The following is a 120,801-nucleotide window of genomic DNA, read 5'->3' on the forward strand; positions in this document are numbered from 1 at the left end:
TTCAAAGTGCGTTGAAAACGTTCCACGATGCTGGCTTTGGTTTCGGGATTCTCGGTGGTAAAAAAATGAATGTCACGTTTCTTTAATTCTTTTTGGAAAGCTTGGTTCAGAAATTCGGTGCCTTTGTCCGTTTGCCATCGAAGAGGGTTACGACCGCTTTGTTTCAACACTCGTTGCAGGGCTCGCACTAACTCGCTGCTCGATTTAGAAGTCAAGGGTACGACCCAGGCAAATTTGGAAAAGACGTCGATGACACAAAACAAATATTTGTAGCCGCGATTGTAGCTGGCCAAATGAGAGACATCGGCTAAATCGGCTTGCCATTGATGATCGATGCCTTCCACTCGGGTGCGACTTCTGGAAAACTTGCGTCGAATGCGTTTGTGTAAAGTGTAGGTAGCTTGTTCTTGTAACCATCGTTGCACTTGAGGTAAACGGAGACTTTTCAGTCGAGTTTTGGCAGCACGATACAATTTTTGAACTCCTGCGTAACCTGCAGGATGCGAGGGATCGTAGTAAATGCTGGCTAAGACTTTTTCCATTTTGTGTTTGTGTGTTAATAAGTCATCCACTCTTGGAAGATGCTACTCTTTTTCTCTTGGGGTACTTTCTTGGATTGCAATGCTTTGCGTGTGCGACCAGCAATAGGCGTCGCAGAGGAGGTTGTCGGAACAGGGGATATCGGTTCTTGTTTCACTTCTGTCTTCACTTTCTTTTTCTCTTGTGATGAAGAAGGGGTGGTCATCATCTTTTTAATCCATCCAATTCTGGAGGTAGGTGGTGTTCTTAACTTGCGTACTTTTTCTGGTGGAGTTTGAAACCCTTCTTCTTCTTCTCCTTTTTCTGTCTTGGTCACTGGTAGTGGTGTTGGTGGTACTGGTGATGGTGCTGGACTTTTGATCAAGGTCTTAAAATCTTTCAGAGTGGGTAGAGCTGTTTCGTCTAAAGCTTTCTGGTGAATGAGTTGTAGTCGTTGCAAGAGTTGACCGTACTTTTGCGATTTTTCTGTTTCGGACAAATCTTGGCGATCCATCAAGGACTGCAATTCGTGTTGTAACTGGGACATTTCGCTCAAATGGGGATTAGGAGGTAAATGCGGGGTGCGTTGTTCTTGTCAACGATGGTATTCCATCCATCGTTTGTAAGGCACTAAAGCTAGTTTTCGTCCTTCCATGGGGTTGTCAAGGGCCGATTCTGAGATCGTAGGACTTCAGAGGGCCTTTTTATCTTGCTCCCATCAGTCCTCCCAACATGGTTCCCAAGACTCCTTTCAGCAATGGGCCTAACAAGAGGGGTAAAATGCCTCCACGTTGGACCAACATCTTCTTCTTTTGACGAAGGGGGATTTTCTTTTGAACCATTTGGCGAAGAACGTGACGACGTTTGCCTAAGCATTGTTTCTGGTGTTTGGACAAAGGGATCGTACCTTTCAAGACGTTCAAACAACATTCGCACACGGTATCAATGACCTCTTTGGAAGCTGATTGAATGAGTTTTTTTCGTAGGGGTGGAGAAGCTTTGGACAGGACAGATAACATGTCCCCATGTTTGACTAAACGTGGTGGCAGTCCTTTCCTTTTCTTTCCTTGGGGTTGTTTAGAAGAGGGATGTTTTCTGGAGGGTGACATCTTCAGGAGCACCAAAACACTGATACCCAACTTGGTCACACACATTTTTTATACTGGAACGCGTCGCCACTGATTGTCTTTACGTCGTATCAACTTCAGGACAGGCAAGACACGTCGTGCAGGGGTACGTAACGGACTAAATCGAGCCAGTTCTTGCTTGGACAAATCCAGTAAACTTTGTAACATGCCCGATCTTTCTTGGACTTTGATTTTGGGAGAAGGTACTTTGTGATCAGCAGCCACTGCCACTAAATTGGAGGGTCCTGCCACTGGGGAAGTTCTTGGGGTCATCAACGGAGTTCTTGGTGTGATCAACGTCTCCAAGTACTCTTCAGTTCTTGGTGTCATCAACGGAGAAGTGGATGAACTTGAGGCTGCCGGAGACGCAGTCACCGCCGTGGCAGGTCGTGGTTTGCGAGTGTAAGGTTGCGTCCTGGCCGAAGTGCCTCTCTTGCGACTAGTTTTCTTCTGTGGACTTTTCTTTTTCTGGGGACTTTTTCTGTGTCTCTTTTTCTGGGGGCTTCTTTTCTTTTTCCGGGGTGGTGTCTGGTAAGAGGAGGGTCCCGCCCCTGGAGAAGTTCTCCTTGGGGACCTGGTCTTTTTCTTCTTCTTGGAGCTTCGTTTGACCTTTTTCTTGGGGAGAACTTTGGGGGCATTAGGATCCCATCTTAAGAGAGAGCGAATGATGACCCCTCCTAGAGTACCGCTCCCTCCAGGTTTCAAAATGATTTGGTTTTTGGTTTGAGTGTCGATGCGGGGATCGGCCAGTTGGGTCAAAGCGACTTTGTTTCGATCAAAAAAGCGTTTGGTTTGATGAGGAATCTGAATGATCCCTTGGAGTAATTGACGTGCTGTCACCGTGAACCATCGTAAGACTTCTTTGAGACTAGCTTCTAAGACACGAGCTCGTGTTTGTGGATTTTTTTCTCGACTGATGCCATACAAGGCACGAATCAATTTGACGGGAAGATGCGACTGAAGGGACGTCATGCTGACGTTGTGTGAGACAGACGAAAAGGGTCTGAGGTTTTTATAGATTTTTTTGTGGAATGAAGTTAAGTCGAGGACGGACACGTGTACAGGACAGGCCCTCCGTCTTGGCACCAGTGGTGAAACAAGTGGGTACGAAATCGCAAATCATCGGGGGTCGTAGGTTTCAAATCGACGAGTAAATAGGCGTGTGGAGTTTGAGTGGCATCGTCGTACGCCTGAGTCAGCCAAGGCGTTCCTAACTGTTTGGCTAAGACTTGCACTTGCGATTTATCTCGAGGGCTTTTAAACAAGACCACGTAATGCGCATTGAGACTGATGGTGCGATGGGCTTTACTTTGTTGAAACAAATTTTGAGTGATGTAAACGACACTGGCATTACGATGATGCCCTTTGCGCGTGAACCACAGTTTAATTTCTTCTTCGTCTTCTTCTAACATGTCGTCGAAAATGACCAAATGGGTTTGACGGGAGTCAGAAACGATGCCGTCGTCTTCTTTAGGAATGCCTTCCACAAACACGATGGAATCGCCTTGACTTTCTCGCAAGAGGCTGTACGCCGATTGCCACTCTTTGTAACACCACACGATGCGCTGAGGTGGTCGATCGATCAAATGATGTTTATGTTCGATCAAACGTTTGACGAATTCGGTTTTGCCTGAACCGCTGGGTCCAACAATGAGCATGTTAAAGGGATGGCGAAGATACAAAGCCTCCCAACTGGCACGATCTAAGTGTTCGTCGATGACTTTGACAGTAGAGGAAGAGGGAGCAGAGACAGCAGAGGTAGCCATAGTGTCAGGAATGTCACTTGTGACACGAAAACAAACAAGACGAGAGTTTATATACTTTTTTCAGGACACGTTTATTGAATGTTTCAAATATGAACAACACGAAAGACAAAAATACATAAAAGCCAAATAGTTATGTACAGGAATAAAAAACACATCAAAACAATCAAAGTGGAATATAAACAAGTCTCTGTACAACATGTTTTGGGTAACCAAGATGTCCTAGGGACAGTGTGTAATGTTCTTACAGTCTCTACATGAGGTATTGTCACACAAGTGTCCTCCCGGAATGACCTTTCAGGAATGTCCATGACAGTCCTGTCCTGAAGCGAGTGGTTGTTCTCGGTGACGGGTTCTTCTGGCACTGTCACTAACACAGGTTGAAAAGTAACTTTTTTCCTTGAACAATTCTCGTGCATACTGGGCCACTTCTTGGGTCCAAGCCTCAAAACCCCCCTTTTTCCAGTCACGAACATCTGTCCAGTGGGGGTGTAAGTCACAAGCTACACACACATCGTCATACACGTCTTCGGTAGCTAAAAGTTGACGAATCTTTTTTTCCCGTTGAGGTCGAGAAGTATCCAGATGAAAACGCAAGGCTTTGAGCAAAAGGAGTCTTTCGTGACCATTTAAGGCCATTGAGGTGGTAAGTACTGATCGTAAAGAGTCCACAAGGAATCGGCTGGTAAACGAAATCCCAGAAAACAAGTCACTAAGACACACACCACTTGTCGACCCAAATTGAATGGATACAGTTCTTGTAATAATCGACGGTAATGATCCACGGTTTGAATATGGTCATTGAGTTCCTTCCACGGAATCTGTTCAATTACATGTGACATAAGTCGTGGCATGGCAGCCTGTTTTTATAGTCTCTTTGTTTCGGAAACAATACACGTACTTTCTAGCCAGAGATCTTCGTTCTCGGTGATGTCCAACATTTCACTCCTAGCCAGTCTGGTTTCTTCTTCAACGACATGGTAAGTTACTTTAATGTCTCGGTCCCACTAAGGGTAAGTAATGACAATTCGGTGACCATCGAGCATGTTCTAGGTAGGCCGAATCTTGCGGTTCCCAGTGGTGAAGTGACACACCGCAACTGAAGCACTTGATTTTATCCCCTTCACACAAGTAGTAAAATCCGGCTCTGGCTAATTCTTCGGGGGTCGGTCCTCCCAGATACTTAGGCCATTTTCCTTTGAACGATTGAAGACGATTTTCAAAGTCGCAGTATTCCGACAAACGCACAGGGAACGAATATTCGTCTTTCACAGGTTCGTTTCGATGAGGGTTGAGTGACATGGATAGGAGTTTGCTCAGGGCTGGATGACATCCGTAGGGAGGTAGACGTGAAGGTAGACATTCACCTTTAAAACGAAACCCAGTAAAGTGTCCAAGAGGACGAGTGGCATCGCTTTCGCATCCCTCAGGTTTGACACGCACAGCATCACTTTCCATGATAGGGGCAGGGAGAATAAAGTTCCCATGATGCGTTACGGAATCGCTAAGGTCACAGCGTACAGCATCGTTCCCATCGCAAGGCTCACAATCGCATTCCACTTCAGCGCCCCCAAACTTGAATTGTGCCCTTCTGAACTTGTTGTGTGTTTCTCTGAAAGTATTCATCTTGTTCGCTTGGTCTTGGTAGTCACAATGAACTATCGATCTTGCCTAGGGTTCCTTTTTATATACAGACCAATACCGACTTGTCCATACGGTAAGGTGAAATGATTGGGAAGTCGCACTCGCTTCTGGTACACGATTTGATAGACTTTTTCCAAGGGTCGACTGACGATGTGGTGAGTGGGTAAACGTACAATTTTGTTGGGTTGATAGGTGGTGACTTTAAAGTGTTCATCCTCTTCAGATTGCAAGGCTTCTTTCAATACCCCAAAGTTGACCACACGACTGGTACGATAATTCAGAGTCAATCCTTTCACTTTACACTTCGAGTGCACTTCTCCTTGTGGGTCCCGGTATTCGTAGCCGTAATTTTTTGGACCGCCAAAGACGAAACTGAGAATCTTGTCGTCGGGATGCTCGTCTGTCCAGGCTCCTAAACGGTCTCCTTCGATGTCAGGGTGCTGTTGACTCGGGTGATGGATGTAAATGCAACTGTCCGTGTCAAAGTACAGGACGCGTTCCCCTAACAGTTCTAAAGCTTCGTACAATTTTAAGCGAGCATGAACTGTCACATAAGCCGCAATGATGACATTTCCAAAAGGGTCGTCTTGTACAAAGTCCAGATCTTCTTCGTAATTGACTAAGATCAAATCCTCGCGAACGACGTCCACGTGTTTCATGAATTTGGTTTTGTCGTGAATCATCTGGAAGTAACGGGAAGGTTCTGTCAAATACTCCGTCCTGGGTAAACACGGACGTTGTGCCATTTTACCCCACAAGCAACTTAACATCACTTTGGCAAACGATCGCCTGCCTTCGTTTTTCTCGATGTGATCTAAAGAGATGTCTTCTTGTGCCCGGTATTTCTCTTTGAATTTTATTTGGTCTTCGGGAGTGTGACACCAGGAAGGATAGCCACTGGCTTCTTGTTTCCGTTTCAAAAAGGCATCCACGTAGTCGGCGAAAATGCCTTTCTGCGTGGGGTCACCCTTGTGGTATTGTTGTGTCTTGGGAAAGTGACAAATTTCGTACACTTCTAACAGTTGATATCCCATGTCCAGAGCTTTGAGCAATTCTACGCTGACCCGTTCTTTCTGGGTGTGCTGACAAGGTTGGTCTTGGTTGCACGTTTCGGCACAAGTACAGCACAAAGGAAACATCAGTTTGCCTTGGCAATGGTGAGGTAACACGGGATGGTACAAGTCCTTTGGAGGCAAAACTTTGCACTTGATCAAGCCTTCGTATTGTCGAATGTTTTTCAGGTCGATGTGTTCTGTGAACAATTCTGGGTGCCCTGCAGGAAAGCGACAATATTTGCACACGTAGGGATACAGCGAACACACGTCCAAGTATTTGATTTCTTCTCCTTTCTCTTCGTCGGCTTGGTACAGCAAACAGGTGGCATTGGTCCTTCCTCCGTACAAACTATCCCTCGGGTTCAGCGGGTCCATGAACTGGTAACTTTCCACGAGGCGTTTAAACTCGGGATCGGTTTTCAAACGGTGATCGTACTCGTGTTCCCACATTTCCACCACTTGGTATCCTTCCTGTTCTAACTTCAGGCGTCGCTGACAAGTGGCCTGGTACAAGTCTTCCATGGTTCGTTGTAAAAACTGATTTTTAGTGTCACGGTCAGGGTAACAGACAGGACATCCGTGAAATAAGCAGCCGTTAAACTCGTACACGATCTTGGGGTTTTCTAAGTCCCAGCCATCGACCGAATGCGTTCCGATGGTCTTTTCGCCTCCTCCGTTGCGGGCATGCTGAATCCACTTGTCTTCCTTGTCGCACAAGTAATGTAACCAGCGTAGGGCTTTGACCGAGTATTGACGTTTGACATAGTTGGTCGTTTGAGGACTGATGACAGCTACGGTGTTTTCAGGCATGACCCCTCCGTGTTCCATGAACAGTTCTCGAAATTTTCCACAGCAACGTCGTAAAATGTCCACGTCGTAACGACAATACTTTAACATTTCTTCCTGAAAGTCGAAAGGGTCGGAGGCGTGAGCCTGGTACCAAGCGTAGAAAGCTTCTCGTTGTTCGGTACGCATGTTGTCAGGGTGGTAATAGTGAGCCTCAGGCAAATGGGGTAGAACGGCGTGTTGATTGGCTTCCGTATTGAAAAAGTGTGGAAAGTATCCTTTAGCCATTTCTGTCATTCCAAATGTTTTAGGCATTCGACTCAAAGGCATGGCTAAGTAACTCATCGAATCTTTAAACTGCACTTGTCCCACTTGCATGAAAATGATTTTGGCTCCGTTCAAAGTGACTTTACGACGTTCGGTGCCTTGTTCCGTATAGTATCTGAGAAGAAACTGTCCATCGTATCCGGAGAAATTGTGAGCCATCACTGTAGCATGACGATGACAATCTCCGTAACGTTCGATGTCCTCTTGGCTCCACGTCTTGTCGATGGGGTCTAAGACCCATTGGGCAAAATCGGCTAGCGTGTTCGGTCCCCGAAAGATTTTTTCACGTCCTTCAGGAATCTTGCTGCAGTGAGGGCAATGACTGAAGATAGGTTCCTGAATGCACTTCTCGCACGCTCGATGAGCCACGCAGAAATTAGGAACGTGAATGCCAGTCTCTTGCATGCATTCGGTGACAAATGTGACATTTTTTCTTTCCTGAACATACGTGTGCCTTGGCATTATTGGTACGTATGCCTTGTCCACACGTAGGGCACAATCTCAGCAGTTGACAAGCACATTTCTGCTGTGAACCTTGCGTCTTCAAATGTTGTTGATAACAGGTAGGGCTGACAAACGTGCGCAGACAAGTTGAACAATGCACTGGCTCTTCGCTCAGACAGGGTGGAGAGGCCAAACATCCTGAGCATTTCAATCCACAATGCTTGTGTTGCTCTCGATTGTTATAACCATAGTCACATTTCTCACAGTAATATCCGTATCCCAGGAATGCAGTGATACTGGTAATGGTATCGAAATGGTCATCGTGATAATAGACATGAATGTATTTTCCATCCTTAAAGTCTTTCCCTCGAAACAACAGAGGCCCGCGCATTTCTTGAGGGTGCACTTTCAAGGTGTAGCGTGGAGCTAGGACATCTTGCAATGTTTGCATTTCAGGAATGCCACAGGGTGTGTCTGTGGACAGGCCGGCTTGTTGCAACAGGAGTTCTTCTTCACTTCGTTGTTTGGCTCGGTCGGATCGTTGAATAGTTTTCCAGGCTCTTTTCCATTCTACCGTGTCATTCTTGTTAGCATAGGTTCGTCCCACCATGATGGCCCTGGCTAAACACATCTGGTCTTGAGGGTTGTGAATTCGGACGAGACTCTTTTTGGTACTGCGAAGGTCGTTCACCAATAAGACATTTTTGCGGCCAGTCCCTTGAGGAGGAGAGACGTGGGTCATGTCCAGTGTGGCTTTTCCATCGGTGATGTCAAACTGGTCATTGGATTGTTGTACGTGTTGAATCTTGTCCATGACTTTGGAAGCAGTCAATTCTGCAGGGCTGCTAAACTCGATCCAAACAGGGGATTTCAAACCGTTGTGTTGTATGGAAGGTCTCAAGCGATCGTCTTCTTTGGGTTGACATTGTCGTTTGAGTGTGGTGAGCAAAGAATCCCACACCCCGGTGATGAACCCTTTTGCTTTCTCTAACGGTACTTCAGCCTTGAAATCTTTAAACTTCACCGTGTATTTGTAAGCCGTGGTTCTAAATTTTCTAGAGGAGCGCTTTTCCGTCTCTCGAATGGAATAGTACTTTTCTGGGTTGACTGAGGGTGGTGAACTTTGTTTAGAGGGTTCGGATTCTGGTTCACTCATGTCCTCTTCAAAATCACTGGCATGAATTTGTGCCAAGACTTCAGCCCTGGTACGAGGCGATAGATCACGTTTCTGCCTCTTACTTTCTTCGTCTTTCTTCTCAAATGAATGGGATCGTTTCATCTTGAGTGTAAAACGTCAAATGACTCAAGTTTAAACAGCAGGGACTAATTTATAGTCATGGCAGACCAGCGTATATAAAAGGGTGTGTGTCTTGTCCTTTCACTATTCATTTCACTCTCAAACCGAGCACAACGATGGAAGAGACTACCCAGATGGAACGTTTCATCAGAGCTTTGCGAGGGGTCATTAGAAAATTCTCTTCAGACCAGCCGACGGACTACTCTCCTTCCTTTCGAGATAAAAGTCAAGATATTTGCTATATCTGTCAGAAGAAAGGGCATTGGTCTTCAGAGTGTCCAGACCGTCAAAACAGAAAAAAGAGGTTAGAAAAGACAAAAGTCAAGATACCTGTTATTATTGTCAAGAAAAAGGACATTGGTCTCCAGATTGCCCTAAGAAACAAGGAGCAAGAAGAGAGGGATTCTGGAGAGGAAGAAGAAAAGGAAGAAAGTAGACAATTCTATTTACAAGAGGCAAAGAAAAAGAAACAGGAGAAGAAAAGAAGAAGGGAAGAAAGTGAGGAGGAAGAGGAGGTAAAGACTGTGACGGTGAAGAAATTGAAAAAACAGAGAGTAAACAAAGAAACAGAAGAAGTCTATAAACTTTTTAAAGTGCTCTGTTGTGAATTGTGAATTGGATTGTAACTACTGATAAAAGAATAAATTAGGTATAAAAAGGTAAGTGTCTTTGAGTTTTGATTTTAAATAAGAAATTACACTCACGCACTCATATACACGTACAATAGGGGTAAAATGGTTTGGGTTTTTTTTGAGTTATTGGCAATTGAAAGTCTATCTCTTTTCGAGAGAAGTGGGTGGCCCTGAAAAGGGCCTTTGGTTTTTGGTGTAGGGGTGAGTTTAAGCAATCAACTTTAACTGCCTTAAGCCTTTGCCACGGCCGATGCCTACTTCTGATGATGATGATTGGGTTGAAATCACTAAGGGTGGTACGGTAGGCTTTGTCACAGGGTTGGCGTGTTTAGCTCGGGAAGGTCGTATTCTCTTCGGTCGTGATAAAGAAGTCTGATACATTTGTTTCAGACTTCTTAACTCCGCTAAAATGTCTAACAGTACCGTGACCGTTTGATTTTCACCCTCTTGTTTCTTTACTGCTGCTGCTTCTTCTTGCTGTTGTTGTTTTTTTCTTACCTCTTCTTGCTGTTGTTGCTGTAAAAGAAAAGCTTGTTCCGCTTCCTTTTGTCGTTGTATAAATTTCTCCAATTCTTCTTTCTATCTCCGTCTAAAATTCTCCACGTGTGGTAATCAAGGTGACGAAGGTTCCGGAACAAATTCTTGCGAGGTAAGAAAATCCACAAAATCCCAGTTCACCTCTTCTGAAAGTAAGTCCGGGTTCCCTTGGGTGGTCTCCACTGCTGCTGCACCCCAATGGATCGTTTTCTGAGTTTCCGTCATGTTGAATCACTGTCGCATGGATTGACAGCGCACAGGCACTATCGAATATATATAGACCACGTGACGTCACAGACTGTTCTCTTCGGATTGGATGCAAGCTGACTGAATTTTGTAACGCGTGTTTGGATTGGTCAATGAACTCAATCCGTTTCAATCCTTCCTCTACCTATAAATAAGCGCAGTTCACTGCACTGATTCACCTGTTCTCGGCGCCTCAACATGTGGACCGACGTTCAATCTTCTACGCTTGTGTCTTCGATGATGTTCAGGGCGGACATACCCATGTATGTCCGGTCCAAATGGACAGTTATCCATAGGACAGACACCAGTCTGTGGATACGTAGGATTTACGTGGAGAGGCAAGGATGCCTGAAAAGAGTGTTAGTCTATGGACCTACCATTAGACGAAGCCTAAGACGAAAGATATTGCAGATGCCCTTTATGTTAAGGGCATATTAACATAAACCCATTGTTTTATTTTTTTTTAAAAAAAAAGCAAAAAAAAAAAAAGAGAACCATCAGGTCGGGACCGTATTAAAATAGGGCCCCGACCCTGTTCCATTTACCCTTGTCGCTCAACAGACCCAAGATTTATTCCCCATGTTAATTTCCCTTGTCGCTCAACAGACCCAAAATATATTCCCCATGTTAATTTCCCTTGTCGCTCAACAGACCCAAAATATATTCCCCATGTTAATTTCCCTTATCGCTCAACAGACCCAAAATATATTCCCCATGTTAATTTCCCTTGTCGCCAAAGTGTCCCAGGGGTTTTCGTAATGTTAAATTTCCCATTGTCGCCAAAGTGTCCCACTTAACTACTTACGATGCATACTCTCATATACTAAACAGGTTCCTGTAAACAACACACTCCAAGTTCCCATATTTTCGACACAATTTCTCACCATTTTTAGAGAAGTGTAAATATAAATGTTTCGCTGCAATCTAATGCACTGGATGAAAAGTAGAACCTGTTGGATTCGACCAATACCTTACACCTTTAAAGCACCAAATACAAAATATTTCGCTGTTTCTTAGTACATAAACTGTAACTAGGTCGAACTTGCACTTCAAACGGTTTTTGTTCATCAAGTCCGTATTTAAATGTTGCTTATTACTTACTTACTTTTATGTGCCAGTAAGTAGTATGTATGTAAATATACAGATAATAGACAACCGCGATAAGGATTAGTTCCATCAAGTCGTGTCACTCTCTTTAAATAAGGTCGCTAGTACTAATATTAGTAGCATATACGAAATTCCATTATTGCATGTTATGGAAACAAATAGTTCATAGATATATCTAGTCTTGTATTGCGTTTAACCTGTAAACAGAACATCGGATGCACCCCGTTTCTCTAAAATGAGCAAGATAGGAGAATGTGTTACATTTTGGATGAAACTATCACTTTGGGGTGGGAAATTTTCCCTTGGGTAGTTCAATGCGCAACACCAGATATAATGCTATATGTAAACAACATACAACCCTACAAAGACACAATTCCATATTCTAAGTCCCTTTATTACAAACAATATAAACGGGAATAAATGAAGAACATTTTTGCTGAAATACATCATGTTGAATTTTTAAACGTTCTTTTCTCTTTGGATTTTTGGGTTTATTTTTTTTTTTTTTTTTTGGTGTGGATATTTCTATTGTTTAAATTTCGAATTCAGCAAGCATTTGTCTTATTTTACAGTCGAATGATCACCCGGCTGAATAATTCGGGGGTGGGGGGGAGGACAATTCACAGGAGATGCCGTTTGCGTTTACTTGATCAACAGAGGACGTGCAGCTTTTGAGATTTCCGGCTACCACTGCCATTCTCTTCCTTTCCAAGTCTGTAGATCCAGTATGGATGAGATCCCGTAGGGTGGAGCGATCCTGTGTGTGATCTTCGCAAGACTCAAGGTCAATATTTAAATGTTTAAGGGACGATTTGAGGTGTTTCTTCTGACCACCCCGAGATCGCTTTCGCTCTTTCAGCTCGCCGTAGATCTTTGGTAGTCACTCGTCTGACACTCTGGTGACGTGGCCTGCTCATCTCAACTGTGATTTCATCAGCATAGTGTAGATGCTTGAGATGCCTGACCGTGTGAGAAAGTCAGTGTCTGTATCCCTATCCTGCCATAAAACCTTCATCAGATTTCTGGCACAACATGTGAAAATAATTTAGTTTCCAAGTATTATGTCTCTATCCTGTCCAAGGTTTACAACCATACAGCAGGGTTGGACAACGGCTTTGTATGAATTAAGTCTTGTGTGTAGGCTGAATCCTCTGCACTCCCACACATTTGCACATTTTCTTTAGCAATTCTGGTGTTGGTTTCATCATCGATGTGGACTGCACATGACAGTGTGCTGCCGAGATAAGCCACGGCCACAAGGGCATGCACATTTACAATGATGGTAAGCTCTATATAAGGTTTGTCAGATGCAGGTTAGTGCACCAACTCTGTTTTTTATCTTGATTGTGAGCCCAAAATTGTCACAAGCTGAAGAGAAATGGTCCATAATGTGTTGCAAGTCAGAATCAGGTTTGGCATTCACGAAACGGTCGTCTGCAAATAGCAGTCACTTCCTGTAACTTTGTCTTCGCCTGTAAACTCCTCAGATTGAAAAATCTGTCATTAATCTGCTATCAAATGTCTATCCTAGTATCATGGTCACGAAAGACATCAGTAAGCAGGGCAAGGATCAGTATGCTGAAGTGGGTTGGGGCCAACACACAGCCCTGCTTGACTCCATTGGTGACAGGGAATGGTTCAGATGACTCGCCGTCGTCCACAGTAAGAGCGAGCATGCAATCATGGAATTGCCGAGTCATCATGATGAATTTCTCTGGGCAATCAAATTTTGTCATGGTCTTCCAAAAGCCACAGTGGCTGAGTGTGGCAAAAGCTTCTGTCAGGTCAAAGAATGTCATGTACAGGTTGGAGTTCTATTCCTAGCATTTCTCCTAGAGTTGACAAGCTGCAAACACCATGTCTGTGCTCCCTAGTCCTTTCCTGAAGCCACACTGACTCTCTGGCAGGAGCCCTTGATCGATGTAATATATAGGTCGATTCAGCCGAATTCAGGCAAGTATTCTGCCGATTCTTCACAACAAAGAGATCCCCCGATTGTTGTCGCAGAATCTATTTGCCTTTCACTGGTACAAGTGTACAATGGATGCATCTTTTTACCCCTGTGGTATAATTCCCCAAGTCCACAATGACTGGAAGAATTCAGTAAGTTTCTGTGCCATGTGCGACTCTCTGGCCTTGTAAACTTCTGCTGGTATAGCATCTGCCGCAGGTACTTTGCCATTTGACAGCAGGTCAGCTGCTTTTCGCAGTTTCAGTCAACAATGCAGGATCAGCAATTTTTATGTTGTTTTCCACTTCAGGAAGTCGATCAGTTGCCGAAACGATTATACTGTGATCTCCATATGCCTACTATCATACCATATGCATGATACTAGAATAGAATGAGATATCAAGATAAATGGTTCCAGTATGTTTGAAAGATGTTCTGAGAAATTATTGAATAATAATTAGTAATGTCAGTGGAGAGAATTTGCAAATAAAATTATGGCTGGAATAGTTCTGATATTAACATTTCACCTGTAAAATTCTTTTAAATTCTTGATGCATTACAAAGAATTTAACTGAAAAACCAAAATGAATAAACTTTATTTATGACATTTTTTTTAAAACAGGAGAAAAACAAAAAGCTCTCAAAGACATTATACGATAAATACAATCAACAATTATTTTAAAAGCTAGAAACATGCATGATTCAATCATAATGTACAATAAACTTCATTATTTCAACAAAATCAGGAACAATTTTATTCTGTGATGTGTCCCAAAATATTTCCTTCTTTTCAATATTGAACTTTATATGGCAAAAAATTAATTTAAGATAAAAAATTGTGAAAATATGAACTAATTACCTTGATAGTAACCAGTTATCTTCTGAGACACCCTAGTTTACTCACTTGTACATGGTAGTGCAAAACTCGTGGCATTCATGTCACCACAAAGTTATCAAGAGTCATCTCCTTTATGCTTGACTTCCTTCACACTGCTGGTAACAATCTAGACTACATTAGAGCAATGAGACATTTTATTTACTGAACAGTTGCCACTCAGAGCAATTTTGTTCGCTGTTATATAATTTGTTCATTAATTGTTTTATTAATATAGTTTTCAACAGAAAAATGCTATGCCTGGACAGTAAGAAAGAGAAATAAACATTGTAAATCAATGCAGCAGAGCAGAAAACAGTCAGTTTACACTGTAACTTACATTCCAACACAAACTGACATTCAAAGAAAAGTGGTCAAAACCTTCCAGGAAATGGCAATACAAAGCATCTGAACTGCATACTAATGACAGTCTGGGCAATGATATAATTATGATCAAGAGAAAAATTAAAATCCAGTCTCATCCCTAAAATAAACTAAAACAGACAACAAATGGCATTGTCCTCAACTCCAATCCAAACTGGTTTCCATCCATAAATGTAGGAAAATCAATTTTTAAAGAAATGATAATGACAGTGGCTTTTTGACTCTAAACCATGCATGATCAACTGCCACTAGGGCAAGGGCTGGATAAATTATTTTTAAAGCCACACCCTATCAAGTAAATTAATAGATAAAACCAGGTCACTGGCCAAATACGGCCCATTGGCCATATTTTGCCCATCCTTGTTTTAAACTGTACTAAAATCTGTGTGGAGGTATGTACATCTATCATATCAAAAAGTACTCCCTGCAGCACACATACAATTGCCACACCTTCAAGGCTTTAATGTATTGCAATTAATGTTATCTTGATTTTGATGGAAAAATACTCAAGTGATCATGAGATTGTATGCCAGATTTTGTGCACTATGATCATGTGATAATGACTGAGCATCTCTACTGTTGTTCTGCACTGGGAAACAAAACATGATCATGCATAGAAAGGAATGTGACAAAGAAACACTTTAAGTTCACTTGGCAATGTCAATGGTGAAAGTAATCTCTTGGTTTTGTGTCCATATTTAACATTGGAAAATTACCATTAGGCACATATTTAACATAGCTTGACCTTCTGTTTCTTTCATTGTTTTTCTTGTGTCACATTTACTGGAGTCTTGCTTAAGTGAGTCTATCATTTCCCAAGTATTCTATCTCCACCTCTTTGAGAAGCAGTAGAGTGACTGTATTATTGTTCAAGTGACAAACTGGCACACAAATAAAAGTTGAAGGCAATTTATTTGTACAACAGGAGTACACTACTGAATATGGGTATTAATAGGTTCTTACTGTCGTTTCTTTATCCAGATCTTCATCAAATGACTCTCAAATGCTGCTCTGTCCATTGCAAAGGTAACTCATCAAATGTATTTTAAAAAAATGTCAACAATATTTTGAGATAAAAATAGAAAAGTACTTGTCAAAGTACAAAATAAATTAATTCCATCTCAAACTATTATGAAATTTGCTATTTATGGGATACCAGTCAGCATAGATTTCATGATCACTTAAAAGTCAGACATTTCAAGCCCCAATTGTATACAAAAAGTATCACTCCTTCTACAATCTAAGAATATAGTTCTCAACAAAAATGTCAGTTTTATGAAAACAAAGTAAACTGATATCCACAAAATCCTGAAAAATCATAGTATTAGCTGAGCTGATGAATCTGGTGCAAACTAGAGTGCTGATAAATTAACCCACTTTGAACACCTTCAGTTCAATTTGGACATGATAAAAGTACCCAACTGGCTGTAATGCCTAAATGTACAGTGCTGTACATTGTATAAATTTGCTGGACATATTTTCTTGATCATCAATACCTGCCTTAAATTCATAACATTCTATACTATGCCTACATGAACAGTGCTGTACATAGTATAAATCTGATGGACATATTTTATAAGCTTCTAAACAAGATCCTCAATCGTCTGTAGGACCAGTGGATGAACCACACAGACAGATCAAGTACAGTAAATCATCTGTAGGACCAGTGGATGAACCACACACACAGATCCAGTACAGTAAATCATCATGGCATACAGCGCCTTTTGATAGAGGTCAAAAAGTGGCATGTGTACCAATTAACCGAGATGAGATTATTTTTTTTAAAAAAAACAGTAAACATGAACATTATAAACATTCTATTTTTTAAAACATTTAATAAATAAATACCATGTCAAGTGTACACACATTATGCAGGGTTGAAAAATACAAACATCATAACATTTAAATGATAATTCACACTGAAGCTATACAAACGAAGCTTAGTTATACTTACAGAATAATAACACCAGAAAAATCCTCCACCAGGGAGACCAAATAATACTGGATGGATGTGCATGTAAGATAACAATATCTGACTGTACTAAAAATGGCAGCTAATGAATATCTTATACCATGTGAAAAAATAGAACAGTGGTCCCCATCCTTTTTAGTAATAGGGCACCTTTCTAACTTAAAACATTTTGCAGACCCAAACATGCTAACAGCTGTACTTTCTGGCTATGTTATGACATTGCAATATTAAAAATGCTGAGAAATTATTTTTTGTTGCTTTTCTATGAGCAGGGTATGTTATTCATGTTCAAGGGATAACTTATTTGGAGAATTTAAAAACTGCACATTGCTTGGTGAACTTTTGCAACCTTTGACCAAAACAGGTGCTTTAACCTTTAACCTTTCACATTAATGTATGCCATATAATGAAAAGTTTCATGTCTTTTTAATGACAAAGATGAACTGTAAAATTGTATCATCAAAAATCTGCCTGCTCATAGAAAAGCAACAAACAAATTTCACAATCATCAAGTACAGTTTGCCCACCAAAATAATGCAGATGGATAAGTAATTAAAATTTGCAGTAAGTAATAAGATTTCTCAGTTTATTTTTTTAAAAAATCTGTTAACCTCTCATAATTTTGAGAGCTGCATGGCATCAATAAATCAATGTACCCCTGTCAAGAGCTATTCAGCCTGCAATAGTCAGTACATCACATATGTTCAAACACACTAAGCATTACTAATGGTAACTACAGCTACACTGAACTCAAGTTTTATAATGCAATTCAACCTCATTTTCTAATTTTAAGAATGATATGGCTCAACAGTTTTGTGATCATTTGCAATATTTAGTAATTTCAGCATTTGTCGATTTTCTAAATCATAAATTGGTTTTTTATTTAAATGCATGATTTTTTTCCATAAAAGACAAACTTACACTATTCTGATTTCTGAACCCACACTAAACAGTTGTGACCCTAATTATCTAAAAATATTCCACTCTGATGTTACTCGTGAAAAAAGGCAAACATCCTCTTACAAAAGTAGGAAGCATAAAAATAAAAACAAAATGAAATGCCACTATTATGTTGAATATATGCAAGGAATTCGGTCTGAACTGACACATTTTGGGCCAACAGTTCTTCCATTATTTTGAGGTGGGGAAATAGTAGTCTCAATAAGTTATGTTTTTATTTATACTGGTAGTGTTAGGATGATAAAACAAGCCTAGGCCATCATGCAGAGGAAACCAATATAAATTAGTGCATATTTTTTAACGATGCTAATGGGACTATCATATATGATAATTCTGCAAAGTTAGCCAGGTTACAGAGTAGATCAGGTTAAAGAAGAGCAAGGTTACAAAGTGGGGACTAGTTGTGGTAAGTTTCATGTCAAATATGGAATGTCATAAACTTCTTGGCACACTTACTGATAATTAACTTGTGTCTGCAACATGCTGACTTTTAAACTTACATAGCAAAGTATACCTATCACAAACTGCAAATTCTAAGAAACTTTCACTTTGTACATCATTGAGTGGGTCCAAGCATACAAAAATATGCATATAATCGACTTCAGTAGTGTGAAACTTCAATTCATTTTAAAACAGTTTACATTAGATCATCATACCTGGCTCAGTAAGAGGGACCTTGCATAAATTATTATTATTGTTACATAGTTTATTCAGACATTCAAGCTTACCTGTCATTTATAATATTGTATACAATAACAGCTTAATACTGTTATGAAATCTAACACTGCTCTGTATTAATATATTTTAATAACTTTACACCTAATAAACCAAATATGTAATAAACAGTGTTAAGTCATCGAATATCTCCTCAATCTCAAAAATTTTATAGCACATCTTTAATATTCTGCACACTTTTGAAGATATTAAGAATTATTTTGTATACAAGATATTTTAGGTATTTTACAGTTTTATAAGAAATCTCATAAAACTGATGAGATATCATACAAAGTTGATATGATATCTTGTATAATGAATGAGATATCAAGATTTTAGAATAACTAGCTTGCTATACACTACTGCTACAGGAAACCTGTTTACCACCCTTTACCAGCTTGGATGTGACAGCAGGGTTTAAAAGGGCTAACAAAAAGAAATCAAACAAAATGTACCTAAGCATGTTAATACATGAAACGTTATAAGGCACACAATAATAAAGTGAGATCTCAGAAGTTTCTCTTTCTTTTTGACTTTTGTCATGGTTTTTGTGGGTTTTACTTGCATGTTGACTAGTGTCATCATCTATACAGTCACACTGATTGCTTCCATGCCCTTAGTATGAAAGTGAAGCAAAGAAATAGTCAATACATTGTTTTGAGGGGGCATAATGGAGAAATCCTACTAGTCATTAAATATTCATATATTCAGATATGCAAATGTACCCGCTCAAACAATGGCTTTGATTGGTTGTACTGTACAATACATTCTCTCAGAAACAATCCCATAAATCACCAATTCTACTTCCTGCTTCCGCTTGAACCAAAATTCGTGTGGATACCATTCAGATCTGAGCAATAACAATTATTAATTGCTGCATCTTAGCTACAATTTTCTTCATTTATATATTTTTAAAATTTATCAGACACACAGGTAATTATAACTGCTGACGCTTTCATTTATTTGACAGTTTATATAAGTGCAAATTTAACTAGTTTGTATTGACCATAGTCACCTTACCAACTGCTAGACCAATTTGAATTTTCGCTTCATTCTTTTATCAATTTGACTTTATTTTGTCTTTTTGTGAATATTGTTTGAATTTATTTGATATTGTACTTACATTGCTAAGTTTTTTGTTCATTTATATGTCTTATTGTTTGATTGCTTCGTAAGAAGTTTAGCTTGCTTAGTTATTCACATACTACTATAATCTGACTCTACATCCCCGTTTGTTTGTACCCCCCTACCGATTTCAAAAACTAGAACGTTTAATGTGATAAAAAGTGCATAGAACTGAGTCAATTGAATCAATGATTTATAATTTATAACCTGACTGTGACCAGAATGGCCCTAATACTGGCATCCCCTGCACCATTTCATGCTTAACGGACTTCCCATACTAGCACGCGCCATATTGTATGCACAGTAGGCTAGTTTATTTCCATCAGACAACATAATGACGTAGTTCATCCTGTTCGGTAACTGCTGAATAATTGCATAAGTTACATAACGTTGAGAATTTGGAATTATATCCCTCTGCATATTTGAACATAGAAATTAAACTGCTTGTTAAATCCACATGAAAAGCAAATTTGTAGTTGTCATTATTTTCCTTTGCTTGATTTGATACTGTAAATATTGGAAGCAGACGACTTATGTATGTACATCTGTAGTTGTGATACACCCCTTTGCCGAAAATGGACTTGTCCAGAAACTGGAAATGGATCCGAGCATGTCTGTCTATTACACTGAAAACTTCCGTTCAGCATGAGCTGTGCATATGATGACGAAGTTATTTCCACTCTACTCAGAGTCAGGTTAGAAACAATAAATCAATGAATGAATTGACTAAGTTCCTTGCATTTTTTATCACATTAAAGGTTTCCCATTATTTAAATCGGTTTGGGGGTACAAACAAACGGGTTTGTATTATCAGACTATAGTTAAGGCATTATTAGAACTGCTAGCGTGAAAAATATACTAGAAAGTATTTTATTAGTTATATTCATTTGATAAGTGTTTACGCGTTTCTACCCCAAGATAGTAGTTTGTTTTCTGAAGTGTTTATGATTAACTTCATTTTGATTACACTTGATATAGGTTGAAAACTTCATATAATTTCATGTTTATGTCATTGCTATTTTCTTTTTAAAAAGACAGTTACTTCTTTTAAAGGGGCTGAGTGGTCTAAAGTGCTCTTTGTTATTGATCACTGCCATTTCACCTCTGTCTGCGTGGCTTTGAGACTAGGATTCGGCTAACGTGGGTATGTGAGAAAGCTTGCCAGTAGCTTCTCATGGGTTGGTGGTTCTTCCAGGGGTTTTTCCGGTTTCTTCCTCCACCGTTAATACTGGCCGCCATGTGAAGCCTATCGTGTGCTGAAATATGGCATTAAACCCCACAACAACAATTACACTTGATATAGGGTGAAAAGGTCGTATAATTTCATTGTTTATGTCATTGCTATTTTCTTTTTAGAAAGACAGTTACTTCTTTTAAAGGGGCTGAGTGGTCTAAAGTGCTCTTTGTTACTGATCACTGCCATCTCACCTCTGTCTGCGTGGCTTTGAGACTAGGATTCGGCTAACATGGGTATGTGAGAAAGCTTGCCAGTAGCTTCTCATGGGTTGGTGGTTCTTCCAGGGATTTTCCATTTTTTTCCTGCACTATTAATTTAATTTATTATATTGATCTTACAGAGTAGAACTGGCTAGTGACGAATTCCAAATAATTTCTCTAATTAGAATAAGACCATCATAATTTTCACGAATATTTTTGCATGTTTAGCATCCATATTGTCTAGTCGTCCTACACTCTAAGACATGGACCCTAATTGTTATGTTTTGGGGTCGAGGTCTTACTGTCGAATTAATGGTGCTTGTATAGCATGTTTTGGTGTCACCTAGCATCATAATGAGAAGTCAGATTTCAGAAATATCTCATTTTTACAGCCCATATCAACATTTTCTACAAATTAAAGTCATAATGTTTAAGCGAGATTATTCTTACTCTGATGCTCTTTTTCTAATAAATTCAAATTCTCCCACAATCATGTGGACCTGTTTTCAAGTTATGTTGGCCTACACTTCATTTGCCTGGAATGTTATTTATGTCGGGAACGACGTAATTGGATTAAGTTGAAGTATGTTTCTTTAACAAAATGAATAAAACATACAAATATAGAAGAAAGTGTTTCAATAGCTTTATTTCATTCAAGATTCTTGTCATCCTTTTAACCAATTTTGGTATTCTCGGCTTCCAACAAGCTACGTTTATTAACTAACAACCCACCAAATAAACAGGCTTAACATCACGAGGAGGATAACATTAATTAGGTAATATATACATGACTTTATGAGAAAATTTGTACCACTGCATATGATTTTTACATTGCTACAACAAAATTTAAGTGTGCAATGTTCCTAAATCTTGCCATATGATGTCAAAATGGGATAGTTATTTTTGCTTAGAGCTTGAGAGGTGAACAAATTAACTCTGGTAGCAGATGTTTCTATGTTTGGATCATTTTGTTTATATTTCCAAATACCAGCAGTTACCACGGTGATTTTCTGAAATTTTCACAGATTTATTAGTCACATTTTAGTTTAGTTAATTCTTTTGGTGCATTTCTTTCAGTTGTTAGAGAGACTTTATTCATCAGCTGCTGGAAACGAATCCCATGATGTTGGTCAATGTTTGGAATTCTGCCTCGAACCACCATTAACTTTAAATCATTGCATTGAAACTCGACTGTTTTACCAGACTTACAAAGAGGATGTGCTGCACTAAATGATGGCATTTTTAAGCCGAGAATGTGATAAGTGCCATTTTATTGACTATAACCCATTGTTTGATCGAAGTATGCATTTGGCACTTGATGGACTCCATGTAAAAAGAAGTGGTGCATATGTATTGAAAACAGTATTGGAGTCATTTGTTGTTTGTGTGGATATGGTGCAGATAAATAGCGCTGAATTTTTTTTATCCTCGGACCTGTGCCACCCGTATGTCTTATGCAGATGTAGTAAAGTAGTTTCCACCCAAAGAGAAACTTAATTCGATGGATTACAAGGATAAGGTGATTAACATAAATTATAGTTTTTACTTAAAACTTGCTCTTAACATGAATAAGGTCACATAGTCATATCAGTCTATATTCTTTAAAGTTCTTTGGTAATTATTTCATTTTAAAATTTTCTTTGAATGGCATCTCCATTACGGCAATAGGTCCATGTTAAATCATAATATTGTGCCCCTACTTGTTTTTTAAAAAGTCCAAACTCATGTTTGTCTTTTTAAAGAGACGGGTAAAATTATTAATGTACTTATTATTTACTTAAGAGTAATTGGACTGACCAAAGTACAGATAATTTGTTTACGTATATTGATAATGTTTTATAATTATGATATCCATGTTCCACTTTATGGTTGATGTTGTTGTTGTTGTTGTTGTAGGGTTTAACGCCATTTTTCAGCACAAGATAGGCTATACATGGCGACCAGTATAATTGGTGGAGGAAGAACCCTGGAAAACCCATGGAAGAACCACCGACCCATGAGAAGCTACTGGCAGGCTTTCTCACGTATCAATGTTAGCCGAGGCTGAGACTCGAACTCACACAGTTTATGGTTGATAGTCATAGGTTAGGTTAGGCCTACCGCAGGCTTGTCCAGGCTCCGACTTTTGAATGATGTCTGGGTTTTCACAAAGATTTCATGGAATTATTCATATGAAACATGATTTATATGATCATGTCATATCTACACCCACCCAGAAATTGTGAAAGTCATTGACACATCTTTTGTTCATAGAACAAAATTATTATACTCTAGCTTTATCTGTGCAGTAACATTCTTTGCTATAGCTATCTAATGCCTAATAGTTGTGCACTAAAATAATATGTCTTTGGCATGTGTTAGACATCACTGTAGACCAAGGGTGCACAACCCCTGGCCAGATGGCCGAATCTGGCCCATAAACTTGTTCTGTCTGGCCTTCAGGACAAATTAAAAGAACACAGAAATCTGGCCGGTGAACAGTAATAATATTAAAGAAATGTGTCTGTGGCCCTCAAGTGGTCTTAGAAAATGCAATCTGGCCCTTGGCCAAAAATGGCTGTGCACCCCTGCTATAGACTATGACAAGGAAACCTTATAGTTATGTAACTGATACATTGGTAAAGCTTCATTAAAAATCAAATAAAACAAGTAAACGTCTTTCTCCGATGGCTCGAATGATGATATAAATCATGCCACTTTTTAATGTAAATGTAATCTCAGAATGTGCATGTTAATTTACAGTAGAATTATGCTTGTCAGAATGTGCATCTTAATTTACCATTAAATTATCCTTTCATCAGCATATAATAAAATCATTAAGTGTGGCATATCTTTATTCACAGTACAAAAGCTCAGTATGTTCCTTACCTTCTATAATGGTATTATTTCTAAAATTACTATTTATTATTCAGTCATAACAAAATGTGTTCATTATGAACCAGATTGGTTTCTTTTTTATTTCAATTCATTTGAAGAATGTACACACGTTAGAAAAGAAATTTGTTATATTGTTACTACTAACAATATTTTTTGTAATTAAAAAAAAACATTTGCCTGGCCTGCAAAAGTCTAAAACAACTAAAAAGAATATAAACAACACTCATGCAATGGGAATTTTCTATTTCTAACAAAGGTATACAAATCATATTGGGGTTCCTGTGGGTATTTATGAAAGCCAGTGGGTTTCAAAATTTTGTGAGTACTTAACTTATTTTTACTTCATTTGTACATATAATATTCAAACAATGTTGTTTACTGCTCTAATAACTGATTTATATTTTGCCCAAAATTTACATGAAACCTAAAAATTACAATATTTGGCCATCTTAGAAATTAAGGTTTGGTACTGTACATCTAATCCATTATGCAAGGCCATGCCTGCTATATTTTCCAAATATAGAGTATATAATCAATCTTGCAGCTTAGTTAAAACATATATTAACTTATTCTGTAGATGACAAAACTGAATCTGTTCTCTCATACAAAAACAAAATGTGCCCACTGATTATGTATTTGATTCTAGTTTATCCAATGTGCATGTGTTCATTAATACATACAGTGTGTGTGTGTGTGTGTTATTACAGACTATTGGAACCTGGGTAAATGCAACTTAAGTTTACATACGTAAAGTTGTTACTGTTTAATATTGTTATTTTTCTTGTCTTTTCCCTTTTTCCAAGTGATATTTTTACATGAGCGGAAAAATAATCATCAGTGATGCTATTGTTGGCAAATAGTAATTTACTGACATCTGTATAGCTACTTTGCTATGTTATGATTACTAAGTCATCTGAGAATTGTTAACTGTTAGCGATTATTTACTGAACATAGATGGAGAATGGCCTACTCATTTCTGTATGTGAAAAACTGACATTGCCAGCAATATGAATCTATCTTACACTTTTTACATGAACTGCATATTTGCAAAATGTTAATAATAATGGAAATTACATTTTTATGCATCTTTATTTCACAATAATTTTTTGATATTAGAATGAATATTCTTCACCAGATTCCACCCCTTTCAGCCCATGTGTGCAGCCATCATTATAATATTGTTCTCATATTCTACTTTTTTTCTTTCCCATGAAAGGCATGCACTTAATTTTACAGTTATAATTCCAGTGACACATTTACATGGTCTTTTATTTAACTGTAGCAGGTTTCCTTTTCTTATGTGTCAAGAGTTATTGCTGATACTTTGAGAAATTTGTTTCTATTAAAAAATAATTCTCAGGAAGATAACCATTTAAATGTTTTTGCAGATATATACTTTGTTATGCAGGTTAGAGCAGCATGAGATATTAGTGAATGTCAGTGAGGATGCTGCTGTAATTTTGTTGATTTTTAAGAAGCATTTTTAAGGTTTTTGTATTTGTCTACATTGAAAAGTGTGACTCAATTACTGTCAGATATTTCTTTTCTCATTCATGTATCTTTGAACATAATAATAGTGCACTGAAACTTTAGAAAATGTGAATCACATGCTACTGTCAGCACAAATTGGTGAAATCACAAAAAAAATTAAACAAGTTAGGCTATGAAAATATTTTGTCTAGAAAAATCTACTGTGGCAGATAACAGTATTTTGGTCCTTATGAAGACCTTAATCATGATTATAGTAACTTTGTAATGACAGTATTAACTGATTACAGTTGCACTTATTTGGCTGAAATATATTATTCACTGGGTAACATGTTAAAATAATCTTGTGCATAGTAACAGTGACAACAAGTTATGTTTGTTGGTTGCTAACCACTATTGAAGAAATGTATTTCAGCAGTGGCATGTGAAGCTGGAAGAGGAACTCTCAAAACCACCTACTGCATTAGTCATAAATAAAAAACAATTATTTCTGGTAACCTAACCATGTTAATGGTTACTTACCATGAATTTCTTCATGTTTAAGTTGTGAAAACCTGACTATTGGTGAATGATAACCCAACCCCTCTATTATATACCCAGTTTTCTGTATTCACTGTTACATTTTTAAGGCCATCTTGATTATCATATGAGTAATTTGTGGAGAACAATTGAATGTTCAGAATATATTTTGTTTTCCACTTCTTTATTTACTGTTCTCTGGAACATACATGATATTTAAGGTTTAGTAGCAATGAAAATAATTACTTATTTAAACATTTTAATTTTTTATATTTTATCACTTTTGCAGGAACAGTTTTCTTTCCATTTTATTGAAGAATGGGAACAAGCTTTACCTCTAGGACAGTTATCAAAAATAACTGCTGATCTGCATTTTTATGTCCAGTGCCATTGGTGAGATATTACAATAATTGTCATTAGAAATGCGCCTTGAAATTAACAGATACATGTTTTTGGTTCACTGATAGTTCTATCTATGGCCTAACTTCCATGATCCATATTTTATGGTATAGTTAAACTTATGATTTTCTTATTTTTCTGTGATTTAGTTTTACCTTTATTAAACACGATATTTTCCATTGGTACACCAGCCTTGAATCACACTTCTGGACTTTTAAAATGCATATTTTCGAGATTGACAATAGCAGAACATTATTTTTTATTACATCTTACTGAAAACTGACCTAACTTATGGAAAAAATCAACTATGATACTGACACCTTGTTAGGGTTGGCAGGTCTGCTTCCTCGATGTATCCATTTTACTTCCCCACCATTAAGACTGTCAGCCATATACAACCATTTAAGTGTCAACATTGGTATTAAAACCTCAATTCCACCACCATTACATGATTGCCTTGGTACCTAGGAAAAGTTTTTAATATTGTCAATACTAACATTAACTCAGTTTATGTATATAAAAAAAAATAAAAAAATTGGTCCAAAGCCATGGCCAGCGAAAGTCCCTGTGATTTTACTTGAGTAGGAAAATAATGAAAAATTATGCCAATGTTGGCTGATAGTAATTTACTAATGGCTGTGAAGCTGCTTTGTTACAACATGATTACTAAGTCGTTGAGAACCATTAAGGCTTATTGATTATATACTGAATATAGATACCAACATACACTGATAATGGTTTATTCATTTCTGCTAGGAGAAAACTGAAAGTGCCAGTAATATCAGTGTATATTATTGTTTGCAAAATGTTTATAATAATGGAAAGTACATTTGTATGCATATTTGTTAAAAATTAATTTCTTTTATAGATCAACATAAATATTCTCCAAATTCCACCCATTACAGCCCATGGTGTATCCTTATCATATTGTTAGCATTTTCTTAGTTTTCAATTGTTTTTTCTTTCTTGAAAGACATGTTTATTTTGACATTTATAATTCCACCAGAGACATGTTTATATGGACTCTTTTTAACAGGTGTCTTTTTCTTTTGTATCAGGTTTGCTGATACTTTGAGTAATTTCATTCTGTTCGGGTTTTTTTGTAAGGAAGATATCTTTTTAAATGTGTGCACTGATGTATATCTTTTTATGCTGATTCGATCAATATGAGATAATAGTGAATATTGTGTTTATCCCTGTAATATCACAAACAGCTATTCATAACATATACAAGGGAATTGTTCAGTGTCAGTGTATGATTGTATCAGTCAGAAAGTTATTTTTTGAATCTTTAAGAAAAGACTTGATTATAATTGGGGTATTATAGTTTATTGTTGCAACTACTGTGAAAGTAATGTCTGTTCTGAAAATGAAATTAAGGATAATGTGGTAATTAAAATGGTAGTTAATAAAAAAAATTATTTGGATGTATTAAACTTTTACATCTGACCATATTAATGTTGACATTATTTTTTGTTGTTACCTGTTGCCATCATTTCTTGCCATCATATAATTTTTTTTAAGGATCAACACATTCATGCTGCCTTTACGAACCAGTAGCCAAAAATGAAAGATTATTCCAGAGAATTGCCCCTGCAAAGGTACGTAGAAAATATAAAGTTTGATCTGTATTTCCATATCCTATATTGTTTTGTGACTACTGCTTTTACAGTTGACCAGTAAAGGTAAACTCTTATCTTTAGATGTGATCAATTTTTCAGTCACTATTCTAGAAATATAGTAAATAATAAACTGTTATTTAAAATAATGCATCTTGGTTATCATTTATGTCCTTTTCCTTTTGCAGTAACATTATAACTGTTGAAACTGCTCTTTCATTGTAGGTATTCAGCTGTTCTGAGTGTCCTGTGAAATTCACTAAGGAAGACTTCTTTCGAACCATTACCTGTGCAGACATGTTCCTCATATAAGGGAAATGGAGAAGATTATGTGCATGTTTCTTAAGCATTTATGCCAAACTCTGAAATACCTGTTCAGAATTTAACCCAGTTAATTTTCTTATTGGCAACATAAATGCATTAAAATTTATGTATTATATATTTGGTGTTTTTAACTTGGAAATATGTGATATGAAGTTGTATTGGTTGCATTTTCCAGTATAGGTTCACAGGTATTGTTTTTTCCTAGAGTACTGTATTAGCTCTTTTTTTGTCCTTAGGTTATGGCAGTCATCACCACTTTTGAATGAGAAAAACTTCTACCTTTTTTTTCCCCTTGAACATAACTACATCACATTGTACATTTTTAAAATTAAGTTATAAGACATGTGCTGGTTACAGACACAATTCACGTTATTTCTCTGTCTATAGTGATCCAAACTGTATTTGCATTTATGAGATGAAATTTCAAAATGCCACCAGTGTCCATACACTGCTTATGAATGCTATACAAATGCAGTGCTCAGGATTTTGAGTAACAAACTGCAGAATTTATTTCAAAGATACAGCTTCTATGAGAAAACTGGATACGAGATGACAACACAGAAGTTATATCTCCCATGTCCAATTCTTTACTGCAGGAAACCTCATTACATCCACCAGTTGTTAGCAATACAATTGTGAAAGAAAATGTGATTTATCAGAAGTTACCATTGCAAAAACTGTGTTTACAACCAATTTGGAAAAATCACATAAAGCCATTTGCATTGAACATGACATGATCACTCACTTGACAGAGTGCCATTTCATGGATTCAAAAAAAAAGCAGCTTCAACTGTTTGAGGATGCTGCTATCAATGTATCCACTTTTCCAAATTGTTTAGTGTAGAGGGGGACTTTTCATATTTACATTACTTAAAATAGAAGTGGACAGCAGTGAAGTACCTATTTATTATATATGAAATAATAATTGGAAGTTGAAGAAAATGCGTCAAATTTTTTTGTTTTTTTTAAATTTTAGTTAACGCAACATTTTTAAACTCTGATAATCATGTATACAGTGTACATTAAATACCTTCTTATCATCCTATATTTGAAATTGTATTTGTGCACATATAAGGATCCCTTGCTAAAGTTATTATGTTAACCAAAAATTTCTGGATTTAGATAAGATTTATTTGTGATTGTGATAATATCTTCCTTATGTGTATAGTATACAAGTTTTTTGGGTTTTAACACTGTAGCCCAGGGGTGGGCAAACTACGGCCTGAGGCCCACCAAGGGTTTTCGTGCGGCCTAGGAACAAGTCATCATTCGCACTGACTCTGTTTATGTTACTCTGTTTATGAAATAAATGTGCTTGTTTTGAAGTTTAAGTTTAAGTTTTCAAATATTAACAACATATTAACAACTGAAAATTAATTATGATGTTATTTAGACCTCCCGCATCCGAGGCGGATGCTCTAACCACTAGGCCACCAAAGCGGTTTGTTTATTGACTGGATGGCATTTTAGTATTAAATGATACTAAATCATCACTATGAATATCCCACCCAATAAAGATTAAAATTAATACTGCACATAATAATACAATACATGTGCAATAACTTATATTTATATGTAAACAATTCAAAGTGAAATATCTAAGACATAATGGAATTAATGTGCTTAATCTAGAAAAATTATTAATTATTGCTCACAGAAGGGTAAACCATTTAGTGTATTGAAGTAATCACAAAAATATTGCACATTTTTCATGTTAATGTTAAAAATAATACATAATTCAAAATGCCGATCCATAGCTTAAGGAACAGAAAATGTACCATTTTTTTATGACAAATTAAAATGTTCCCACTCTATTACAAAATAAATAATATTTCCCTTTCACACATTAATGTATAGCATATATGTTATGAGATGTGGCAGACAACTTTAGATAGCTTTTTATGTCTCATGCAGAATATGGGATAGTCAGTCACACCCATACTTCTAGTATGGATGCTTATATGAGTCATCTATGATATATCAAATGGAAAATATACCTTTGTAGCATCACATTTCTCAGCCTGTCCTTAGCCGCTGACTCATCTACACACCTTTATCAGAGGAATGGTCATGTGAACATCTTTTCGACTATCAGGTGACAAGGCCCATTTGTAAAAGTCCATATAATTACCAAAATCAGCCGAAATCTACACTAATCTGCAAACAAAGTTAACAAAAAAAAGAGAAAAAAGTTACAATGAAGAATTATATTTCAAGCACAAATGAACTATAATGACATTATGGTCAGCTGTTAAAACATTTCATCGATCCAACTACTTTACCCATGAACAGTTATGCTGGTAATAATATTCTGATAATGATGTTAAGGGTTGTCTATAAAGCACGTATGCAAACAATTGGTGATTTTTTTACCCCCTTTCCCATTACTCATTGCAAATCATACATTTTGAATCCACCCTTGTGTAAGTACATTGCTGAGTCACCACCCCCTTTCCAAGAATAGATGGGACAATTGAATTTTAAAAGATGAAGTTATTAGTAGTCATTAAAAATAAGCAACAGTTTAAATTAATACCATGTAAAACAAACTTTGAAAATGAAAGTAGGAAAGTATTAACAATAATTATAATAGTGATACAAAGGTTGAATTTTACAGAAATCGTAACCAATGCTTTTCTACAGCAAATGTAAATATTTATCTCTAATAATAGTTTTAAACAAGTGACAGCAGCTAATATTTAGTTGACCTTAACTTTAATAGTCAAATATCAGACAGTGACTAAAAATTTTATATCAACTTTGGAAAATTGGAATATTATCATCCTTATCACCACTGGAATGACTGGACCTCAAATTTTTATCATCAGCTTCGATATCATCAAAATCATGAACCATAACAGTTCTTTTCTCAGGTGACAATTTTTGTAAGGTGTGTGCGATCATGTGACATTTCATGATGGCTTAGGATGAGTAATTAACTTAAGACACGCTTCTGAATCTCACTTTTATAAAAGTAAAGGACAATAGGTGTCAAAAAGGCAATCAATGTGTCTATCCAAGTACAATACTGTACCAGTCTGGCAAGGTATGGCTTCACAAATTCGCATGAGGCACCAGGGTCTGGAATGCATAATCTGTCGGTAGCATGAGATAAAATAACTGGTTATGCCAGAAAATGAAGAGGAAAAAATGTCTTCTGCAAAGTGCACCATCTGCAATAAAACTACAACATATCACACTTCATAATTCTAAGCAGATACTGACTCTGCCTGACATGGCATACCAGCCACTTTGCATCTAACTCATCTGTTAGTTATGTTTCTGACTTGACTAGTCTTCATAAACATCACAGTTATCAAGGAATATTGACCCCTATCGCTGCAGAACATACTTAGCAGTTACCCTGCCACATACACAGGCTAATGCTTTTTGAATTTTTTCAACACCTCCCACCTCCACTCAATGAATACATACTTTATGCTCGACCTATTAGTGTCACAGAAAAAATAAAGTGACAGAATGAACTAATCATGTCACTATCACAAAATTTACCAGTACATACATTATATAATATACAGGTGACCGCGCCGGTGGCCTAGTGGTTAGAGCATCCGCCTCAGATGTGGAAGGTTGTGGATTCAAACCACAATTGAGTCATACCAAAGACTTCAAAAAATGGTAATAACAGCTGCCTTGCTTGGTGCTCAGTATCAAGAGGTTATTGTTAGGACTGGTCGGCCTGGTGTCAGGATAATGTGACTGGGTCGAAGATGATGCTGCATGTCTGGGGAATGATAAACCAGTGCTAGAAATCACTATAAGCTGCCACTGCAGACATTATAGTGATACGACTTAAATTGTTTTAAAGCTATGTTAAAAATCTAAATCACATACTATAATATACAGGCAAATGTACATTTATATGGACATGTTATTCGTAAAACTCGAACAGTACTGATTGTTATTGTCACCAGATATGGATATGCACTGACAAAGTTATCATTTAACTTAATGCATCTGTTGAACAGACTTCTGATGTTAATGATCAGCTGACTGTAAAATATCAATATGATTACCATCAAGGTTGTAAAATGTTTGTTTTAGGAGATTTTTGGATGGATTTTGGTACGCATAGGATATGGGCAGATATGGACCAGTATATAGACCCAGCAAAGTCCTAAGGTAACATACATTTGAGTGATGAAGCTGTATAATGTATATTTATCATTTAAGCAGACCAAAATTGGTCTTAAAACTTGTGTAGTTATGTCACAAAATGTATGAGACTCAGTCAATTCAGTTTTTGATTTAAACTGATTCAAAATTCGAATTATGTTTTCCTTTTGTTTTGATTTTCTGTTATCAACTATACATGAGTGCTTTGATATTTCAGGTCATAAAGTTTGCAATCAGCAAATAAGTTAATAAAAACAATGACCCTCAAGATATAATTTAAGTCTGTTGTTGTCTGTATTAAAATGAATTAATTTCCACTATAAATCAGATGGCTGTGGGAAACAAACAATAAACAGACGTTATGTACAGCCCTAGTTGTGAAAGGGGAGTTACTCTGATATTGCAGTAAGACCAGCAACAAAACAATAATCTGATAATGGCATATACTTGTATTAATGTTGGAAATTTAATGTATCATTGTGTTGCACAAAGTGTAATCAACTTGAAAAATGGATGCTACTTCTATGGCACTCATTATGCCACCTGTGCCCTACAGCAACAGAAACTTAGAAGAAAGAATTAAAGAAATGCATTTGTAAATAACCACCCACGATGACTGGAGTTGCTCTGTGATTGTTGCTGAGAATGAACAATCAATATGAGGATGAAAGTACATATCAACCTAAGACTGTTTGAACAACAACTGGTGTTCCAATGAAAAGTAATAAATCGTGTACAATGCAGCTTTCAAGTCAACGCCTGTTAAATGTGAAAGCCATCAAAAAACGACATTAACATACTTCACATTTTGATTCTTATTTGCTACTATAGATTTAATTTCCTAGCCCTTAACCATCACAGTAATCATATGATCTAACTCTTGTATAACATTATCAGACAACAAACAGGCTAAACATTTTGTTAAAGTGATAGAAATTTTAAGAAGATATTGATTCTATCTGAGAACATAAGTTAAGGATATTATTTTGAAACAGTAGTATTCATGGGTTTACTTATCAAATAGTGTATGCGTCAGCAATCCTGACATTTTCCCAAAATAAACTGGTGATTTAGAACTAGTAACCTATGGTCATGTGGTATATATAAGTACACAATATGTGGTGCAATAGATAAAATAAATACCGAAAAGTTCAAATATCGAGATACCACAGAACCAGTATCGTCGGAAGCTAGGCCATATCATATTGGTTTTTCCACAGGGGCTCGTATCGTTACTTAGAACTGACCTGTCATACATGTACTATTTATACGATATTTATGTTGTCCAAATATCAAAAATGGGGAGGCAAGGGTCAGAGGAAACTCTGACTAATGTACTATATAATAACTACAATATAGCACATGCATGACAGGTCCATTGTAAACAACGATACGAGCCCTTGTGGGTTTTTCAATGATTTTTTTTACCAGTCCTCGAAAATTAATAACGGTAATAAACTTTGAAGTGTTTTAATCGGAAAGAAATGTAATTGCCAGTACCCAAATAAAATGTAACTTATTTCTTAGTAACGCTCTCAGTATACATACTACTACGAGTCCTGCCGTGCAGATAAAATAATGCGATCTTATTACTAAACCACGAAAACTGATAACGGTCATAAATGGGTATGAGGCGTACTGTTTCGTTTAATTTCAGGTCTAATTTAAAAACGTGTCTATTGAAAAATATAAACGTACAAAGAATTCATAGATACGGTTATAATAATAATAATAATAAAAAACTAAAACTACTAGCGAAATAACCATGTAATTCAACCAATCCACGAAAATTGATAACGCCACCAATGGCGGTCTAATTTCAAATAGTACTTAAAAATTGTAATAGTAAACAAAATAAAATGCAATTACCAGCTCTGAAATGAAACGTACAATGAATTATTAGTAACGGTTAAAGTATATACACTACCGATCTGATAACAAAATACTAAATTTCTAGCAGTACAAGTCTCAACGTTAATGTTATTTTCTAAAAACCACAATGTCCAATGAAAACCATCGTTTCAACAAAGTCATTTGCATATTTGCATAAATGAATATTTAATAACTGGTAGGATTTCTCCATTATCCCAAGTGTTTATAACAATCTCTTATTGAAACACAGCTGATGTTATAACTGCAAATCGCACAACATCAAGGTCAGTTATAAAAATTGTGGAGTACAACATTTTTTCTTCAGCCAAACATATTAATAAGAGAATGGTGGAATTTACCATAACACTTTAGTTTGGATGTATGCCAAGCTTATTATCATCCAAGAAATATGATGTGACCTAGTGACAAAATGATCATTTCTGAGCAATCCCAGGTCTGCCTATATTACAGAATTGTGGAAATTTAGGAAAATAGACAGGTCAAGCATAGTGGCTGGTGCAACTGGAAAAGATTGATTGATGGATTTTCTTCCATTTTATAAGAATTAGAAAATGACAAGGAGTAATTTTGATATCCCATCATCTGTTAGTTCATCTGTACCAGATTATATGTAAAAAGTGTGCATGTTCATTTTATTTGCACCACAACACTTTCATAGCCAATAAATAACACTTGCATAGCCAATAAATAACACTCGCATGGCCAATAAAAAAACCACTTGCATGATAATGTTTCAAAGTTTTTCTATAAATTGTGAATTCTGGTTGGATTTCTGGTGCTTTTCTTTCAGTAGAGCCACAACAATCTGCTCATTGTGTCTATATCTATCTATCTATCTATATATATATATATATATATATATATATATATATATATATATATATATATATATATATATATATATATACTGCAGCTGGAGGTAGGTTCTACTAAAAACGTTTGCATAATGTGATCAGATAATTTGTTAGATGGAGAAATGATGCTGCTCAAATTTTTTTTTTTACAATAAACAAACTATTGTTTGGATGTTATAGTCATATTATGATAGGTATGTCTTCAAAGAGGCATGTATCTTAGCTCTACAGATCGGACAGAACCCGAGGGACTGCCCACAAACTTCACAGCACACTAAATGACCGCAGGGCAAAAATGTCAACTCTACATTCCTCTCCATGCAGACCTTACATTTATTCTGATCTCGTAGCTGCATATACTCCTCTCTTAGTGACTCAGCATCTGGAAGAAAAAAAACCCAGGAGTTCTGAACTTGTTTTCACTAGTAATGGCATACCTGGCAACCCCTAGTTAGGTACATGACATGTAATACAAGTGGACAAAAAGCATCATCTGAGCATAAAATGGCATCTACATATGATAATAAACTGTATGAAAAAATGTTCATTTGTTTTCTTTGCTAACCTGAATCTGCTTTTGGCTAAAATTCTTTTCAGAAATAGACAAATTCACAAATCCAAGTGGATCAGTATCAGCATACAAAACCTATTTACAGTCTGTACAACACAAATTATCTGGTCTATTTCTAACTTTCCACTGCAATTAATCAAAAAGTTGACTCAACAAATGATGCAACAAATCATGCATGGTGATGTCCTAAACTTGAGCTCTGCATTACATCTCTTACATATTCTGCTGTTAAATTTCTGAAGTGCTTTCATTTTGCTCTTTTCTGGTCCAACATGTTCAGAAAGTGCCCTATCCTCTTACATTCTTCATTTGTGTAACATTCACAAGTCACATAAACATCAGTCAAGTCCGTATCACCTAATGTCTTGTTCCTTTATTCATAGACTAGTCTGACTAGTTCTCTATCCAATTCTCTTCATTAATCAGGATTCATGCAGAATTTCAGAAACAAAATTAATAAACTTGTCTATAACTTTTACTGACCATTTTGCAAATGACCTACTAACATGCAAAACTTGTATGCAGCTTACCACCTGCAAAAGATTTTAAGTTCCTGTCTGCTTTCAATTTCTGCCTTAATACTACTACTACTACTACTACTACTACTACTACTAGTACTACTACTAATAATAATGTGGATTTAATGCAAAATCTAATTTTTAGGAGTTCTAGGCACTTTACATTACATAACACAAAAACACACACAATGACAAGATTACAAAACAAACAGCATGAAATAAGAGAACAAAAAACATACTGACAATAACTAAGGAAGTAAACATTATTAAACATTTAATACTGACAATAACTAAGGAAGTAAACATTATCGAAACCTAGGTGTTACTCTGGACAGTACTCTCATATTGCACCACATGTCATGAACATATGCAAAGCTGCATATCTTGAGCTGAGACGCATCTGCTCAATTTGCAAATATCTTTCAGTTGATGCCACTAAAACACTTGTGTGCTCATTAGTACTTTCAAGACTGGACTATTGTAACTCAATTCTGTCTGGTTCATCTCAATATCTACTCCAGAAACTTCAAAAAGTTCAAAACACTGCTGCTAGGATCATATTTAGAGTACCACGATCAGAGCACACCTCCCCACTGCTCTGTACCCTACACTGGCTATCCATTCAATCCAAAATCAAACACAAAATTTGTTCTCTGTGCTACGTTTCACTGTCGGACTCTAATCCAACATACCTATCTGACCTCACCCATGTGTACACACCAGCAAGATACTTACGCTCCTCTTCTGACAATCGTATACTCATTATTCCCACTATGAAAACAAAGTCATATGGACAGTGTTCTTTTGCACACCAGGGCCCAGCAATGTGGAATGGATTGCCCACTGAACTTAGACACAAAGACACAGTAATCACACTCAAGAGGGCTCTCAAAACTCACTTATTTCGACTGCAAAAACAAACTTAAAGACCTAATAATGTTTCCTACCTGAAATATTCCCAGCATGTTTTTTTATTTTTTAATGTTTTTCTAATTTCATGGTGTTTGTTTTTGTAATATTATTATATGTTTTTTTAATCTTATAGGTGTTGTCTAATGTTGTAAAGCGCTTAGAGCTTCTAAAGATTAGGCGCTATACAAAGTCCTCATTATTATTATTATTATTATTAAGTCTTTAAATTTCTTCATATAGTTGGAATAGGTGCATTTTAAGAGCACTCCTAAATGAGATTGCAGTGTTCTGGTGTCTAAGATTTATGGGAAATTTGTTGCCTGAATGAGATCATAGTGTCCTTGTGTATAAAATTTATGGGAAATGTGTTGCCTGAATTAGATCAGAGTGTCCTGGTTTCTAAGATTTATGGGAAATTTCTTGTACATAGGAGGGCTCTGATAAGCAAATGTATGATGTCCATAGGACTTTGTTATAACAGTGGGAACCATAAGTATGTGAGTGTCAGAAGAGGAGCCTAGTTTCTACATGGGATGTACACCTGGGTGAGGTCAGATATGTATATTAGACTGAAGCCAGTCAACAAAATATAGTATAGTAAACAGATTTTGTGTCGACAGTGAAGGTTACTGAGCGGGGTGTGTGTGTGTGCTCATATTTTCATACTTTAAGGATGATCTCAGCAGCTGTGTTTTGAATTTTTTGATGATTTTGAAGTAGATACTGATATGAGCCAGATACAACTGAATTACCATAGTTCAGTCTTGAAAGTACTAAGGAACACACAATTGTTTTAGTGGCACTGTCTCAGCTCTAGATATGCAGCCTTGTATATGTTTGTTACATGTTGGTGTAATGTAAGCATACCGTCAAGAGTGACACCTATAGCTTTTGTATTGACTGTGAATTCAATATTATTGCTGATACTTATTGTTTGAGGTAAAGAATGTGAATGAGAAAGTCTTCACATGTTGATCAGGATGGCTTCAGTTTTATCGACACTTATCTGCAGCTTGTTACATGTCATCAATGACTTCACACCTGAAATGCGCCTCTATGTGCCTTTGATAGTAGCCTCAACATCATTTGGGAAGCAAGATTTGTATATCTGACTGTCATCAGTGTACAACTGGTGAGACACTAAAGCTCAGTCTATGACATATGAGAGGATCCAAAATGAAGATAACTGGGCTGAGAACAGAGCCTTGTGGAATACCAAAACATTGATCAACTACAGTGAAACATCATCTGGATGAATCCTCTCAAGCAGAAATGTTTGAAAAGAGAAATTCAATATCTGCTGGAGAATGATTTCACAGAATCAAGTAAAAGTAGCTGGAGTTCACCATGTTTTCTAGTGCTGAGACCTAATAATACTTTCTGCATGTACACCGACAATAGAACAGTGTCAGGAAAACACATTCCCAATGCCAAGAATCAATAATTGCATTGACAAAATTGGAAATGCCAAATATGTCACCAAGTTTGATCTTTTGGAAGTATTCTGGCAAATTCCACTCATGGCAAGAGCAAAGAAAACAGGCATTCATAACCCCAGATGAACTTTATCAATATAAAGTGATGCCATTTGGTACGAAAAGTTCTTCTTAAGTTCCAGCATATAATGAACATATTGGTAACAACTGGTCTAGATAACTGTGATTCTTACACTGACAACAACACCTGGAAAGATCACTTGGAAACCATTGGAAAATTCTTTGACTGACTCAGTGATGCAAATCTGACATTTAATTTCGGTACAGCAGAGATTCACCGTGCTTGTGTTACACTTTAGGATATATTGTGGGACATGGCCAAGTTAATCGTGAAGTTGTTATAGTCAAGGCTATCTCTGAATTCCCTGTGCAGTAAAGAGCAACTGATGCGTTTATTTGGAATGGCTGAATATTATCAGAAATTTTGCTCAAATGTTAAAATAATTTCTGAACCTCTGACTAATTTGTTGAGTAAGAAAACCAAGTTTCATATTGATCTGGCAAATGTCAGAAGGCTTGTGATAAAATAAAGGCCATATTTAAGAGTGCACCATTTCTTTCAGCTCCAAATTTCAGTCTATCATTTAAAATGTCAGTTGACACAAATGATTTTGGGTTGGTGGAGTACTGATTCAAGAAGACAATCCTAGTTTGGATCATACAATGGCTATTTCTCTAAAAAAACTAAACAAGCATCAGAGAAATTATTCCGCAATTGAGAAGTAATGTCTGACTTGGATAGTGGCTTTACAAACCTTTGAAGTGTATAGTAATTCATCTCCTTCTTTAATTATTGTATTCAGTGATCACAAAAATGCCTTACTTTCATGAACAAAATGAAAAACAAAAATCAGAGTGTTAATGTGGAGTTTGATGTTGCAGGAATATAACATTGACACTAGACACATCAAGGCAAAAAGATGTTCAACTGTAGATGCATTCTGATGTGTATGTAAGTAATGTTTGGTTTTATGTATATTTTGTGTTATTTATAAGACACATACCTATATAACGTTTATTATTATAGTATCATATCATATTTGACTAACATGTAAAAGGAAGCTTTATTGGATAATCTTTCTTTATAATGGGAGGCGTTATGCATATTTAATTAGCATTGCATGTTGGCTTTTGTCCATAATTATACACTTTGTATATTTAATCTGAACTGTGTACTTGACCTTTGTGAATAACTGAGGGTAGTTGGGTCAACTTGACTAATGTCCTCTTTTTATAAATAACATATTACATAGCTAATTCTTGTCTACAATTTTCAATTACATATTAAGATTATTATTATTTGGAGGTAAACATTTTTCCAGATGTTGAGTTTAAGGTCTAAGGATTGTTATTAGAAATTAAGACTGTTCTAAAACTTGCTTATGGATTTGATGGGAAAATGACTGTCATCCTGGTTCTGTTATAGTGTCTTAACTTTTTATATAATGTTGCTTAATTCAGAATTATTGATTTGACATCTTAACAGGATTTATTTAAATAATTCTTTAAATTACAAAATGCTCATTATTAATTTTGGACTAAATCATTATTTCTGGATTAATGTGAATTTATACAAGGTCATTTTGGATTATATCATTGTAATACATCAAAAGTGTTAGCACATCACCATATTCAAAGATATCAGTACATCAGTACATTGAAGACATTCAGAACACCACTGGAATTCATTTTAAATACTCTATACTTTTGGACCTGTGATAGAACATATAGGATTAATTGGGATTTTATTCACAATACTTTAAATTATGGTTGTAAAATTTTCATTTTTTGTATTCTAGGGAAAAAAATTATTTGTTGAATTTTACAAACCTTGTTGGTTTTTACTCTTTTCTGATATTTAGACACAATATACATACTGATCAGGATAACTGAAATTCAGCGACTTTTCAATGACCAGTTTTCAGTTTATAAATGACTATTCATGTTATCAATTGCTCTACTTCAGTTACTATTTTAAATACAAGAAATAAATATATATATATATATATGAAAGGGAAATGAGATTTACAAAGAGTCATTGTAACTTCTCCCAATTTGCTCTTTAGCTTCTATACTTTCTCCTCCAGCTGCAACTCAGCACTTTCACTTCAGAGATACTGCCAGAATTTTATCTAATGGATGAATCCCACTTGTCACAAAAATAAAGAGGGAATGGAACAAAACGGAAGGGGAGGAGGAAATGGCCATAGTTTAATATTTACCTAACACTTCAATATCCATCTATCTTCCTTGCAGCTCCACTCTGTTAGAGTCCTATTCAAATCAAAATCTTTGAAATATGTCGCCTCTAATTGTATGAGTATTAATCTTGATTTGTTTCAGAGCTTAATCTGTTCCTTACCTGTGTATGATTATTCCTCTGACCTGAGATGCCCCTGTGCAATGGCATTACGTAGCTATTTTAGCCAGGTGGAACAAGTTTTGAAACTGATCTTAATGGTTGTTATGTACAACTGTCCATACCTCACCAGTATTGTCTTTTGGATTATTCTGTTCCAAAATAAGATTTTGCAATAACATAAGCTTGACTAAAGTTTCACTTTCTTGAATAAGTGCTTTACTGGCTAATATGCCAGGTTTATTAACTGTCCCATAATGCTGTTACAGTATTAAGATTTTAAATCTATTAATGTCATACTCTGCTTGTTCAGACAGAGGTATTTTGATCAAATAAATATCATTACTTTCTATTTTCATTTGTAGATTCTTATTTATTAAATTTATCCTAATCTTTTTAGGGCTATTTGTAGATATGCTCCAGGCATTTTGAAATCTGCATTTATTAAGGACAGATTTTAACTTTTTTGGATTTACCATGGTCTAGTTATTATTACATATTTATATTTCCATTCACTTGTAAACTCAAGGATATTATACCAGAAGCTGCTTGAAAATTGAAATCTAAAAATGTATAAAGTCAAAATCTACAGAATTTGGAAATCAGCAGGTTTCTTGACAACAAAAGGGAGTTTGCAAACATGTCAAAAATCGTAAACACCTTTTATAGTACCTTAAACAAAATAAATGTTGTGATATCCTAATGTTTCTTCAAGTGAATTGAAAAAACAGTGAAAAAATGTTTTTCTTTTGTAGGCTAATCTGAAAGTAAATTGTCCCCGATTGTACATTAGAATTCACCTTGCACTGATTTACTCTGAAATAAAAACATAATCTAGGTTAATAAGAGAATATAAATTCATGTTACTATTCAATGTTTCAATTGCACGCATTCTTGTAACTGAAAACTGAGTAGTAAATTTAAAGTTGAGACAATACTTAGCAACACTCCTCCAAATTAGGAAGGGGTTAATCCGTGTTCATAAGTTCACAGGTTGGTGCTAACAATCACCAAATTAACAGTCCAGGAGTTTATGCTTCTTAATCTAGTGACCTATTAAAGATACATATCTAGTTTTCGAAACGTTATCAATTTGTTATAAGGTGTGCCAATTTGGGTCAAAGTGAATTGATGTGTTCATTCCTCAAAAACTTTGAATGACCCTTAATGACCATGTTGACCCTGTTAGATTAAATCCGTAAAATTGTAACACTAAAGAAGTTTGATAATGGCACTGTTAGCTAAGATTGTTTTAGTAAATCTTCGTGGTTTTTTCTGCCTTTTCCATGACTAGAAACTGCTTGCTCTCCCACTTAAGCTACTTCAAATCTTTTCTTCTTTCATTCCCACTGGGATCTTTTTCGACAACATTTTGAAGTCTGACTACTCAACCTTTTTGGCATGAAAAGAACATTTTCATGGCATTACCAGAGTGATAGAAGTCTAAAATATTTGACAAAGAGACAACTTACATATCCAAGGATCAATTCTGCATGATAATAACATTCTAATAACTCTAAAACAGTGAAAAATCTGCACCAAAAAGTGTTTTTGAAAGATGAATCAGACACACATGCATGATCCTTCAAATTTCCATTTCACAAGTTCCTTCTCTTTGTTCACAAAGACAGATGGCAGAAGCTGTCATACCATTATTTTAAATTAAGATTTATTTTCTTAATGGAGTGAAAACAATACACGAAAAAGAAAAAGTGAACTCTCAAATCCCTCAAAATTCACCAACTTTCACAAACCTGTCAAGAAAAGTTATTTTTCATGAACTTTCATGTATATGAAATGACTACCTGAAATTACACAAACTTTTATGGCCTGTGTTAATATAATTTATCTTAAAGAATGGGTTTTCCAATTGAAGAAGTGTTTGTTTTCTTGCCAATTCATCATATCCAGCTGCCTTAAATATAACACTTGGAAAATACATGTATGAACATGCATTTGAATATGAATGTTTAGTGCAGGAGCACATTAATTCTAGAATTTACTGGCACATAAAAGATGATTCAGGAAAATATCAGTTCAATATGAGTTCCTTAAAGGAGCTGACACCATACTATCTGAAAAGAATTTCCAGGAGTCCAGGACAAGACTGCTTCATCTTTTAACTGTAGAACACTGATATCCAAATAAAAAGATTTTCTACATTATTACTCAGAACTGTATCATTTTCATATTATAAATGATCTGACTTTCCATCCATTAAGTAAGTCTACATGGATACTGCAGTTGCAATACTGGAAATCAGACTGGCACCATTTCATCTAGGACCAAATGAACATCATAAGAAGTCTCCTGGAGAAAACCACAAGTCAATATGACTTAACATTTAGGACATGTGATAAAAAGTTTGTTAAGATGGCTGTTTTGGTGGCCATGCTGGATGTCTGAAAGGCATCAATTCAATTTAGGACCAACTATACCATGGGACGAATCTATGTGTAAAGTTTCATGGCAACCACCTAAGTGGTTTAGAAAGAGTAGAACTTGTGATAATGAATGAATATACAATGAAAAACAGACCATCTCATATGCTCATCTAGTCTATAACCAGTACAGTTAAACAGGACAAGCAGCTTTTTATTGCTTTATTTCATTTGGATTAATTTACTTAAAAGCATATGCTATACACAGGTGAGCATAAGGCATATTTCATCATATAAAGTATTAATGATTATGCCCAGATCATAATGGTTGGCAGGCTTTTAATGACATCTTTATCATGATATGTAAAGCATATTTGATCATTTAAAGTTATAATAATTATGCCCAGACCATAATGGTTGGCAGGCTTTTAATGACATCTTTATCATGATATGTAAGGCATGATTTTATAGCAATATATTTTGAAAAACTTATAAGGCTAAGATATACTTCAAAAATTGTGAAAATATCACACAATTGCTGTAAAGAACAAGCAAGAATGAATTATAGTTATATTTCATAGACATGGTGCCTATTTTTGTCAGACATGATAATTTGTTTCTAAATTAAACATTGGTGGGTAAACAGGCCAAAGTTGATTTTTGAAAGCTGACATTCTAAATAAATACAAATTTGATTTCAGTTTCTAATGAAAGATCTCTTGAAAACACACAGTATATTTAACTTCATTTTGGGTTTCCAGCTAAAACAAAGTTTAACTTCTAAAGAATGATTTAATTCCAAGTTTGAAACAGCATGACATGAACAAAAAAGAAATCAACATTAGTCCAACTGCATTAATTCCTTACCTGAATATATTTTGATATATGATATCATCCCATATCAGTTCAAACAAAAACAAAGGTTGACTTATGTAGAAACTGTATTGAGACTAAAAAACATGAAACTTCTTACCGATAACTGGAGGAGGGGTTGATTCCAGTAGGGGTTGGGATGATGGTCTGTCAGATGCTGCTGAGTTGTTGCTTTGAAGTTCCTCTCGATTACCAAATGCTGATGAGGATGATGGAACATCAACAGCAACACTCATGGGACCTATTGGTGGTGGAATTGGTGGGGCTGGTTTTGGTGTTGGTATTGCATGGGGTGGATTGATGTCACGAAGGGTCAATCACCCACCGTCTTGAATCAATTCCTCAACAGTAGTAGCTTCATTCTGCCTGCCAGCTCTTGCCTTCCTTTCTTCATCAGCAATCAATAACTCTATTACATGCTCAACAGCAATTTCTTGTTGTCCTGTAAAGAGAGTACAACCATAAACCTCTGAGTTAACAATATCCTGATCACTCCAATATTGTAACTTACTCAAGAAAACTCATGAAATTGACATCTGTAATATAAATATCCATTTTTTCAAGTACATATAACATACACATTTTCATTTACGACACAAAATCCTAATATTTTGAAAATGATGACACCCACAACCCCTCATGCATAAATAACATCAAACTTATGTTGCAATATTTCAAACCACTTGGTCAAACAAGTGAACTAGATTGCATTTCATATAACAAAATCAATACACAGTCAAATCTGTTCTAGCAACTACTGGTTTAATACATGTACATGTGGAGCAACCAGTGGCTTTTTATCTCGATATACTTGTAGTTTGACAGAATATCAGAACTACATGTCTAACACAACCAGTGACGGCTATTAGATGATTCTGAGATAGCATATTCAAAGATTCCTCCATTCTGACAAAGTTTCAAAATGTACGCATCATGGATCACAGAAAACACTTTGAATTCAGTCATCTAAAGATCCATAATATAGGTCTTGAGTAATTTTGTTCAGGATTCAAAATAAAAGTTAAATGAATGTAGATGATATGTTTCCACATATATTTTCAAACTTAGTATGACCATAAATGTTCATATGGTACTGAAGATGGGCTGTAAGAAAAGAATGCAGGGTATATCTAAAAAATTGGTCTGGACTAATTTGCTCCTAAACAGAAAAAAGACAAGTGGCCAATTTATTTTCATTTCATTTGGACATGTTAACTCCTTACTTAGAAACATAATGGCAATGTTGACTTATACTGTGTCCTTCAATGAATCAGCATATTACATGTCATCTTTTCAAGAGAGCTTCAATGACAATGACCAGACATGGAAATGTTGTAAGCAATGTGATTAAATTAAATGCAGTACTCAGGCCAGATGTCAACATAAGCGGATTATGATAAACAATGCACTATTACGATGGCTTGTCAATATGAATAAATGATTTGTTTATGTAAAAATGGTTAGTTCCAGTGCATTTTACATTGTTTGTGGCTTTCTTTCATGGTGTCTTTGAATTTCTCCACTCTAAACCCAAGATTATATAAACAGCCAACAAGCAGCAGGGAAGGCGAACCCACCTTTTTGTAGGAGCGTCCAAAATCGAAAATAAACCCTTCTATATTGATATTATATTCTTAAGCAAATATATTTGAAACAAAAATATTAACCAACTCGAGGAAGCCTCGAATTGGTTAAATAAATTGTTTTTATAATTTTATCCGGTGATATCATTGTTGATAGCGATCATATTACAAAAAATCGACTCAACTTGAGGTCGCACCTTCCCTGCTGCTATTAATTTATCCAAATATTTTATCAAGACCCACATGATATCGGGATCTAGAATCGTGTAAATTTATTGTTATAAATCCGTGCGGAGTAGCTTGCGCTCGTGAAAAGAAGTTTTTAAATTTATTTATATCCATATGTCAGCTACACCAAGTTTGATGAATATTTCGCAACGTATGTGTATCAACTCCATTAAACACAACTAAAATATTACAGTTGTTTCTAATTACTTTTGGTATTTGTGTATACCGTTGAGTAACATATATCACATCAGTGTTTTTATGTCTTCCTCGAGAAAATATTCTAGCTGGATTTGATTGTTTGTCCAGCATCACATCATCGTATACAACCAAATTATTAATAAATTCGTGGACGGAGCTTCATCAACGGACGCAGCTTCATCAATGTTAGTTATAAATTCAATCACATTGTCGTCATGTTTCCATTAAAATCTTTAAGTATATCGTAACATCTCTGATCATCAATTGATGGCGCCACCAAATATAACTTATCCCATTTTAGCCATCTCATTATAAGATTAAGTAACAATTGTGTCTTACCCGATCGAAATGGTCCTATTATTATGATTCTGATCAAATTTGGCAACGCAGGATGGTGTTTAACTGGCTCTTGTTTTCGAGTCGCTGAGAAATCAATTATATCCATATTATATAAATACATGAATCTATATTGTTTACGCTGTAGAACTAAAACCCCAACTAATGATCTATCCATGGTTACAACAAAAATGCGAGAATAGCATATGGTGGAAGAAGTGCAGTGTGTAACAGAAAAAAGTTTTCTTTTTTACCTAAAAAAGATGGTGGTGATATTGCTGAATTAATGTCAAAGTTCCCAGGAACTCCCTGGGCTAAATACCAAGGAGAAAAACATCTACCAGGATATAATTATTGCGGTCCTGGTACTCGACTTGATATCAGACTTGATAATCAGGATCAACCAAAACCAGGTGAGTATCCAATTAACGCTATTGATAAAGCGTGTCATGTTCATGATGTAGCGTATAAAAGTGAAAATCTACAAGACAGACATATTGCAGATGTGAAATTAATTGATGCGTTAAATTCTATAAAAAATAAAAATATAAGAGAATCACTAGCTAACTGGTTAGTAAGATCCGCGATGAAAGGTACATTAGCGCTAAGTGCTGGTAATTAATTATAAATGGAAACGATTTATTGTTCCCCAAGAGGATACTGGAAAGGTAACGCAGCGATTAGTAAACTCGCTGAGGCAGCAAAAGTTACACGTGTTACTGCTAAACAATGGTTATCCAAACAGGCAATATGGCAAATTTACCTACCACCACCGAAACAAATTCAGTACGCGTATTTCGATGTCAGCGTCCCTAATAAAGTTCATCAAGCTGATATTCTGTTTTTACCACATGATACTGTACGTAGAAAAACATACAAATACGCGCTAACCGTTGTTGATGTTGCAAGTAGATATAAAGAAGCAGAACCATTATTGACAAAGACAGCTGCTGAAGTAGCTTCTGCGTTTAAACGAATTTATCAACGAGGACCCGGACCACAAGGTGGTCTATAATGGCCACATCTGCTACAGGTTGATCCTGGCAAAGAATTTCTGGGTCCAGTATCATCGCTGATGAAGCAACATAATGTCACCATCAGACGAGGACACACTGCAATTCGTCGTGATCAGGCAATTGTTGAACGATTTAATCGAACACTTGCTGAGCGGTTATTTGGATATCAATACGCGAAGGAATTTACTCAAGACAAGAGATCTCGTAAATGGGTTGCAAGATTACCAAGTGTGATAACTGCGTTAAATAATGAAGTAACACGAACGACCAACATGAACCCTATTAATGCAATTACCCAAAAAAATATATCTACACAACGACGTTAATGTTACTGTAAGGTATTTATATGAACCCGGTGAACTCGAAGGTGGTAAAAAAAAGAGCGACTGATCCTATTTGGAGTGTTACCACACATAAGATATCTAACGTAACAAGATCCTCAGGCAGACCCGCAATCTACAGATTAGATTCAACTGCTCCTCAACGTGGATTTACACGTGAACAATTACAGGTGATTCCTGAGGATACGCAATTACCACCGCGATCACTTAACTAGCACCCCTACGTCGATTACACTCAAGACATGTCAACATTACATTTTCTCGTGTATGACCGCGACTGTTATCTTTTCTATCCACGGTAAATTGTCTTGGATTATTATTTGAATATCTGCATAACATCACACAATTACAACTTGCACAGTGATTATTCTGTTGTTGTTTCAAGGTGCTGATAAATTCAACATCAAGTTCAAAATCGCGTTTATTTTTTTTATCAGATTGTTTATAACCAGCTAAAATTTTTCTTATTATATCATTGTCAATATCATCACTAGTCACTGACTAAACTAAGTTTGACCACTCGATACGATCATCTATAATCCAAACAACTGTATCAAAAATAATTAATCCCTGAGATGAGTGAATCGTCATTGCATATCCTAGTCTCCACGGAGATTTGTTCAACGATAATGCATCTTCAACAGCGTTGATATCAACTGTGATAATATCATTTAATACTAAATTCTGTTTCTCGGTCTGTCCCGGTATATCAACGTCAACATTTTGCCGCCGTGTATCAGCTGGTCGATAACATAACGGAACTGGCAATGTTGGAAATTTTTCTTTATGTAACTGAAACAATTCCCGTTGAAGTGTATCACGAACTATTTTTCTACTTGCCACTATCAAATCATTTGGTCGTCACGTTTGTAGAAAGTTGTTCATTGAAGTTTCTGAAATTATTCCACGCATTACTTCACATTGAATTTTATTCAGCTGTAGTCTGATTAATTTTTTAAACTGTTTTAATTCTTCATCAAGCGCTCTATGATCATCATTTATTTCTTCGTAATAATCAACGAATTCTTTTAACAAATTATGTGGAGATAGTCCAACAAACGGTGGTGGTTGACCGTGATCGCCACACATTATTACAGCAGTATTTCTTGTTGATAACCAATCAAGAAATGTTTAATTGTTTCTGATGATACTGTACATATTTCATCCCATATTATAATCCTCGGAATATATTTTTCTCCCATTCGATCAGGAGTCCATGCATCACCCTTCCATCGGAAGAAGCTATGATAAGTACACGACTGCACTCCTCGTTGTTTCATCTCTCGCGCGAATCTGTGTGTAGGTTTCAGCACGATCATATCTGAGTTCTGAAATAGTTCGATCGCTCGAGTGGTTTTACCAGAACCCTCCGTTTAGATAAACTGTTTTATTTCTAGTTATTGGATCGTACACCGATGGTACAGATGATAATTGTAGTTTCTGATGTTTTTTTTTATACAATAAATATCTTTAACCGCAACATCAGCTGATTCGGAATAATCAAGCATATTTTCCTTTTTTATTCTCCACGAACCCCATGATGCACAAGTACCGATATGTAGTTGTTCTAGTAATCATTAATATTTTTTATTGATATAAAATGAATCTGTAGCGACTATGACAGCGAGTGTAGAAAGTTTATTTATCATCGATAATATATTTATTGAAACGTACGCGAGCATCGATGATCTTAAATGAGTATATTGAGGTGACTCACCGTCCATATAACTTACAATTGTACCTAATTTATTTCTATTTGACAAGAAAGCTATTTCTCGACTTATAAACGCATTTCTGTTCGTTGTATCAGCGATTATAAAATCTAACTCGGCATCATCCATAATCAATCTTGTACAATGTCGTCTGTGATCATATGCTCCTCCTTGGGTGAACTTGCCGATTATTTTTCTACCGAGATCTTTTGTAATTTTATTCTCGTAATCGGTCATATCGGGGTTTTCATTATCAGAATATTTCTTTTGTTGTGGTAACCAAACTTCGGTTTGTTTCCGATATGATATAATCGCTTCACTTACAATCAACGATATTAACATCGCACAATCAAGCATATACCGTAAGAGTACTATTGGTACCCACATTTTTTCTGAAAAATGTTTTCCAAACCAGGTATAACAAATCGCATGGAGATCTTTAGACATTTCAAATGACTCGATACAAGCAAATCCAGTTCAGTCAAAATCCGGTAATGGTCCATTTATCGATACTCGTGTCATCTCGTGCATCGGATGACCGAATCGCTCAAAGTACACAGAACAATCTCCGTATCCAAGAGAACTTCCAGGATAACTTGCAACCATATCAACTGAAATAACATCTTTATGATCGTATTTAGTATTCCATAATCCACCGTGTCCGTATTCGACACAACTCAGTATTATATCATTAAGAAAATCAGACCGAGTTGGTTTCCACGAATTTTTCTTTCTAGCAAAATGAGCCGCAACTGACGGAACAGTAAAACAGTTGCTCAATAGTTCGTCAGTGTCATCAGTATATTGCAGCGCAAGATTTTTCATTTTTTCGTGGAGAAGATGTGTTCGATAAATAACACCATTTGGTCTTACAAACTGATCGAACTTGATGATTTTTCCATATCTGATTCGTCGTTATAACTCTGAAACAGCCATACTGACATAGGATCGTTTTTACTTATCTCGTTAATAAAATCAAACATGCCTCCCCCAGAATTATCTGGGGGGTAAAATCTTACAGTTCGATCTCGTGGAAACACTGTTACTGCGCTGGTCCACGCGTGAGCGTTATGATCAATGATATTTATTGGAGCTCCTCCTTTTTTATAATGTTTCGAATGATATAAAATCTCCCCTGTTATAGTTTTTACTATTATTGGGAATTTTAGCGTTTTTTTCCAACTTAGCAACATCGTTTATTGTAGCTCCAGCATCCTTCACTAAATCAGCCCATTTGTTTATTTTTTCACGTCGTAAATTCGTCAGACCGTTTCCACGGGCCGCGTTTGTAAAATGTTCTGTTACTCGCTCGGCTACACAATTTAGTTTTGAAAATCTCATTGGGGCTAGTTTATTAATTATGGGTTTTTTATTTATCATATAGATTCCATAAATAACTGCTGGCACAGGATACGCTCGCTCATAATACGGTTTGTCAATACCAGTCAGCGCTCCTGGTTTGGAATTTTTACTTAACATAACGATTTTTTTATTACCAATGACAGGATCATACTTGTCACGGATAATCCGATTATCTGTTTCTGTTAACACGACAAATTTTATTCTGAAAAGATAACTTCTATCATCCAGCTGCTCAATAATAGCTGCCGCTCGTTTGTCATTCATCGTAGCGTCAATGATATCTTTGTCGCGTATAATCTTGAACGTTGACCAGACATGAGATGCACCATCTGCGTGAAATTCTTTCCTGGCGTCGTGAATTTTATTGATCAAACTTTTATTTTTCTTATCAACTAGAAGTTTTATTGGTAAATCAGAAGATATCCTGTCGAGGTTGAATTTACTTGTTTTCCAAGGCTTGATTCTGGATAATCTCTCAAACTCATCCATATTATATTTCAGCCAAGTATTTAAATAAAAAGTATCACATATACAATGTCTCAACAGAACAAATGCAAATGGTTGATGATCGGATCATTAACTCCCTGCAATAAATCCTGCAGGAAGGAATGTTTTAGACAACACTTGCAGTGTGTTCGTAGAGGTTGTTTATTACCGATACCGTGTCTGCGATGTGATGTTGGAGTACGAGATAAAACTGAGTTATGTGCACATTGTTGTGGGAAAAAAAATCGAGAACTTAAGAGATATTATGATAAAAGAAATAATGTCAGTGACGGAGCTATAAAATCCGTGGAGGCCTATTTAACTAAGTTTTCAGACAAATTATGATTTAAACAATAATATTATTGTATAATGGAGCAAAATGAATTTGTCCCACATCCTATAATAACAGACTACGAATCAAATCTTGATGGTGTGATCAGAAATTGCAGGTTGAAGAGACCAGTTGGTACTGTTAATAATTATGGTTATCTCCAATTTACTGTTGATGGGAAGAAAACCTATTTCTGTCACCGATTCACATACGAGTGTCACAAGGGGTTGATCAAAGATGGTTTTGTGATCGATCATATTGATGGAAATAAACTTAATAATAATTTATCTAATCTGAGAATTGTCACGCAAAGTCAGAATTGTAGACTTGGAAACACCGGTTGTAATGATAAGAATGCCAAAGCAGTCTTATCTATAAATTTAGAGACGGGTGAAGAGAGAGTATTTCAATCGATGTATGCAGCTGGCAAATATTTTGATATTGAAAGGTTTTCAAAATATTCTGTCGCAAAAAATCCGCTCTTTCCAAGAAATATAAACAGAAAATTATTTTCCAATATCAATAATGGAGATAAACTATCATCACTATCAAGTAATTACGTAGAATTATATTTATTAACCATTTATTTAATTTTTATTTTGGGTCCCAACATTCTCCACTCGTATACTACTTATTTTTTAGACTTGAGCGAAAGGGAGATACTTCTGTAAATATATTTCTCCGTAGATTTCTCATTTTTACGGTCGTAATTAGTTAATTAACCATCTACGTCGTAATTAATATCAATAATTATACCCGTAGAAAGATGTTTTTGGTTTTTAGCTTACAAAATAGAAGAATAAACGTATTTTACATCGTACAATGTAGCGAGTTATTTTTAAATCTGTTATGAGAAATCGAGGCAGAATACGCTGTTAGTGCAGATATTTACAATCTGTTCAGAAACCGCTGTTATAATGCAAAAATATTTAAGCCAATATGTAGGTAATAAAACGTTTGATGGTGCAATGGTAGGAGATGTACATATATTTTATCAAGGCAGCACTTTCTGTTTGAGTGCAGATAATTACAATCTGTTACGAGAAATCGAGGCAGAACACGCTGTTACATTTATATATTTACAATCTATTCAGAAACCGCTGTTTCAATACAGAAATATTTACAATCTATTCAGAAACTGCTGTTTTAATGCAGAAATATGTATAACTTACAATCTATTCAGAAACCGTAGCTATATAATAATTTCCGAAACGTATAATTGTTAGATGCTTCGATAGCTCAGTTGATAACGTATCGGACCGTGATACTCGAGGCCCAGCGATCGAGTTCCCATGGCTAACAATTGTCGGTGGTTACGCTTATTAGCGATTTTTATAATTAATTGGGGCCCCGCCAGCCCTCAAAACTCAACAGAAATAAACACCCTCCCACCACGTCACCGGTGGTGGGTACATTTTTTGTATCACCCACGGGCTGATTATGTGAGCGGTGTCAAAATCTGTTGAGCGTAGAGAATGGCCCCATATATGTTTGTGCCGTCCTTAATTAAGATTTATGTTTGTACTGTCATTCATTCATTGTATATATTTCATGTACCCCCTTGAACTCGCTAGAACACTCGATTAGGGCTCTTGCACGATCAAACTCCCAGGAGATACTTGTGGTGTGAACGTGTATAAAATATATCCTTGTTGAGCCTGATTTTACTTTCCAAGATCGATTTGATAGCAAGCCTTTGACTAGGTCAGAAACAAGATTGACTGCAATTGTTGATGTTATATTAACGATTCCTGGTGAGACGTGACGTCCGTCATTTTGTTGACTGTTGTTATATCTAAGGATAGGCTCGGGTGGAGCTATTTTTCTCCATGACTCGATAATTTTTGGAAAGTATTCGTTGATAATATCGTTGATTCGCCAGTTTCAAATCCTGGTTGTGTAAAATTTAATAAATCTGCTTAAGTTATTTTATAATGATTGATGTATATCTGTTTGATGGTTGTTATTTTATCCTTTTTACTTCCTACATCATAAGTACTAGCATTTATTACCTCAACAATAGTCTGATTAGCGTATTTAAGGTCGGAAATAATTTGATTTGAATGTTGTATCGCTGCAATGATCAGATGTTTTAGATCGATATTGGGATACTCCAGGATATAATTTTTAAATAAACGTACTAATGTCGTTAATGTAGTTGTGTACTCAGTTTTGATTTCGTTAGCCATTGATCTAAAATCTCCTTCATAAATAATTTCAGTTGAAGTTATTTTATCAACATCAGTCAAGGAAAACGACACCACGGGATATCTTTTACCATCTTCCGAAATATAATAAATATACCTGTTAGTCCATGGATACAAATTTCGATATTCTGGAATTGTTATAAATTGGGCTTCGTCCGTGATAAATTCAATTAACTTCGGTTCTGGTGGTCCATGATGCTCTGGCGGGATTTCAGGCCAACCTAGCACATTTCTTATCGATGATTGATAAATATCAACGGCATAATCAGGTGAATGTATTTCAATCGTTGCTGATAAAGTTGGCTCATGAAGGTTTATTGATATTTTTGATTCTTTTCCGGTTATTGATTTTATTCTACGTTGAAATTCTTCATTGATTTCCTCAACCTCATAACTGCCAGTTGGTATTCCAACAGCGACCCAATCAGGTGTTCCATCGGGCTTGTTTTTATTAGCAAATACAAGCGAATTATTTGCTGGTGTTCCATTAAATGATTTTGATCTGATGTTTGGCCAGCTGTAATATACTCGTAATTGTGCTAACGCGATTTCATTTGCGCGAATCGCAGTTGGAAAATTAACGTTAACTTCGGGATTAGTCAAGCTTACCGAGATCATTGTTGTTTTTGGTGGAGCTGTGTTTGTCACGATCTGTTGGAGTAGCTCTACTGATACTGTTATATATTTTAATCATTTCTGAAAACTCGAAATCAGAAATTATTCCATCACTGAGTCTTGCTGATAACAACGAGAATAATTTGGAATATGCGACCGTCGCTGTGTGTAATTTTATTATGCAATCGGATAATTTTTCATTCATGCAGGTGCATATTATTTTTGCAACGATATTAAAAACACCTGCAATAGTTGTTGCTACTGAAATACAGATTGTTACCGCTACTGGTGCCATCATTGTCATTGTTGACAATATAACACCTGTTCCAGCAACAACAGCGGATACTGAATAAACAATCATGTCGACGATAACTAGTCGTCGTCGATATTTTTTTACTTTTACCGTATATCGTTCGATGATACCTTTTAATTTTACTTGACATTCACGCGCTTGATTTTACCTGTATTGAGATGCATCGTCGATTGAGGTACTCATTATATTTTATGCAGTAAATAATTAAGGTGTTTCAGCTACAAATTCCAAACACCACCAGTAAGATGTTGCGGTTAATTTCTTATTAGCTGCTTCCAGAATAAATATTTCTTCGGTTCCCTTGTTTAATATGATAGTTACAACTCCAGAAAACTTATCAGTTGAATGACGCCATGGATACGTTGTAAAATATCTCGAATTTTGCAGCACTGAACACAGATAGCCTGTACACGCCAGTGACTATTGCGGTATATTTAATAGTTTTATTCTGCGTTGACCATGTTGCAAATCCCGATGATACCGTGTATACGATGTTGGTAATATACCCGGGAGTTATTCCAGGTGGAATTTTAATCAAACTAATTTTGTTAACGATCTCAGGAATCCCCGCTACGATGTCTTCGAGTGTTCGTTTGATCGTGTCGATGTTAGTTTTGATATCAGATAGTTTTATATCAGCGGTGGGCGGAGTACCAAAACATTCCTCTGCGGTTTCGTTAATTTTTCTGAAATTTCTACGGAGATTTGTGAACGAGTTTACGTGAACATCATACTCGGCCCGCAACGTGGATAATTTGCCATCTACAGTGTTGTAGTTGGTGTCAGCGTATTTTTTCGTTGGTCGTTGTGGTAATTGATCTCGCATGAAAACACCTCTAAAGGCAGATATTTTTAGTTGTTTAGCAGCATTAAGTAAATCAAAATTTGATGCTGGAACGTCTAAGGGATTGTTCCTAGAAGCCTCAGACATCTTCCCCAACGAGATCCCGGCAATCTTAGGCCGCGTCCCTTTTTTTGTATCCTTTTCCTGTTGCTTTCTTTAGAGCCATTCCAGCAGCGGTTCCAACAGCACCTAACGCGGCTGCTTTTGCTACGGCTGGAGCAGCAGCAGCTATTAATGCCGGAATGGCCGCGAGAAGTGGAAAAATACCATCTGTTTTAACCATGTCCTTGATGGCGCTCGGAGAAAGATGAAATTGAACTCCGGTTTTTGATTCCAGCGCTTTATTGAGATGTTTAATCTGGTTATTTGTCAACGATAATTTGTTTGGACCGCCACTAGAAATCTGATCTCGCTTTAGTAATATTTTTGTTCCGCATTTGTTGGCGTTTTTCGATTGAAGTTTCTTCACCTGACCGGGAGTCAGAGCGACATTAACATGACTGTACGACATTTTATGATAAATACTTACCTCGCTCGAAATAATGATTAAAGATTTTCCACTGGTGCATCAATAACTCTCATTCGACCGCTACCACCTTCAAGTAACATTGCTTTATCGCTGAGTATGACCGCGATTGCTCTATAATCAACACCACCACCTGTATTTAATGTTGCTTTAAGATGTATATCAACGACAGATTGTTTTGATAGATCAAGATGCTCCAGCGAAAAATAATAGATAGGATACAAAGTTCTGAAATCATGTTGTGATATTTGCAAACCGGTATCCACATTTTGATCACGTCCCATGAATGACATCAAACGATGATATACACGTCCTATATGATTTTGTTCATAATTAAGTTGTATATTCTCTGTTGGTTCTTGTTGTCCGTTTATCCGTAAAGAAATATCTGTGATACCTAGTTTGTCAAATATCATATGAGTATATTCTTGATTATTTAAACGATCATAGTTCTGAAACGCAATAAAAATATGCCGCGGTGCAGAAACACCTGGTTGTGATGCTATATGCTATGTAAACTGACCGTTAGTGTTACTTTGTATACTATCCGTGCTTGTTGTTAACCATGACGACAGGGATTTACCACCTGTGTCCATGAAAGAAAGCAATTTTTGTTCTTCTGCGATCGTTGGAGTCATTACCGGCATCCCCAAGGAAACTTTTGTTAATACTACATTACAAGCATCACCAGCAGGTCTCCACATAGCATCGTTATCATCACCCTTTCTTACAAAAACAACCGTGTGTCTAGCTCCAAAAATAACTTTTCTAACATTCCTACAAAATCCAAAAATATGCGATAGTGGAATTGTACATGAAAAACTTCTATTGGCTCCTAGCAACATATTTTTACACGTTGCTAATCCCAAGTTGAAATTTGGGTTAGCACCATGAACTACCGGCGTCACATCAGCATCAGCGTTTCCGGCAAAATTTTTTGGTCGTCTTATATTATACGGATCGCTTTCAGGGTGACCAGTATTATCTTTTACAAACATCATCGTGGGACCTGCTGATCTTGTATAATCATCAGAGTATCCTGCCAACCCTATTGTTGTTGTAGCAGCGTCGACATCTTTCTGAATCGATTCGATATTTTTTCCATCAATCATATATGTGGCGCTATCAAACAGTGCCATAATACCATTGTTGACAAAACCAACTTTTACTGCATCTCAGTAATTAGTATCATCCGTTTTTACAATTGTACCTTCTACCTCAATAAAAGCCTCAGCGGGTAAAAAGTATCTACTTGTATCATGAACTTGTAGTTCAATTCTTCCACGTTGATCTGGTAATTGTGCGTCATAAGAATAAAACCGATAATCGTGTACAGACTCATCTTTAAGGACAGGTGCTTCCATGTCAAATGCTGTGTCGTACATGCGCTTGAACATTTTATTGTAATTATTTTTCGTCTAACACGTTGATTACCGCGTTCGGGAAATTCCGCTTCCTGATATTAAACTTGAAATATTATTCCCTGGTTCACCTAATCCCTGATTTGCTAGTTCTGCTAGTTTTTTATTTGCAGCTTAATTTATTATTTTACTGATATCTGCGGGCATCACTTCAGTACTTGGTAATTTTACTGGTTGTCGTTTTTGTCGTATTAATCGTGCTAGTCTATCTTTGATCGCCGAGAACGCCTTACCAGCAATATTGATAATTGCACCAGGAGCTTTTTCACGAACAACATCAATAGCTTTCATCGATAATTGTTTTGCAACAGGTGCTACTTTTGGAGCTATCCTTCTAAATAATCCCTGAACAACATCACCAAGTCCATCTCCGTAAGTTATTCTATATATAGGTAATCGTGAATTTACCACACTGACCATCATTGGTCTGCGATGAAAACTGTGTATAATCATTTTTTATTTTATTATTTATTTGTCTAACAATTAGTCACTGTGATATTCATCAACGAGCTCATCAATAAGTTCCCGGTAAACACCGATATCCATGATACCACCACGAAATAATCGCTGGCAAATATCAGCTGCTTCATTAATTATTTCTGGTGAGTTATTTCCAGCTCGTTTTCCTCCTATGAGAACTTCTAACCATTGTACGTCATTGAGAATATTGTCAGGACAAATAATATTACCTCCGAAACCACTACCAGTAGTAGGTACATCAGGAGACTCTTTTGAAAGAGAACCAGGAATATTTAATTCTTCTTTTCTCGCAGCTACTTCCTTTCTAACTTTTATATAATCTGGATATTTTGCATCAAATTTTATACCGTAAACATTAAAATATAGTGTTGGAATCCAATTGGTGGGTCCTACTTTGTCAAAATATTCTGGTTTTAGATATTGATACCTAAGACTATAATTTGCACCAGCTTCAATTAATTTTTCTCGATGACTGAGAACTTTGAGAGCTTCATCAGTAAGAGTGCTCGGAATTTTACCTGAGGTTCTTTTTTGTTTAACTTGTTGTGAAGGTGGAGAAGATTCTTGTACTTCAACTTGTTGCAAAGGCGGAGGAAGTTGTTCCATTTGTTGTCTTTCTATTTGTTGCAGAGGTGGAGGAAATTGATAGGAAGGTTCCTGCTGGGAGGTTTGTAGTCTTTGTTGTTGCAACTCTAAATAAAATTTATTTATGTCGTCAATATATTCAGCGTATACTTTATCATTATCTCTAACTTGGGGTTTATTATAATACACGTGATATAACCATTTAAAATAAGTATCAGCATTTATGTTCACGTACTTAGGTTTTAAAATTTTTGATTTTTGAGAAAAACTATCAAAAGCGACATGAGAAAAATCATTTCAACATTTTTTTTTCTTACTTTAGGTTTAGGTGCAAGTTTTTCTTTCAAGTCGGCGACTTCAGTACGAATTTTACCAATACCTTCAAGTATTTCTTCATCAACAGGTGGAGGTTGAGCTGCAGCTATTTCAGTTGGAAGATCTCGTAAAATCCTTTTTGTTTTTTTAGCTCTTGCTGCTATTTTTTCAGTTTGTTCTGCTGTTTGTTTTGATACTGGAAGAAGATCTTCTTTGATGACAGTTGTAACTTTTTCAGTAGCTGCAGTGACGGGTTTAAATAACTTTTTAGTGTCTTCCTCGTACTCAACTTGTGCTTCCTGCTGCGCTCGGAAGTTTTCTCTAAATGAATCTCTAACAGGAAGAAATTTCTTAATTGCGTCTAATCGTTCTCGAGCTATTCTTGCAGTATAAGATTCCGGATGTACCATTTTATTATAACAATAATTTTTTTAATTAATAGCAGCAGGGAAGGCGCGACCTCAAGTTGAGTCGATTTTTTGTAATATGATCGCTATCAACAATGATATCATCGGATACAATTATAAAAACAATTTATTCAACCAATTCGAGGCTTCCTCGAGTTGGTTAATATTTTTGTTTCAAATATATTTGCTTAAGAATATAATATCAGTATAGAAGGGTTTATTTTCAGTTTTGGACGCTCCTACAAAAAGGTGGGTTCGCCTTCCCTGCTGCTCAACATGTTGCAAACAATTGCCAGATGGTATATGTTGTCACCAATAAGGGACAATAAATTCCAAATTTGTGACAATGGCAAAGTCCATCACACTGCCTGAATAGAACAAAAATTTACACATTATTTTCCATACTTTTAAGAAGAATTTTTTTTTTTATTTATGAGAAAAATACATCTCAATGAAATTACAGGAACCATGTCACAATTGTCTTATATTTAGAATTTGTATTCAATTTCTGCCCCAAAATCATAATACACTTTGTGCATGTTATTTTTTGTACTTTTATGAAGAAAATATATATTATTTTGCACGAGAAAAATACATGGATATTAAATTTCTGGAGCCATGCCATGATCATGTTATGTCCAAACTCATGTTATAAAGGAGCATGCTAAATCGGGGTCACTATATATATATATATATATATATATATATATATATATATATATATATAATATTATTTGGAAATATAATTATCTTGACATAAAATAAAATAAAATAATTCAGCTGAAAAGAAACTCACAACCACCCCACCCACCCTTAGATTAAATGAGCAGTACCTAATAGCAGATGAATTTGCTTTGTTTAGGTTTATTGTTGTATATGTTTAAACCCGAATAAGGTAACTAAAGTGGGATGATTAAGCTTACACTATAACTGATATTGTGCTGACATTAGAGAGATTTAATACAAAATCGGTAGTATTGATACATAAGCTTTCAGTTTTCCAGCTAACAACTGTGTACAGTATTTATCAGAGAGGGCCAGTAAATATAAAGCAAACTTATTCAACAACAAAAACATATTTAATGGACTTGAGAAATTACATAAAGTTCCAACAGAAAACAAGAACACTTATGAAAACTGAAAATGATGATTCACAGTCTTACAAAGTACATATGTTTAGCACATTCCCGTATGATATCTGAAGTTGTTCCGAAAGTTTGATTTGGCCTGAATATGTTTTCAAACATTCCATTTGGCACAAGTGACATGTGTCAAAAATATGATTACTGGATTATACAATTATATTTGTAATATTCACAGCTGTGATTTGATGCTAGTTGAAAATATATGTTTAGAACAGTAAGAATCCCTTGAAAATGTCCATATAGTGTAGAAGGAACCATTCAACAAATTTAAATAGCTGGGAGTTCTAACCCAAGAATGAAGGTGTAAGAATCAAGGACTTTCACTGATGAGAGCTGAAGACATAATTATGAGCCCATTAACCACAACCACAATCTTTGTTACGACAAGAAATAAAATTCACTTCATTCCATGGAAGAAACAATTTCAATTAAATCTTTAAAATGGACCACATTAAAATACTTCATATCAGCAAATTAATGTACTTACCAGTTATATAATGACATGCATCTGGCCTGGTTAAAGAGTTAAATATAATGCAGGTTTTTGTTGTTGACGTAATCAAACTTTCTGACAGTTATTTTGAAGACTGGATAAAAATGAAACAGAAAACTTGGTACTTTGTTCTTTGCTCTATCAGCACATCAATAAAAAAGCAAGACTACCACTAACAGCAGATGATTCTGAGCAACATTTGGCTAAGCTGGGTGATACAGACCTTAAATTTTAAAGCTAGCAACTCCCAAAGTATAGGGTTATCCATAAGGTACAAGAAACAAGTTTTGGTAAAACAAATGGATCGAAGAGAACTGGAGTTCTGGTCCTGAATGAAAATGAAAGGTAAATCTTTGCTAGTAACAGTGACTGTTTACTAGCATACATAATCATCCATAAACCAAAATGGATGCTTCCAATGTAAACTATAATTAGCTGAAGCTTTCATTGGCAGGGTAGAACTTGACTCACTGATTTGTTTAAATGTTTTAAGCAAGGAGATATCTTGAAAAAATGAACCACAACAGTAGAAAAAAAATGTAAAATATGGATAGATGGATGGACTGGGTGAAAACCCCATTTCCCATGAGTGTGTGTGTATGTGCCATATTTACTGTTTGTTTTCAGACAGTTTGTTTTCAGACATCATACTTTTGGGAGAAAAACAATATTTAAATGCACTGTAACTTTCAAATGGTGTGTAACAATAATATTTTTCCCAGAATTTATATTTTTGGACACAATCTAAGATGATCCATCAAATTTATCATCAGTACTAACAATATTAGGTTTCATGATGATAGCAATGAAGTATATAAACTTAAATAACTTTTTATAGTGGTAGGTATTGTATTATTAACTTAAATAACTTGTTATAGTGGTAGGTATCGTATTATTAACTTAAATAACTTGTTATAGTGATAGGTATCGTATTATTAACTTAAATAACTTTTTATAGTGGTAGGTATCATATTATTAATTTATCATGCAATTTTTCTATGGGTGGATGGTTATCAAAACATACAGTATTGGATAATTATTTATCATTCTTTTCTTTTTTAATAGCTTCATTCAGTTAACCAAATTATGATTGGTTGTCAGTGTAGATGTTATTACACATGAAACCACTTCAAGTGTGACATTTATGGCTTTATTCAGAAACCAGAAACCCTGCATTTTCTCATTAAATAATGTATCAAAGTGTATTGTATAGATTCGTAAATTAATTGCATCATCCAACAAAACAAACCCCATTATTACTGGGGCATTAAGTATCATAGATATTGTTCTACAGGTAATAAGCCTTTTTACAGCTGACAAGCAGAGGCTAAAAATTTCCATTACATCGAGACAGCTTTTCACAAAACCAGGTTGCTGCCTTTTATTTTCAAACACAAATTTCATAGAAATTCTGCAAGTTATATTATTAACAATTATCATTCAGTCACCTTGAAATCTCCAAAGAATCTAAATCAGCCTAGTTTTAAACTTACCTTTACATAACCTAAATTTGAAATAGTGCTAGAAAAAATACACGCATTTACTTCATTGCAGCACATCTTTATATGAGCTAACAGTAACCCTGTTATAGCGGGGGCCGGGGGGGGGGGGGTGAAATTTATCTTACTATTTTTTTTAGACACCAAATTAAGGAATTTGATGTGTTTGGATGAGCAAAAATGTAATTATTTTTTGCTGTCCAAAATCTGACAGTAAATAAGGTATGCATGCTTATTTGAGACAGGCATTAACACAACAAGATTCATAGTTTGACAGTATAAATCTAATGACAACCTCTTCTCCTCTTGACCTCCAAGATGGCCTCCCAAACTCTTTCTCGCTGATACCCCATCTCATTGATCAATCTGTTGGCAATTGCATTCTCATTTGTATTTTGGAAGTATCTCAGCTGACCTACAAAGATGACAATATGATCTCCACTTTACTAGACAATCATCTGTATATTATTTGTATGTGAAATAAAATTAAAAAACCTGCATCCAAAATGTTTGCTCAAATAGGAGAATCTAATCGTGTCATTTGCACATGATCATTGTTATCATAGTTCTGTATTACTGTGCAAAATTAAGTTCAAGCACATACCCACAGTACACACATTTTCATCCAACATGATGCATATAGAAAAGAGAAATTACTCTTATACAATGTTATGTATAAACATGCAAAAAATCATGCAAAATTAAGTAACATAGAAATGGACATACCTAGATATAAAAAAGTCCCTGTAATGGACCAATGCTCTACTGACTGACAAGAATTTCCAAGATTTTTTGATCAGCAATAAAACCCTCTCTGATATTCTTGAGTGATAATATTTGCAATATTGGATACCATGGTGGCCATACTGGATTTCAAATCAGCATTTTCACTTAGGATCAACTAGACATCATAAGATGTCTTCTTGTGAAAATCCGATGTCCATATGACCTTTCATTTAGAAGTCTTAGCAACAGCACTTATTTTCAAGATGGCTGCCCATACTGAATGTTAGATTGGCACCATATGTATGCATGTGTGTGTGTGTATGCATGTATGGACATATGTATGTATGTATGTATGTATGTATGTATGTATTACCAAAGCAACATAAATTATATGGTGCAAACTAATGTATTTACGATTTGATTTCAGACACCTTATCTTTTGGGCAAATATAATATTTAAATGCCTTGTAATTTTTGGACATTGCTCCACCATAATTTTTTTCTACAACTTATGTTTTTGGACACAATCTATGAAGATCTGCTGTGTTGTTTTAAAGTAAAAGTCACAGCGTGTTTGTCAGTAGACATTGCTACACTCGAAACCACTTCAAGCAGGTGTGACAGTTAGAAACCATGACCCCTACTTTATATCATTAAACAATACATCAGTGAGTTGATATGGATTAGTAAATTCATTGGCATCATGCAATAAAACAAACCCATTATTCCTGATGCATTATATACCATGGTTTAAACATAGTTATTGTTCTACAGGTAATAAACCTCTTTGTAGATGATACATATTGATTGTCGCTGCTGCGTGTTTGGTTCATCGTGTGCTCTTTTAACGAAATCCAGATGGTTGCCTTATATTTCCAAACACAACTGTCAAAGAAATCCCACAGGTTATATTATTAATATTTATCACCTAGACACAGTGAAATCTCCAACATGCATCAAAACAATCTTTGAGCAATCACTTGTTTTGAATCAGCAAGCTGAACTCATTTTTAAACTACCCTTGACAAGGTGGGAAAATTTAAAAAAAAGAAGAGAACCACAACAAATTGATCACTTTTTTTTATAAAAATATCAACATATTAATCAAGCTGACTTGTATAATGCAACTTGCTTGTTATTTTTACTCTTCCTAGGCATGCATACAACACAAATACCATATGAAGCCTCTAAGACTAGCCATCATACATGCATTTCTACTCTCAATACTAAAATCTTTCTGTCATAAATATCTTTAGAATCATAATACCTAAATCTTTTTATTTAGTTTGTATTAATATCTTAATTACTCAGAAATAAAGCTAACATGCATTTGTAAGATAGATTGTAATGATCAGATTAGCAGAGGGTTAAACTGTGGATTGCAAGATTACTAATATGCTGGTTCTTTTGGAAAATATGCACACAATCTCGGCTCTAATACAATTATGGCTCTGTTTTCTGGTGGATGGACATGTATCAAATAGACAAAAATAGGGAAGTAATGCCTGTTTTTCATTCATTATCTTTTCCACCGTGTTAGACAAAATACTTGTTTTACTTCAGGCAGCACGTAGTTATGTGAGCTGATGATAACATTATTACAGAAATGGAGGGGGCATACATTTATGTTTGTTTTCGGACACCAAATTAAAGAATTTAATGTCTTGGATGAAGAAAAAAAAAGTAATTATTTATTGCTGTCCAAAAACAAGCCATAAATACGGTAAATGAAAAAGTTTTAAAAATGAAAAATGGAAGAATTGCACAAAAATATTAGATGAATCCTTTTAAATAAATATAAACATGAAGTACAAAAAATAAAATTAAACTTAAAATTTTGTAAAATGTGCCACAGAAAGAAAAGTTTATAGTAAAATGTATGTTTCTCCAAAAATACTTTTAATCATAGGATGAGAAAAAATAGTCACTGCATGAGGTAACAATCTTCACCAAGCAGATACTGGACATCTCATTAATATATGCAGATTAGGGCTGTTCCAATAAAAGGACCAAGAGAAGGCACTATTAAGGTAGAATGGTCACCCATAGATGCAGTTTAGAATTTTGTATTGTTTTCATATGAACTCTTTGGGTAATCTGAGTACCCTGGCATATATTATTAAAGAAGTGCCTTCCCTGGGTGCCATGTATGTTTAAATGGAACAACCCTTATTAATGAATCTAAGAACAAAAAAGTATAAGCTAATTTACTAACCTGGAGAAAAGTTCAATTGATATGGTTTGCAGAATTATAACATAGCTTAGCCAATCACAAACAAGATAACCTCATTAATATTCACAGATCTTGCTCATAATAAAACATATTGGATATCCTTATGATATAAGTAAACTATCAGAAATAGAAGTGCAAAATTATTAACAAAACCTGACATCAGATGCAAAATCACCCCATTAATATGGATAGCTTGTGTTAGTCATGGCACTTATCTGTGATCTTGATTATATAAGAAAATTTCAAAATCAGATCAGGAATACAGAATACTATCTCAAAAATAGTAATAAATTGTCAGGCTTCTTCTTTGTCCCAAAATCAAAGCCGTCTGTTTGATGACTGATGATGGTGGACAACTTAGGCTATTCTGTGGAAGCAAAATTGAAACCAGACAGAAAGATTGAGGAAGACATCATCATAATATGCTTGACCTTGCATAAAAAAAGTTGTAAACAAAACATTTTTCATCATTACTGACCTGTCAGTGTAGCTGGTTCTAAAACTGGTTCATTACATGTCTTGCTAATAGCACCAGAACTCATGGAGGTTGTGGTGGTCCCAGAGGTCATAGTGGTCACAGTGGTTATGGTAGTCCCAGAGGTTGTTGTGGTCACAGTGGTTGTGGTGGTCCCACATATTGTGGTGGTCACAGTAGTTGTGGTGGTCCCAGATGATGTGGTGGTCACAGATTTTGTGGTGGAATTACTGTTATTTCTCTGAGCATTCTGTGCTACAAGCTGAAGATAAACAAAGGAAAATAAAAGCTGACCCTCATAGCAGGAACAGGTACCAAACAATGATATCCTAACTATTTTAAGGGGTCAAAATAACTTGAGCAAGTATTAAAAAAATGATTGCTTTTTATTCCATATGTATTCAGTACTTCATTTAAATAGGGGTCCTGAATTTGCTTATGTTAACTGAATTCAAATTTAAACAACTGACATGCAGATCAAGACAAATGATTACATAATATACTGGCAATTATTATTATGTAATTATACCACCAATCCTGGTCTGTTTGTTCCTCATCTAATGATAGATCTGCATCTACACATACAAATACATAAATAGGACAGATTTAAAAGGCAGTGATCAGAGGAATAAGACAGTCTAACAACATTACCTGAAATGTCATAAATACAAAGATAACCAAAGTGAACAGAGGAAGGTAACACCATATGTCCTACTACTATTGATACATGACTGCTAACTGACATTCTTATTTTGAGGTGAAGTTTGTACTAAGCAATCACTTTAAAAAGTTCAACAAAAGAACCTCAGAAGAGACTGATTCACTCCTGTCCAAAAAGAATTTCCAGAATTTCAAGGCTATTTCTTCTTTTTAACAATTATCTCTAATATTCATGAGTAACAAGCTTGTTAAGTAGGCTACTGTGGCAAGCATATTGAATCTATGATCTGCACTACTGTCATTTAGGACAAACTATATACCAAACCATGTTGATATGACTGTCCATTCAGGAGAATTTGGGTCAAGATTTCAATGTGTTCATATTTGAAGGTAATAATATCATTCAGGATATCATTATTAGCCTTCTGATGAAATCCCAGAGTTAATTTAGTACCAATAGTAATCTTTTCAAGGTAACTGCTAAGGCGGCCATACTGATGTCATATCAGCATCGTTTTCACTTGGCACTAACTACACATCATAAGAAGTCTTCTTGTGAAAATCCAATGTTGACATGACTTTACAACAAGGAGGAGTAGCAGTAATAATTTCAAGATGGCCACTTTCTCAGCCATATTGGACATCAGATCTGCACAATTTTTATTCAAGACTAACCAAACACCATAAGATGTCTTCCTGTGAAAATCCCATTCTAATATAACCATCCATTCAGAAGATAAGTATCAGTGAAGGTGGTTAGGAGTAATCTGTAGAACAAACAAATTAGTCCCTGATCTGCTCCTGCATTATGTGAAGGCAAATCAGGGTCTAACACTAACAGTCATCAAACATTTTATATTTATACTTGAACCAACTAGAAGAAACATTGAACATTTTCATAGCTATATACATTGTTTAAAAAATGACATTCATTGCCATCTTAAAGTTTGATCACCTTTTGTGACTTTGGCCACAGGTTGTGCCAACAGAGACAAGGGTAATGAGAACATGTAGGTGTAATTTTCAATCTTTTTTAATGTAAAAGTTCAAACTGAGTCAAGATTAAGAGAAAAAACAAGATTGCAGGAGCCCTGCGAGACAAGTGCTCAATATGCAAAACTACACTGCTCATCAGTTGCTTTGAGCCAGCATGCTGACTGGAATTCTTCCCAAGTTTTAAGTTTGAAATATTTTTATGATTGGGATCTAACTGTGACTTTGGATACAAATGTTTAGAGTTTCATTAAGCTAATGATTATGAAAACACTGAAGACTTTAAATTAAGATGAATCATGTATTTCAACTTTGATTTTAGCTGGAGTAACTTAGTTATACTGTCTCTAATAGCAGGAGAGGCTGAATCCATTTTGGCATAAGATATTTAACTTTATATATTATCTACAGTTACTGATTTCTCTCTCAATCTCTCCCTCTGTCCCTCCCCAATACAACGTCAAAGAATGACCAGAAGCAGTCATGCTGCTGTTTCTTTACTAAATTGACCACCTGATGAGCATTCAGTGATGGACTGAGGGCTGTTACTTTTATGTCACTTTCTATCACAAAGAAGGCAGTTATTCTATAATATACCTGCATAGTAAAACCCTGCCTCCGCCATCTGCTGTGGGGTCTGATCTAGGCGGGCTGGCCAGCCTGTGTAAGAATTAACTCTAGATGACAATGGCGTATACTCAGGGTGCCTTGGCCGCTCTGAGATTGTATGAGGTGCGGGATCCACTCCAGGATCCTCTACTTGTCCACGGGTTCTACCAGACCAAAGACATCTTGACTTTTCCACTGTGTGTTCTCTGGAGGTCGCTGGTCAAGTTACGAAAATGACAGAAATACATAAAACTCTGTATTTTAGGACCTTTTTAATTATTATTTATTTGCAAACTTGGATTGAATTATGATAATTATGATAATAGCATTTGATCTCATGAAGTTAATCTATGTTTTAACACCATTTTAAAGGAACCCAAATGTGTATCCCATACAATACTGCAAGTTACTAATATACAGTCAATTCTTGTTAAAATTGTCAAGTTCATTTTCAGCCATTTTGTCTTCAAAATGATATTTTTTTGTAAAGAATTAAAATCTTTCTTTTAGACGAGTTATAGTCTTTGTTCTATAACACATTTACATCTAATGTAAAAATATAAAATGCATTTATCTAAACACAAAACATTTACATACTATCCTAAAACCTATTCCCATGTAAAGTAAAATGCCAAGGAATGACAATGTTTTTAAGATTAACACTATTTATAGGAAAGATGCATGTATGTTACCAAAAAATTGCTGCCCAAGTCAAAAGATGATTATTTTGTTCTAAGGAGCTAATTTTCCCATTAAATAAGCTTGTTCCCATCAATTTGTGCTAGAACATGAATATTCAATGGTGGTGAATGTTTCTGTAACAAGAGCTGAAGTTCTTAAAACTGTTGACTTTTGACCAAATTAAAAAGTTTCATAACAGTCGAGCAAATATTAACTAAGGATATCTTAGTCAAATAAAAAGCATTCTCCAATTTGCAAATCAATTTAAAGGATGCAATATTTAGTGCTGCATAAATGGCTCAATTTAGTTTTGACTGCCTGTAAATGTGTGCAAAATTGGTAAACATGTAAATGGATATGTATGTGGCTGTCAGCAGGACAGTGATGCAATAGCTACCCATTCCAAATACATTTCCACATATTTGTCTCAGATGACACGTCAATGTACTGTTCTGTCCATTTATTTTAAAGTATGTATAAATTTCCCATGAAATGTTGCATCTCAAGGAAAAAGGTACAAGTTGATGAGAATCGGTCATAGTTCAAGACAGGCTGACTTATTGATAATTCTGAAAAAATCGTATTTAATCTACATTATTTAACTGTGAAAAACATATTTTAACTGAACATGCTGCTACATTTTTTTTTAAAACTAGACATGATTTTGTCTAGGAAGAGTAAAAAAACATGAAATAGTACAATGTGATCCACATTATGTAAATCAAAACATAGTGAGACTGAGTCTTGTATAGGATAATAAAAATAACTTACAATGAATGGACAGAGAGATGGTATGCAATAACGGAAACTTCTTGACATTAATTTCTAAAATTGATATTTACCGGAGTGATATCTTGTGTTGTTTGTGACTGCCGTTGTTGAGACTCCCCATTGAGACTCCCCACTGGTATTGGGAACTACTGCTGCTGCAGTCAGTGTAACATGCCGATCAATTCCTAAAGAATGTTCAACCTCTGGCATGGTTTGTTGTGAGGCCTGTTGTTCTAACCCTCTTTCCTGTGTATTCTGAATGCTGAGTGGGGTTACAGCAGAAGTATGTGCCTCAACCTCAGTGATTGTTGAATTCTGCAATTCCATTTCAGGACATGGTCAAGGTGACATCTCAGATGTTCTATTAGAGTTGGATAGTGAATTCACCATTGTGAGATTTCCAGTTCCTGATAAATGTGCATTTGAAGTATTACTTCCCATCTGGATGCCAATCAGTTCCTCTTCTTGCATAATTGAGACATTAGGATAGGCTGGATTACCTCTCAATAAAGGACAGTCAGGTGATATTCTCCGATGAATGTCATAAGGGTCATCATGAAAATTCCATCCACTATGTTGTCCTCCACAAGCATATCACACAGTTACTGTGCCACTTCCAGCATAGTAAAACCCTGCTCTTGCAAGTCTTATCCCACTGCCTGGAGCAGATGATGGGTAGTTGATGAAAGTCTGAAGTCTAAGCCACTCATACGACATCCTTTCTCTTTCCTCTGGAGGACTTCCTCTCAGGAGTCTTTCGAAATACAACTGTAAGCCTGTTGGAAGAAGGATCACTTATTGTAATCCATTCTTAATGGTAGGGAAGATAAACCAAGTAGATACTAAACTCTTTAGAAAATCATCGATAAGACTTTCTTGGCTGCTATTATTCTTTTGTGACACTAAAATATCAAGCTCTGCTGAAAAATCTGTTGTTTTTTTTCTTTTTGTTCTCATTGTTGTTGTCTGGTTCATCAAAGTAGCACTTGGAGCAGTACCCTGGGGAAATAAGATCGTACGGTAGTGAAGTAGTTTAAGGTCACTCAGAATCTGTGGAAAGTTCTCTACATGACTGACCCTCCTAGTAGATTCCATGTTTTTCTTGAGCTTCATATTTCCTTTTTTGCCACTTCTTTTATGCAAAAAACAGTGTCTACATCTGATGCCAGATTTAGACCTTTGTGATGACTTCTTTTTATTTAAAACATATCTGGTCTCTTTCAATTTCCTCTCTTGAACCTTACCTCCAGAGATAAATTTATTTTCTCTTTGCTTCTTTGGGTCACAATCCTGAATAGAATGGCTTTTGGCTGTAAATTCCTCTTTGGTTGAATCCAGCAATTGATCGTAAGAATAACCAACGGAGTCTTGTCTTTGTTGAGACTCTTCATGCTGTGCTGGTATGTCATGACCTGGGATATGCTCTGGAACTGAGATAACTGGACCCACCTCTGGGGAAAACTCAGATGGGTCCATCTTGACTGTGCAGACATTAATGTTGCTGTCCATCTGGCCAACACAGCCCACATTTCTAGAATCAACATTTTGGCAACAGTCAATTTCATTAACTTTCACAACACTGCCACTTACACACGTGACATTTTCCTTTTGGTTGAGATAACCCCCATCCATAGTGTCAGTACTGGAACAATGATGAGCTGCTTCCACACTGAACTTGCTGGTGCTTACTAATGTCTCATCTGTCTCGAGGTTCAGTTTATTCCACACTTGATCTTTAACTGAATCTCTTACACATGGTACATCTGCATCACTATTAATAAATGTGGGTTTGTCATCCACCACAGGTATGACTCCTGTATCTGTGTAATCCTTTCTACTACATGCAGATCCGTCAACTGCTCTTACACCCTCAGTAGTGCTTTTGGTGGCCATGTCCAACTGTTCACCATTTTCAGAATTTTCCAATGAAGCCATATTTGTGTGCCCCATATTTGCTGACTGAGTCAAGATGGCATCTGATAAACATCTTGATTTATCTTCAATAAGGTTCGTGTCTTCTTCACTGCCTTTTAGTGAATCAAGTCCATGGTTCTCTGCATTGTCTTTCTCTACAGTTATCATTTCTTCAGGTATGCTGCAGTTTCTTCCTGCTTTAAAAGGATTAATCTTCTTTAATACAGATTGGAACTGACTTATCTCAGCCTGCCCTTCCAGGATTTGTTGTAAATCAAAGTTATGCTCAAGATTTTCTTCATTCAGGTTCATTTGCAAGGATAATGTATGGCCAATTTCATCACTTTCTGGTCCTGTATCCCACAATGGCTTATTCACCATCGACATGGTCATTAGTTGATTAGCTAGTTCACATGCTTTCAAGTCTTTTGATACCTTTTGCATCTTCTCTGTCTTCTCTGCTTCTCCTTGACCCATACCGGCTGAGCTTGTACTGCTCTTTGCTTCGGCATGGGTGAGAAAACATGTGGGTGGAGACATTTGTCTTCTATTGTACTGAATAGACCCCAAGTCAAAAGTTCTAGAAGCGAGATATACACAAGCACTACTACTGTGTTGATTATGTTCCTGACATTCTGAATGGATAAAACTGTCAGCAGGAAGAAATGTTTCCTGGATCAAGTTTTCTTCAATAGGGCTTATTATGTCATCATCATTAAAACAAGCCTTGCAATTTTCTTGACGCTCTGATATTTCGAGATCTTGTTTCTTCATGCTATCTGGGATTCTTGAATTAGACCTTAATGCCAACAAAACCAATCTGGAAAGTCTATCAATCATTGACTCAAGGTGATCTACCTTTTCCACTAATTTTGCTACAGTCGTATTTGTTATACAAGAGTCAGGCATACCATGCATATTGAAACAATTCACATCATGATGAGGTTGAGTGAACATCTGGTCCTGATGTGAAGCATTCCTTCCTTCATGAGGCGTAGTAACTTGTACGGAGTGTGGAGAGTGACCAGATTCCTGGGGAAACCGAATGTTATCTTCATTTACCAAATGACTATCCCGAACATACTGATGCTGAGATTTAGTTTGGCCAAACATCTGTATTCCTGTTACAGCCTCTTTCTTGTTTTCATTTCCTGATTTCTGGTTTTCAAAATAATTATCATTTCTGGAGACGATTCTAACAGTATCTGTCTCTTGCACTGTTTCCTCTCGAGCTGTGCTAAAACAGCTGTAACAATTGAAGTTAGATTCTTCAAAAGCTGTATTATCTCTCTCCTGTAGAGATGGGGCATTTGGTACATTGTTTTCCAAAGACCTGGATGATATGTTTGCCCAGTCCAAGTCTTTAACGGAAGTATCTTCAAATTCAGGGTTAAATTGGGACTCAAGGTGAGGTTGCATACCAGATAAACCATCTGCTGCACACAAGTGATCACCTTCAGCAGTTTTGACTACAGTGTTGTCATCGACAATATGCACAGAGCTTTCATCAATATCTACTACATTGCTCTTATAAACTACAATGCTTTCACCAAAGTCAACTACAGTGCTTTCATCAACTTCACGTGAATTCATGTCATCAACTGTACTGGTCTGACGTATTATTGGTAATACAATAGCAACTGGTCTTTGTTTACCTATCTCCTCCTTAACTATACCTCTTTCTGCTGGACAAATGCTCAATGGCTCTTTGTCCCACTTTTTGAAAGTCATTATCATTACATTGACTCCCACAGAAACTGGTTCCTCAAGAAAACAATTAAAACCACAAGTCGGATTGCATCTCATGCCAGTATCAGTCTGCACCATTTAATTTAAATCAACACAATCTTCATTTGTCTTACCCATCTCATTGATCAGGTCTTTTTTGTTCTTTTCATGCTTTATAAAACGTGAAAATAATGATAATTTTGACTTTCCCTTCTTAGATGGCATCTTAGAATATAGTCTGTCAGTTCGTCGGAAGTTTTATTTCTTCAGAATATTAACTATTAAGATGAAGCCATTCTAACTGTCCAAACTGACTTTAAGAATCTGGAGAGAAAAAAAGAACGCGTAACTATCAGTTCAGAAAATAACAGAAAAAAGGAAGCTGTCCTTTGATCACAAATCACAATGCATGAGTGGTAACAACAATGACAGCATCAAAATATAACTAAAGTGAATGACCATGTAGACTGCTAAAGTGGATGACCATGTAGACTCCTAAAGTGGATGACCATGTAGGCCTGAGACTGCTCACCTGGCTGACATCTACCTGAAAGGCAAATGCATCAACACTTGGCCTAGAAGTCAAGGTCAGAATGGTATGATCTGTAGATATTTCTTTTCAATTGCTTTAAGGTTTCTCTGTTGTTTGCTATTTTCATCCACATTCGAAGTCATCATTTGTCCAGTGCTAGAAAGCTTTTGTGTTAGGATGCTTTCTGTCAAATTTTGTCTGACTCTATCACAGGCACTTGATTCAGGGAGAAACTAATGATTCGTCCCCATTTAACACAAGTAACTAACTCTCACAGGTTGGTTATCAGAAACACTGAAATATGTCCAACAGCCAGAATGCACGTTTACGTTTTCTGTGTATATATTGGTGTACACCCCAATATTATGATCTGTTACTGTTTTAAGAATAATAATAAGCAAAACAAACTTTAAGCGATATGATAACGAATTATTTACTTTTTAACAATTTCTAACAAAATCCATATAATGTTGACATTCTGTCATACCTGATTTTCCTCGATTGGACAGTGTGAGAAACCATACTTTTGGTATATATATATATATATATATATATATATATATATATATATATATATAATTATTATCATATACATATGTGTTTTAAGGTAAGTAAAGGCATAACTGACACGTAAAATGAGGTATAAGATGGAAATTCCATATACAATCATCAAGTAAAAGCAAATTAGACCAGGGTCATTTTCTTGACACAGGAATAGTTGAGTAATTGTTGTTTAAATCAGTGTCTAGCATGAAATGCATTCCATCTGGCTTAAAAATGTCTTCTTCATTTTGAATAAGAAGAAAAATGTCGAATAATGGGAAAAGTTATTTTTCAGAAAACTGTGGATGTGTTGGATACATCTGCCGGTGGATCACACAAATCATACTATTTTCTGTCACACAATGGGGATCTGAGCATTTTCTTTTAATATAGGAAGCTTGTCCTGATCGAAAATTGATATACTCACATGAAGAGGGTGAAATGACTATGGGAGAGGATTTGCTAAAAATTTTTTTTAATACTTTGTCTAAACCTATACATAATATATTGTCAGTGATATATATATATATATATATATATATATATATATATATATATATATATATATATATATATATATATATATATATATATATATAGTCATTATTCAAATACATACAAATTGTAATACATTCATCTTCATATTATGGTATTAAAACATGTGTATTGTGGTGTTTTTAGTAACCCCTCACAGGTCAATAGACCAACAAGATCTCCACGTTTTTTCTTCTGACATTACTGCACAGGCACTTAATTTGGGGGGAAAAATGTATATACTAAACAGTTGGTGAGTGCATCACCTGACACTCTATTTTGATGCAGTTTCATAAACTCACAGTTCTTGAGAGAACATATCTCTCACAAATATCACAAACACAGCATCTGTTTTATTCTGATCAACATAGTCACGCAGACAGAAACATTTGTTGAAACTCCTATTATTCTCCTTTGTGAAATGAAACAAAGATTAACACCATGCAAAAAACTGCATTTCACTAATTCTTTTTTCCGATCAATAAGACCCCATAAAAATCCTTTGTTATTATAATTTGAAGGAATTTACAAGAAACAATATGTTGTTATATTTCAAAAGTAATCAGCAGCCAGTGCATTATTTTTTATTCTAAAAAATTGTAGTCGGATTTTTTTATCTGATAAATAAGAAATTTTACTTTAATAGTAAATTTTCAATCAGCCATTTAGAGAACCTCAGTATTTAACTTATTTTAACTAATTCATTATTTATAAATTGGATTAATAATGGTAAGAGTTACAATAAATGAAAATAAAACTGTCTCTTGTAACTTATGTCTTCTGACTAATTATTTGCACTTTTAGAGACACAAATTGTGAAAAATGCGAACCAGTTTTAAAGTTTAAAAAATAGTACATTCAAAGATTAAATTGAGGTTCTGTATATTAACAATGCCAATTAAGTATAAGAAAATAATCATACACTAGATCTTATTTTTTTAAATCATAAGTAAACATTTTTATCAGAACACAAACATGATTTTCCCCAATGATTATTTCAGCTTCTGTGACAAAATCTGTTCCAAAATTAACATCATGATAAATACAAGAAAAACTTTTGGAATGCTAATCTCTTTGAATGTCATTTTTCCTTTAAACCTAAGTTTTGCTGACTTTGCTCTTCAATGTATTTTTTCCAAGGCATGTGTACAATAGTGCCATAGGCTATTGTTTCCATCTGAAAAAGCCTAATAAGTTCTACAGCTTCACGGTAACCTTTGACAAATCGTATAGATCTCAAAAAAAGATGTTGCAATAGACATGACCATGACCACTTGCAATGTGTAAAAATAATAACAGACGTTTCTGAGCCTCTAGAGCATGTTAATGTAGATGGAAAATACAACACTAGTGCAGCAGTCAAAACTTCCCAGCCCCGACTCATGAATATTCATACAGACTCCAGGTCCTTGTCCTTGTAGATCTATCAACAGTCCTGGCCAATTAGATCCTCATAAATATTCATGTTTATGGAAACAAGGGTAAGCTAGACAGTTTCACAAACAAACTACAAAACAACACACATCATCATTCACTACAGCATAAATTGCAATCAGACTATCACCACCCACAGTAACAAGATAAATGAAAAGAACAAAGAAACATTGTACATAGTACTGAACAGTAGTGTACTAACATGGGGGTGGACGGGGCAGTTGCCTTGGGTACCAGAGATCTTGGGGTGCCAAAACATGGGTGCCAGAGGTCTTGGTGCGCCAATACCCCTTTCTGCCATAATCACCGCCCCAGGTGCCATTTACCTTTAGTATGTCACTGGTCCTGAAGTAACTTGCTTAATAACTATTAAAACCGAATTCAATCACATATTTATCTCATTTATATGCTTATCTGTCCTCTTACTAACATCATTTATAACAGATGATCCTACATGTAAATGTGCTGCATATGCAGTAGCTATTAATGACACTGGTATTAATTATATTTCGTTAATCTTTAACATCAATGCTTTTTACATTTTCTCAAGAGTTCACACAAATGAAAATGTACTACACATGTTACATTTCATAACTGTGTGTCATGATCACGATGATGATTGTTTTTATTATTATTATTGTTATTATTATCATGTAACTTGGTATGGTATAGATGTCAATAAATGACTAGTACAAAAACGTACATCAATAAAAATTCAAAAACATTGCTTTAATTTTTCATTTCTGGCTGAAATATTGGCAATCGAGTTGCTGTTTTCAGGGTGGGTGGGAGCGTGAGTTATTAAGTTCACCACGATAAGAATAAAAACAAGTTAGGCATCAAACCAGATTAAATGTTCTTGAACTTACTGCTCGTTGTTACATAAAAATGTTTGAACTGTTATCGTTTATTTATCAGCACATTTCCTTTTCTTTCCTTTCGCTGCTTGCCATGATTGGTTAAATTTACATGAAACAATTACAATAATTAAAGAGCTGTTTCTGTTCATATTTAATATAAATACCAGGGATGCCGCCTGAGGGAGTCTCAATCAACATCATGATTTTCTCCCAAAAAATGACAACCTCATTATTCCTGGTACTTTCTCTGTTCTCATATGCAAAAAGCTGACATTATTACATTTAAATGTAATCATGATTAAAAGATTAACTGTCTCTAATTAGTGTAATATTGGGCCTTTTGTACAACATATTCGGCAGAAAAAAAAAACAACAACATAATTATTCAAAGCACAATACAACATAAAATAAACTAATATATACACTGACCTGTGACTACTTTTTAAATTACTCTGGAGATCATGTTATGAATATTATGCTGCAATGGGTGAGAATATTTCCGTAAAAGCCCTGAATTACGTTTTTGATAATGGATGCACGCCAGTGATGCAGTGCTAAATAAAGAAGTGAGAGAACGTAATACAGTGAGGCAATGCATGTTACTCAGATACAGGGGTGGGGTAAGGACAGTTATGAGCAAAAAGTAATAAGGGAATGCACAAAAAAGGTATCCCAGGATACGCTGTTCAAACATGTTCCTATATCACTACGCCTTTGATGCAAGGGCCATATTAATATTATATGTTTGTATGCACATATTTTATGCCGCATATGCCTGTCAAATATAAAAATCATAAAAAATACAATACACAAGTGAGGTAAGAAAGGTCCATATTTTCGGATAGCTATATTAAAACAAAGCCTAAGAATATTATTCGCTTGACCTGTTAAGTCAATGGCAGTTCATAGCAAAAGAAGTGTATGCACCCCAACCCAAAATTTATACCTGCATTTTTCATGTGATGCTCACACTGCAAACACAAGTCATCTTCCAAGGTCACAACTCTGAAAACGGTGTATTAAACAGCTTGATGCATTTTTTTTAAAACTTGCCATCCATGTCGTTTTTGAGACATTTATTTGCCTAGTCCAAAAATGCAATGCGCCTCACCTGATATTTATGTTTTTGGTGATGCGTCTTTTATTACAGAACAACTATTTGCCTAGACCGATAAATCAGCCCTTCGCCCGTGATGATTGTGATGTTGGGGTACCTTAGGTACCTAGTCCTACATGTAAGACATAGCACATGTTGATTTTGTTTAGGTGCCAAAACATAAATATCAGCGTCAGGTCTTACATGTAGGACTACTTAGGTACCTAACCCTGAATACACGTCTACGGTGTACTGCTATGGGTTCTTTTTTGTCGATAGCTGGTTGTTGTTGTTGTTGTTGTTGTAGGGTTAAAGCAATTTTTCAGCACACAATAGGCTATACATGGCCGCCAGTATTAATGGTGGAGGAAAACCCGGGAAAATCCCGGAAAGAACCACCGACCCACGAGAAGCTACTGGCAAGCTTTTTCACATACCCACATTGGCCGAATCCGAGACTCGAACTCGCAGACAGAGGTGAGATAGCAGTGATCCGTAACTGAGAGCGTTTTAGACCACTCGGCCACTTGGGGCCCCGTTGATAGTTGGTATGAAACTGTTTACTTACTGCAAAGTAACTATAACAAGACCAACCTGATACACATAATTCACGAATATATTCATATCTTTAAATATTAAACAATAATACCTGAAAAAGTCACATCATATCCTTAAATGAAGAAATTTGACAGGGCCAATTTTTGACAATTGACACTACCCTGCCACCTAAGCTAACCCAAGTCAGCATGAACAGTAACTCCTCCAGGCACTTGGGTTGGTAAAAAATGTAAACAGTGGCAAGACAGCAATGCGACAGAAATTGAGCTCAAACACACAAGAAACTAGCTACGATGTCGTAGCCTCAACTTGATTTGTTGTGGTTGAGGTATGAGTAGGGATACTAATATTAGTACTAACAAGAAACAGTTCATTTTATGAAAACGCAGGTATTTTAATACAAGGAATTAGATTATACAAACATTTTCCCATTCAATACACGAAATGAATAACAACATTTTTTAAAAAAAATTTGTGTGTAATGTATTTTCCAGGCTAGACAGGGACTTTTGAAATGAGTCGTATTTCATGCCAAAAATATTGGTGGGTGCTTACAAAATGGGCATAAAAAGATTTCAGAAGTACCTCACACGATGAAAAGTGAATTTATTCTTAAAGCTGAATGTTCACACATGCCTATAACCATGTTTGAAAGTTGCAAATTTCATCTTGAAATAACCATTAGCAGGGCTTTCCTTATCACCCAGAAGCTGGGTGATTTACCTGGGTACTATTACTTTGCACTCAGCACCTTTAAAAAAACAAAACAAAACCTTTATGCCTATTGGGGAAGGTTCCCCACATTCCTCGCCTACTTTGGTAACTCACCTTTCAACTTGAAGTCTAATGTAAGACCCTGCTGAGGTCAAGATTTTACAAAACAAGACAAAAGACCAATATTAAAAATGGTGGACAATGCATGTCTTTAAATGCTTCTTGTAAATTTATCTGAAAAAATATCACCTTAAAATAACAGTCAAGATTTTGCAAAACTAATGACCAATATTAAAAATGGTTAACAGTGTATGTGTTTGAATAGCCTTACTGTGAATTTATCTTAAATGAAATCATAAAGATGAGTTCATTTTTCAATTCTGCACACTCAGATTATGCAGGAAACATTCTATTTTATATACCTTATAATTCTGAAAGTTTCCCCCTCTTGCTATTTTAAATGACAAAGTGTATGCTATGATTGCTTTAGAATAGTTGTCAGGCAAGCTGAAATTTACACTGAAGATAAAATGAGCTTGGTAAATTATTTTCGCAGGGATGGTAATAAGTAAGATTCGCAGAAAGAAAACTCCCGTGAAAGTGGATGGATGAATATAAGACCGTAACTGAGCGGGAGTTTATTATTTCTCACAAGAGGCATAAGCCATAATCTGTGGCAGCAAAAATATAAAATAGGATATAAATAAAAGACAGTAGTTTGCAGCCACATTGGGTTGATTGTAATCCCAGTATTTTGAATTTATTTTATTGGAAGGAAAGCTGTTTTGCAGTTATTGTAGACAATATCACAAACTGGCACAGGTTGGAAATTCAAACATTGTGTTTGTCAGTAACTACAGGCACTTTCCACATGAGAGGCGACTTATCATCTTAAGGTTATTTTCAAAACGGGAGACCATCCTGCCATTCGTCATCAGTTTTTAGAGTTCAAAGCAAAGATGAGGGCATATAAACAGTCATTGGATCTAACTGTTGAAATTCTTGGAACCGACTTAGTGAACACTGATCCACCTTCTCTCAGAGCAGCGAAGGAGGGGGGAATTGCGTCCGATTTTTTTTTTGGGGGGGATGTCCTAATCAAGACTCTGTTTTGCAAAATGGGGACTAAAAAAATGCTGTTTTACCAAAGTGTCGTTGACTCATTAAACTATCCAAAGGCCAGTCCGAGGCTTGTATGTAAGTCGGGTTATTGTCCCTGAAGGAACCTCCAATGCAAGACCTCATTGTGAGAATGCTGATTTATTAATCAGAGGTTAGCAAAAAGGAATGACAGTGACCAGTTTGACTGACGTTGAATATCTGTTGAATCTTGCGTAATCGTTATAGTTTTTTTCTTGTTCTTTGAACACACCACCTTTCAAATCGCTAAATGAGTAACGAAATTTTCGAGACTCAGATGGCAATCCAGGCTGATTTTCAGTTTTGTTATTTTAGTAATCAAGAACACACACACACTCACACACACACACACACACACACACACACACACACACGTGAACCCTTGGGGCTATAAAATGAACATCCATATTTTGGGTTCTGAAGGGTGGGGGCAGGCAAGTGCACTAGGGTTAAGTTTTGTGAGTTCACAATTACCCATTGAACAATAAGTTCGTTTTCTTAAATGCGTCGTTAATAGGCCTGGAATAAACCAGCCTGAACTGGTTTTGAACCACGATAAACTGGTTTGAAATGGTTTGAAACGAATGGAACCGGTTAAAACCGGATTGAATCGGTTTGAACCGCTTAAAATTGGTCAAAACCTGTTTATAAGAGATTACAACAATAAAATCGACTTGGAATAAACAGGTTTAAAATGATTTTGAACCATGAAAAACAGGCTTAAACTGATTTGAAACGGATGTAACCTGTTTCAACCGGTTCGAACTGATTAACACTGGTCAAAACCTGTCCAATAGAGCCTTCAACCATAAAATCGGCTTTGGAAAAACCGGTTTTAACTGGTTTTGAGCCAGGATAAACTGGTTTTGAACTGGTTCGAAACGGATGGAACGAGTTTGAACCGGATTAACCCAGCGTGAACCGCTTAAATCCGGTCGTAACATCTCCATTAGAACCGTAAACATTAAAATCGAACTAGAACAGACCGGTTTGAACTGTCTTAGAAAAAGGATAAACTGGGCTGAACCGGAATGGAACGGATGGAACTGGTTTGAACCGGACTGAACCGGCTTGAACCGCATAAAAGCGATACAAACCTGTCCAATAAAGCCTTAAACCATAAAATCTGCTTGGAATAAATCGGATTAAACTGGTTTTGAACCATGATAAACTGGTTTGAACCGGTTTGAAACGAATGGAACCGGTTTGAACTGGATTAAACCAGTTTGAAACAATAAACAGAGGTAAAAACCTGTCCAACAGAGCCTTAAATCATAACATAGGCTCGGAATAAACCGGTGTGAACTTCTTTTGAACCAGGATAAACAGGTTTGAACTGGTTTGAAACGGATAAAACCAGTTTGAACTGGAATGAACAGCTTAAACCCGAACAAAACCTGTTTATTAGAACTTTGAGCATAAGATCGTCTTTGAATAAACCGGTTCAATCTGGTTTTGAACCAGGATAAACAGGGTTGAACTGGTTCGAACCGGAATGAACCGCTTTGAACCGCTTAACACCGGTCAAAAAAAGTTTATTAGAGCTTTTAACCATAAAATCGTCTTGAAAAAATCGGTTTGAACTGGTTTTGAACCAGGATAAATTGGCCTGAACTGGGTTGAAACGGACTGAACCGGTCTGAATCTTACTGAACCAGTTGGAACCACTAAAAACCAGTCAAAACCTGTTCAACAGAACCCTAAACAATAAAATCGGCTTGGAATGAACCTGTTTGAACTGGTTTTCAAAAAGGACAAGAAAGATTGAACTGGTCTCAAACGGACGGAAAAGGTCTGAATCGGATTGAAACAGCTTCACACGAGACAAAATCTGATGAGTAGAGATTTACACCACACAATCGACCTGAGATAAACCGGTTTGAACTGGTTTTGAACCTGGATAAACTGGTTTGAACTGGTTTGAAACGGATAGAATGGATCTAAACCGGACCGAAGCGGTTTGAACCGATTAACGCCGCCCAAAACAAGGTTATTATGACCTTAACACATAAAATCGGTTTGGAATAAACCGGTTCGAACTGGTTCGAAACAGGAAATAAATTGATATAAATTGATTTGAAACGGACGGAACCGGATTGAACCGGTTTGAACCACATACATCCGGTCAAAACCTGTCTAATGGAACCTTAAACCATAGAATCGACTTGGAATAGACCGGTTTGAACTAGCTTTGAACCAGGATAAATTGCTTTGAACTGGTTTGAAACGGAAGAAAATGGTATGAACCGGATTGAACCGGTTTTACATGATTTAAACCAGTCACAACCAGTCCAATAGAGCTTTAAACTATAAAATCGCCATTGAATAAACCTGTTTGGACTGGTTTTGAACCAGGATAGACATGTTTGAACTGGTTTGAAACGGATGGAATAGACTGATCCGGTATGAGCCGTTACAAACCGGCCAAAACCTGACCAATAGAGAATGAAACCATAAACTCGTCATGGAATAAACCTGTTTGAACTGGTTTCGAACCAGGAGAAACTGGTTTGAGTCGGTTTGAAACGGATGGAACCGGTTTGAACCGCTTAAAACCGGTCACAACTTGTATATTACTGCTTCAAACCATAACATCGGCTTGGAATTAACCGGTTCAAACTGATTTTGAACAGGATAAGTTTGTTAGAACTGGTATGGAACGGATGGAACCGGTTTGAACCGGACTGAACCAGTTTGAACCGCTATAAACCCCTCAAAAACTGTCCAATAGAGCTTTAAAACGAAACGTTGACTTGGAAAAACCGGTTTGAATTGGTTTAGAACCAGAATAAATTGGTGTGAACTGGTTTTAGACGGATGGAAAAGGTCTGAGCCTGACTGAACCGGTTTGAATCGCTTCAAACTGGATAGAACCTGTTTATTAGAGCTTTGAATCATAATATCAACTTGGAACATATCGGGTCAAGCTGGTTTGAACCAGGATAAACTGGTTTGAATTGGTTCGAAATCGATGGAACCATTTTGACTCGGATTGAACCTGTCTCAACTGCCTAACACCAGTCAAAACAAGTTCATTAGAGCCTTAAACCATACAATCAGCTTGGAATAAACCTGTTTGAAGTGGTTTTGAACCACGATAAATTCGATTGAACTGGTTTGAAATGGATGGAACCAGTTTGAACCATATTAAACCGGTTGAAACCTGTCTAATGGAACATAAAACCATAAAATCCGCTTGGAATACACCAGTTTGAATAGGTTTTGAACCAGGATATACTGGTTTGAAATGGATGGAATCAATTTGAACCAGAATGAACCGGTTTGAACCGCTAAAACGTAAAAACATGACGAATGGAGAATTAAACAATCAAATCGACTTGGAATAAACCGGCTTAAACTGGTTTCGAGCCAAGACCAACTGGTTTCAACTGGCATGAAACGGACGGAACCGGTTTGAACCGGATTCAACTGGATTGAGCAGCTTGACACCGGTGAAAACCTGTCATATAGAGCATTGAACCATAACATCGGCTTGGAATAAACCGGTTTGAATTGTTTTTGAACCAGGATAAAGTGGTTTAAACTGGTTTGGAACGGATGGAACCAGTCTGAACCGGATTGAACCGGTCTGAACTGCTCAACCCTGGTCAAAACAACTTTATTAAAGCATTAAACCATAAAATCGGCATAGAATAAAACGGTTTGAAACGATTTGAACCAGAATAAATTTCGTTGGATTGGTTTGAAACGGATGGAACCAGTTTAAACGGGTTGTACCGGTTTTAACCGGTTCAAACCGGTTTAAGCTGGTTTTGAAAAAGAATAAATTGGTTTGAACTGGTTTGAAACGGATGGAACCGGTTTGAACTGGACTGAACCGGTTTGAACTGCTTAACAACGGTCAAAACAAGTTTATCAGAGCCTTAAACCATGAAAAAGGCTCGGAACAAAACGGTATGAACTGCTTTTGACACTAGGATAGAACGGTTTAAAATGGTTTGACACGGGTGGAACCGATCTGAACCGGTTTGAACTGCTTAAAACTGGTCAAAACTTGTCCAACATGTTTTGACAGGCTTTAAGCGCTTCAATCAGGTTCAATCCTGTTCAATCCGGTTCCATCCGTTTCTCTCCAGTTCAAACCAGTTTATCCTTGTTGTAAACCGGTTCAAACCGGTTTATTGTAAGCCTGAAGTATGGTTGAAGGCTGTATAAGACAGGTTTCGACAGGTTTCAAGCGGTTGAAACGGGTTCAGTCCGAATCAGATAGGTTTGATCCGTTTCAGATCAGCTTATCCTGGTTCGAGCCAGTGATCATAAATTGGTTCTCTAGCACCCAAGGAAAGCTACCCTAGCAACACGATTTCAATATACTTCCTTGAAACTTTTAATAGGTAGCCTATCAAGCATCAATTGGTAGCCTAGCAAGCATGCATATGTACCCTAGCAAAGATAAAAGCTACCTTAGCAACAAGTATTCAATATTCTCTGAAACTTTGAACAGGTACCATAGCAACCATGAATAGATACTCAAGCAACCATTGATATGTACCCTAGTAACCAAGAAATGCTACCCTAGCGTAAAGTTTTCAATATACATCTTAGAACATTTATTAGGTATCCCAGCAACCAAAGAATAATTAGCCTTGCAACCAAAAGGAGATGCACTAGCAACAAGTTTTCAATATAAGCCATAGCAACTTTGAATAAGTATCTTTGCAATCATGAATATTTACCCTAGCGACCATGAACAGGTACCCTTGCAACCAAGGAAAGCTAACGTAGCAACAAGTTTTCAATATATTACCTAGAAACTTTGAATTGGTACCCTAGCAACAATGAATAGGTTGTCGAGCAACCATGAATGTGTTTCCTAGCAACCAAGGAAAGCTACATAGCAACACGTTTTCAATTTCCTGCCTGGAAACTCGTTACGTACCATAACATCAATAAATAGGTACCCTAGCAACCATGAATAGGTACCTTAGCAACGAAGAAAAACTGTCCTAGCAGCAAGATTTCAATATACTTCCTATAAACTTTCAATAGGTTTCCAGCAACCATGAATAGGTACACTTTCAACCATGAATAGGTACGCTAACAATCAAGAAAAGCAGCCCTAGTAACACATTTTAATAGACTTCATATATACTTTGAACAGGTACCTTATCAACCATGATTAGGTACCCTAGCAGCCATGAAGAGATACCCTCGCAATTAAAGCAAGCTACCCCATAAAACTTTTTAATGTACTCCCTAGAAACTTGGAATAGGTTCTCTAGCAATCTTGAATATGAACCCTAGCAACCAGGAAAAGCTTCAGCAGCAACACGTTTTCATTATCCTTCCTAGAGACTTTGAACAGTCCTCCCTTGCAACCATGAATAGATACCCTATCAACCATTAATAGGTACCCTAGCACCCAAGAAAAGCTACCTTAGCACCAAGTTTTTAAAATTCTTCCTAGAAACTTTGAAGCGGTACCATAGCAAGCATGAATAGATATTCTAGCAACTATGAAAAGGTTCCCTAGCAACCAAGAAAAGCTAACCTAGCAGCAAGTTTTCAATATACTTCATAGAAACTTTGAAAAGTTACCCTAGCAACTATGTTTAGGTACCCTAGAAATCATAAATTAGTCCTCTAATACCCTAGTAAAGTTACCCTAGCAACAAGTTTTCAGTATACTTCTTTCAACTTTTGAATATGTAGCCTAGCAAGTATGAATTTGTATCCTAGCAGGCATGAATAGATACCCTAGTAAGGATGAAATCTAACTTAGCAACACGTGTTCAATATACTGCCTAAATATTTTCAACAGGTACCCTAGCAACCATGAATAGGTACTCTAGCAACCACTGATATGTACCCTTGAAACCAAGAAAAGCTACCCTAGCACCAAGTCTTCAAAATACTTCCTAGAGACTTTGAAGAGGTACCATAGCACCAATAAATATGTATCCTAGCAACTATCAATATATTCCCTAGCAACCAAAAAAAGCTAACCTTGCAGAAAGTTTTCAATATACTTCCTACAAACTTGTAATAGTTACCCAAGCAGCCATGATTAGGTACCCTAGTAAACACGCACTGGCACCCTAGCAACCATGAAAAGCTACCATGTCAAAAAAAATCAATACACTTCATATATATTTTGAATAGGTACCTTAGCAACCATATTTAGGTACCCTAGCAAGCATGAATAGATATCCTGGCAACCAGATAAAGTTACCCTAGTAACAACGTTTCAATATACTCCATAGAAACTCTGAATAGGAACCCTAGCAACCATGAATAGGTTCCCTAGCAACCATGAATACCAACCCTAGCAACCAAGAAATGCTTCCGACGCAACAAGGTTTTTAAGATACTTCCTAGAAACTTTCATCAGGTACCCTTGCAACCATGAATAGGTACCATAGGAACCATGAATATATACCATACCAACCGGGAAAAGCTATCACTGCAACAAATTTTCACTAAGCTTCCAATAACTGTGAATGGGTACCATATCAGCCACGAAGAGCTACGTGCAAATATGAGTAAGTACTTTAACAACCAAAAAAGATACTCTACAACACGTTTGCAATATACTTAGTAGAAATTTTAAATAGGTATCCAAGCAACCATGAATAGGTAACCTAGCAACATGTCTTCAATATAATCCCTTGCAACTTTGAAAAGATATCTAAGCAACCATGAATAAGTATCCTAGCAGCTATCAATAGCTTCCCTAGCAACCAAGAAAAGTTAAGCTAGCCTCAAGTTTTTAATATACTTCCTAGAAACTTTGAATATGTAGCATATCAAGTATGAACTGGTAGCCTAGCAAAGATGAAAAGCTACCTTAGCAACAAGTGTTCAATATTCTCCCTAGAAACTTTGAACAAGTACCCTAGCAACTATGAATAGGTACTCTAGCTACCATTGACATGTACCCTACCAGCCTAGAAAATCTAAATTAGCGTTAAGTTTTCGATATACTTCTGAGAACATTTAATAGTCATCCCAGGAACCAGGAATAGATACCCTAGCAACGATTAATAAGTTTCTTAGCAACATATAAAAGCCACCCTAGCAACAAATGTTTGATATACTACCTAGAAACTTTGGACAGGTAACATGCAACCATGAATAGGTAACCTAGCAACCAAAAGAAGATACCCTAGCAACAAATGTTCAATATACTCCATATAGGTACCCTAGCAACCAAACAAAGTTACCCTAGTAATACGTTTTCAATATACTTGCTAGAAACTTTAAATAGGTAACCTAGGAACCACGAATCGATGCCCATGAGCCATCTATAGGTACCCTAGCAACCAAGCAAAGTTACCCTAGCACCAAGTTTTCAATATACTTGCTTGAATAGTTACCATATGAACCATGCTTAGGTACCCTAGCAAGGTGTGCTAATAACCATGAATAGGTACCGTAGAAACCAAGAAAAGATAAACTAGCAACAAGTTTTCAATATACTTTCTAAACCGGTTTCAATAGGGTTGATCAAGGGTAAACCGTCTTATCCGATGAAAACTGGCTTGATGCGATTAAAACCTATCCAATCCAGTCTGGTATGTTAAAATCGGCTGGTGAAAAACCAGTTTCATTAAGGTTTGATCCAGGACAAACCGGTTTGTACCGGAATGTAACGGTCTCATCCGGAGTAATCTGATTTGATTCGGTTGACACCTGCCCAATCTAGTCAGATGGGTAAAAGCTTATTAAACAAATTTGATCCTGGCATAGTCTGGTTTGAACCGATTTTAATCGTATTGATGCCGTCTGATCCGGAGAAACATATTTTCATACGCTTTAAACCTGTCCAATCCAGTCTTACACGAAAAATGCATCTTGTAATAGACCGATTCGAACCTGTTTGATCCCGAATGAATTGGTCTAATCCGGAGAAATTCGGTTTAATCCGATTAAAACCGGTCCAGTCCAGTCTGATTCACAGTAAACTCGTTTGATACGGTTAAAATCTGACGAATACAGCATTATACGAAAACCTCAGCTTTTAATAAACCGATTGAACCGTTTTGATCCTGATTGTATCGGTTTTATCCGATTTAACCGGTCTGATCCGGAGTAAACTGGTTTGATACGGTTAAAACCTGTCCAATCTAGTCTTTCGAGAACAACTCATCTTCTAATAGACAGATTTAACTGGTTGGATCCACAATAATAAGGTTCCAACTGGAATTAAACAGTTTGATTCAGAGTAAACTCGTTTCGTACGCTTTCAACCTATCCAATCCGGTCTGATGTAAAAATATCGGTTTGTAATAGACCGGTTTCATCTGATATGAGTCAGGATAAACCAGTTTGGATCAGTTACAACCGGATTGGACTAGTCTGATCCAGAGACAACTGGCTCGATACGGTTAAGATCTGTCCAATCCAGTCTTATACGACATAACCAGCTTGTAATCCACTGGATTGAATTGGTTTGATCCGGATTAAACCGGTTTGAACTCGTCTGATCCGGACTAAACTTGTTTGATGTGGTTAAAACCTGTCAAATCTAGCTTTATACGAGAACTCAGAATGTAATAGACAGGTTTGAACTAGTTGAATCCAGAATACACTGGTTTGAAATAGTTTGTACGGTCTAAATCGGTTTGAACCGGTTTGATCAGGATTAAACTGGTTTCATACGGATACAACCTGTCCAATCAAGGTTTGCGTAATAAATTTCTTGTAATACAAATGTTTCAACAGATTTATCAAGTAGAAACCGGTTTGAATAGGACTGATCAGAACAAACTGGTTTGATGCGATTAAAACCTGTCCAATACTTTGTATAGCAAACTGGTTTGATGCGATTAAAACCTGTCCAATACTTTGTATAGCGCCTAATCTTTAGAAGCTCTAAGCGCTTTACAACATTAGACAACACCTATTAGATAAAGAAACATATAATTATATGATCACAAAAACAAACAACATGAAATTAGAAAATTTTTAAAAAAAAAACATGCTGAGAATATTTAAGGTTGGAAACAAGGATAAACCGATCTGAACCTGATTGAAGAGGTGTGATACGGAGCAAACTTGTTCAATACGGTTACGACATGATCAATCCATTCAGATGCGTAAACACAGTTTGTTATAAACCAGATTGAATATTTCTGATCCAGGAAAATCCGGTTTGAACTGTCTTGAGCCAAAATGAACCGGTATCATCCTGACTTAACTCGTTTGATACGGTTAAAACCTGTCCAATACAGTCTTATACGAGACAAGCATCTTTTAGCAGACCGGTTTGAATTGGTTTGATCCAGAATAAACAATACTGAACCAGTTTGAACCGAACTGAACAAGTCTAATCGGGAGTAAGCTGGTTATTTACGGTTATCCCCTGTGCAATCCAGTCTTCTACAATATAAATAGCTAGTAATAGACCGGTTCGAACTGGTTTGATCCATAATAAACCGGACAGAACCGGTTTGAACCGGAATCAGTCTTTCTAATCCGGAGATAATGATTTGATATGGTCATAATCCTGTCCACACCTGTCTAATATGTGTACAAATCGGCTTTTAATAAACCGGTTTCAACAGTTTAGATAAAGGATCAATCAGTTTCGATCCTTTTGAGTAGAATTCAACCGGTCTGATCCAGATAAAACTAAATTGATACGGTTAAAATCTGTCCAATCCAGTCTTTTACGAACAAATCAGCTTGTAATAGACACGTTTGAACTGATTCAATACAGAATAAACCGGTTTGAGCCGGGTTGGACCGGATTGAACCAGTCTGATCGTGAGTAAATTTATTTGATACGGTTTGATACGGTTAAGACCTGTTCAGTCCAGTTTTGCACGAAAATATCAGCTTGCAATAGATTTGAACTGGTTAGATCCAGGAAAAAAATCCGGTTTGAGCCGCTTCGGACTGGATTGAACCGGTCTGATGGAGCAACCTATTTTGATACGGTTAAAAACTATCCAATCCAGTTTGATGTGTACAAATCAACTTCTACCAGAGCGGGTTGAGCTGGTTTGATCCAGAATAAACCGATTTGATCCGCTTTGAATGGATTAAACCGGATTTAACAATCTGATCCGAGTGAAACTAGTCTGATACGGTTCAAAACTCTCCAAACCGGTCTCGGACAAAAATATCGTCTTGAAATAGACCTGCTTGAACTGGTTTGATCCAGAATAAACCAGCCTGAAAATGATTCGACAAGTCTGATCCGGATTAAATTGGTTTGATAGAGATGAAACCTGTCCAAACCAGACTTATACGAAACAATCAGCTTGTACTAAACCGGTTTGAACTGTCCTGATCCAGAATAAACCGGTTCGAACTGGTTTGAACCAGATTGAACCGATCTGATCCGGATAAAACTACTTTGATGTTGATGAAACCTGTCCAATCAATTCTACTATTAGTAATCATAATTAAATATACATTACCGATTATTTTAGATAGCGAGTTCTGGATATAATGATCGTTTATTCGTTCAATCCTTTATTCATGCAACGACGTATCTATTGTTTCAAAATGACTCATATATGAACAAACTTAAAGACCTAATAATGTTTCATACCTTAAATATTCTCAGCATGTTTTTAATGTTTTCTAATTTCATGGTGTTTGTTTTTGTAATCATATCATTATATGTTTTTTATCTTATTGGTGTTGTCTAATGTTGTAAAGCGCTTAGAGCTTCTAAAGATTAGGCGCTATACAAAGTCCTCATTATTATTATTATTATTATATATATATATATATATATATATATATATATATATATATATATATATATATATATATATATATATATATATATATATATATATATATATATATATTCTATTTGCGGTGAATATGCCTTGTGTTATAAATGACGGAAGTTACACGTATACGCGAAATAAGACTTTTCGTAAAATTGGAAGCTGGGCCGAGTCTAAATTTTTCAATTGGTACATTTTCTGAGACAGTCTTTCTGGTCAAACATTAAGATGTAAAACTATCCTACAAAACTGGATAAAACACGCTATTACAAACATCAATTCAAAAGTTATTATTATCCAAAACTGTATGTACAATGCGGTAAGTATGTATGTATGTGTGTGTGTGTGTGTGTGTGTGTGTGTGATTTGGATTTTTAACGTAGCTTTAACAATTTTTCAGTCATATCGCTACGATGTCTGCAGTGTGACATCATGCCGTAGATCTTCCTTTAAAAAAAAATGCCTATGCCCTAACCCTAACCCAGCTTTCTAACTCTGAACCTAATCATCACCCTAACCCTACGTTAATATATATATATATATATATATATATATATATATATATATATATATATATATATATATATATATATATATATATATATATATATATATCTACATTCATCAACGTGAAACTGGTACTTTCGTAAACTTTAAAACTACGCCACATGAAATATTTTCGCAACAAGTTATGAAGTCTTTATGTCATAAATTAAGATGCAGATCTAATCCGATTAAAACAGTAAATAAGACAAAATATGTAAACTTTCTACAGAACATGCACTATGCGATATGGGTAACCCCAGAGAACAAAATGAAACCCCTCTCCAGGTCCCCATTGCATATAGAAGCTTGACTTTTACGTTTTTCTTTCCTGTATCCGTTTCTCATTGGATGGCTATGTAGCAAGTATCCTTATATATGTCTTTCATGAAGTAATTTAAATTGAACGGATAAATATATTTGATTTAACAAAAATACCACACCTTATGTATTTCATTCAGTTATCTCCCTTACACCATACAATGACATTTAAAGAAACACAAATTCACATGAATTCTAACCCAATCATCTCAAAAAGTATGGATCAATTCCAATAAAACAGTCTAAGAAATGGTACAATATATACAGGTATTAAACAAATATATCCGTCTAACAAAACGAATGGGGACAGAATCAGTCTTTTCGTAAAATAATACAAAGTGCGCCAAATATAACATTATTCAAACAAAAAGAAAAGTAGTCTGCCATTCCTACACTTCAAAATAGTAACCAAAAACCTACTAAACAGTACATAGAATAACATTATCCATACCAAAAACCTACTAAACAGTACATAGAATAACATTATCCATACCAAAAACCTACTAAACAGTACATAGAATAACATTATCCATACCAAAAAACCTACTAAACAGTACATAGAATAACATTATCCATACCAAAAACCTACTAAACAGTACATAGAATAACATTATCCATACCAAAAAACCTACTGAACAGTACATAGAATAACATTATCCATACCACAAACCTACTAAACAGTACATAGAATAACATTATCCATACCAAAAACCTACTGAACAGTACATAGAATAACATTATCCATACCAAAAACCTACTAAACAGTACATAGAATAACATTATCCATACCAAAAACCTACTGAACAGTACATAGAATAACATTATCCATACCAAAAACCTACTAAACAGTACATAGAATAACATTATCCATACCAAAAAACCTACTGAACAGTACATAGAATAACATTATCCATACCAAAAAAACCTGCTAAACAGTACATAGAATAATATTATCCATACCAAAAACCTGCTAAACAGTACATAGAATAACATTATCCATACCAAAAACCTACTAAACAGTACATAGAATAACATTATCCATACCAAAAACCTACTGAACAGTACATAGAATAACATTATCCATACCAAAAACCTACTAAACAGTACATAGAATAACATTATCCATACCAAAAACCTACTAAACAGTACATAGAATAACATTATCCATACCAAAAAACCTACTGAGCAGTACATAGAATAACATTATCCATACCAAAAACCTACTAAACAGTACATATAATAACATTATCCATACCAAAAAACCTACTAAACAGTACATAGAATAACATTATCCATACCAAAAAACCTACTGAACAGTACATAGAATAACATTATCCATACCAAAAACCTACTAAACAGTACATAGAATAACATTATCCATACCAAAAAAAACTACTGAACAGTACATAGAATAACATTATCCATACCAAAAAACCTACTAAACAGTACATAGAATGACATTATCCATACAGGCATTCACAAATTAATATTCTCCGAAATCTACGTACAAGTGACCTTTAGTTTTAGTATTTAGTACTTAGTATTAATGGCTGTATGTATGTATGTATGTATGTACTTAATGTATGTACTTAACGTATGTATGTATGTACTTAATATATGTATGTATGTATGTATGTATGTACTTAATGTATGTATGTACTTAATGTATGTACTTAATGCATGTATGTATGTACTTAATGTATGTATGTACTTAATGTATATATGTACTTAATGTATGTATGTATGTACTTAATGTATGTATGTATGTATGTACTTAATGTATATATGTACTTAATGTATGTATGAATGTATGTATGTATGTACTTAATGTATGTATGTACTTAATGTATGTATGTATGTATGTATGTATCTATGTACTTAATGTATGTATGTACTTAATGTATGTATGTATGTACTGTATGTATGTATGTATGTACTTAATGTCTGTATGTACTTAATGTCTGTATGTACTTAATGTCTGTATGTATGTATGTATGTATGTATGTACTTAATGTATGTATGTATGTACTTAATGTATGTATGTATGTATGTACTTAATGTATGTATGTATGTATGTATGTATGTATGTATGTAAGTATACATGTACTTAATGTATGTATGTATGTATATACTTAATATATGTATGTGTGTATGTATGTATGTATGCATGCACGCATGCATGAATATATGCATGCATGAGAACTTAAGACAGCCAAATATGGTGTTTGTGGAAAACGTTTATAACATGATTCTAAGTGGCGATTAAAGATTGATAATCGAATGTAATTATTTCGTAAGAATGATGGCATAAAAATTACCATTCAATACACACAAATGTCCTCAACTATATAACAAAAGGTAGATTTACAGAGAAGAAACATTTTGTGCAAATTGCTACTTCATGTATATTGAAGAGGAAAATGCAACTATTTTAAGAAAAGAGTAATACGTGAAAGATAAATGAAAAAATATTGTAAAATATAAAATAAAACACAATCCTTTTTTAAAGCAGTTGCATTATTTACTATAATTTTAGTGAATGTTGTTGTTTTTGTCGTAGGGTTTAACGCCATTTTCAGCACAAGATAGGCTATACATGGCGGTCAGTATAAATGGTGGTGGAAGAACCTGGAAAAAGCCCGGATAGAACTACCGACCCACGAGAAGCTGGTGGCAAGCTCTCTGACGTACCCACATTGTCCGAGCCGGAGATTTGAACCCACGCAGACAGCAGAGTTGTGATTACAACGATCCGTAACGGTGAGTTCTTTAGACCACTCGGCCACTCGGGGCTCTCTTCAGTGAATGAAACACAAAGATATCAAAGTATCAACATTGTTACGACTTGTTTTTATTTAAATAATAAACAAACGAAAGGAATGCGGAGTTGTCTGATATAAACCCTATCACGGACCACTAGAGTCATCATAACCCTAGACAGTGCCTAAATCTCGGGCCGTTTACTGCTTGGTTCTCCAACTTGGGTCAGCAGTTAATATGTACAATGAAATCATAACAATTCCAGCATGACAAACAATGAAAATGATAACGAAAGAAACATATCCATAAGCATAACACGCAAGACTATACTTTTTATTTAAAGCAGTAACATTTCTCACCATGAAATCAGTTATTAAATTCAATAAAAAAATCATTCCATGTTCGAACATCGTTCCCACTGATTTGTCTTTAAACAATAAACCAAAATGAAAGCAAGAGTTGTCTTCACTGTATAAAATGTCTCATCCCCTCACAAAAATGCATTTACCTAACTCTAACCCCTAACCATCACCTAGTCTCTATTTTTCCAATATCACTGCGTCTTGGTGTTCACATACATGAGATTGTTATGCGTGTGGATGACTCCATGCCTGTCAACATGGAATACGTCTTGGACACTAAGTTATCAGCATGATATTCAGCTTGATCGTTGTTGAGAATGGTTAAATCATGCTTTGTTTGCTTCCTTGGATTAAAGTCATTTACATTGGCATGCACGACTCGTTTTTTTGTTTTTTTTCGTTATTTTTGTACTCTTTTGCTTGCTACTTAATTTGAGCACCTATTCTTTATTACCATGATACCAGAGTAAGCCGCAGAAAGCAAAAGCCCCCAAAATATTCCCGTGTGACGTCTTCCGTTCAAGGCTGCCTTGAAGACCGTCACCATATAAACAATCAGCATACGTTGCTTAAGTCACTTATTTCAAATCTATTCACAGTTTCCTATATGTACCAGGCTGTCCCTAATGTACCAGGCTGTCCCTAATCTACCTCCAAGCACATGGTAGGCATATTCGATTCGAATACTCCTGAGTTGTGAATTTTCTATTATCTAATAGTGTATTCAGTTCTTGTAATCTTAATTTGGGTGTTATAGATCGTGAGTTGGTAAAAGGTAACCTTGCCTAATAACCCTTTCAGGGCCAAACAAGTTTATGGTCCAAAGAGAGCTTCTTGACAATCGTGTGTCTGTGTGCATTGTGGGAGGAAGGGTATGCGCCGTTTGTGCTATACTATGTGAAAGATATAGTTGTGCTTATTCTTTGAGTGTGTTATATTGCATATTAGCTATATTAATATCTACGCATATACACAATCATACACCCACTCACCCACCTTTATTTATCTCTCTCTCTGCATATATATATATATATATATATATATATATATATATATATATATATATATATATATATATATATATATATAGAGAGAGAGAGAGAGAGAGAGAGAGAGAGAGAGAGAGAGAGAGAGAAAGAGAGAGAGAGAGAGAGTTATGTACTGCAAACAGAACGGAAAGTGCTATCCCTGGATTCTATCGGAGAATCTCCGATAATAGTTGCCGAAGTAATATTTAATACAAATAATACTGTCATACAGATTAGAGAATTTTTAATTCGTACTATACGGAGATTCGAACCCAGGTCCGCCGATAAATGACACCATTGCCTTGCTTGTACACACCAGTCCATATTCCATCACGACTAAACACACATCACCAAAAAATGATGCAACTGACTCGGTGTTATTGTTAAGTATATTTGATTTGATTTATATTTCATATATTTAATTGTTTGTTTGTTACTTTTACATTTTTTTTTAATTCCATTACAGGCTATTGTAATGCAACTTCATTTACTGGATTTGACATTTTCCAGAAAATCAGTTCAGTTCTATTTGACCTGACTGTTTCTCATAAACAACAAATAATATAAACTTTGTATCTAATGCTGACCTAGTTCCTGACCTTGATTCAGAATCAGTAAGAGTTGGAGCTTTCTTAATTCTTTCTTAGAGTAAGATTCATAAAGTGAAATTTAGGCCATACTGGGAGTACGTGATGTTAGGCATGTAAAAGGCTTCTGTGTTGTTCTAAAAGTGTGATAATGTGACCCTCATACTGGAATCTATTTTGCGTCTTAAATTAGTGTGCAACTGTTTTCTATAGATAATTTGGGCAGTCGGGTTTTAAACATTATGGTCCAAATTATTCCTTATAAATGTATTGTTTTGTTGTGACCAGTTTGAGTTGAATAATTTAATTTTTCTTCAAATTATTTGGATTCTAAGAGATTATTTTTCCCTGGAAGTACTTGTGCTCTAAATTAATTCTAGAAGAAGGACAGTTATTGAAATTTACACAGAATTCAAACACTGGAATATTATTTTCTGTGATTCAACAAAGACCAGTCGACAAATCAGTACGATGCTGACCACAGCACACGTCATCATCTTCCATTTTGGATTTCATCGGGATTCGAACTCAGTTTCATTAGGACTTTTTGTACTAGGACTTCTATTTTTTAATTCTTGGATTATTCTTAGGATTATTATTGGAATTTTTACCTTGTTTTTCTAGGGAAAAAAATTATTTGTTACATTTTACAAAGCTTGTTGTCTTCGGTCTTTTCTTGTAACCGTATGTAAGAGCCTAAAAACGTAACATTACATGCACTTGCATGACAACCTAGGACCAAGTAATTAATTCTGATCTGTCTGCACACCTATATTGTTTCGACTCTATGGTCATACTTTTAAGTAACAGAAAAGAAGCAAATCTTACAAGTTTTGTAAAACTGAACAAACAGTTTGATTATTAAAATAATAAATGAAAACTATGAGAGAAACTTACAGTATAAGGAAGCAAATCCAAATTAATCCTTATAAATGTATATGAAAGTCCTAAACGAATGAAAAGCCCCATATAATTTTAATACCAGAAATGTACTGGTCCTCCAAGATCCGTGACGTTGTCAATATGGCGTTCTCCAGTACTCTCTCCAATAATTTATAACAGTTCCAGAATAATAGTATTGTCAAAATAATGAGCACTTTATATCACCACTGAACAGTCAAATCATATGTTTACCTCTCGAAATATATCTAAGTGCAACATAAAATACTTCTGCAGACTTACAGCAGGATCACGAAAAGTGTGAATGACTCCAGAAATTGGAATGAAACTGAATGCTTCATTTTCTCCTTATATTGCGAATATAGTTCGCAATAGACCACATGTGACAACACACACTTCTGCTTTACGACAAATTACGTATATATAAATGACCTAGAACAACCAATAGGAAATCCACAGAATTCTTCTTGAAATTTCCATATCCAATCAGTCACTGAGAAAATACGCTATAGGCGCCAATTTAGGTCCTATTATTGCGATTATTATTACTAATTGTTACCATGTCCGTAAACATCGATTTATAGAGCCTACGTAATTTGTGTTTTTAACAGAGCCAAATTACGCACACAATTTACTTTAAAAAAATATTCTCTACAGTTTACGACCTGGAATAAAAATTACAAAAATTAAATAAGATCATATACCTGATGTTAGAGAAAATATAGACACACACACACACACACACACACACACACACACACACACACACACACGCACGCGCGCGCGTGCTGGACTCGACTCGTATTTGCTATTGCAGATTTATGTCCCGTGAACAATATCGTTTTCGCTAGTCGGTACACAACCTATATTCTTTTACATATTATTATGAGTTCTTTGATGTTTATGATTTTTAAATGGCAGTGTATCTCAATAATGTCATCATTTCATAGTTAATTTAATAACATCACACAAATGATGCTTATGGAATGGTTTTGTCAATTTTGTTTTCTTTTTTCTCTCATTTGTCGTTTGTAAGTTAGTGAAGTTATGACACGCTAACAACTTTATTCAAAACAGTTTTTCGGGGATTCAGATGAATTTAGTGGCCTGCAGTTTTGTTTTTAGTTTAAGTACAGTTACAGATTGTGTAATCTGTTGTTAATCGATGGTTACGAAACAAGTATAATTGAATGTATTCTTTGAATTTCATCACTCTTTATAACGTAGTATTGACAAATATAAATCTTCCATTCCACGCGTAATAAATCATTTGATCATCCTTTTTTATCCTGCAAGATATTTATTTCGCTAATATATATACAGTAGATGACAAGTATCATCATAGGATAAACTGGCTGGAAGCACATTTCAAGTTGATATTTACACCTTCCATGTATGACACCTGTTCATAGCAAAATACATAGGGATTTCCATGGGGAAACTAATAGGGTTTCACAAATATTTATAAAAAGAAGTTTTGAGTTATACCTGGTGCTATGAATATAGATAAAGGGTTGACCACGGCTTGATAACCTGACCGACCTGTTGTCACGTTTGCTAAGATCCAACTACGGAGTCACGAATAAGCTATAATCTACCTGTCTTGGGAATATTACCACGGCCTTGAGGTTGATCTCTAAACATTGCAAGGTTATCATGACCAGCCAGAGACCAGAAACTTGAGTTGGCAAAGGCGACCGGTCGCGTCACTTAACAAAGGCTTGCCGTTACCATACCTATATGTTAAAGGTTATTTCAAGGATCAAAAGGAAAGTCCACGGGGTGAACGAGGCGTTTTCTTATCCGTCCCACGTTGACAGATAGCGAGAGTGACAATGTCCACTTAGTTTAATTGGATCGGTCCACAGCGATATCCAATCAAAAATTAAGATATATGGCGTGATTACAATTCAAACCCGAATGATACCTTCCGAACTCGTTAGATTAGATCAGTATTCACCTGAAAGGATTGCAGATCAATAGGGTTTACTCTGAGAACGAAGCCACTCGTAATCAGGCGGCAGGAGTAGATTCTAAGGAAAGACGAAGCTTCGAAAAAGTTGGTAAGTTATTGCTCGATTTTTGAAGAATATTACGGCATCATAATTGTAGTTATTTGTAGCATGTACATTTAATTATTAGGATCGTTTAGTATGTAGAATTACCTTTGTAGTGTTTCATTTACATGCGTATTTGAAAAAATGGGCTCGAGCCTTATGTGGAGAATTATTAGATCGAAGCGGAAGTATGTAGATTATTAGCTTGTGATCAGTAATAATTTTGTTATTTGCTATTACATTATTTCGTAGTAAACCAGTGCATTTATTAATGCGTTATGTTAGAATTTACATATGCTAGAATTGTGAATTTGGAAACTGGTTGAAGTATGTAAGATTTGTCTGGACGTATGCATATATCAGAGCATGGATATTTGAATATTTGCGTCCTTTGTATGAGTTGCAAGGTAAAGAAATGCGTCTGATTATTGTGGTATTGTTTAGTATAATGGGATTATGAATATGTACCGCTGTGACGGAATTTATCAATGTTAGCATAAGAAGAAATTGATACCGTACTGTATTATGACGTTTGTTTTACCATACACGAACGTATGGGTATCTCGATGTGAACAAATGCGTGACCGAAGAAATTTAATAGCCGTTATCTGATGATAGGCTGTGTGTAGTGTGAGATGAGAGGGAAAAGGAAAAAGATTGTACCGTCCCTGTGTTTTCACAGGGAGCTTTTTCGGGGACAGAGAACTTCTGGTTCCATTATGTCCCAAGTCTTCAAGAGTTTGAGACAGAATTAAAACTGTAGCCGAGGCAGTCGAAGTCAACAGGAGTGTAGTCGTGGAGGGAGAAAGTGGAGGAGGAGAAGGAGACTAGAGAAAGTCGAGGAAGAGGAGGAGGAAAAGGAATTTGGAGAAAGGTCGGTGAGGAAGAGGAGAAGAAATTGGGAGAAATAGGAGAGGGAAAGGATACAACAGATGAGTATAAGTGCAAGGACAGGTGGAAATCAATCTCACAAGGCTAATCAAGCAATATACTTATTAAAGGGTAGAGCGCAAGGAGTGTAATTATAAATTTGAGTCATTTGATTATTGAATTGTCATTAAATTGTTATTCATTGATTTTCAACCCTTTTTTGTATATTTAACCATCTAACCGTCAGCATTCCTGACTGGGGGCTCGGACCTTTACATCTATCTTCCACTAAATTTAACTTCCAACAAAATAGTCTGAGTGGGACTTCTATAATAGTTTGAATACAATATTGGGAGCACCCTATCCCAACCATATGCTTCGTCACACCTGTATTTCGCTTAAGTAAAAAAAAAGTATACAGGTAGTGTATTCCCGAAGGGAATAGAATTGCATTATTTACGGCATCAAATCAAATTGATCAGCATATTTATTGTGTTTTCTTGCGGCGTACAAGCCAAAGTAAAAGTATAATTTATATTAGTGTTATTGCTCTATATAATTTTCCGTTCAGATCATACACCAAAAACTTAAGAGATAAAATTGTCAACACCCGTCAAATTACCAAACCTGAAAATTTAGACACCCACCAATACAATATGCGGGGATAGAAAAATGTATTATTGGTAGCATGGAGTCAAATTCCTCAGTATACATTACAATGTTTTCTTATGGCATAGAAGTTGAGAAGATAAAACCGGAATAAATTCTATATGGTCAACACACTTATCACAAATATATGAAGGAGGTGCTTACCATAAAATGTAAATTAATGATAAACGATCTCGAACATCCCAGTTCACACACTTATTTCCACCTCTCATCAACTGGGCTATAGCCAAACAATACGCATGCGCAGATAGTTTAAGAAAATCGAGAGTTCTTCAACGGAGATTCAACAAATAATCATGATATTGTTTGTTAACTAACATGACCAGTGCAGGGATTTATAAACGTACACGACTACAGTGCGGAATTGATCAACATATATGATTGATATGAGGATGCGATTGATAAATTAATATATCAACAGCTATTCTGACTATATATAATTACCAACAAATATGATCAACATGGGGAATTATCAAAAGGCATTACCAATGTATTGTTCATCAATAAGTATTATGCCGTATTTGATTGTTACAATATAATGAATTTGACTTTTTAGGTTCAAAACCTGATACATATATTCCATCAACATACATTATGATATTTATCTCTTGGCATCCAAATGATGGATACGAATATTTCAGACCCTCATCTGGTTCGTCCCGCCCAGCCTGCGGAAGGATCCAGCAAGAACCTCTCCATTCTGCAGTCTCTTCGGTCAAGAACTTTTGTTCCTCACAATGAGTGGACAAGTATCGTCCCTTGAACTAACCTCACCACTGACCGCATTATCCAGGTTACATAACCCACATAGTTGGACGACACACCGTGACAGCTAAAGATACTATGTAACAGAAGTGTAAAACAAAATGAGAGACGTTTAAGTACACATGAAATTATATACTTTGTGCTTGCCTGCACATGAACTGACTTAGCTTCACATTCAGTGCTTTCATACGTACGAATATAGGCGATTATTATTAAAATAATCACGTTCGTAAATGAATCAGTCTCCCATAGGAATAATCGGGTTGGCTTATAAAACTCGCATTTTTGGCCATTTATTTCGCACAAACATATAATTTAATTACGTGCCAACTCAGCTACAAAGTGTCTCACCTGCAGAAAAGTACATTCTATTTAATTACATGACATTAAGTGTTAAAGGTCAAACGTACTAAAACATTTAATATAGAAACAATTCTATCACGCAGAACGGATATTAGGAAAGAATACAATTTTCATGTTCACATACCTCTATAGCCGAATATTTCTGCCGAAATAGAGGACAGCTTACTAGCAAGACTTCTCAGCATTGTGACCATATAAAGAGAATTTGGACTACACATTCTTAGCTTGTGGTCATGTCCATGACCAGAGATCAAGAGGTAAAACTACTCCTGTCAGCTATGTACACTGCAATGAAGTCCACTTATATCTTAATTCATATATAATGCATAGCTAGTTTCCTACACACGATTCAATGGCATAAGCAAGCTCAAGTAAAACTATCTGAAGTATATACCGACTTCAGGGTTACACATGGTATGGGGGACCCGAGTGGCGGAGTGGTCTAAAGCGCTCTCCGTTACGGATTACTGCCATCTCACCTCTGTCTGCCTGAGTTCGAATCTAGGATTCGGCCAATGTGGGCATGTGAGAAAGCTTGCCAGTAGCTTCTCGTGGGTCGGTGGTTCTTCCCGGGGTTTTCCCGGGTTCTTCCTCCACCATTAATACTGGCCGCCATGCATAGCCTATTGTGCGCTGAAAAATGGCGTTAAACCCCACAACAACAACAACAAGCACATGGTATGTATGGAAAACTTGTAGGTTTTACTTTGAAGCTTTATAAAATTTAGAAATGGAAGAGTTGCTTTACAGTATTGTATGAATTATGTCTAGAACGGAAATGCACTGAATTGTGCAGCCACTTGATCTCTATTATATATTTATTATGTATTCATTCTTTTCTCCGTTAACTTTACATTGTCAGAATCGTTCAGTATTTTACGATATTGCACACCTTCATATTTCATTCACGTCCATAAAGGAACTACTTTCTATTGTAAACAAACAATGGACGCAGACGCCAGCACTTTTGATTTGTAAACAAATCATGTACACTCGCGTAGTAGTCGTTTTACGATGTGGTTGTTTAAATTTGTTTCTGAATGAATTAAAGCAACTTTTTCTTGGACAGCCACATACCAATTGCTTTGGCACATTCCGCTTTAATTTTTTGATACAATGTTTCGGATTTAGGCTAGCTATACAACAGACGCAAGAATGGGTCCTTACAAATAACATGCAAGTGTCAAAACATAAACTGTCTTCTTTTGCCGGTGATAAGAATGGCAAAAAATACACTTACAGTTTTACATCCTGAATTTCCTCAAAATGTGCGTTCATATTTTACCATACAATTGCAATAACCTATAAATATATATATATATATATATATATATATATATATATATATATATATATATATATATATATATATATATATATGCACACACATCGTAATTTTAGGACTTTTAGGATCTTAGAGTCTCGGATTAAAAGCTAAACTCATTATCTGGAAAGTTGACATTTTCAACGTACAATTTTCACTGGGAACCTAACACAGCAAATTATTGTACAGTTTCTTTCAAATGTTCAAGCCAGACAAATTGTTGAAATCAAACAAAAACTGGTGTGCTGGATTGCTTGAATGATAACTAGGCTTCGTAGATCTTGTGAACCTACTGAAAGCATCTTGTTGTCTTATTTAAATATTAAACTAAGTTTGATTTTCTTTTCTGTTATACCTTACTCAGGGATGCCAGTCACTCCTGTTACTATTGATACAGTTCCAACAACAATTCCGAATGAAGTACCTATATTTTAGTCTATAATAGTTGCCGCAGTCGTGATTCTCACTACACATAGACCAACAGTGAATTCTGAGGCGATCCCGCAAATAGGATCCGCAATGGACACACATGCCTTTTGTATTTAACGATAAGCGCCTTTCTCTTGACGACTTCATATAGAAATTGTTGTTCTGCTCAAATTATTTTTTCACGTCACGTCGGTCGGTCATAATTCTTCCATTAATAATGTGATCGCGTGATATAATTGATCGACAGGCACACGAAAATCAGGCGCAACACACACACACACACACACACACACACACACACACACACACACTTCTAAGCAATTGCTCTTTTTACACTGGTAAAACTGTCGTATAATTATATGAGGAATATTTAAAGCTGTTGCGATTGTACGTTATGTGGGTCTAGCACCATGTTCGTATAAAACAAACCTATTACACTACTGAATAATGTCTGTGTAACAAGATAACCGGGTTGGATTTCGGATTTATAACAGAACACTTTTGATGGTGATACAAATACAATGTTTAATGACGAATGACTTGAATGAGAATAGAATTATGATTAATACGTGCATGTATAAGATCCAAATATTGGACAAATTATCATAACCTGCACGAACCTAATAGTGCAACAAAATGAAGGATACATATAAATGACCTTACACAGTAAAAGGACAAAGGTGAATGATTCACAGCACTTTCACAGGACGAAAAGAATGATGTGTTTTACTCAGATAGTAAAAATGAATTCACTCAAATAGTGACAAATGAGGTATTTTCTTAAATAGTAAAATGATGAAAACAAAGGGACATATATCATACGAAATATCTTTACAATCCCAAAAACACTGGGTATTACAAACCCCAAAATTAGCTCACGGCTAAAAGATTACATGTATGGAGTTACACACTCCGTGACCAGCTCACTTGGCTACCAGTCACAATGGTCAGTCAAGCAGTCAGTATTCCTGATAGTCACCGACCACCATTCAATTCCTTGGTCAATTAAGCAATAAGCGCCCACCAGTCGGTCAGTAATGCCCGTTTACCTGCTACACGACCAGCAATACTGTTCACTCAGCTCTACGGCTGCTATGGTTTAGCTTTACATCTGCTATGGTCAACGTCTTTGTTAGCTCTACAGCTGGTACCACGTCGACTCCGATCAGCTCTACAGCTGCGACTCCGATCAGCTGAACATACACTTAAAACCGTGTAATATGCGTGACACGGGCAGATACGAAAAAACCTAATAAGATTATATACGGTAAGCTATACAGATTACATTATCGGCACAATAATTACAAAACAGTAAAGAGGTTCAGAAGTGAACCTACCCGTGTCTGATAAGAATTATACAGTACAAAACGTTTCTTGAAAATACAGCTTTATATTGCTAAACAAATCTCTTGCCAAGTCATAAACAAGAATAGAAAATATTTGCATACATAGAAAATATGCAAAAATACACGTGGTAGTACAATAGTTATAACTTATACACAAGAAATTAATAAAGAACTCACATACCTCTACAGTTGAAGATGTGCAAGTCCATTAGTAGGTCGCTCACTGACAATGCGTTCCGTAATGTGAAGATTTAGTCTTACGACGAGCCATTTATACACAGACGATGCAGCCATACATCCTGTGTGCACTCGAAGGGATCGGTTTTTCCCAATGGAAGCACTTCGCGCGTGCGAATAGGATAAACTGAACTCACTGTTTCGAAATATTGTACAATTTACATAAATCACCCTCGGGTATCGTCGTACACAAAAACGAATTCCGAGTACATGTATTTTATAAATAAAGGGATTTATACAATTCCGCGACAGTCTGAACCGATCTTTCTTATCTTCGCACAAGAAGTGTCAAGCAGACAAGTGGATCCTAGTTGAATTACAATCGAGATGTTGCTCTTTTTATTTCAGTTAATGTTGGTTTAAAATATTTGTTGGGAAATGCAACCGGCTTGGGTTCTGCGGTGCTTTCCACTTCCTTGTAGTATAAACAATCCCTGAGGTTCTTTTTTATGCATGTTGGCGCAGTCAAAGATTGAGCGTATTCATGTGATAATGCAATGATTCTAAGCTGGCTTTGAGTTGGTCTTGGTACATCCGTGTGGTCCCAACAGTTGATTTATATTTGTCCTATATAATTTTATTGTTTAGTGGCAGCATTTTCGTCATCCATTAGTTCTCGTTTCAGCTGATTTCGGTTTCTGTTTATAATAAGGTTTCAGCTCATTTCTTGGCTAGACATTTTAACTTTCGATTTCGTATTTGTGCCAATGTAGGCTTTAATCAACGCAACCTACACGTGTCTCATTCCCAGTGAGGTCACGTCCTGGTTTTGACCGACAGCGCTGTTTCATCGTGGCAACTCCTGACGCTGAGAAATTAATACATATTCTGAGGCGTGTATATTTGCCATCTTCGAACTGTTGCTGTCAATATAAGTGGTGTAGTCCAAGATAATATGTCTCGAGAAAGTTTCAAATGAACTCTGGGTTGTATTTTCGTCACGGCTGAGATCTGTTTGAGCTGACCACGGCTCAAGGTCATCGTGCAGAATGAATTCGTAGATGCTCAGCCGGACCCTGCAAATGCTGTCAAACGTTCGTCTATGTCTACAAATGGCCACATTGAAGGCATCCAAAGCTTACGTTTTGATAACTCAACGTTTCCTTCGGCGACACCTTCACCACGCCAAAATGCATCATGTGTAGTGGCGCTGCCAGGATCAAGTCTGACAGATATACCAGTGGTTACAGGTCCACGAAAGCAGCCTGTGTAAGTTGATGCTCGATATATGGCAGATTATCTGCATGTGCATTTGGTTACTTGTAGATGATCAGTGGATTTGCATAATGGTCGCTGTACCTGACGAGTCCAAAAATCGTTGTAACCTTATCTAAACAGGATTCGACTTCTGTTCCATCGATGAGATAAAGTGCGCTGTTAAACAACAGTATGATGCGTTGTTAACAAATTCAACTTTGTTGTCCTCCTTGGACTTACAAAAATACTTCACACGGAAGAAATTATCACAATGTGTCCTGATCAAGAAATTCTACTGGTCTTTGCGCGTTATAATCGTACGCGTAGTTTTGGTACTCTTCAACGCTTCTATCTCGTAAAACAGGCATATACATGTCAAACGTGAGATTGGATACATCTTTGAATTGAGCCATCGATTAGACATTCATGGTTTAGTTTAATACCTTTTGCGAGACGACAGCAATTCGCCTCCCAATACTATATCTTCACACGATGAATCAGCTTTATGTTGTTGAACGGCTTTATCGATAATTTTTCTGACGGGGCTGGCATTGCTCCTCATGAACGTCGACGTAGATCCGTAATCAATTGAAACGCATGCAATCTCGTACTTTTTAACCGATCCGTAGTAACTTTTTTGATGGTATCAGCAACGTTGATTGCAAGTTGTTTAGCGATTGGTTCAGCGAATGAAGACAAGGCCACACGCTCTTTTGGTGCTTCTGTTTAGCAATCTCTAGAAAACGTCACCAAGGCCATTTCCTAAAAATGTCTTGTAAACGGGTTTCTCCCAGTCGAAACATGCACTGGTCGTCTAGGTCCACGGACGACGGTCGTTTTATTCGTTCAGGTTGATCTCTAATGTACAATTCAATGTCCAGCGTGCGCCTGTCCTGATCCACATGGGTAAAACGTAGGTTTGACAACCTGGCATTGTTGTATGGAAGACATGCGGGATGGGTAGTAATCGATCTCAGATATCCGGGGTCTCAGCTTGAGCAAATCCATCCTCACCGGTTAGATTGATCTCTATCTTGGTTGTAATTCTGATAATGTCTGAAGCAATATTTTAAATGGTACCGTCAGGTCATGTACGCATAATTCCTTTGCGCTCTGGATTATTATTAATATATTCAGGTCAACCAAGAATCGTTCTCAACTATGACTACAATAACAACAGCGTATGTTGAGTATTCGATCGAGACGTTAGAACTTAGGGTAGGGTAATATACGTGTATGTTAATTATATAATCAAGCTTGGTTATCAAACTGCCCAACTCCAGAAACACTCGGACACGTGCTAAATACATGCCCATATCACGATTAAGAAAGGGCAGAACGACAAGCCAAACAGGAAAACATATGAAAACGAAGCATATACCCGGAGTTACTATATGCAAATTAATTACGATTCTAGGAAGGACATATAATAACATTCTGAAATATTGATCTCAACTTCTGTTAGGATAAATAGGGCCTGAATAAATCCTTCAGATACTCTGGTGCAGCTCAATGTAGACATTTATACACAGGAACTGCTTTGCGAAGATCTTCCCTTTCATATATTGTGAAAAATTTTAGTTGTGTAAATGATGAATGATCAATAGCTGAATCTAAAATTATGCGTGCTGCCCGTTTCTGAAGTTTATAAAACCTGTCAAGTTGAGATTTGGCAGTTTCCCCATACAGTGAATAATAATCCATTGTTTTAGGAATATATGAATTGTAGTACAGACTGCGAGTTTCTTGATTCTGCTTAGTAGGGCAATTTTGGATGACTATTTTAAAAAGCTTGTCAATATGGTCATCCCATTGTAAATTTTTATCTACAGATACACCTACAAGTTTTTAATGTTTGACATTTTCTAGCTGATGATTATTTATTGTAAGAGATAGTTCTGGGTTCCCTAACTTGTGTAGCTTTTGTGATGTCCCAAAAATCAAACATCTTATTTTATATTCATTAATTACCATCCTATTTTGTTGTAACTAATTTTGAACTCTAATAAAGTGTGAGTCTTCTCTTTTTGTATATCTTCATTATTAGAACTAGATATATACAAGTTTGCATCATGTGCAAACAAATCTATATTTGTCGATTCATTATTTAATGGTAAATCATTAAGATAGGAAAGAGGTCCTAAAATTGAGCCTTGATGGACCCCTGAATGAATAGTGATAGTGTTTGAGCTAATATAATCAATAATTACTTGTTGAGGCTTTTGGTTTAAGTATGATCTAAACTAATTTAATGAAGGATTATTAAACCTGCAACAGTTCAACTTTTGCAGTAAAATTCAATTATCAACAAGAACTCAGGCTTTCTTGAAGTCAAGGAAAACAATTCGTCATACAACCATTATCCATTTCTTGTAGCCAAAGATCTGTTAATTTGGTTAGTTCTGTTTGGTACGGCTGGTACTTTCTAAATCCTGATTGTGCTTTATGAAATAAAGAGTAAGTTTACAAGAATGTATAGACCCGCATGGATATTTGCTTTTCCAAATAATTTTGATTATACAGGAAGAATGGATATTATTCTGTAAGTCCCTACGTCCTCCATTTCTGCATTCATAAATATAGGTGTGCCCTTTGCACATTTCAAGATTTCTGGAATATTACCACTCATTATTCGTAAATTATGATATGCGTTAATGACTTTGATATTAATGGTGCAGCAAGTGTAAGAATTCGTGGACCAATAGGATTTATTAATATTCACCATAATTAGCATAATCAAAAACATTTGCTTCACTAACATTAGCTATTGAAAATTAATTATCATGAAGAATTTAAGTTCTTCTAAATGACAGAAGAACATCAAGTGTAATTGGGATGTTTCTAAATACAGTTACTAGAGAGGCTTCCGAAGAAATTATTGAACATTTCAAGAATATCTTGTACAGATGTTGTTATATTATTTTTTGTTTAAGTCTAGGGAGAAAACAACTGTTTTTGGGTGAAGTCAGCTAGTTTAGTTACTTCCACTATGTCTTAGTACTCTTACTATCATCAATAACCTGTTTGTAGTAGTCATATTTTGCTTTATCTCTCAGATGCTTAGCTTTATTCCTCCAACTTCTATAGCTTTTCATGTCGTGTTTTGTTGACATTATCTCTTAGGTGCCTAGCCTCACTGATCTCAGGTACAATCCACTTGGGTATAATTTGGCGTTGATCTCTTTTTGTTTTAATTGGGACATGCTTGTTTAAGGCAGCATTTAATAGCTGAAACTATGTGCCGAAGGCAGTGTTGGCATCAGATATTTTGCAGACTGAGTGGTTGGGTTTCCATATTAAATCATTTAAGAACTTTTCCTCATCAAACTGCTTAAAGTCCCTTTCTCGAATTTCAATGTGCTGACCATCTTTAGATCATTTGGGAACACGTCTAGATATACAGACTGGATAGTGGTCACTCAATGCATATGCTAGCACATTAGTTTTACATATGTTGTCATGTTTTTTAGCATAAACATGATCAATGATAATTGCACTTTTGTCATTCAGGTGGGTTTACTGAACACGTAACACATCCGATTTTCTGGCTGATTCTGTTATTTATTATTTAGCTTTTATTATTGTGTTTGTCGGCGCGTTCCATTGCCAGATAACTATCTCTTCCTGGGTTTCCATTTTGCTATTACCTTAAACTTTAATTGCGTACAGGTATCCATTTTACTGCTTACGCTAAATGGGTGTAGTATTTTATTTTATTAAATATTTTGGTTATTATTTTGATTCTGTAATTATCCCTATCAAATCTTAGTAATTGTTTGGAATACTTTTATGGGTCGTTGACTTGGCCTGTCTACAATTCAGCCACAACGTGACCATATATGTAATTATTAGGGCCCTGGGACATTCTGGGCTGTTGGTTTATGGTTGTTGGTTTATGGTTGCCACTACTTTTTGTACACCACTGGTACGTGGGGCTGCAGAATTTCCTTTTGGGTTGATGCAATTCACATTGATCGCACTAGAATAGATTTCTGCAGCTACAGGAGAAATGACTCATATTTGAAGTGTCTGCAGAATCTAGGTTTGTGTTTGAAAGTATGTACTTGGTTGGGTTCAACCCTTTCTGCTACTTGGATGACTTGGCGTGTGTCGCCCTTCATAAATAGTACCACAGCGGTCCTATCTTTCCCATGTCCTGTCCTATTATCCTTACATATTCAAGTATTTTGTTAATATCATTAGATAAATAAATCCTTGATTGTGCGGTCTGTGAGGATTTGTACTCTTGTGGGACTTGGTTTTGTTGTGTTTCTTTATCTTCATCTTTATTGGTCCCATTGACTCAATTTCCAAAATTTTGGCAATATGTCTCTATGTTTGTGCATTTGATAATTATGCGTCCGTTCCTGTTTTACTTAATAGAGAACTTTTCCTGGTGCGGTCTAATTAGTTCTCTTGCCACGCTCTTATATGTTAGATCGTTAACTAATGAGTCCACTCCTACGACAAAAAGGGTCAAATGTATTGGGAGCATTGGGTATGGTTTGTCTTGTTGGGTGGAGTTGTTCCCCTTTTTGAAGGTCTCCTTTGTTTGGTTCAATTGGTTAGATTAGTCATTAGCATGTTTTGTAGGTATCTTTGTGACTTCTGTTGGCGAGTGTTGCCGGCTTGTTGTATCCTTGGTGAGGGATAATCCATGGAATTTTAATTTTCTTGTTTTTGGGGTCAATAGTGTTCCTGCTACTGTTATTTTTTGTGTGGTTATTTTGCGAGATATCCTTTGTGGTTGTGTGAGTGGAATTAGTATCATGGTCTTGTTCAGGTCGGTTGGTATTTTGACTTATTTTGTCAGTGATAGCACATCAATTTCGGAGTTGTTTATCATTAACCAAAGTTTCGTCCGTTTGAAATCCTTGAATTGCATGTTTTGGTGGACTCGGTTAGAGTAAAAAAAAAATTATTTGTGGCCGGGTTTTCCGTTTGCGTGCCCATGCCTGCCTTGCGTTTGTTCATTGCCAATAGGGATTCTGTTGATTCAAGTATGTTAGGTAAAATTGTTCATGTCAGTCACATTCGGAATAGAATTTTTATTTGGATTCCAGAAGTGGGTTCAGGGCATGTTTCGTTGCGGGGTTGGTGGTCCGCGTGGAGTGACTGCTTCAAAGTCAAATATTCTGAGTTCATCCGAATTTTTGATCCAAATGAAGTTCGTTTGGTGGTAACTGGTGTAGCTCCTAGGTGCCTTGATGTTAGCCTTGTTAGTGTCCATTTGATTAAGTTTCATAGTAGGATTTATTAGTGGTTTGTTCAAACTATCTGTTAGAGATACTTAATTGTTGTTTTACTTTGCATGTAGTTGTATTGTTATGCCAGCTAGTTCTAAATACCTAACATGAGATGCAAGTCCAACGTAGGTTTGATTGAAGGTGAGGGTAGGATAACCGGATATAAATAAATATATTTGTGTTGATACCTGTTTTCACTTAAAATATCTTATGCAATTTGTAACTTTGTATTTTTCTTACTATGATCTTAATCTGTTTTGTTTGCTGTTTGTGTATTTTTCACTACATGTTTATGAGAATACAGTTGTACTATTACATTTTAGATACTTTGGAGGAAGTGCAGATAAAACTTAATTTGATTAAAACCAAATATAGAAATAACCGTAAATACCATACAATTATATTATCTTTAAACTTTAACTTTGTTACTTTGTTTCCTTTGTTTTCCCATAAAAAGGTCCTCTCCGTTCGCCTCCAAAAAGAGAATGGGATGAAATATGGCGATGGCTAAACCATGCGTCCGTTCGTTCGTTTTGGATTATAGTCGTATATTGTCCTTTTGTTATATATACGTAATTTAATTATTTGTTTCTTAGTTTTAATTTTTTAAAATTCCATTACAAGCTATTATAAGGTAACTTTGTTTACTGGATTTGATATTGTCTAGAATAGAGTTCAGTTCTGACTGATTTCTTTTTTTGTGTGGACATAAACAACTTTATAGAGACATTGCATCTAATGCTAACCTAGTTCCTAACCTTGATTCAGAAACAGTGGCAGTTCTGGTAAACAAACTTTCTTTAATTTTTTAATTCTTTCCCAGGGTAAGAACCATTGATTTCAGTTAAGGCCATAGTGGGAGTACGTGATGTTAGGCATGTAAAAAGCTTCTATTTTGCTCTGGAAAGGTGACCATTGACCCTTATACGGGAATCTGTTTTACATCTTAAATTAGTGTATAACTGTTTTCTGGATATAATTTGGACATTCGGGCTTTAAACCATTGACACTTAAAGGTGCTTTGTTGTGACCAGGTTGAGTTGAAATTTTATTTATCGAATACGAGTGATTCTTTTATCTGGAAATATATAAGTGCTCAGTCAGAATTCCTGGACAAAGACATTAATTGAAATTTATTCGGAATTCAAAACTGGATTAATTTTTTTCTGTGATTCAACAAGGAACTGTTGACACAACATCACTTTGAAGGTTGCAACAGACGTCATCACCTTCTATTTTGGTTTTCATCGTGACTAGAACTCAGATTCATTTAGAACTTTTTAATAATATGACTTCTATTTCTTAATTCTTGGATTAATTTTGGATTTGATTCATAAAACTTAAGTTCGTTTTCTCATTTTTACCTTGTTTCTCTAGGGGAATAAATTATTTGTTAAATTTTAAAAAGCTTTTGTCTCCACCCTTTTCGGTTACGTTTTTTAAGACCCTAAACACATAACACCTTAAGCATGCACGACTCGTAAGTTTGCACTCGTTTGCATCCTATTTAATTTGCTCGATTATCCGTTATTCCATGCCACCCAAGCAAGCCACAGAAAGCTAGAGCGTCCGGAATGTCCGGAATGTCACTGAAGGTCTGTCCGGAATGTCACGGACGGTCTTCTTCTGACCAAGGCTTTGACCTTGTACACAAGCAGCAACTTCAAGTCAGACAAGTTTGTTCCGAATCTATGTCCAGTCTCCTATTGTGTGCCGACCACTCCCTAGCATAACGCCAAATATATGTCACATCCGAGTCGAACAGAGATGTTAATTTTCCTACCTTCTTATAGTTACAGTTTTCCTTGTACTATAACTTTCCGAGAGGTTCGCCGAATTGTATTGGCTTGCAACAGGCGTTGACTTTTACGACCTTAATCCGGATGTTTCAGAACCGTGAGTTTGTAACAACACCGATCGATGCCTTTTCAGGGCCACCACACAGGTTGTATTCTAAAGAGGGCTTTCTTGGGTCCGAATGAAATCCCTATGTAATAATTATTTTATGTTTTGGTTTTTTTTTTTTTTGGGGGGGGGGAAGGTTGCGCGGGAGTGCGAGCTAGGCGTGTACTGTACTGTGTGTCAGTTATAGATGTATATGTATTGTCTGTGTCATACTGGTGGTGTGCTATACTCTTGTGTTTATTCTTGTGGGCGGGGGTGTTGGAGGACGGATGAGTTTTCAGGTTTGGGCGTTGGCTTTTACTTTTATTTATTTGTGGATGGCAATTTCTTTTCTGTGTGGAAGTTTTCTGGGTAGGTTATTTTCATTGTTATGGCTGGCAGTTGCTTCTCTGTTTTATTGCTTTCCCCCTCAGTGTCCGCTAATTTCCTTGTTCTGTACTGTTTCCTTGTTGTTTTCTTTCTCTTCTTTATATGTTCTTACGTTCTTATGTTCTTTTATGACTCTACCTATCATTATCATATTTATTATAGTTGCATCGCATGGAGTTTTGAAAGTTGAGTACTTTCTGCTTTCTAATTGCTTTCTTTTCCATATTGTGCGATTGTTTACTTATGGTCGACTTTAGCCCATTGGTCTTGCCATATTGCATTTATTTTATTCCGGATGATACTGTTTTTTTCATTCAGTGACGCTGTAAGCGAGATGTTTGATTATGGGATCATTGAGATTGTTTCTCGCTTCTGCATCTGCTTTTTCGTTTCCTGGAATTTGAATGTGGGAGGAAAGCCATACAAATTCTACTTTTTAATCGGTTAGCTCTATTAGTTTCAGTAACGATCTTGGGTAGTTAATCATATTTCGTCTACCCTTTTACTGGTCGGATGACAAGGTTTGGAGGACACTGAACGAGTCACTCAGCAATACTGCTTTTGGTATTGGTTTTGCTTTGATGAGGGTTAGCGCCGATATCATCGCTTTGAATTCTATATTATAAACGGCGCATTCGTCCGTTAGTCTTTGTCCAAATGCGATGCCTAATTGGGGGATGACTATACCTATGGCTGTTTTATTTTGTGCTGTCGGTTTTCGATCTGTCTATCTAGATTTTCGTGTAGTTATCGTACTTGTGATCTATGTATTTTAGAAATGTTGCTCTTACGCCTACCAGGTCGTCTTGTTTGCTTCCTAGTTCTCGGAGTTTGAAATGAATTTGAGGCGTTGGGCAGGTCCATGGGTGGGTCTTGATATTATTTTTTCTGGTTTAGTTTCTGGGATTTATAATTCTTTTCTAATGTTCGCCTTTATTTTCCGCAAGGTATTTTACTTATCATTCTTTTGCAGAATGGCTTGTTACACTTTGCAAGGGCTTTAGTGTGAGGTGGTTATTGTCATGAACTGACACTCTAGTAAAGTACCGAAGGATCATTTCGCCTTAGTTCTAGTGGGGATTCTCCAGTTAGCATTTTAATTTCTTGTGTTGGCGTGCCGTTAAGTACTCTGTAGTACACGCCTTGCGCTTTGGATTGGACTATATTTAATTTATGAAGTAATGTAGTACTTTTGGATCCACATACTTGACAGTCGTAGTTAAGTTTCGCTCTTATTAGAGCCCTGTAAAGAGTCGTGAGTGTCCCTTGGTCAGCTCCAGAGCTGGTGCCTCTAAGATTGTGGAACAAGTTGATATCCCGACTGCACAGTTTCACGGGTTCGTTGATGTGGGCTGTCCACGAGAGTTATTCATCGAGAATCATTCCTAAGAAAGTTACTTTTAAAACTTTACAGGTATTCCGTTGAGAGTTAGTTTTGATAGGGGTGGTTGGTTTTTGCCAGCAGATTTAACACTATGCCAATGGTCTTTATTGGTGCCAGTTTATATTCTCACTTATCTCCCCATTTTCCTATCTCGTTTAGCCCTTTTAGTAGATGTCGCGTTATACCTTTGCTTGTGGGCGTCCCCGCTTCCCATATGCCGCTGTTATCGGCAAATTGTGTTAAGGCAAGGTGTTTTTCCCAAGTCAGTGATCATGTTGTTAAATAATGTCTGGCTGATTACACTTCTTGTGGTGTGCCGTTATATGTGTATGTTGTTCAGAGTGATCTTGTCCTATGTTGAAACCATGCAACTAGTCGCCTGTATTTACATCCTAAGGTCAGAATCAAACGGATTAATATATTTTTCCAATCCAAACTCGCGTTACGAAATCCAGTTAAAGCGGAGAGTCTTTCATCCAATCATTAGAGAGCGACCCGTGACGTCACATGCTGTATATAGGTGCTCAGTTGATCAATGCAATATGTATGCCTGAAAACCATTAAGACGATGTATTGGGGTGCTCGTGCAGAAGAAGCAGAACAAGCATTGACTATGGAGCAACAGCACGAAAAGGAAATAAGAAAACGAAGAGAAGAAGAAGAGCAGAGAAAATGTGTGAAGGATCAGGACAGAAGAATGACTGTAAAAACCAAAAGCTATTTATGATACAAGACATTTGGCAGTCAATGTATATGAGACAAATGTGCAAAATGTCTTTAACTCGACCCAAGAGAAAGAGACCTTCACGTACCAAACACTTCAACCCAGATACCACTACCATTGGGATGCAAGAAACGACTTACCACTACAACATCATCAATAGCAGGAGGAGAAAAAGTAGGACTTGAACGTGGTAAGGGCTTGAGACCGTTAAAGCACATCAGGTCAAGTCCATTAGGCTGTCAAAACACAAACGCTCAAAAGCCATTTTCAAGGCCACTCACATATCTTTGAAAAGAGGTATCATACTATTCTGTGATTCACAAATCATTTAAAACTAAAATCTTCGTTCTCATGATGTTTGTGTTATGTATATTTGATTAGTTTATATTGTATTTAATTTAATTGTTTGTTTGTTTGTTTTAAATTGCTCTTATTTTTTATTCCATTACATGATATTGTAATGTAAATGTATTTACTGGATTTGATATTTTCCAGAAATTCAGTTCAGTTTTTCGAAAACCTAATATTAGAACTGTGTACATAAATCTGGCCTAGTTCCTGGCCTTATTTCATGATATTAAGTAAACAACTTTTTGTTAAATTCTTTCTTAGTGTGAAATCGAAGATGTACTGGGAATATATGACTTCAGACATGTAAATAGCTTCTGCGTTGTTTTTTAAACATGTAGCAATTATTTCGAAATTCTGGTTTTACGGGATGATTTTGCGCAGTAGCCAGATTTAATAGTGATGCTTTGGGAGATAGTTTCAGTTGGGCTTTTAAACACTTAGACGTCAAGGTGTTTTTTCTGTTGTGACCGGTTGGAGTGTTATTTTAATGTTTCTTTAAATTATTTGGATTCTAAGAGATTATTTTTCCTTGAAATCTTGAAATACTTGTGCTCGAAATTAATTCTTGGACAGAGATAGTTATCGAGATTGACAGGATTCAAACACCGGAATATTCTTCTCTGTGGTTCAATAAGTAACTGTTGACACTTCAGTACAATACTTACTGCAGTATACGTTATATCTTTCCATTTTGGATTTTCGTAGGGACTCGAACTCAAATTCATTAGAACATTCTATTACTCGGACTTCTAATGTTTAATTCTTGGATTATTTTTGGATTTGAATCTTAAACTGTCAGTTCTTATTCTTATTTTTACCTTGTTTTTCTAGGGAAATAAAAGTTTTGTTAACTTTTACAAAGCTTGTTGTCTTCACCTTTTTCATGTTACTGTTTATGAGACCCTAAACACGTAACATTTGAATGGGGCACATTCCATGCTTTAAAAATCCACCTTTTTTGTAAAATATCACAGGAGGGAACTATATCCATAGTCTACTAAAATCTTTCTTTCGAAAACGTCGATGTAAATTTTTCACAAACTATCACATCCAAACATTCTGTGATCGTTTTTGTTTGCAATAAGACTGAAACATTTTCCGTTGATCATAAATTGTACGATTGTTTGTGAGTTAATTTTGTCTTTTGCAATGTGACTAACGGTTAGATGCAGAAATCTCGACACTTTTCGAATAGCAACTGAAGCCGCTTTGAAGTTAACATGGCAAAAATATTGGTTAGCCAGTGAGGTCACTTACCATTAGTTGTGTATTGTGTTTTTCTAAATATAGGGCAGGCAGTGTGGCAAAATAATGCAGACAGCCTAGTCGGAATTCGCAATCATACATCGTATCCTGCTCCGTTTTGTTTGAGGTTTTTAACCACAAGAAAAACTGAACTGTAACGTTGTTAGTTCGCATTTTTAAACTGGCAACAAAGTTTCTCTCTTAGACATTGTGCAATACACAAACACTCACATATGTAGAGACAAGGGTTACACAAGTATTTTTTCATTAAACTAGTGAACCTAATTTGAGACACTGACTCTGTAAAGAACATCTAGCATGTTCCAGGTGAGCCGAATCTTTATTCTCCCTTTAGTGAAGTGAAAAATCAGAACTGAAACACATGATTTTATCTCTTTCCCCAAAGAAGACAAAGCCAGCTCTACCTAATACATTGGGAGTGGGTGATCCTTTCCTATCCTTAGGTCATTTTGTATGTATTCAATCGAATAGCAAAGTCACAACAGTAGACAAGAACATAGGAAATTTGCAGTCTTTGAACTTGGAGTCCTTAGTGGGATCCATCGCATCCTTGTTGTGTCGAAGTCATTGACATCATCATCATCATCATTCTTGGTGACCTTCGTCATGGAATGTGGATCCTCTCCAGACTGTAGAGCTTCTTTCAGCAGATCAAAATTCAGTGCTTCACTCGATCTATTAATCAGTGCAATCGTTTGCATTTGCAATTGGTGTGCATTTATCCCCTCGGTCCCGGTATTCGTATCCGTAAAAGTTTGGGACCGCCGCTATCCAAATTCGGGATCATTTGCTCGTCCGTCATTGCACCTATACAGTCCAAATCGCTGTTTGGGTAAGACTATCACGTCGAAGGATTAGATTAAACTGTCCGTGTCAAAGCACAGGACTGGATCTCTTAAAAGGTCTACGGCTTTGTAAACTTTTAAGCGAGCATTGTCTATTACTTAGGCTGCAATGATGGCGTGTCCAAACTCGTCAGGAGGTTCAACAAACAAGCTCTTCTTCGTAATTGACCAAGATTAGATCTTTACGAGCAATTTACACATGTTTTATTATTTTTCCTTTGTCGTCCACAAGTTCAAAGTAACCGCTTGGATCTGACAGTACTGCGTCTTGGATAAGCACGGACGCTGTGCTAAATTTCCCAACAATTAATTGACCATAACTTTGGCAAACGAGCCTCTTCCTTCGTTCTTTTCAATGTGGTATATATGGATGATGGAACGGTACTGTTCTCTGAATGCTGCTTGGTCTTCTGGAGTCTAACACCAGGAGGGATAGCCGCTGATTTCTTGTTTTAATCCGTCGACGTAGCCCGAGAAAATGCCTTTATGGAAATCATCGTCCTTTTGGTTGAGTGCTGTGTTTGAAAAGTAGTAAATTTCGTAAACTTTTAACAAGCGTTATCCCAGATCCAGATCATGAAACAATTCAACGCTCACCTACGTTTCTTTGTAAGCGGTGTAATGATAAGGTTGGTCTTTGTTAAAGGTTTCGGCACAGCTAAGGCGCAAACCAAACATTAATATTTATTGTAAATGGTGTGGTAAAACAGGATGGTACAAGTCGGCAAAAGTTAATACTTTGCTTTTAAAAAGCCCTTCGTATAAGCAAATATATTGCACGTCGATGTGTTCTGTGAGCATTTCGGAGTGTCTTGGACGTAACCCACCATATTTGCACACCCAAGGACACAAGGAACACACATCGATGCATTTGATTTCTACCACGTCGTAACTTTCGCCAATGCGTATAAATTCGGGATGGGTCTGGAAACATCGATTGTACTCGTGGTACAAACTCCTACCACTCAGTATCCTTGTTGTTTTAACTTAAGGCCTCGTTGGAAGGTTTTCTCGTACAATTTTCCATGAAGAAGTCTGAGAATTAATTTTCTTGTGTCCTTGAGAGTAACAGGTACGGCATCCGTGACAAGGCTTTCATAACATTCGTAGTCGATTTTGGGTTCTTCTAAATCCCAAACATCCACAGAATGACTTCCAATTTTATTTTCGCCCTGCCCACTCCTCTATATTTGGCATGTTAGATCCATTTGTCTTCCCTTTTGCACAAGTAATGTAACCAACGCAGAGCTTTGAGAGACTATCGACTGCTGATGAACTGGGCAGTGTGAGAGGATATGATGGTTAGCGTGTTCTCGGGCATGAAGGACGACGCTTTAGAGATGGTGGACATTTCCTTCAAAGACTCGATAATTTTTCACACCAATTGCATAAAATACCAACATCGGATCATCAACAATATTTCTTCCTGAAAGTCGAAGAAGTTGGAAGCGTGAGAAAGGTACCAAGCGTAGAAGTGTT

The 120,801-nt window shown here is 36.1% G+C and overlaps 1 protein-coding gene and 1 long non-coding RNA gene across 3 annotated transcripts; one reads left to right on the forward strand and one right to left on the reverse strand.

Moving 5' to 3' along the window:
• Nucleotides 1–11,857: 11,857 nt before the first annotated feature.
• Nucleotides 11,858–68,411, reverse strand: LOC149799012 (uncharacterized). Of its 2 annotated transcripts, XM_089957961.1 has the most exons (8): nt 68,249–68,411; nt 66,002–66,260; nt 62,860–62,979; nt 44,222–44,563; nt 35,343–35,393; nt 30,125–31,872; nt 14,295–18,954; nt 11,858–13,816 (listed from the first exon to the last, which is right to left on the reverse strand). In XM_089957961.1, the coding sequence occupies exons 1-4, from the start codon at nt 68,252–68,254 to the stop codon at nt 44,439–44,441; spliced, it is 510 nt and encodes a 169-aa protein (XP_089814087.1). In that variant the 5' UTR covers nt 68,255–68,411; the 3' UTR covers nt 11,858–13,816; nt 14,295–18,954; nt 30,125–31,872; nt 35,343–35,393; nt 44,222–44,438. The 2 variants fall into 2 exon arrangements, 1 of the variants encoding a protein (XP_089814087.1); XR_016421063.1 differs by lacking the exons at nt 11,858–13,816; nt 35,343–35,393; nt 44,222–44,563; ... (1 more) ...; nt 66,002–66,260; nt 68,249–68,411 and adding an exon at nt 34,134–34,198 and having other exon boundaries at nt 14,016–18,954.
• Nucleotides 24,790–30,009, forward strand: LOC149799013 (uncharacterized). Its single transcript, XR_016421064.1, has 3 exons — nt 24,790–26,178; nt 27,709–27,785; nt 28,029–30,009. It is a non-coding gene; the product is annotated as an uncharacterized LOC149799013 (long non-coding RNA).
• Nucleotides 68,412–120,801: the final 52,390 nt, after the last annotated feature.

The sequence above is a fragment of the Sinohyriopsis cumingii genome, chromosome 5 (assembly GCF_028554795.1).
Source record: "Sinohyriopsis cumingii isolate HCF-2022 chromosome 5, ASM2855479v2, whole genome shotgun sequence".
Taxonomy (NCBI): Eukaryota; Metazoa; Mollusca; class Bivalvia; order Unionida; family Unionidae; genus Sinohyriopsis; species Sinohyriopsis cumingii.

What these genes read in the sequence shown, in the direction of transcription:
- LOC149799012 (XM_089957961.1), bottom strand. An exon ending in AGAACCAGCTACACTGACAG is followed by an intron (nt 62,980 to 66,001) that starts GTCAGTAATGAT and finishes TCATCTTTGTAG; the next exon opens with GTCAGCTGAGATACTTCCAA. An exon ending in GGAGGTCAAGAGGAGAAGAG is followed by an intron (nt 44,564 to 62,859) that starts GTTGTCATTAGA and finishes CTCTCTTTACAG; the next exon opens with GACAACAAGAAATTGCTGTT.